A 132,851-nucleotide genomic window follows, 5' to 3' on the forward strand; every position below is an offset into this window, starting at 1 on the left:
CAGACCCAGGCCTGCGAAATCTCTTAATGCCCGGAAGGTGACACCTAGACAGAAAAGAACTTTACAGAAGATTGGAGGACAAGAGGTGTGGCAGACGTGGCTCTACAGTTCTCATCGTGATTCAAGAAAACCCCATAGGGTGGACGGTGGTCTTCAATCTTATTTGAGAAATGGGCACTTGGTGAGGTCACTCACACCTTTCAGATCCCGCTCCCCACCTCTCACTCTGGTCACTACACAGCTCACAGGTCTGCGCGGGCCGTGGCTGTTTTGTGCAAAGGTGAAATGACTGGGACCCCGGCCAGGGACACCTGCCTCTCACCTTCAGCCCCCAACGTCTCCAACACCATTATACACCACACTGCAGAGCCCTCTAGCGACTCTCGTGCACAACCCAGAAGTTGGCACTGAGGGTAACCCCCATGAGCTACCCTTGACCAGTGTGGGTATAGGAGCTGATAAGCAGTTGTGTCCCCCTTTCACCTCCTGGATGGACAAATCTGAGATGCATCCCATGGGATACCCAGGAGGCCCCATGGGATCGACCACACAGTCACCCTGGCACAGAACAGGCAACCTCTGATTCCCTGTTCCACACCCTCGTCCTGCATTCCAACTTCCTGGAATCACATGTATTATGTAACTTGGAAAAGAAAAACATGAAGCTTTCCAATTGAGCTCAGCCTTCCGGGAACCAACAGTATGAAAATGCCTGGCCTCGAGTACACAGACTCAGAACCCAAGATTCTCACTTGACTAATACGTCTTCCTCCCTGAGATGCCACTACTTCTGAGTAGGAGGGGTTAAAATATGACTAGGCTCTGCATTAGCTAGGACTCACTTATTGCAAGTGAAGCAGAAATCACACGAGTCTAAGCCAAGAGTGTAGCAGGGGGGAAGATGGGGAATTTACTGGTACATGTAACCACCGTAGGAAACACCAGCACGGAGGGGCCAGGGATTCAGCACCATCGCCTTCATCCCCCCTCCCTCTGTCTGTCTCACCTTTCAATTCTGTTTTTCTGTGTGTTGCCGCATTCACCTACCATGTCAGTAGAGTAAGAGAAAAACCTCCAGGGATCCGGAGACATGTGTGTGACTGACAGTGGCAGTGAGCCAGTGTGGGGCACTTACAGGATCTCAGGCACCATGCTAAGCCCTCCCCATGCAGTGACCCCATAAATCCTCCCTGGACTCTCGGAGGTGGGCTCTATTGTAAACTGCATTTCACAGAGGAAGAACAAAAGGCACAGAGAGGTTAGGTAATTTTCCCAAGGTCACACAGCTGGTAAGTGACAGATGCAAGAATTGAACTCAGACTGTCTCCACCATGTGTGGTTGCTGCATACGGTGCTGAGTGAATGGGACCAGCTAAACCAAACTGATGCAAGATCCAGAGAGAGGACAGGCCTGCTGAGGCAGGTCAGGCCCTGCAGGAGAAGAGGGCTCAGACGGCATCAAAGGGCCTGGGTGCTGATGGTAGAGAAGGCGGTCCAGGAAGAGTCAGGCTCCCAGGACCTGGTGTTCCTCCCTCCCCTGGCTCCCCAAAACCAAAACGGGCCTCTGCCCTCCTCCTTATCTCCCATATTGCAATTACATGGTCACATGCCTGTCTCTCCCACTTCAGTGCAGCCCCTTTGAGCCAGAACTTGTTTGCCCAGCCTAGAATCAATCTGCTTTTCTTGAATAAAGAAGAGGAACAGGATTCAAGTCTCCAGCAGAGTTGCTGAGAGCCCAGCCAGACCCCACTCCAGGAGGCAGCACAGCAAGAAGCCAGTTGCTGGCATTAGGTCAGAGCACCACCAGCTGCTGGGCTGACAAGGTACTGGCCAGCCACTTGCCCCTGTGCCTAAGGAGGGGCAGGCCTGGGCCTGGAGTCTGAGCTTCCATAGGACCTCCGCGGTCCCAGCGTCCATGACTGTGGGGGTCAAGCAGCTTGTAGGGAAGCCAGAGGTGACACTGGAGAAGGTGGCTGAGTTCTGAGAGTATATGTCTGAGAGTGCTGCCTCCCACTCTCTTCCTGAAATCTGTGGTACCTCTAGGCTCAGTGGAAAAGCATGCTGGGATCCATTAGCAATGTCTGTCAGGGGTACAGAATGGGAGGTGGAGGCACCCATGTCATGTGTTTACCATCCTAGGTAACAGGACTGTGGGACAAGGGAGCTGGGCAGATTACTGGTACTGAAGGCAGCTAATATCTATTAGACACTTAGAATGTGCCAGGCTACATGTTAAATGTTTTTCCTGCTCTATTTCATTTACTCCTACAATGAATTCTGAGAGATATGCACTGTTTGTGCCCCTCCTCCAAGTCAGCCTTAGGAGGACCATGATTTTATTGATCTGTGTTGTTCCCCAGCAAGTGCCATATCCCCAGCACCTAAAGAGTGTCTGGCATATGGCAGGCACCCCAATTTGCTGTTGAGTAGATTAATTCCCATTTTGCAGATCAGGAAACTGAGGCCCAGAGACATAAGCGACTTGCTCAAAGTCATGCACCTAGTAGGTTCTGTTCTAGGAAAATGTCTCCCATAGAACATGGAGATGTGATGGTGGAAACATTCTTTAACCTCTGCTGTCCAATACGGAGGCCAGTAGCACACGTGGCTACTGAGAACTTGAAATGTGGCTCAGGCATCTGAGAAGCTGAATTTTTAATCTTATGAAATTTTAACTAACTGTAATTGAAATGGCTGCATGTGGCAGGTGGTAAGTATTTTGCACAACACAGATCTAGACAGCGTTTGACTACTCTAGACTGATCCCAAATGCCAAGTTCAGAGAACACCGACGTGTTAAGTCACGATTCCATTCGGGAGGGCTGGGCAGTATCGCCAACGAATGAACCTACAAACAATTAATTGCATTTGTGCCCTTCCAGCCATGACAGTTCAGCAGAGGCTTCTATCCATGCCACCTAGCTTTACACACGAGCGGTGGGCAGGTTCCAGAGCACAGGGCTCACTCTGGGTTACCTGCCGGCCTTGGACCCAAGCCAGGTTTGCGACCCTGAAATCCCAATCATTTCATTTTAATAGTCGGCGAAAAGAGAAGCATGTGGTTGGTCTGGCGTGTCACAGAGGAATCAGGCCATGGGTGATGCCAGCTCAGTTAGGGACTTCAGTGTGAAGTGCTAAGCCGTTAGACCCAACAGGCCCCAAGAGAGTCAGTTCCAGGTAAAGCCGCGATGTCCAGGGCGCCTCCTGTACCATCTTACACCTGGTACCTCCTTCTCCATACCTCTGTCCAGAGGCTGGTATCTGGCATTCCCTCCAGTCACGTGATCTTGGGAAAGTGCCAGACGCTGATGAATGCTAAGATACAAATGACTGATAGAAAAGTGTCCCCCATTTCCCAAGGAGTCCTATTTTAACAGGAACCAAAGTTATCAGCTAAAGGGCAGCTCTCGCTGGTACCGTGTCAGGCCTCATCAGCCAAACTCATAGTGGTCATCATGTTTTAATTGGTTTAACTCCATCACACCGTGATTGAAGAGCACGTGTTACTGCATTTGGAGGTGGGGACAGTGAGGCACAGGAAAGCTAAGTGGCTGGTCCAGTTCACTGAGCTGGGGCATAGCCAGGCCAGGCTCATATCCAGGCAGAGCTGGAGAGAAACGCACCTGGGAGAAGGAAGGAGGACCCGTAAGTGTCAATCGTGGGGAGGGCTTTTTTCTTTCATCTGAGATCAGGAACTGGGCGCAGACTCCCAAGCTCCGCCCATTAGCCGTTCTGATACTCTTGCTACTTCACTGTTACAAACTTGCAAGTGTGAGCAGGCCAAGAGTTCCGCTTGCGGACGTGATCCGGGCTGGCCCCAAGGCCCACTCCTTTATGCCAGGCTCGATTTTTCTAGATTACTCATCCTTTGGGAGGGAATCTGGGCCAAGGACAAACCTTTGGTGAAAAGAACAGACTGTTTAGAGAAACTGCTCCCCTGCCCCTCCCTCCTCCCCCAGGAGCCTTGGAACCTGGAAACTCCCTGGAGGGGAGGATGCAGCTGGAAGGAGCAGGTCTCAGGTCCTACCCCTGCCAAGCCCAGCTGTAGGGGGGCAAGCTGATGGACAGTTCGCTGACACCTCCCCTGCCTCCCCTTAGTACCTGTTGACTTCCTGAGCTCCAGGAAGGTCAGAGCCAGCTCTACAGCCCAAGGAAACTCCCAGTGTGCTGGCTAACTGGGCACTGGCACGTGATGTGGGTTCCTCATCCTGGTTCCTGCACTTCCCGCTCTGCGGTATTAGACGTGCCATCCAACCATCCAGAACCTCAGCTTCTTCACCTGGAAAGCGGGGATAACCACAGCCTGGGCCCAAGAGGTCACCGTATTACAGGGTTTGCACATCAGCACAGTGTTTGCACAGGCCTGTGCATTCCCCACGGTAACCCAGCCCTGACCTTTATTTTGCCATTTCTGTGTGTTCAGATGACATGCTTCTTCACAAGGGGCGCTGTGCTGGGACACCTGTGTTTGAACTGAGGTATTGAGAATGGAAATAACATGAGCCTCCTGTGTTCCTCTTCGGTGATGGTTCCAATTGTCCCATCTAGAAAGGCTCCATGCCTGGCGTTTAATGCTCTCACACTGTTGTCTTGACATTCCTAATTTTATCCTTTGAATTTGTGTTGTATAAGTGGAGCCAAATGGGACAATGGATCATGTGCTGGGGAACTTGGAGCCTGGTTCTTAGGTTCACACCCAGTCCACCTCCCTCCCCGCTGCCTTCCTGCCTCTTGGTGCCCCTGCTCAGCTATCACTGTCACCCAGTGGGGGCCTGGGCATGGGTACAGGAAGGGCCCTTGAGGCCCTGCCCACCCTATCACATGGCCCGCAGTTCCTGTGGGTCTGTACAGTGTCCCTCAAGTAATGACAAATAAAAAGCACCTCAGCAGGTCAAGAGAGAGACTGTAAAAGAAAGGAAAAGGGTTTTCTCCTGCTTTTGGTACAAGAGGCCCCACATTTTTGTTTTGCACTCGTCCCTGTAAACTATGTAGCCGGCCCTGCTTCCATCTGATGGCCTCTGAATCTCCAAAGTGGCAGTGTGCTGAGTCACTGTGGTGGGGCACCCACTAATGCCACCTCTGGGGGGGTTGGTTAGAAGCTTACAGGTACACTCCCCTCTGACCCACCTTGACTTTTTTCTTTAAAAAAGTCAAGTGCGCGGAGTCAGTGCACAAAAGTGCGGGTGCAAGAACATTCTCCTGGTGTTATTTATAATAGTGAAACTAGCAGGTGCCCAACGATTAGGGAGAGTCAAGTGCACAGTCCAAATCCAGGGCTCAGTTGCCACTGCTAAGAGCATTTTGTAGAAGAGAACTTACTGACAGGAGAAAAACTCATGACTTTGCAAAAGGGGAGAAAAGGTGGTTACCAAAGGGCCTGTACCCTATGACCTTCTTTGCACACTGATGCATGGAGATGATATGCATGGGGGAAATACTGAGCTGATTTCCGCTTAAGGGCTGACAGCTTTCTCCTCGAGTGGATGCATCCTCTCCTTTCACACATGTCTGCACTGTCCAGGTTCTCCACACTGAGCATGCATCACCTTTATCAGAGCGCAGAGGCACGATGGTGCAGACGGCAAGGTTAGACCGGCAGACTGTGAAGCCTGACTGCCTGGGTTCAAAGCCCAGCTCTGTTCCTCACCAGCTCTGGGCAAGTGTTTAACTTCCCTGGGCCTCAATTTACCCATCTGTAAATGTCTTAACACATAACAAGCCCTATAAAATGCTGCTGTTATTATTATTGGAAAGAAATCATATAAGGGAAAATGTGGAGAGACAATATCATTATTTTGGATGGTGCAGGAGTGGTTTATTTTTCCTTTTGGACTTTTCTGTATCTCCCAAGTATGCATTAGTTTTATAATTTTAGAGAAAATGTTAATTAAAGAAAAAAAGTCAATAGGTGGTGCACCAAATGGCATTGGGGAAAACAGAATGAAGTCAGAGCAGCTCCATGTGTACATTTTTCAGGTCAAGGTCAGGTGTGGATTCCTGGCCTTGTCACAGGCCCTTATTCCAGGCCTCCCCCTCAGTTTGTACATCTTCTCATTCATAAAGAACCCAACACCTGGGAGACGGAGTCAGTGCCAAGTTATAGGCTCTTGAAATGAAACATCTATAGCTAAATCTCTCTAGATAGATACAGATATACCCACATATCTATAACCATCTATATCTATCCACCTATATACATCTAGTTATCTAGCTATACAGGGAGAATCTGTAACTACAGCTATAAAAATACTTGCCATCCACAGCACTCTGAACATAACCCTCACGCAAGGCTGACCATATGGTATTGCTCGTTTATGCGTTTGCCTCCCTCCCTAAAATCCTTGAAAGTTTCTTCTTTCTCTCCCTGTGTCCCACAGTGCCCGGCACACAGTAGGAAGTCCCTACAAGTCTGTCGAATGGATTAATGAAGGAAGCAGTGAGTGAATTCCTGTAATAGCAAGATTCACATGTCAAAGTACAGACACAGATCAAGATGTGCGGTGAGCTTTGTTGGGGTGGAGGTGGGTCAAGGAAGAGTCCAAGATGGGCAATCAAGGCTTCAGAGCAAAGATGGTGCCTGGGTAAAGCATCAAAGGGTTGCTGTGTGTTTGTCCCCATAGAAAAGGGGAGCGTGGGGTCGGGTGTGGGGGGACACAGCAATTCAGGAAGCAAGAACATCACTTTAAGGATCCTCAGGTGGTTCCAGGGCTAGTTTTACCTAGCTCCCTTTAATTTAAAAAGATACTTTCTATACTTTTGTTTCTCAACAAAATGATATTTAATATAAATCTCAGTCATGGAAAGCAAAAAAAAAAGTTCCATCAATGTAATACTTTTCAGAAAGAAGCAGGGTGTGGGTGGGTAATAGACTCAGCTAGGACGGGGAGGCCCTGGAGACCAGAGCAGGCTGGCGTTGTGTGAACGGGTCCCATCTACAGCTGAGGAAACCGAGGCCAGGGAGGGGCAGTTCACTCGGAAGAAAATGGGGGAGCTTAGCCCACTGCCAGTCTGCCCCTCTGCGGGAGTGAGACACGCAGTCCTTCCATCACTGCAGAAACCCCCTTGCGTCTGTACTTGGCACCGGAGGGGCCTGAGGATCACCCCTGGCCCCCACTGGTCCTCGCACAAGAGGCAACCTCTGGCAAGAGGTGCTATGCAAGGGTGGGGACGGATCCAGGCCCAGGCTGCTCGAGGGTGCAGGGAACTAAGGGATGGGAGGGATTGGAGCTGATGTCGTGTCGAAGGAGCAAAGAAAGGCCTGGAGCATCTGCCAGGTCATGCCGACTCTACACCCTTATTTTTTCTTCTTTTCTGGCCCCCTTCAGTGGCTGCATCTTGCCATGCTTTACGCAGCCCTGAAGGATACTCTAAATGCAGTGAATAGAACAACAGAGAGTTTTTTGTTTGGTTTTGTTTTTGTAACAGCTTTTTCAGATATAATTCACATACCATAAATTCACCCTTTTAAATTGTACAAGTCGATATTTTTTAGTTTATTCAGAGCTGTGTCATCATCAATACTATCAAATTTCTGAACAGTCTCATCCTGCCCAAAAGAAATCTCTTATCCTCTAAGAGCCACCTCCACTCCCCTCCCCCGCCCGCACCCCCAGTCCCCTCAACCAGGAGTCTGCTTCCTGCCCTGGGGATTTGCCTGTCCTGGCCTCTTCGTGTGCATGAATCACACGCTATTGTGGCCTTTGGTGTCTGGCTTCTTTCACTTAGAGTAATGCTTTCAAAGTTCATTTATGCTTCAGCCTGAGATAAATTTGACAATTGATGGATTGACAGGTAATGGTTAAATTCATTCATTCCACAAATATTTGTCGAGCGCTTCCTGTGTGTCAGCCCTGGGGGCCACTGGGACTGCAAACGGGGTTCCTAGTGCGGGAGAGACCATAAGCCAAATGAAAAGAAAGTGATTTGGAATAGCAGACCGTGGGAAGAGTAAGTGAAGATTCAAGCTGGGGGTGGAGGGGAGCGAGGGGAAACGTGCATTCGGGGAGTCAGCGAAGGCCTCCCGTGGGGTGCGCGCAGGTGACAGTCGAGCCAAGACCCAAAGGAGAGCAGGGGACGACGGTGCCATCGCGGTGCCCGGCACACCGACCACGGCCCAGAGCCCGGCCCGGCGGGTGGCACCGCGGCGCTCGCGGCACGCAGCCGGGCTTGCCTCTGCGGGGCCCGAGTCGGGGGACCGCCGCGCCGAGGGTGGGCTGCAGCCCCGCCGCCCGGAGAGCGGCCCCGCCGCGCGTCCAGGCCCCGCCTCGCGCCGCTGCGCCCACCCCTCCCGGCCGCCGCCATTGGCCGCGCGCGCCGCCTCCGCCTCGGCCTCGCACTTCCTGGCGGAGCCATGGCTGCGCGGCCGGCTGGGCCCGGGGCTCGGGGGCTCCGGCCCCGCCGCCCTGCTCGCCGCGCCCCGCCGCCGGGGGTCTCCGCGCCGCGCCCGTAGCGCGCCCTCCCAGGTGGGCCTCCGCGCGCGCCCGCCGCCGCCTCCCGGGGCCGCGCGCCGTCCAGGGGCCGGAGCGGGGGCACCCGGGGGCCCGGGCCTGCGAGCCGCGCCCTCCCCCGCCCGCCCCGCGACGTCCCTTTGTGCTCGGGGCGGGTGGGCGCGGGCCGCCGCGGGGGGGTGGGGGCGGCGCCCCGCAGGTCGGCAGGTGCGGCCTGTGCGGCCCAGGTGAGTGTCCCCGCGCCCCGCCGCCTGTCCGCAGCCGGCTCGAGCCCGCCCGGCGGCCGCGGTGCCGGCAGTTCCGCCCGGGGGTGCCGGGTCCGAACCGGCGACAGCGGCGCCCCCGAGAGCCTGCCTCGAGACCCGGGACGGTGAGTGCCGGCGGGCCTGTGTCCACCTCATCCGCCCTGGGCTTCCCCGAGCGCTGAGCTCGGGCAGCTTCGGGGTGGAAACGCGGGGAAGGCACTGCGAGAGGAGGCTCCCCGGGGACCCTCGCGCCGGACGTGGCGCCAGTCCCCATGTTTATCGAAAAACCATTTAGGCGTAGCTGGTGATCGTCACCGCTCAGGTGGGTGGCCTTGACCCCCAACCTGCTCCCAGAAAGCCGGGGAGGCAGCGGATACCCAATACTGCTGTAGAAATCCGCCCCAAACCACTTACCCCGAGACAAAGGGGAGCCTCCGCCCCCGGGGAAACTCTCGAGAAATCTTGGCCTAGAAAAGAAAGCTTTTAGCACCGGGGGTAAACCTGAGCCCTGGCTGGCTGCCTGGGGCGGTGGAGAGGGACCAGCTGCTTCTGTTGTGTGACCTTGGTGCGGGGGTGGGGGGTGGGGGGCGGCTTCCACCACCTGCACCTGAGTGTCAGATGCTGGTGGCACCTGTCTCGGGGCAAAGGTGAAAGAAGCAGGCCTTGCAGGAATGCCGCTTCCTTCGCTCTCTCAGCCCCGCAGCAACCACCCGGCAGTCAGAAAGGACAGGCGAGGGTACGGCGGGCCTTTATCACAAAGTTGCTAGTTTGTCAGGAGGAATCTAGTTGTTCCTTCCCCCAGGGAACTGGACAGGATGGACTGCGCCTGAATTTACTCCTCCCGTGGGAACGCTGGAGCCCCCTTCTCTGTGTCCCGGATTATCCTGACACAGTGCTGGCTTTTTGTCACATTGTTCTTTATTAGTAAAGGATGTTTGTTCAACAGGTGACAAGCTGACTCTTCTCAGTTCAGCAGGGGAAAAACTTCCTCCTCAAACTCTCAGCCCCAGTAGGTGACGTTCCCTTATTGGTAGCTTAGCGCTTCCGCTGTGTGCCCCCGTCCCTGAGGACCCCCGAAGTCGCTCGGTGCTGTTAGTGAGCTGCTTGGCATTTCAAAGCTGGAGGAAACCTTAACATTACCCGCCTACCAGCCCATCCCGTAGGCGTGGCCTTGGGGTCTGGGGAGGTTTACCTGCTTGTTCGAGTTTATACTGAGTTTATACTGGCCGTTCCCAGGCGGGGCACAGGCAGAGGTCTCCCGTCTGTGGGTGTCTCCTCGCGGCCAGGGCGGGTAGCCTAGTCAGAGCACAGAAGCTTCCTGGGTCGGAATCCCAACTCCTCCACTTCCTCCTGCCCCCTCGCTGGTCTCAGCTTCCTCCTCCCGAAACAGAATAATAGTGCTGGCCTTGTGGGGTTGTTTTGGGGGTGAAGTCAGCTAAGACCCTGGAAAGCCCTGAAGGCAGTGCCTGTGTCCAGGAGGAGAGCGTATTTAATGTGTGGTAATGTGTACTGCTCTTCATCTTAACTAAATTATGATATTTTAAAAGTACGATACCCTCAAAGTCTGGGCCCCATTCAGCAGGCTTCATGGCGAAGGGCTCACGTCTGTCCGGTTTTGAAGCTGGGCAGACCCAGGTTTGATTCCCAGCCATTTACTGGCTTTGTGACCTTGAGCTCAATCTCCTCATCTGTAAAATGGGACAGGCCACATCAGCCTGGCCAGGTGGAGGTGGGGGCTAAATGAGATAGCATGTAAATCCCTTAGCTTGGTTCCAGGGTCATAGTCTAGGCTCTGAAATGTCACTGTAACCTTGAGCTAGCCAAAAAGTCCAGTTGAGACCAAGCATCAAAAGGTGAAGGTATTTGTAGGAGGTGGCCTCAAAGACATGATATCGTCCGATTTTAGAAGGTAAAGGAACCCTTGTTAAATGTTCTCATTCTAACCTGGTTTTTGCAACTTGCAGCGTGAAAGCGTTCTTGGTAGTATGCTGTTTTCTCCGTGTGACTGTTTTCACCCTTGTCATTGATCTCGATCAGCATCAGTAGCTACTGCAATTAATGAGTAACCTAGAGTTATCACCACCCGCTCAGACATCCTATTCTTGTCGTAGGGCTGCAGTCTCGCTTATGATGGAGGGAAGCCGGCCCACGCGAGTGTCTCGGCCATACAAGATCAGCGAATCCTCAAAGGTCCGTCAATGGTCGCTTACCACCTGTGCGCATTGCCTAAGAAGTGTGATATTTTTCTGATGAGATCATTCTTAATATACAGTCTGGATTTCTATCCTTGCTGGTGGAGTTCACGTCTTTGTTGTTGAGTAGAGCAGCCTGGGCATGGAGTGGAAGCCACAGACTCAACAGGGAGTGGGAGACGTTGGGGACACAACTCATTTCTTCTGTGCCCCAACCCGAAGAGGTGGGTGGGACGGGAGAAGAGCCATGGGATTTCTGTCCCCGCCTGGGAGTAAAAAACCCCAAGGACCTGTCTGTTGAGAAGCTAGTGCCCGACCGTATGTTGGGGGCCACACGGTGTGTACCTGGATGTTAAGGGCCCGTTCTCTTCCCCCAGTCAGTCATGACTTTCTAGGACCCCAGGAGCAAGTGAGGATGGGTTCCCAGGGCTGGGCTCCCAAGTCTTGTCAGACTGGCTGCATCAGAATCACATCAGTATCAGGTGGAAGATGTCTAATTAGAAACACATCCCCAGCCCCACCCCAAACCTGCTAAGTTAAAATCTGAGAGCAGGACCCGGGACTCTATACCTTCAGCCAACTCCTTAGGGGACTTGGAGTAGCCGTGTCCCCACAACTGCCGTAGGTACGGATTGGGGAACCAGTTTGCAGGATAGTCCCGGTTAACACCTGTCTTTATAAATTTCAGTAACACCTTTATTTTAAAAGAAGACCTTTCTGGAGATGAAATTTTTTGGTTAAGTGGATTATGCTTTCTCAGTGGGGCTGATAATGCCCCCAAGGGGGTGAAATTGTTTGTTGGGGGTGCAGAAAGAATTTTACATTTTTTAGAATTAAAGCACAGCTAGACATAGCAAACAGGCACCGATACACAGGAAATATGTGGCATTCACATTGTATGGGGGACTACTGGGAAAAGAATTTCCTGAAAGGAGACTGAAAATAAAATGAAAAAGAAGATTGAGAAATACCATGTTAGGTAAAGAGAATTGTGAGCAGCCTATAGATTTGAGGAGAACATGGGAAGAGGATTGACAGATGTGCATAAAAGAAAATCGGGCTGTAATTTTCAGGAGAGATTGGTTCTCCAGAGAAACGGTCCCCTGTTTCCATTTGAGTTACTGACAAGGCTCTGGCCAAGCGCAGCTTTATCTGCTGTGAAAATCCAGGAAGGTTTCGCTGCTTTCTCAAAGGGCCTTTGTTTTGGAGTTTGACTGAAGAGACAGTGTAGCTTCTAAGACTGATAGCACTACTGATCTTTGTCCCCTAAAATCAGATCCTGAGTTGTTTCTTTCTAATTCGAAGCCTTTATGAATAGGGTTCTCTATCTTTCAGCTGATTGTATTTATGTTTCTAACTTTTTACATTAAAAAGATGCCCAAATCCTAAATTCACCCTTGATTTTCTAGGCCCAGCTACACCCATGTAGCCAACCTCCAAATTAAAACCAGACCCCTCCAGTGCCCATCTCCAACTTCCAACACTGGAAGTTTTGTCTGCCCTTGAGCTTTCTGTGAACAGAGTCAGGGGGTAGGTGTCCCAGTGCGCCTGGCTCCTGTCACTGCACATCACCTTCTGGGGTTCACGTTGGTTGCGATAGGTAGTGGTAGATTGTTCCTTCTCAGTGTGATGGAGTCTCTGTGTGTGACAGCCTGCCATGGTGTCTTTTCCTACATGCATATACAATAGTGTACACAGCAGTAACAGTGTAACTCCCTTCAAGTTCCCAGACCTGATTCCAATGCTGGGGTGGGGCGTGGGCGAGGGAGGGGGCGGGTTTCCCACGCATAACACCAAGCAATCCTCAGACACCAGCAGGGTGTCTGAGAACTCAATTCTGACGCTGTCTGCCCAGAGATGGCGCCAGATTGCCCAGGTTAAGGCTCTGTCCTACAAGACTGCCCTCCACCCCCAACTCCAGACACTGATTGCGAGCCCCAGGCTTCTGTGCTTCTGACCTCCCGCCTTCAGGTTGGAGGTCCCCACAACCTCCCCACTTAGGTTCAATTAACTTGCTAGAGCGGCTCACAGAACTCAGGAAAACACACTTACCAGTTTAATAAAGGATACAAGTTAACAGCCAGACCAAGAGAGACACACAGCAAGGTCCCAAATAAAGGAGCTTCTCTCCGCAGGAGCTTGGGACCTGGCTCGGTGGCACTTGGAGGTGTTCTGGTTCCCTAACCTTAGAAGCTCTCCCCAACAGAGAAGCAGGACCCAAGAGAGCCATAAGCTCTTCTCAGGGGTTTCTGTGAGGGCTGTCACAGTTGACTAAATTACTGGCCCTTGGCTGATTCAGCCTCCAGCCCCTGCCCTTGGGTAGGGGTCCAGAAAGTCTGTCATTAACATGACAAGACAGCCATTTGACCTTTGAGACTCAGCAGTGTTTTCAGGAACTGTGGATGAACACCAAATGCACCTGGGAAAGATATAATCGGTCATATGAATGTCAAATACATATTCCTGATGACCCCTTATATCGCAGAGCCACTCTGCATTTATCTGCTCTAACAGAAAGTGATCGACCCATTTTGAAGCTGCATTCTGTCCGGTGTTAGCTGCTCAGTACCTGTGTTTCTTCACCCACCTTGCCTTGCCTCTGATTGAGGTCCTAAAGTAGGAAATAAAAGGATGAGTGGGGTTAATACCATCAGAGAATGGTTGGGGTCAGGACTTCTAAATTACAGAAAGTGCTGTGACCCTGTCACAGCCCCTTGAAAATAGAGAAGGCATGTTTGTGTTTTTCTTATCTCTGCAGCTACACTAAAATCATCAGAAACAAGGTTGTAGCTGCAACCCAGGTGAAGAATTAAATGTGCCTGCTTAGCCTGGAGACCCAGTCTGAGACCCGTCCCCCTGCCCTGGCTCACTGGAGCTGGTGGTTCCCTTGGCAGCCGATGCGATGCAGCTGTCACCAGCGGCTGGCTGGCCTCAGCGGCTGGCCTCAGTCCCCCCACCGCTCCCCCCTCCACCGCCCGTGGGGCTGTTTTCCTTTTAACACTCAGCCTGGGGTCTGTGTGTGTGTGTTGTGCGGAGGGGGAGTTCTCCGTCCCCACCAGCTTAGCGATAACCAGGGGCCCAGGGTGGGCAGATAGCCTACCTGCTACACCCGCCCCTTGCCTCTCTCTCGGGACACTGAGCTTTTACTGTTACAAGATAGCCTGCGGCTTTTATCTCCTTCTTTCAGGCTACGCCCAAGACTGTATCAGAGCCCAGAATCACTCCTCCCTAAGCTTGGCTCACTGTGCCTGTACGTGGGTAAACAGAGATGTCCATGTACAGGCCCTGGGAGACAAGATCCTGTAATGTAAGAACACTAGGGCCCTGGCTTTCTAAACTTGGAAGGGAAGGCAGTTCTGGGTAATATCAGTTTGGTGTCTTTATCAGGGTGTGTGGATGTTAGCCGCGCCTTTAATTTCGATGGATAGTTGATATTGGAATTAGCTGGATGCAGAAGGGCCACAAGGAAACAAAGCACCCTAATCCCAAGTGCTGCCGGAGGCAGTAAGAATTCAGGGACCTGCAAACTAACCTGCAGCTGCCCACACCTGCTCAGCCCTTCTTCCCTGTCTGCCGCCATCTCCCCTTTACAGGCGTGATGCCCGGCCAGGCCTTTTCCTCAGTTGCCCTGTCCAGCGACCTAGTGATGTTTTTTGAACAGTCTATTTTTCCCTATATTGAATTTTTTGTTGTTTCTAAAGTAAGTGAGTCACTGTGCAATAAATAAAACAGAGAGCCCAAAACACAATCAGTCCCTGCAGGGATTTAGAAACTGTTGTTTAGATCTGATATATTTTTGTATATATAAAAAGCACATGGCAGGCATATAACATTGCATAAATGTCTACCAATCTGAATTTATTGACCTGATTCGCTTGAGTTACTCATATTAATTGATTTTGCTAATTCCAGTGTCGTGATTAAAGGTTTGGGCTCCAGAATCAGACCTAGGAATAAATCTCAGCCCTTGCTTCTCTGACACTGTGGGACTTTGGGCAAGTTTCTTAGTCTCCCTGAACCTCTGTTTTCCTCATCTGGAAAAAGGGGATGATAATAGATGTTCCCTCAGAGGGTTATTGAGAGACTCCAGGGAGAGGGTGCATGTCAAGTGCAAAGCCCACGTAAGCCCCCCCCACAAAAAGACAGTGCACCTGCATTTTACACAGGATGCTACTTCTAACCCTGGCAGTGACTAGTGAGGTCATGTTTCTGGAAGTAGGGTCCCCAGAGCACCTTAGTCTGGGTACGTTGCCAAGTCTCTAAGACCTGCCATATCCCTGAACCCCTTATGGAAATGGGAAATCTGTAGCGTGATCTTGCTCCAAGCACTTTGTAAAGCACAGGAAAAGCCGCCTTTCTTCGCATGGAGCCTCGGTGAGAATTGATCATAACAGCTAACGTTTCTCCAGCTCTCCTTGGGCCAGCTCTTTGCCATGCTCTGTCTCTTTAACACCCAGACCCTGAGAGGTAGGCACCCTCATACTCACTTGTGAGATGAAGAAATAGAGGCTCAGAGGCTTCTCGTGACTTACCCAAGGTCACACAGCTAGTAAGGAGCAGAGCTGGGATTCTAACCCAGATTCGGTCTGATTTTAGAGGCTATATCCTGAGCAAATTCACTATCCTGAGAGGACAGCATTTTTCAAACCTATTTGTTCATATTCCACAGTAAGAAAAAGAGGGCAGGGGAGGGAGGGAAGAAAAAACATTTAGGAATTCTACTTATAAAGAAGCAAAGAAGGAGAAAGAGGGAGAGAGAGAGATAAAGTATTTAGGAATTACATTTATAAAGAAAGAAGGTAGGAAGGAGAATGGCTAGGCTAGTATTTAGGTATTTGGAAGGAAAGAAAGAAAATGTACATCTGTACACGTGCATGTATCCCTAGAAACACCCTTATTTCCTGCAGTGCACTCTGGTATTTTAAGTGCTTCTCTCTTTTGTTCCACTGCATTTAAATGCTGGCTGTCAGCACACTAGACTGCTTCCAGAACACTGTGGTGGGCAGGCTGGTGCTTCCCCTCCTGGCGTAGGCACGAGCCACCTCCAACCTGTGCTCCCCGCTGCAGGTGTACCACTGGGCCGGCCACTCGACCACCGTGCTGCAGCGGCTGAATGAGCAGCGGCTCCGAGGCCTTTTCTGTGACATCGTCCTGGTGGCCGACGAACAGCGTGTGCCAGCCCACCGCAACTTGCTGGCCGTGTGCAGTGACTACTTCAACTCCATGTTCACCATCGGCATGCGCGAGGCTTTCCAGAAGGAGGTAGAGCTGATCGGGGCCTCCTACATTGGGCTCAAGGCCGTGGTGGACTTCCTGTACGGCGGGGAGCTGGCGCTGGACGGCGGCAACATCGACTACATCCTGGAGACGGCCCACCTGCTGCAGATCTGGACGGTGGTGGACTTCTGCTGCGAGTACCTGGAGCAGGAGGTGAGCGAGGACAACTACCTGTACCTCCAGGAGCTGGCCTCCATCTACAGCCTTAAGCGGCTGGACGCCTTCATCGATGGCTTCATCCTGCGCCGCTTCGGCACGCTGTCCTTCACGCCCGACTTTCTGCAGAACGTCTCCATGCAGAAGCTGTGCGTGTACCTGAGCAGCAGCGAGGTGCAGCGGGAATGTGAGCACGACCTGCTGCAGGCCGCCCTGCAGTGGCTGACGCAGCAGCCCGAGCGCGAGGCCCACGCCTACCAGGTGCTGGAGAACATCCACTTCCCGCTCATCCCCAAGAATGACCTGCTGCACCGCGTCAAGCCGGCTGTGTGCTCGCTGCTGCCCAGGGAGGCCAACTGCGAGGGCTTCATCGAGGAGGCCGTGCGCTACCACAACAGCCTGGCGGCCCAGCCGGTCATGCAGACCAAGCGCACGGCGCTCCGCACCAACGAGGAGCGCCTGCTGTTCGTGGGCGGCGAGGTCTCCGAGCGGTGTCTGGAGCTCAGTGACGACACCTGCTACCTGGACACCAAGAGCGAGCAGTGGGTCAAGGAGACGCCGCTGCCGGCCCGGCGGAGCCACCACTGTGTGGCCGTCCTGGGGGGCTTCATCTTCATCGCAGGTGGCAGCTTCTCACGGGACAACGGAGGCGATGCGGCGTCCAATCTTCTTTATAGGTATGACCCCCGCTGTAAACAGTGGATCAAGGTGAGATTAAAGCCGGATTATTTCTTTACTCTTGAGGACTTTTCATCTCCTAACCCTCCCTTCTGTGGGGCCTTGGCCACCCTCCTGCTTCTGAAAGAGGTGTGATGATAAAGTGACGAGCCACATGATTCCCGCCCTCCCCTGGATGGGAGCCGTGAGGGCTGACCCACCACCTTCTGCAAAGTCAAGTTTGGCCCATAGTTGAAATGATGCTCCCCGGGTCTTGAGTCACTACCAAGCTCCTCTTTTGGAAAGGTTTGGAGCCAGTTTAAGGAGGCCACGAAGGCTCATACCTGCCAGGAGCTATGCCCCTCTGGGGGACACTTGGGTCTTGGCATCAGATCTGAGTTCATGTCCCCACGTGGCTAAATTGTAGCTGGGGACTTCAGACCAGGTCCTTGCCCTCCCCAAACTTCACCTTCCCGCTCTGGAAGCAGTTGGGGGCCGTTGACATTCTCAGGTCGGAGGATTGAAGCTCACACTGATTGGCAAGCGCCTGGCGTAGGGAAGGTGTCCTTGTCTCCCCTGAACGCCTCTCCAGACCACCATCCTCCAAAATCCGACTCCGTCTTTATACTCACACCTCAGCATTTTTACTTACCTCGGTGTTTTTCTGAGTGCAAACCTCAGAATGGACTCCAATGGCCTTCTGATTTTATTCTCAAATCTAAATCTAAAACCACACTTCAAGGTGTAAGTCTTGCCACTCAAGAGAGGCTCCTGGCTTTGGAGCCTGTCCTCAAAAGCTGTGTACTGGTGACAGCCTGAAGGTAGGATCTCCTTCAGCCTGGTGTTCACTTGTGTGTTCTGCTTAGATTATTAAAAAAAAAAAAAAAAAGTTAGGTCTTCTGCTTTTTAATTTCCCCTAGAGTGCCACTTTCTGCCTGTTAACATTGGATGGCAGTCAGCATTAATTTTAAAAAGTATCTGATGAAGGGGGTGGGGTGCGAAAGGAAAGATGAATTTTTATTCCAAGAAAATACGAGATCAGCAGTTCTGAACTGTGTCCTGCAGAATTCAAGCCCGTGTGGCCAGACAAACTTGGGGAATTGTGTTCTCCATCCCTCCTTGGGGATTTCTGTCTTGAGGGCTCTTACGGGCTCTGCACAGAACCCCCCTTTCTTCAAGTTCAGCTCCCTTACCCCAGACTGTTTGGCCCTGGCCCACCTTCCCGGGCTGCGCAGCCCATAAAGTGTATCTGGGGAGTCGGTGCTTGGTGCTGACCCTGCCCCGGGTTTGGGGCAGGGAAGGTACAGGTGTCTCGCCTCCACAGGTGGCCTCCATGAACCAGCGCCGCGTGGATTTCTACCTTGCCTCCATTGAGGACATGCTGGTGGCCGTCGGTGGCCGGAATGAAAATGGAGCTCTCTCTTCGGTAGAGACGTACAGTCCCAAGACCGACTCCTGGTCCTATGTGGCTGGTTTGCCAAGGTGATTGCGGGTTTTGTTTGGCCCTTCAATGTGACAACTTTTGGGTCACAGTTCAGTCTCCGTCACTTTCTGGGTATTTTGGCCTTCAGTTCCAGGAAGAACCTCCTGGCTAGGGAATCCTGATGTGTAGACCCTTGGGGTGGAGGGCACGTGGGGATGCGTCAGGGCTCCGGCTTTGCACTGCCCAAGTGTCGGTGTCAGCTGTGCTGCTGAGGCCGAGAGCCCTCGATTTGAGTCTGTTCACTTCCTGAGTTTCAGAGACTGAGTACTAAGTTCCCTTAGGAAGAGATTTACTTAAAAATCTCTGAGTTTGGGCAAGAGCTATTCCAAGAGGGGGGGCTATCTGTGACACAGCAGCTGTCTCCACCCCGCTTTCTGTTTCCTTGTCTGTGCAGAGGGCGTGATGCTAGCATCTGCTGTGCAGGGCTGTCCTGAGGACTAGGTGAGATCCTGCTCAGGGGCCTCTCAGGCAGCATCCCGCCCACAGGGCATACCGCAGGCTTGGAGCTCTTCACGCTCCTTCAGTGTGTCTGCACCGAGGTGTGCGTTTACTGCCTATTTATCATCGCTGCTGGTTTAGCAGAAGGTCCATGCCATGCACTCCAGCAGGGCCCTATAGCTGAGCCTAGAAGTGTGCCTGCTGAGGCAGCCTTGCTGTGGAATACATCCAGGAGTCTTGGGGACATGCTGTGAATCTCAGCTCCTCCCAGCCCCGGTTGCTGCCACCTTCAGGCAGACTCCAAGAAGCCTGTGCACTGTATCACCTGGGTGCCTGTTAAGATCTGACAGTGGGATAGCAGCCTCTGGTTGCCACATGCCAACTTTGGGCCAAGTGCTTATGTGATGAGCCCTTTGATAGCCACGGTACCCAGTGGGGTGGAGGTAGGTGCCCATATGATCTATCATCCAAGCCAGGATGGCAGTGAACAGGGCAGGTCAGTCGTGTATATCCTGACCCTGTTGTAGGCAAACCCAGACCTGTGGTCTCCCTGGGCTTGGGTACTTTATCATCCCGTTTTACAGATGGAGAAGTGAGGCTCAATAATAGCGATTAGCACATCTGCCGCCATCACTTCCTCTGGGCCAGCCAGCATGATTTCTGTACCTTAAATGCTATGACAACCTGATTATGTTTTCTTCCTCAGGGGACCTCAGGTATACTGAGTAGCAATAAGTGTAATCCGTGACACGGTACCACCAGTCCATGTGGGTTCCACTCTGATTTCATTTATTTGCTTACATCTTATCATTCATTGACTTACGTGTGTAATGGGACCTCCGTGACCCCATAGCCCAACCCAAGAGCCAAGCCATTGAATGTTGACTTGGCCAGCACAGGACTGAGTCGTCCCAAATGCTTTCCTCCCACCCACTCAACTCCTGGCTATGTAACCACCACCCTGAATTCTGTGACATTGTTCCTGTCTTGGTTTCTTTTTTGTCTTCTGTAGACTTCATTTTATAGAGCAATTTTAGATGTACAGAAGATTGGGCCAAAAATGCAAAGAGTTCCCATGTAGTCTCCCCGCCGGGCAGTTTCCCTCCTGTTCTCGCCTCGCAGTGTGCAGGCATTTGTTACAGCTGATGAGCCAATATTGACGCGTTATCATTGACTGAGGTCCTTGGTCTGCGAGAGGGCTGGCTCTGTGTTGTACACCCTGTGGGTTTGGGCAAATGTGTAATGGCTCGTTTCCACATGACAGTGTCACACAGAGGATTTTTGCTGCCCTAAAATCCTCTGCTCCGCCCATTAATCCCCTGCCCCCCAACCCCCAGCAGCCCTCTGGTCTTAACTTTTCTGGAAGGTCACAGAGTTGGAATTGTGCTTTATGTCGCTTTCTGTGTCTGATCAGGTATGTGTGTGCCTCAGGAGATACATTTTTGTCATTTTCAGCCCTTATGAGAAGGGTGACAGTCTGTGATCAACGCCACTCCTCAGATGGGGAGACGGTGAGAGGTGCAGAGCTGGGGTTCTAGCCCAGGTGGTCTGACCACGAAGCCGGCATTTACCCGCCCTGCTCTGCCGCCAGGTCTCCAGTGACAGCCACCCTCTATGAAGTGCACACAGGGGGCCTGCTCCCTGCGTTACCCCCTCAATCCTCACATCCCACCCCCACCCCCACCAGAGGGCAGCTGTCCCCATTGTGCAGAGGAAGACGCTGAAACCCTTGCTCGGGGAGGTCTGGCCCCATGCAGCCCTGAGCTTCCTCTCTCTTCGTCCATCCATCTGTCCATCTCTTTCCAGGTTCACATATGGCCACGCGGGCACCATCTACAAAGACTTCGTGTACATCTCTGGGGGTCACGACTACCAGATCGGCCCCTACCGCAAGAACCTGCTGTGCTACGACCACCGGACGGACGTGTGGGAGGAGCGGCGGCCCATGAGCACGGCACGCGGCTGGCACAGCATGTGTAGCCTGGAAGACAGCATCTACTCCATCGGGGGCAGCGACGACAGCATCGAGTCCATGGAGCGCTTCGACGTGCTGGGCGTTGAGGCCTACAGCCCGCAGTGCAACCAGTGGACCCGCGTGGCGCCATTGCTGCACGCCAACAGCGAGTCGGGGGTGGCCGTGTGGGAGGGCCGCATCTACATCCTGGGCGGCTACAGCTGGGAGAGCACGGCCTTCTCCAAGACGGTCCAGGTGTACGACCGTGAGAAAGATAGGTGGAGCAAGGGCACCGACCTGCCCAAGGCCATCGCCGGCGTGTCGGCCTGCGTGTGTGCCCTGAAGCCGCGGCTGGAGGACAAGAAGAAGAAGGGCAAGGGCAAGAGGCACCAGGACCCGGGCCAGTGACCTCGCCGGCACCAGCCCGGCCCACGTCCCCACACGCCACCTCCCGGAGTGTCTGGAGACCATCGGCAACTTCACAGAACCCTGGAACTGTTACGGACTTGTTAGCAGCTTTTTTTACTTTTATGATTCTTAGTCTTTCTATGATATCACAGTAACCAATTAAATATTCTCTATAATTTTACATAGTAGGCTGCTTGAATAAATTAAACCTGGACCCAGGCAGGAAATATCCCCTTATGCTTCTGCACGGCTTCTTCCCACATTACGGATCTCTGAGGGTGATTTGTAATGTTCCTTGAGAGTGGCTGGGGCAGGGCTTACACAGAAATTTCTGTAGTGAAACTAGCGGTGTCAGTGGGACTGAGCATCAGCCACATTTAGGACTCACTGGCGTGGTCAAGAGCAATTGTTTTTAATAGGTGAGGACACAGAGGTCCTGAGAGGGCGAGGGAGACGCCAGCTGGCTCGGGACAGTCGGGTGAGACCTGGGACTGCTCACCGGGGAGGAGTTCCCACTGGGATTTCCTGATCATGTGGCAACTGTTCCCATTTTTCCTGATTAATAATCTTCCTGAATTCTTAAAGGCTATAGGTAATCAAGGGAGAAGTTTTGTTGTAAAGGCATGAAGCTCTTTATAAGTTCTGCTATAATTTGTGCTTTGTAAACTTTTCTTTCTGAACCTGCTGTTTCCTATGTTACTGATGTACTGAGCCCCCAAATCTACGTTTATTTCTCAGGAAAGAAAAAGTGAGCATCCTAGAATTTGCCATTGTTTTCTGTGACTCCAGCTCCGAGAAGCCATCGAAAGCTCCACACGGGGCCCCGCGAAGGTGGTCAGGTATCTCCCTCAACTCAAGGGACAGGGCCTGGTCCGGCCATCTGCTGCTCAGTAGTTTTGTGCCGCTAGGCAAATTCTGTTCTAGTCCTGAGCTGTTCCCTCATTCACTGAGCAGCAGGGTTCAGTGAATTCATCGCCTGGCTGCTCCCGGGGGTTTGCTCTGTAGAAGCTGTTGATATATATTCAGCATCTCCTCTCCAGGTGGGTGACTGCCCCGAGTCAGTGGGTTCCTGCCGTTGCCAGAGGAGGACCGACAGTGTGTGTCCTTTGAGACTAAAGCCAAGCCACTGTGTCATGCGAGTAGGATGGCAGGAGAGAGTGATTGTTTTTAATCATGAGCCAAATGAGGCACTAATGAGCTATGCCTTGACAGAGATCCAATAGCAGAGAGGAGAACGCGTCAAGATTTGTTAACTTTGATATTTGAATAAGAATCTCAGTTAACTTACTTATTTTTTTGGCTCTCTATTGCACTTTTTCTTCCCTTCAAGATTTACTGTGATTTTGATTGGCCCGTTTCCATAGTGACCAGTGGAGCTGAGAGTGACTCTGGAGTTGAGTTTCAGGACCAAGTCATTGCCCTCGATCGCTAGTTGCATGAGCAGTCTGCCTATTTAGCTAGTTCCTTGCATATGGAAGTCCTTAGGAACTTACAAACTGTTGAGCGAGGTTGTGCAAGTCATGCCAACAACCCAGAAACCATAGTCTTCTTGGAGCTCCACAGCACTTTGGTGTATTAAAGGCTCTGAGAAGTCCTGCATTAACTGTTAACCTTCCATGAACCCAGTATTTCCAAACTTCATTGAGCCTGAAACTCTTTTTTGTCTCATACTTAGTCCAGCCCTCCACAGAACATGTTTTGCCCAACTTCTGCCTACTTTGGGATGGCTTATCCCCTTCCTATTCCAGGAAAGGTTTTGTTACCTGAAAACCCTGTAGTCTCTTGTCCCCAATGCAGCCCAGGTCCTGAACAAAAACCAGAATCCAAGAGCAGGTAGGGAAGAGCACAGAGATTCCATGTGTGCTTCCAGGAGCATAATGGCTTTGACCTTGGGGAGGGGCCAGCCGTCAACTTTGAGCCTAAGCCAGCTGTTACATACATTCTGACTATGAGAGCATGTCCCAGGATTAGGGTGCGGTGATGGCCTCCATTCTGATTTCCTTGCGCCTTCTGGGTTACAGTGTCCCGCACCTAACATTTTGTGGTGTCTGTCCTGCCACTGTAAAGGCAGCTTGTCGTTTGCATGGCTTAGAATCTAATATTACCGAGGTTGAGAGTGTTCTTTTTAAAGGTAGAGTTGGCAAATAGATTTCCTCTTGTGAACCGACTTCAAATAATGGGTAGGGGCTCCACTGCGCCAAGAAAGGCTTTTGAGCTTGTTCAGGTCAGAGGAGAGGAGTGTCATGGCCAGTGAGCAGGCCTGCCTGGGCCTGGGAGAGCCAAGGGGTGGGACCTCGAGCAGGGTCTTTGCCTCCATGCTGTGGAAATCACTCTGCTGGGCGGTCCAACTAAGAAGGGAGGAAAATGTTTTTTAAGCCAGATGGGTAGAGCTTGGGGATAGATTCAGGCCCGTGGCCATTTGAACTACAAGGTCATGATAGTGTAGTTTCAGGCCATAGTGGCAAAGGCTCAGGTGTTTGTGGGCTGCTCTCTTGAGTCAGAAACAGCAGTGTTTGCATCATGTCCAACCGCCCATGCTCTGGACTCTTGTGCTTGAACTTTGAGAACACCTGGATCTTTTTGTGTGTTTATTTTTGATCTTTCAAAATAAGCATGGTGGGCTTTTATTCAGGTTTTGTGTTTTTCTCACTTTCAAAGAACTACTTTTAACTTCATACTAATTATAGGTTTTGAGTTTGATCCTCACCCAAGTTGGAAGTCTGTTTGTTTAAGACATAAATACAACAGTAAAAGGAAAGAGTAGAAAAGCTGAAAAACCCTTGTTACTTACAGTGGCCTCTCTGCTGCTGAAATAGACGGAGACTGCCTTAGCAACATGCTTGTATGTATGGCCCCGTCGGTATTGCTGCCATTCTGCCATTCTAGAAAGTCCACCACGTAGAACCTCTAACTCCTGATCTGAGCAGAAAAGCTCGTGTGCGTATTTGTACCCGGAATGCACCCTCCCACTGCCTCTTGACGGTAAGAGTGGTCATGGTGACTTAGTGGAAACCCCAGAAGCCAACCCTAAGTAAGGGGTGTTCAGTTTGGGATGGGAACCCAGACACTAACGGGGGTGGAGTGCCTCCTGTGAGGTCCAGGGGCCCTCTCTGAGTTCAGGTGAGTTAACCTGTGATCAGAGTACCTGGCCCCTAAGCCAGCAGCAAGCTTTGGTGACTAATGTGGGGAGTGGAAGGATGTCTGCTCACCCCTGGTGCAGTGATCAGCCTTCATCCTGAGCCCCTCGTCCCAGGCCCGCGGCTCGGCCACCGTCACCTGAGCACACCTCACAGGCCTCCTGGTCCCGAAGCGTTTGGCCAGCTCAGACCCCTGGTCCCACTCCTGGAGGGGCAGGTCTATCCCTGGTGTCTCCGTGGATTCTGAGTGTCTTCGGAGGGGTTGGGAGGAGGCCGTGTCCTGGCCTCCAGGACAAGCCTCTCGAGTATAGGGCAGCTCCACTGGCACTTGGAGACCCTGTTCCGTGTGGTGCCAAGGCAGGCAGTTTTTTTAAATTTTTTGAAATGTTTTGATACTTTTTGATACCATTTGCTAAGAACCATTTTGTAGGTTGCCTGCCAGGGTTTTCCACCTCACACCCCCTACCCCCAGCCCCTCGAGCTTGCACTCACCAGGCCATGTCCCGCGGCTGGCATGGGGCTCTCACCCGCCTCACGTGGCTTCACCTTGGAGCCCCGCTCTCCCCCGGTGCCGCAGTCTGATACGACTCTTGAGTTTCATAAGGTCACGTGTGGCCTGTGAGTATGACCCTCTTAGGTCCCCAGCTGAGCAAGACGGCTCTGATTTGCCCAGAAGACACTCCCTCCCTCAGATGTTCTGTTTCTCGGGAAGCTCCTACCTCAGAGTACCCAGGCCCGAGAAGATCCCTGAGAACGGATGCATCATCTCCTTGGGCAGACAGGCCATTTCTCCGCCCGGGTTGGGCAGCACTCCTGATCCAGCCCTGCCCACCCCTTTGAAAGGCATTTAAACATGAAATCCACAAAAGCTAAGCAATGACCCAGCCTGCGCTTTATAGAATTACTGCCCTCTTTGGAGGTGCTCATTTCTTTTTTCTTCCTCCCTCCCTCCTTTCTTCCTTTCTTTTTTTTTCCTTTTAACGTGGATAGAATTTGTGACTTCTGAGGGTGTTTGTGGGCGGGGGGCGGTCTCAAGACATTGTCTTTTGCTTGCCTTAGTTAAAAGGAATGAATGTATAAATTTGGTGGTGGAGGGGGCAGAGGAGATAAACCCATTTCAGTTTTCTTTGGGAAAAAGAACTCCACCTTTTCAAAATTATTTGAAGCTGTCTTTACCCATCTGCTTGCAGTCAAAGAAAGGAGCCAAGTCTTTGGCTCAACTGAAGTGAATCATCCCCACCAGACCCCTTTCAGAATTAGCTTAAGATACTAAGTAATTCATTGGGTATATTCTGGCTACTAATGTTACCAAAATCTGTAATTGTGTGTGTTTTAATTTGTTGCATTTGTATTTGTGATGTTCTGACCTTGGAAGCCTTTCTGTGTCTTCTTTTTTAATTAATTTTCTGCACGTTAGTTTTTTTCTTCTTTGCTTTTAATTCCATACCAAGTATCCAATTCTTGAAACATTAAAATGATTTGCCTGCTAGGGTATGGTTTCTTTTATAATTAAATTTCTAGTCTTGAGTGGTTATCTTCAGTCCTATTTTCTCTGCCCCAGTGAAAAAGAACCCTTTGTGTCTTGAGCCCAAATATGATTTGGAAATTAACCAAACTGCCTTTTAGTGTTGTGGGAGATGGGGAGCAGTGGCTGCCTGCTCTCATGTGCTTCTAATTACTGTATTTTGCCAGGAATTTCATTCAGATCCTTGACTGCACAAGAAGCCGTGTGACCGGAAATGGAACTGTTTGCTTAATCTGTGACAGTTGGGGTAATTTGATTGGAAAAGCAAAGCAAACCAGGGGAAACATAGTTTATGGCAAGCATTTTATTATCAGAAAGATACAGTAACATTTCTTTGAGAACAGAATCCTCTTTACTTCTCACAGGGCCCAAGAAGAGGGAGATGGCACCCCTGCACCACTGGGGTTTTCCAAGGCTGCCAGCGACAAGTGCACCCCACCTTGGCACCATTTCCCAACTGGACCTTTCACGGTTCTGCTTGGAGAGAACAGTGGGAGGTGCCTGTTGAGCCCATCACACCTGGAAACTGGATTCGGATTTACCTCTGAGCCAATGAGCTGCCCCCCAAACAGGACACACTGCCAGGTGCCAAACTCACCCAGTTTCTATCTTTCAGCCTCAGAAGAATCTTAGGATAGAAATAATACTCTTCCCATTTTTGCCGGATGAAGAATTCAAGGCACAGGTTAATTACCTTACCCACCCAGCTGGCCGGAGCTTGCCTTTGGCTTCTCGAATGCAGAGCCTTAGACGAGGGCTGAAAGGCAGGTGGTGTATGTGGGGAGGTGGTCCTCAGGAAGCCAGAGCGAGACAAGGAAGAGGAAAACCTGATGAGCAGGTGCTTTATCTATGGCTGAGTAATAAGTCGCCCGCAAGCGGTGGCTTAAAATAATAACTATCAGTTAATTCGCTGACAAATCTAACCCACAGCCCCCGTCAGGTAGCAGCTCCTGGAATCTCACTGCAAGAAGGAGCTCCTTCAGCACTGCCCCAACCCTCCATCTCTCTCTCAGTCTCTCCCTTCTCTCTCGGTATATAGCTGCCCCCCTTTTAGCTCCCCTGCCCTCTCTTCCCCTCCTGCCTCTTTGGTCTCTCCGGTCTCTCCGCATGCCGGCCTTACCCAGGTTTCTCGCATGGCAGCCAGAGGCCTCCACAGTGAGCCTCCCCCGTGTGAGCGGCAGGCACATGCCTCTTCCCACCTAGGGAAGCATAGGGCCCACCTTTGCTGCATTCTGCCCCATGAGGCCAACACAAAGGCCCCCCCAGGTTTGGAGGTGGGAAGCAGAAGTGGCCCCTCTTGCGGGGGGAGCATTAATGAGTTGGGGGAGCAGGTGTGTTCCCACACATCTGCCCCAGGAAGGAGAGCAGAGCATTTCCTGGCCTCCGTCTCCTCAGCCAGGGCTGCTCCCAGAGGCCATCGTACCCTCCATTCCTGGGCTGCTGTGTGTGCACCGAGCTGCTGCTCAGCATCTGAGAGGCCTCGGGCAGAAAGGGTTAGGTGCGTGAGGGGGGGACGTGGTCCGTGTGCAGCCAGCCGAGCCTGCCCTGGCGACCACCACCCTGTGCTAGAATCAGAGGAGGGCACAGGGCCTGGGTCTGACACCAGCTGCACCGGTTACACAGGGAGCTGGGTTTTCATCCAAGTTTGCCAGCTCAGACCCTGCTCTTTGAATTACTCAAAAAACGATCTCCATTTAAAGTTCCTATGTGGGGTGTTGTGTCCCCAGAAAGGCCCCCCAGGATGCAAATCTGTGGGCCGAGGAGCTAACTAGGGAAGCCGTTGGCTTCCACCCACCACAGCAAAGATTGCCATCCCCTGACTCAGATGTGGCAGCAGGGAGAGGGCAGGTAAGTCTGATGGGGCAGAGTGAGCACCGAGCCCAGCTTCCAGAGCTGCACACACCCAAGGTCCTCCCGGGTTAGCTGAGGCCAGGCCATCACGCCCCAGGCCCTCCCTGCATCCTTGCGTTAAGACCAGCTCATGTCTCACCTTCCCCATGAGCTTGATGACTCTGTTCATGAAAGCAACAAGTGCTCACTAGGCATCGGCTCTGTGCCAGGAGGGCACAGCTGGAGACGCTGGGGACAGAGTAATGACCAAGACAGCAGGCCACTGCCCCAGGGCTTACATCCCAGTGGGGACAGACACCAACAGATGTGGGTCAGCTGGAGATGTGTGCTATGAATGTATTAAACCATCCAACTATATACACTTTATGTGGGTTCACTGTATGTATATGCTTTACATTGCAACAAAGCTTTTGAGAGAAACACTGAATGAGAGAAAGTGGTGAGAAATAGAAATGAGAGCAAATCACAGGGGTTTGAGCAGAGGAGGGACTCCACCTGAGTCCCATTTTCACAGGAAAGTGCTGGGTCTGTGTGGAGGAAAGAGATGGTCAGATGGCCTCTGCCATCACCTGTCCCCTGTGTGTGGATGACGGTGGCTGGGAGAGAGACTTCCTTGACAATTCCTCTAGGGCAAGGACTGCAGCTGCCTGTTACGTGTCGCTGTGAAGCTACACCTAGACGTGGTCGCTCAAGCAACAGTTTAATTGTATCTTACTGTTCTGTGGGACATGAGTTTGGGTGGGAGACTGCACTGCTCCAGGTGGCTTTGGCCAGGCCCTTGGGGGTGGTACCGCTTCACTCACATGTCTGCTTCGGAAGGGAAGGCTGGCATCGGCTGGGGCCATTGGCTGGACACCGGCCCTTCCCTCAGTGGTCTCGGAAAAGCCAGAGGGGGTCTCATGTGGCAGCTCAGGGAAGCCCTTTCCCAGGCCACAGGAAGTGGGAGCTGCTGGGTGCTTTTTCTAAAAACTAGCAGAACAATTTACTCTCTGTGTGTACGGTTTTATGAATTTTAACAAATAACCCATTATTCCCCACAAAAATGAAAACCCAACAGTGGATAAGTGGATAAACCAAAGGTGGTCTATCCGTACAATGGAATATCGCTCGGCTGTAAAAAGGACTGAAGCCCATCCACACATGGAAGAACCTTGAAAATAGGCCAAGTCACAGAAGCCAGACACAAAGGACCACACACTGTGTGGTTCCATCTACATGCAACGGCCAGAAAGGGCAAATTTATAGGGACAGAAGGTAGGTTAGATTAGTGGTTGTTTAGGACAGGGATGGCGATGGCAGGGGACAGGGGACAGGGACAGGGGAGCAGCAGCTAAAGGGTATGGATTTCCCTTCACGGCGACAAAAAGTGCCCTAAAATTGACTGTGGTTACGGCTGCGCACTTCTGTGACTTGACAGAAAATCACTGAATTACACACTCTAAATGGGCAATGGTGTGTTCTGTGAATTATGTCTCAATAAAGCTGTTTAAAATAATTCAAGCAGTCATCCACCCCATTCGCTGAGTCTGTGCACTGGTCTCCCAGACAGCTACCTGTGGAGAGACAGGATACAAACCCTCCTATTTCGGTTCTAAAATGGGGGGCAAAATGGTAAGAATGGAGGCAGCTCTCATTCAGACCTGCTGCAACACTTCTGCGTTCGCGCAGTGCAGGACGTGCTGCAGGGGGCGCTGTAGAGCGGCGGTCTTCCAGTGGTGGTCCCGGGACCAGCAACAACAGCGTCACGGGGAGCTTGTTGGACGGGCAGGTGCTCGGGCCCCTCCCCAGACGTGCTACATGGGCACTCACGGGGCACCAGAGTTGTCTGTCTCCTTTCTGCCCCCACAGCCCTTTATTGGGCTGTCTCTGCCCAATCGCCGACAGCCGTGCCCCGTGTGTGCGGGCCAAAACCTGGACCACAGGGCTCCTCTCTGTTGGGCACAACCCAGTCTAGGGGTAGCTGAGTCTTCCAGCTGGAAAAGCCTAGGAAAGGACTTGGAGCAAATCTCTGCCTGGGCCACACACCTGCTGCCGTGCAAAGAAAGTGAACCCCATCTGGGCACTTCCTGTGGTCGGGGCAGGAAGCCCCGGGTGTGGCGCAGCCCTTTGAATGGTCTCCAGCATCCGCCGGCTTAAGGGGATCATCTTACCAGGCACGCTACAATCGTGATTCATCCTCCCCTGGGCTCTCAGCTGCACTCCTGCCATCGCTAAACATGCTAAAGATAGTTAACTCCCTATGCAGTTCTGAACTTTTCTTGTTCCAGGCTGAGATTCAAGAGACCTGGATTCCAATCAATTGTTCGTAACGAATAAGCTTCAAGCAAGGGTTCGCTCAGGGTGCCCTGTTTTTAGAATGGGCACTAGATCCCATGTCTGTGATGTGAACAGAGCAGGGGCTGCGTGGGTCCGGCATGAGGATTTTAGCTTTGGCTCTGTCACATGCCACCTCGGCCAGGGAACTCATCTCTGAAATCTCAGTTCCTTACCCTGGAATGAGATGGCTGGAGATGATTCCTGTCCCTCGGGGTGTGACTGGCAGAACCCTTGTCCCCTAAGCAGCTACCTAAAGGAGTTCTGGCCAGAAAAGGTTTGGGGGGCTCTGGAGGTGACATTTCCCTCCTGCAGATCCACATCAGGGTACATATTTGTATATTACAGCTTCATTTGTATATGAAGTCCCATCAAAGACACCTCTCTAACTTTGCTTAAACCAGTGTTTCCCAAGCTTCTTTGTCCCCGCGCCCTCCCCCTTGTCCTCAGTTAATTACTACAGAGACAACACCCTTAGGGAATTGGGAAGCTAAAAGATTTCTGTGTTTCATTAACCCTGACCGTCAAAGATCTGGTGATTGTCCCATCACAGACCTGGCAAGATGCACAAAGATATCAAAGAAGATGGTCAGCTGACTTTTTAGGATCTGTGGAGAACACTGGCTTGATGTGGTTACTATGTTTTAAGGTCTGGCTTCCAATTTTTCAGACCTAGAATCTTGATTTGTTTAATGCATTTATGATGGTTAATTTTATATATCTGTTTGTCTGGGCCACAGTTCCTAGATCTCGGTGAAACATTAGTCTGGGCGTTTCTGTGAAAGTGTTTTTGGACGCCTTGAACATTGAAATCAGTGGATGCTGAATAAAGCAGATTGCTCTCCATCTCCATGTGGGTGGGCCTCATCCAATCAAGTGAAAACCTTACGAGAACAAAGACGTAGGTTGAAATAAGACTGTATATAGATTCCTGGGCAGTGGTAAATGTCTTGACTGGTTTGGTCAGGGACCTGAAAGAAAAAGAAGCCTGGAGACCAAGGGGACTGGAGAGGAGGCGTGTGGAAGGGTTTGTGCAGTTGGGCACCGAGTGTGTAGATCTTTGTGTCACATGTAACGTCCACTAGAGTGCACTTACCACGCAAGAGGCACTGAGTGACTAAGGAAGCGAATGCCTTTGCCTGTAGATGTTAGCCAGCCTGCCATCGGCCGCCCCAGTGCTGGCACATGGGCACATGAATGGAGTAGACACGGTGGCAAGGCCAGAGGCCAGGCACAGGCTCCTTCACCAAAGCTCATTGAGCTGCTGTCACTGCCAGCGACACAGACTAGTGTTGAGCTCCCAGTGTGCTACTGTCCCTCAAGAAGACCCACCTGCCACTTGGTGGCCTGTTGGCGTCACTGGATCCCTTCTACCCTGGGAGGCTCAGCAGTTCATCTTGAATGGAACTGAAGATGTTTCAGGCATAGTTTTGCCTTGTCTGTCCACAGGGTCAGAATATATATTCACCACATTCAGACTGGAACTTACACCTCTGGCTCTCCCTGGTCTCCAGTGCAGATGGCAGGAGGTGGGACTTCTCAGCCCCCATAATCGGGTGAGCCAGTTCCTTATAATAAATCATCATGTGTCTATACCTATTATCTATCTGTCTATCCATCTATATCTCCTGTTGGTTGTGTTTCTCTGGAGAACCTGACTAATACAATGTGAAAACTGGAAATGTAGAGACCTTGTGCATAAAGATGTTCATTAATATTCATGAGTGAACAATTAGGGACAATTTATATATGCAAAACCTGCACAGGACAGAATATTGTATGATCACTTAAAATAATGTTTACGAGCTTTTTCTTTTTAATAAAATGGAAAAATAATTGCATTAATGTCATGGGAGAAGCCAGAATACAAAATTCAGATATCCAGCAATAATAATCGTGACACTGTCATTTCCCAAGCAGCAGCCAAGTTCCAGGCACTGTCTTGGCTGTTTTATATGCATCATTGGACTAAATGAAATTCTCACCATTATGTTAAAAATATGTTTTAAAAATGCTGAGAGATTATGCACCCAAAAGCCAACAGTGTTTATCTTTGAAGAGCAATGAGTTGTTTCTTCTTTCCATTTTGATTTACCTTCTTTACCACATGGATCTTGTATTGCCTTTCTGAATGGAAAGAATGAAAACAAAGGATTTTTAAAAGTAGGATGGAGACTCGGTCTCCTGCCTCTGATCCTTCTTCCAATTTGCTTGAGATCATGGTATGAGTAGGGAGAGTGATAAGAGGTGGTGGGGGTACCCCTCTCTTTCTCCTGGGAGGCTACCATCCCCAGAATCTGCCTGTGAAGTTAAATTCAAAATTACTGTATAACTAATATATCAATAGTGCTTAACAGCAGCAACATTATCTTATATGCAAATCACTTTTATTTAATCATAGCACAAGCATAGCATAGTAATTACCTGGCAAGTGATAATTACACTTTTATTATTTTTTAAGCTTCCATTAAAAGAAAGCATCTTAAATTGGAAAGAAACAATCCATGTCACAAGCCAGTTAGTCAAAAAGGGTTTGTCTCTTTGGAGGTCCCAGAATGATCGGCCCACCACCCAACCTTATGGAACACATAACATGTACCAGGCGTTACCCAAAGCCTTTTACATTTGATGTCCTAATATGTTTTCCTCATGGCTGTGCTGGAGGCTCATCTTGTTATCACAAGATCACAGATGAAGAAACAGAGACTGAGAAAATGAGGTTGCTTGTTGAGGAGCAGAGCTAGAATTTAAGGCATTTAACTCAGCAGGGAGGCGATCTTAGCCACCTTGCTATGCTGCCAGCAGAGATGAGGTCTTAATCTCTCCTATGGTGTTCATAAAGGTGGGTTGGGGGAAATGAAGAGAAAGACAAGACATGTATACTAGGCCTCCTGAGAAGCACTGTCATTCCCTTGGCTTATGTTTCTCTCTCCCATCATACTGAGAGCAACCAGAGAGATTCTGTGTGTAGATAACACCTCCTCCTGCACTGCCCCACCTATCCAATAGTCCAACAAATCAAAAATATGGCATTAGGATAACATTGCCTGTCTCCCACCTTGCACATCAGTGGACAGATTCCATTACCTCAATAATCTTCTATTATTTCCCATTTCTCAGCTCCTCTACAGCACCCTATTCAGGAGGCTTAATTGGGAAGACTTTGGATTTTCTCTAGCTTCAGGCATGGCTGTATCCAGGAGTTCACAAAGTGTTTCCAGCCTGGGATTCATTTATAGGTTTTTAACAAGCTGTAAGTCCTCCCATTCCATTGTGCTTCTCCAACTTCACTGTCTTCCCTCCCCCATGGTTTACATGCCAATCAATACCTGAGATCTCTTTCTAAAATGAAAATCCCATCACCATTCCTGTGCCAAACACCTTCCATGGTAACTTCTTGTCTTGGTATAATCTGCAACCTGCCTAGCTCCCCAGTCTCACCTCTCACCATTTTTCCCCATCGGCCATATAAAGAAAGATTATCCTGGACCTGGGATGCTGAACGCCCTTATACCAGGATGCCTTAGTCTGGATACCAGACTACTAGAGAAATGTCCTCAAGTCTGCCCAAGGCTCCTCTGACTGCCAAAGGCATCAGGACCTCCGCAGAGCTAGCTCTTAGGGTTTCTGATTTAACAGGTCTGAATTCCAGAGCCTGAGCATTTACATTTCTAACAGTTCCCAGGGACTGACGCTGGTCGTCCAGGGAGCACATTTTAAGAGCTACGGCAAAGGTTAGGAAACTTCCTGGGAATAACCAGATAGTAAAGATTTTAGACTTTGTGGGCCAAATGATCTCTGTTGCAACCAGTCAACTCTGCTGTTACAGCAGGAAAGCAGCTACAGATGATAAGTAAACACACGGGCATGACTGTGTTCTAATAAAACTTTATTTACATAAACAAGCGATGGGCCATTTTGGGTCCCATAGATCATAGCAGTTTGCTGCTCTGGGGAAAAGTCATTTTGTTTGACTTAACCGTTTGCTATTAGGATTTAGACTCTGTCCGATTAGATGTTACCTTGTCTACAAGTACTAGTAAATTATAAATTACTTGTATCCCATAGAGATGAAAATGATTTACATCTGGAAGAACAGATAGTCCCAAATGTGACCATTTTAGTGCCTCAGCCATTTAGTGTTGGACTTAAAAATTTTATTCCAGCATTCGTTGTTTTATTAACTGTGTGAACTTCAGTCTTTTGTACCATCCTGTGGCTTTCCTCATTAATAAGCTACATGACCCTCTGACGTGGGCTCACTATCTATTTGCCTGAAGTCATGCCGTTCACTTTTTGAAAAGGCTTGCTCAATAAAAGCAACAACAATAAATGTATTTTGGGCACTTAGGTGGCTGCAAGTGACCAAATCCCAAAGTAGCAAAAGTTTAAAGCCAGTGGGGTGGGGGGCAGGGGAGGGTGCAGGTGTCCTCGGGTCATGTGGAAATCGGAGTTGTCTCTAGTTTCAGGCCGGCTGTGTCCAGGGGCTTGAGTACCACCACGTCTCTGCCTCAGTCTCTGTCTTTGTCTCTCTCTCTCTCTCTCTCCCACCCAGCCTTTACTGCTGCTGAGTGTGGTTGGCTTCCTCTGAAGCAGGTGTTTGCAGGAGACCACAGATCGCGGACGAGGAGCCTCGGTGTTGAGAATGGCCCCATCACAGCGCTCACCTTTCCCAGCGGCTCTGTACGTTCTGGGATTGGCCCAGGTGCCCTCCATGTCAGGGGCCTGTCTCGGGGGAGGGCTGTGGCAACCGTGCTACTGGAAAGAGCAAGATTGTTCTAGAAAGGAAGTAGGGTGCAGGGCAGACTATTTCTTCTGCTACTACGGACTGTTATGGCTATTATTACTGTGACTACAGCAACAGCAATAAAAATAATAATAATATCTTATGTTTAATTACATGCAAAGGACCCAGCATGGGGCCAAATGCTTGACATGCATGGTCTGTTTTCCATCACAAACAGCTCCACGTAATACTGACTGGCATCAACTCCATATCACACAGGAGGACACCGAGGCTCAGAAAAGCTAAGTACCTCACCCAAGTTCACACAGCTCATAAGTGGCAGGGATTGTGACATGAGTCCATCCAAATCCAAAGTGTGGGTGGTTTCCAAAAACACTTGTGCTGGGTCTTGCCAGATGAATGAATAGGAGTTTGCCAGGCTAGACTGGAAGGATTAGGGAAGGGTGTGTAGACAGAGGGAAGGGCACTGCAAAGCTAGATGTGAGAGAGTATGTTGCCTCTAGGGCACAGCAGGCTGGTGAGGCCCTGGCAGGGCCACAGAGCCTGGGTGGTAGTTCTCTGTGCTGGCTGTGTTAGAACGGCTGGAGGGCATCACCCAGTAATTGTGGTTGAATTGGTCTGGGCTGGTCCAGGCATCAGTGTTTTTGAAAAATAAAAGAAGTATGAAGCAAAAATGCCTACAAAAAAATATATTGAGGTTTTAATGTACAGAACAGATGCGGTAAAAAAAAAAAATACAGATTTGGGGGGCAGACGACTCTGTTATTAAAGGGATGAAGAGCCACAGCCAGCCTGTGCCACTGGCCCCAGTCCCACTGGCACGCCTCCCCCTGGCAGCGACAGCCACAGGAGAACCACAGAGCCCCCGAGACATGGGGGAGAGGTGGGCAGAAGTCTGCTTGTGAACACACAGAGGCGTCCTTGAGACTCGAGGGACTTTTCAGAGAGCCAAGAGGCAAGACGCAGTGACACTTGAGTTATTTGAAGGCAACGAAGGTAGAAGTTATGGTCAAAGGTACAGGCATCCGACAGGCCTGGGTTCAAATTCTGACTTGATCACCGACTAGGGAAGTGACCTTGGATAAGCAAATTCAGTTTCCTCATCTGTAAACGGGGGCTAATAAAAACAGCTTCTGCTTCCCAAGGCCTGGTGAGTATTAAATAAGCAAGGAGACACAAAACATCAGGCCAGCACCAAAGTGTCAGGTGTTATCAGGGACTTCTGTCCATGCCATGGCGCCTTCATTTCCACCCACAGGGTGATGAGGCTCATGGGGACGCAGGAGGGACTGACAAGGCTATTTGCGTGGTGTCCCCCCAAAGCCTCCTGCAAGCAAAGAGGTGAATCTTCTAGCATCTGCATTTTAGTCCTTCAAAAAATAAGTGAATACAAATGAAATAAATGTGGAGTTGGCTATCTCCATCTGCTGTTAGAGGATCCTATTAAAAGACAGGAATCCTAGGAATGTGTTGCATCTGTGTTTTAGAGATTGTTTGGTACTGTAGACTGAGTGATGGTGTCCCTACACACACCAAAATTCATAGGTCGAAATCCTAAACCCCAGTGTGATGGTGTTAGGAGGTGGGGGCTTTGGGCAGTGCTTAGGTCTTGATGCTGAGCCCGCATGAATGGGATCAGTACCCTTACAGAGGAGACCCTGGTGCTCCCTCCCCTTTCTGCCATGTGAGGACTCAGAGGAAGGACTCCGTCTATGAACCAAGAGTTGAACCCTCACCAGGCACTGACGATCTTGGACTTCCAGCCCGCAGGATTGTGAGAAATGAATTTCCATAGTTTACAAGCCCCGTCTGTGACACTCTGTTACAGCGGTGCCAACAGACCAGGACTTTGGACTATTTATGGCTGTGGAACAAATTACCTGAAATGTAAGAGCTTAGACAACCACCATTTATTATCTCTCATGATATTTTGGTTTCAGCTAGGCAGTCCTTTTCTCTCTGTGCCACAGCTGGGGACTCCAGTCATCTGGGGTCTCGACTGGGACATCCCAGGGGGCCTGCACCCTTGGCTGGCAGTGGGTGCTGGCTGTCTGCTGGGGGCCCAGCTGAAGATGTGGACAGGAGCATGGTGGTTCTCCTCCACGTGGCCTCCCCATGCCTCTTGGGCTTCTCGCACCACAGGGGCTGGGTTCTACGAGGAAATACTCCAAGTGCTCGAGAGAAAGGCTTGGCATTTACCAGCACCACCTCCGCTGCATTCTGCTGGTCAAAGCAGGTTACAGGGCCAGCTCAGATTCAGGGGGACAGAAGGAGACTCCATCCCTCAATGCAGAGGGCCGAAGAGCCGGCAGCCATCTGTGCTCTTCCACACAGATGGCTCTGAGGGTGTTAACTCAGAGAGAAATCCCACCCCCTGAGTGTGATGGAGCTACAGGCTTTAGAGCACATTTCAAATGGGGGGCGGGGGTGGCGAAAGAATGTTTTGGAACCACTGGATGAGTAGTCAGAAAGACTGGAGAGATGGAGCCCAGGAATGGCGAGGCCTGGGGCGAGGCCAGAAGCCCGAGCCCAGCAGGGAAGACATGCGGCCTCGCAGCCTCTGGGAGGAGCCACCCCTGCCTGCACCTTGATTCCAGGCTCCTGGCCTCCTGAGCTGTCGGAGAAGACATTTCTGCTGTCCCAAGGCCCCAGTTTGTGGCTGTTTGTCACAGCCGCCCTAGGACACCCATACAAGGCTGGAATTCAGCAGGCCCTTTTCTGAGACACAGGACTTCTCTGATGGGCAAATTTGGCTCCAGAATGCCAGGACAGCCATGCTGAAGCTTTCAAAGACTGTTGCAGCCACAGCCTCCTCTTACCCAGATCCCTCCCCTGTCTCCGCATGGGGACAGCCATGCCATCTGATGGCTGTGCCCACTGGCTCCTCCCATTGCCCTCCCAAGACTGTTCTCTCCTGTACACCTTGGCTCTTGCTTTTCAGAGCACCTGAACTGACACGGGCCACATCTTGGGTTCGGCTACCAAGATTTTGCCACACCTGCTTCATCATTTCCTTTTTCTTCTCCATTCTACTTTTCCTCAAATATTTTAAAGCAAATCTCATTCATCATGTCATTCATTCAGCACCTGCCCTTAAAACACAAGAGGTATTTTCCCACATAACCACAAAGCCATTAGTTCCCCTAAGAAAGACATTTATTGGTAAAAAAAATTCCTAGGTATCCTCAGTCCTTACTCACATGCTCAGATTATCTCAAAAAATGCACCTTTATGGTACTTGGTTTGACTCAGCTTCCAAATAAGATCCCAGCTCTGTGTTTGGCAAGCCTGTTTTTTAAGTTTCAGCCTGCTCTGTTCATAATTGGTACAATTTTAGGCAAGCAGCCTGACTTCTGGTCTCCCCAGCTATAAACTGGGGAACCAAATCACATCCACCTTAATGGGTTTTGTGAGAATTAAATGATGTCATTATTCATTCATTCAACAAATAGTTATTGAGTGGCTGCCACTTGTCTAGAACTGTTCCAAGGGCTGGAAAAATATCAGTGAATAAAACCAAGTACCTGGCTTCCTGGAGCTTAGAGTCTAGTGGGGGAGACAGACAATCCACACATACAATAAATATGCCGTAAGACTGTCAGCTGGTGATTAGTGCCCGGGAGAAAAAGAAAAGCAGAGAAACAGGATGGAAGGTGGTGGGGTGGCCATTATGGACAGAGTGGTCCGAGAAGTCCTTGCAGAGCCCATGGCTACCAGAGACCTGGGTGAGCGAGGGGAGAGTGAATTCCAGCCTTCCAGAGGGGAAGGCAAGGACCGAGCCAGGCACGAGCCTGCGGGCATCTCCATGCTCACACGCTCAGACTGCTTGTCCTCGGATCTCTACATTCTTCAGAGTTATTGCTGACCCCAGAAAGCTTTTTGTTTTGTGAGTTATGTCTATTGTTGTTTACCATTTAGAAATGAAAACAGAGACATTGAAAAATATGTACAATAATTGATTAATCATAAACTCATTCCATGTCAACCTAAAGAAACCTTAATGAAAAATATCTGTTTTCCAGAACAAAACATTTTGGTGAGAAGAGTGATGTTATTTCATATTTTCAAAAGTCTCTTTGGTGTCTGGCTGAATAGGAAACTGGCTGGATTCTCATTATCTGCTACTGAATTCAGTCTGTTGCAATATGTTGCTTTGATTAAGTGTATGAAGAAAATCCAGCCTCACACAGATAATGTAGTTGGGACAGGAGGGCTGAGTAGTTTCCTTAAAAGCATATTCCTCAAAATGAATGGCCTTTTTTGATAATTGTGGATACTTGTTTTTGTTGCTCTGCCAAAAGCAGACACATTTCTTAAAGAAAAACTGCAGAGTGGAATGTGGAATCTTATCAATGGACTTTTTGTATTCTATTGGATTAAAATCCATTGGTCTATCTTGTACCTTGAAGGGTTTTTTTACTTATACATGATTTTGCAACATCCCATGTGGGTCATTTGGAAAAAATGGATTCACCAAGTTATGCAGATCTTCCAAATGTTGAAACATTTCATTATTCATTATTTATTTTAAAAATTATCTATTACTATCACTACCAACCTCACCAGGAAACTCTTTAAGTGTTGGGAAGCTGCCCAGCTCACAATGGTGGATATGAGTTTCTCCAAATTCTAATTTTTTGTTTGAAAGCTTGACTTTTATTGTTAACAATAAATCCTGTCACATGCACTGAACCCCTTCTGGGCAAACATCACCTTCCTTTCCGAGGAGTCAGGGAAAAATAATGCTAATTTCCACCATTTATTGAACTCTTGCTGTATGTGAGAACAATTTGTGTGTGTTTTATTATATATATGTTATATATGTTGTATTAATTTTTACTACATTTCAGCAAGATATTATTTCTCCCATTTTACAGATGAAAAAACTGAGGTCCAGGGAGGTTAGGTACTTGCTCAAGTTCACATGGCTTGTGGTACTCTTCTATACTATCAGAGTTCCAGAAAAGAATTTTGCAGGTGGGACAGACCTAATTGAAGTACTCTGCCCCCTTGGGCCCAGGAATTAACTCCTGCTTCTCAGAGCATGTGTCCACTGGTTTTGATGGGGAAATAGGGATCCCCTCTCAAGACGTACTCATTAAGACTTAGCTCAGATATGATCTCCTTGGAGACAACTTACACTCTCACTGGGATATTATCTAAAGGCCCTTACCATTTGTTGAATGGAAGTAAAAAAGTGCTAGGCACCATATTCCATGGGCAAGACACATTACTTCATTTCCTCCTGGTAACATCCTTGCAGAGTAGGTGATATTATCCCTGTGTTAATTTCCTATTGCTGCTGCAACAAATGACCACAAATTTACTGGTTTACAAATGATTATTTTATGGTTCTATAGGTCAGATGATTCATCGGGCTAAAAGCAGGGTGTAGGGAAGGCTACATTCACCCTGGAGGCTCCGGGGAAAAAAGTTGTTTCCTTACCTTTTCTAGCTTCTAGAGACTGCCGGAATTCCTTGGCTCATGGCCTCTCCATCCATCTTCAAAGCCAGAAGCATAGTATCTTGAAATCGACGTCTCTCTCTCTCATTCCTTCCCTCCCTCCCCCTCAGCTTCTGTTGTCACACCTCCTTGGTTTTTGTTTAGATGGAGTGAAGTCCCTCCCTGCCTCTTACACCATTCATTCAATTGCCACACCTCCTAGTCTGAGGATCTCTCTGGCCTCCTCCTTGTGCTGAAATGGGGCTCCCTCAGATAACCCCGAAGAATCTCTTCATCTCAAGTTCCTCAATTTTAATCACATCTGCAAAGTCCTTTTTGCCATGTTAGGTCACATGTTCACAGATTCCTGGGATGAGGAAGTGGACAAAAGATGCATAGAAAACTGAAATAACCTGCTTAAGTCACACCCCAGTGAGTGGGGGAGTCAGGATTTTCATCCGGGCCTGCCTTGCCTCTGGGTTCCTCCCCTGCCCCCGGACTCATGGCAAGTACCAGTGCCTGCTAAGCACTGCAGGACCACAGCTCTTGTTTGTATGATCCTTTTAACATTTATCTCCTTGCATTGAAACTGTGTGTTAATAGCTCTGTGAGTGATTCGAAATCTAGAACTGGGTCATATTTACTGTAATTTTTATTCTTTGTTTAAACACCATTGTGATAAAAACCAGACATCAATCACCATAAGTCACCAATGGGTTTTCATATTCCTTCCAGTCTTTATCCATACCCAGATATTTTTCTGTTGTAACCACAGCACAGATACAATATTATATTGTTTCCCCAGCTTTTTGTTATTATTAGAATTTTCAAATATACAGGGAAGTTGATAGTACCGCTTAGATCCATCAACTGTTAACATTTTGCCTTATTTCCTTTTCTTGATGTATATTTGTGTGTCTTTGTATGATTTTATTTTTGTTGAACCATTGAAAAATAGCTCACAGGCATTATGACATTCACCACTAATTCTTCAGATGCACACCCCAACAATAAAAACATTCTCTTTCATGATCACAGTATCATTATTACACTGAAAATTACGAATAATTTACTAAAATCATCTGTATCCAAGCCTTACTCAAATTTATCTAATTGTCAGAACATATCTACCAACTTAAAAAACAAGCCAGGATCCAATCAAGATTCACACATTGTATTTGGTTATGTCTTTTTATTTATTTATTTAAATTAAAGTATCATTGATATACAATCTTTTTTTTATTATTAAGGTATCATTGATATAGAATCTTATGAAGGTTTCACATGAGCAACATAGTGGTTACTATATTCACCCATATTATCGAATCCCCCCCGCCACTGCATTACAGTCACTGTCCATCAGCATAGTAAGATGCTATAGAGTCACTACTTGTCTTCTCTGTGCTATACTGTCCTCCCCGTGACCCCCTACATGATGTGTGTTAGTCATAATGCTCCTTAATCCCCTTCTGGTTATGTCTTTTTAGCTTTTTATTTTAGAACAATCCCTTCCCCAGCCTGTTTCTCACGGCATGCTATTTTTAAAAAAGATCCGGCCCTCTATCTCATGGAATGTGGCCATCGGTCTTACTGATCTCTGCTGCTTAGGATCTGACAACAGCAGGCTCTCTGCACATGTTAGTGAAACAGATGAGACCAATGATAACGGTTATGAGTAATCACAGTAGCTGCTTTTTACTGAGGGCTGTTCCCTTGGCCAGCGCATTCATACCTAATTCTGTCCTCACAGAAATCTTAGGAGTTAAGAAATCCTATCCTTTAGTCCCATTCATAGGTGAGCAAATCAAGGCTTAGGGAAGAGAGGTACCTTGCCTGAAATCACTCACTCATCTAGAAAGGGGGTCAACCAGATAGTAAACTTCATACCAGTGACCCAAAAGCTGGTCTGTCTGCATACACGTATGTCTGTGTGTAATAGGTAACACTTCCTGAGTGTTTACTGTTTGCCAGGTCCCAATGTTAAGCGTTTTACGTGTATATTCGTTTGTTCACCCACCCACCCACCCATCCATCCATCCATCGTTTAGTCGTTTAAATCTTCTGCAGTGCCCAGCAAAAGGTGTGGCACAGGGTAGGCGCTCAAAGTTTGCGGAATGAAGAGTAAATGAATGAATGGATGGATGGACACGCGCTCTCCATAAACCAGGGGCTGCTCGGGGATCTTCAGGGCCCACTTCCGCCATCCTGGCCTAGGGAGACCCTGGGGTTCGGCCTGCGCCGACCTCGGACATCCACCCGCGGACTCCAGATGTCCCGAGTCCCGCCCCGCACCCAGGGGGCCTCCCAGGAGGTGGAAAGCCGGGTCGGATGGGCACTTTGGCGTTATCCTCTCCACCTCCGACCCTATCCCTGGCGGGTAACGCAGCCCAGCCCCTGGGTCCCTGGCCCGCGCCCGCAGGCCCGCATCTGCCGGCAGGGCGCGGGCTCAGAGTTCACCCAGGGCTGGTCCCGCCGCGCACGCCCACCTGTCGGCCGCGCGTGCGCAGCGCGCGCCCGGCCTCCCCGCGCCCCGCGGCGCGCTGCCAGTGCGCAGGCGCGGCGGCCGATGCGAGTGTGTGTGTGCGGGCGAGAAGATGGCGGCGGCGGGGGAGGCAGCATGAGGAGTCGGGCGAGCGCCGGAGCTCATTGAAACGGGCCGCCATGGCCGACCGCAGCCCGCAGGTAGCCGCCGGTCCGCGCCCCCGGCGGGAAGGTGCCGCGAGCGGCGCGCGGGCGGGCGGGCGCACCCCGGCCCGGAGAGAGCGTGTGGGAGTGGGGGAGGGCGCCGGGACACGCTGCCCGGGACTAGGCCCCGCGCCGCCCGCCGCCGCCGCGCCGCGGCCGCCCGCCCACGGGGAGCAGCGGGAGGGCCTCTGGGGCCGGGCGCAGTGGGCGTGGGGCGCGAAGGGGTGAACCTCCGGGCGTGGAGCGGGGCCCTCGTCGTCCCGGGGCGCAGGGCCACCCACACCTTAGGTCGCCTCTGCCCGGGCGAGCCCCCAAGGATTGGGGGTGCCGCGTTTCGCCGTTGGTGCCAGAGGTTGCTTTCTCAGCTTGACTGACTACGGGGGGCTTGCTTGTTACGTGGTTTTTAGACCCAGATCACTAAAGGGCAGCCTTAGTTACTGTTGCGGGGAAAACTGGAAATGAGAGTCCAGACCGTACTTTAGTTGCATTTGAGTGACATTTTTTGTATGAATCCATCCCAACCCGGGTGACGCTAGTGCGCCCTGTCACAGCAGTGTCAAGTTTAGGGGCCTTTTATAATTATCCCGTAGTGGAAAGAAGAAGTAAAACGCACCTTTCGCTTCTAGGGAAACGTGCGCGTAGAGTTGAGCCGAGCCCTGTCCACTCCCCGACCCCCCACCTTCCAAATTACGGTCAACTCTGGGTAAAAACTCGGCATGTGGTATAATTTGTCATGCTTACTTTAGACCGCTGATTTGCTGACATTTAGTTCTTTACATATTGTTGCACACTTTTATACTGTCTCAGTGTGCTTTGATACTAAATATGGGAAGGTGAGATAAAGTAGCTACTGGAAAAACTGGTAGCCAGTAAATAGTAACCCTTTAGAAGCCATTGGATATTGTTGCCCGTTTGGAAGTCAAGTAGATTTTAGTATTATGCACTATTGTAATTATGCGTGTGTGGAGTTTACAAAGCAAAAGCCTTTATTTTTATTTTAAGAATTAGATTTTACAGGAAACTGTAATTCTGTTAAATTTTTGGTAGTTTTATGCTCTGGAAGTTTCCGCCTTGTTCATTTGTACATCTGCTTTTTAAGTATTCAGTATAGTTCTTGGCACAAAAAAGGGGGCATAGTAGTTGAATAATTTTTACAAATGTGTAGTTGCAAGTTTTTTGTTTCATTAAGAAATTTGGTGTTTGCCTTTTTCTAAACTTAAATGTTAATGTAAGTAGCTTATAGTTAAAATTACTCTGAACAGGTACAAGGTTCATGGTGAACTAATGTGTAATGTAATATAGTCATTTTCAAATGGAGATGCATATTTAGGTATAATCCACTTCCATTATAAGCACCAATAGCAATGCAAAATTGATTCAGATGTAAAATTAGTGGTGATAATATGTAAACATAACATTAATTTCACTTACATTCATTGTTCTAGTATTTGTTTTATACAGTATTGCCTATACACATCTAAAAAATTGAAGTAGCAAAAGTTACCTGAGCATAGATGATAGAAACACTCTGGGTTTATTCTTTTAAAGTATGATTTAAATGCTTCTAAATTCTAGCGTGGAGAAGGTAGCAATTTGGTTTTTCATAATTTCTTTTTAAAGAGTAGTATACCAAAGAAAACTATGAAATCATATGTGACAGGATTTAATGATTGTATCCTGCTTGAGTCAGGGTGAGCATTTTAATAAATTTGTTTTGTTCAGTTACCTGCTGTTCTTAGGGCCTCACAGCTTTCATGGCCATTCATGCAGTAATTCAACAAATACTGATTCGGCACTTACCATGTGCTAAGCATCATGATATGTGTATTATTTATTGCTAGGAATAACAGCTACAAATTAACAGTAAGGGTCCTATTTAATATTCAATTGTTAAGGTTACAGTTTAACATTTTTTTTTTTTGGTATCATTAATCTACAATTACATGAAGAACATTATGTTTACTAGGCTCCCCACTTCACCAAGTCCCCCCCACATACCCCTTCACAGTCACTGTCCATCTGCGTAGTAAGATGCTGTATAGTTTAACATTTTTTATGTAAATTATATCCTATTTCCATATTGTGGATTGAACCCTGTTCTCTGGATGAAGTGAAACAGTGAAAAATGCCAGTAGCTTTCAACATTTAACAGATACAGAAATGATGAACTTTGACAGTTGAAGTTAAAGTACAGCTCTACTTCGTGAATATTTGTTGTCACGAGGGAACTGATAACATGATTTGGGATAATTATTTTATTGAACCAGTTCTGCTTTAAACCTGAAGTGTCTGTCATCATTGAGGTTGTTTGTAGTGAAATGCCCTCGTAATGTCTCAGTGTGCTTTGATACTAAATATCCAATCCACCTTGATTGGATACCATATTGCTGCTCCTATCCTGGTCCTCTGCAGCAGGCTCAACTCACCCCAGTCTTTTCCTTAACCTCACAATAATGGGGCCCCCATATTTTACACAGTGGAATTTCTCAGATCCGATTATAGCACATGGCAGAATGTTACTATATCATTGAATATCTGTTTATAACTGACAGCTACATTAGTAATTCTCAAAAGAGAGACATTTTTATTGGAGTCTCACATAGTGAGCAGTTGAAGTAAATACAATTATTTGAAATACAGGATATTTGGAGATAACCAGTTTCCTTTGCATAGTGACAGCAAAATATTGAAACACGTCCTAAGACTAGATACGCTATTTAAAGTTTGAGTTGATGGTTGCCTCAGAGGTTCTGCAGATGGACATCCAGGGCCTCGTGCTCATGCTCATTGGGACCACAGCTGACTGAAATTACAGTGAGTAATAAGTGGACCTGCCTCATTCTGAGTTCCTCTCTAGAGCCGAAGTTAGGCGAATATTCCAGTTTCACTTATGTGGAACTGACGTGACTCAGGTTATTCACATAGGAAAACTTAAAGGAGAAAAGCTTAATGATTATGCCTGAGACACATTTACTTTGTGACATACTCAGAATATAATATTCAAGTTGGTGAAAAGAGCTGTATCATCTGTGCTTGAATTAGTTACATCAAAGTTATTTTTTTGTTTTTACTAATTTCTGACATGTAAGTACTTGCTTTTAATGGATCTGGTTTGTCAAGTGGCATGTTAAGGGTGGTTGCTGAGGATACTTCTTATTGATAATATACTAAAGTATGAAAAATAGGAAGAGCTTGCTTGTGAATTTGTAATTAGACTTATATTTCCATTTACTGCCACACAGGCAAGAATCACCATGGCACAAAACAGATAAATCTGTTTGCAGCGGAATTTATTGGCCTTGGGCCATTGGATTACTGTCATTTGTCACTTTAGTGCTACTTCAGCAGTGTAAGCGTTCATTTCCAAAGATTTTCATGTGCTGGATTGCACTTCGCCTGTTTATTGAAGTGATCTCCCAAAAGGTCTCTTTCTGTGACCATTTCTGTCAATACAGGCTGGATTGAGAACTAGTGTAGGCAAAATAAAGGTAGTATGTTCATAATGTTTGTTTCAAGGATCAGAGAGAGATTGTAGAATCTATCAGAAACCTAGACGTGGAGGCTTTGAAGGTAGGCTTTCATGAGCTGGCTATTTGCTGACCATTTGAAAGCTCTTTGGCTGTGATCTCATTTCAGCAGAAGACCTGAGAAACCAGAAGCTATTGAGCATTGACTCCATTCTGCCCCTCTTGAAACGTACCATGCTCCTGTTGCCCTTTCCTGGAAATAGGGTAGGGGAGGTGTAGAGATGGAGGTGTAGTTTGGGGGTGGGGAGAGGAAGGGGAAGAATGGCAGTTTGGAGAGGATTAAAGCTTATCTTTCTGGACTTTCCCTTTATGGCTTGAGAATTGGTAGCTGATAGTACGCGTGTGGAGCGTTTGCTCAGTGCCTGTCACCAAGTGTCTGTGCACTGATGGCTGCTCCGGTGCCCTTCGGGCCTCTCTCCCTCTGGGGTTTTGTGTGCAGCTTTATTGGTTGTCCTCCTTCAGATTAATTCCCAGTTTATTTTTCTGGTATTGGCTCGAGGGTTATCTCCTAAATTTACACTCTCAAATTCAGAAGTCTCAGAACTAGTGCACTGGAAATAAAGTACCTCCTAATAGAAAGGCTGGTGTGTCCCCACTCTTGCACTTTTGGTGCTTGATTTCTTGATTTTGACTTTTAGCTGTGTGCACCCCCATCCCTTCCTCCCTTTCTTCCTAATATCTGATGACTGTAGGTTACTGTGTCCCCATTTGTCCTTGTTTTATAATGTTCCTTTTTCGTCTGTGTGTAGTGGAGGCGGACACACTGGTACACTCTTGCTCTTTTCTGGCGTAGTAGTATTAACAGTATTGAAAGAGTCATCCTGACTGCTTCAAGCTTATATTCTCATTTAGCTACAATGGGGGGAAGGAGATTGTGTGTGTGTGTGTGTGTGTGTGTGTTTAGATGTTAATCAAATAATACTGGAGGTGTCAGGTGTGACTTGATAAAAGAAACTTTAGGGAAAAACACAAATAAAACTGCCCAAAATAGAGAGGTTCATGTTATAGACCTGTTACTGTGGACAGCACTATCCCTGGCTGGGGTGGGAGAGAAGAATCCTGTGCATAGTGGCCCCTCCCTTAGACAAGGTCCCCTGTTTGCACTCAGAGTGGTGGCGACAAGCTTTCAGACCATTTTCTCAGCTTCTTTTCACTGTCCACAAAAATAGTTGTTTACCATCACTGTAAGTATATGTCAAAAATACTCATTTTTATTCCTTACAATATATGGAATAAAGCCAGATAACTGTATAAGTTACATTTTGCAAGCCATGAGCTTTGTGAAATAGAACTGCCCCAAGACATTTAATATATGATTCTGAAAATTTTTATTAGCCTTTCAATCTGATGAATTTTGGTCTGTATTGTTTAATTTTCTCACATAAACATGATAATGCCCTTTGCCCTGGATATAAGTGCTACATTTAAAATTTTATTTTATATCCACTTAAACTTAGTGAGGCCCAACTAACTTGTGGATTTTTATTTGGTATTCTAATAACTGTTGAGAATTTCTCATATTTTTCTTTTGCATTTCTCCTATTTTAGACAGTTTATAACTCTAGAGCAGTGAAGCAGTGCTTTTCTTGAGAGACTTCCAACTTAACATCATTAAAATATGTATTTCCCTTATTTCTGAAAGTATCAAACTTTTTTCTTTTGATAGGACATGTTGAAGCTTTAGGGGAAATACAGAATTTGACAATAAAAGTTGTAGAGTTTTTGGAGATTCTTGTCTGCTGTTCTAAAATACTTCTCTTGATACTGTAAGTATTCTACATAGGTGGCTGCCAAGATGTATTTTTTTGAGACCTGAAGTAGGTCTTCTGCATAGATGTGGTCATTGGACAAGGAAGAACATATTCACTATAAAACGCTAAGCATTGCTGTAATCAATACTTGAAGAATGTTGCATAAACTGTACAAACTGCATGGTTTAAAAAGTGCCATGGCTTGTTTGGTCGACCTTACAGCGATTCTGTCATGTATTGTTATTATCACCATTTTGTGTATGAATAAAGTGAGGCCCAGAGAGGTTGTGACTTGAAGTCATATGGCTGTTAAGTGAGGGATCAGGGACTTAGAAGCAGGTCTTTGGACTTCTGAATCCTTTGCTGTTTTTACTTGCCAAACTGCTTTCCTAGAAGAGACTTATAAAAGCATGATGTTTCTCACTATGATTTCCCGTAATAGTTCTTCAGTGGAAGTTTATGGAGTGGATGAATGAATGAAAATTTAAATGTTTGAAGAGTAATATGTAACTAATTACTAACTGTTAGCATGTTACTAATTATTACTGTATTTTGTGTGTGGTGCTTTTTGATCTGAGTCCTTATTGATTTCTTTTTAAAACAAAATAAAGACATGCTATTTCTACGCATACAAACAGTGCAGAAGTATTTAAAGTAAAAAGCATGTCATCCTCTTCCTCTCTGATCCTTAGTCCTCTGGTTTGTATCCCTTGGGCCTTTTGTGAGGGCAGTTTTGCTTTTGTTTCTCAGTGTATCATCATACAGCTTGTTCTAGCCACATGGTCACTGAGCTGAGTCTTGGGTTAGATCTTGTTTTTAAATTTATTGAGGCTGTCTATTCAAGTATAATGTTTTCTTATTTTTACCCAATTTTGCCAGGGAATTGAATAGATACTCTGGAGGCCAAAGTGGTTTATTGGGACTGTGAAAGGGCTGTAGAAATTTCTGAGTAATAAAATGTCCAAACAACTTTTTTTTGTAAAGATAGTTTGAAGACATTCAATCCCTTGATTAAAAGCTGCCATTCCGTCCAGTTTGTATGTAGTAAAAAGAGGTCTGATTCAAATTCAAATTCTTGTCTGTCTGTCAGTCACCTCTACACTAGAGACTATTACTGAGAGGACAAACCTTTCATTAATTGGAGAGATGGGTAGGTCACCAGCCTGAGTGAATAGTTGGGAATTGGGTAGTTAAATCTGGGGTTTTCCCTGTTTTCTCCAAAATCTTCACCCCCTTTGTTTTAATCAAAGTCTTGCAATGGCAAAAAAACAGAACTCTCTCCCACCGCCCACCTCTGGTCTCTCTCCCCAGAGACAACCACATTCTACTACAAAATCAGGCCTTCCAAGGGGAGCATTCTATTTCATTTGGAATTAATTTGTAGGTATCAGACACTTTTATTCAGAACCACATATAAAGGACTGTATATCTTTTGTGGTGGTTCAAAGATTTTTGGTGTCTGTGCATTGGGAATACAGAGCTGAAAAGAGAGTTCCTGTGCTTTAGAAGCTCAGAGTAGTGGGGGGAGAAACGAATCAGTGCACCCTGTTTTAGGGTGGTAATTCCCTAACAGAAGTATGAACATAGTCAAGAACATTCATTTATTCATTCATTGAGCATATAGTTAGTGAGTGGCTGAGTACCAGGCACAGAATGGAGAGATGAGCAGAAACAGGCATTGTCCTTCTTACCAGGGAGCTTACTGTCTAGTGAGGGAGACAGTTTCTAATCAGATAGTTCCAATAATTTATATGTCATCCAAACTGAGAAGTGGGTCCCGAAGGTAGGGAGCAGGGTCTATCAGTGTGACCTGGGGAAGTCAAGGAAGGTTTCCCCTGGAAGTGGGAGGGGAACTTAGAGATGCACAGCACAAGGCCCTGTGGCTGCAGGGTTTGGAGCACTTAAGAGAACTCAGAGAAAGCCCTTGTGCCCTGAGCTCAGCACTGGAGAGGAAAGGCAGACAAAGGTCTGTCTAGCCTCACAGCTTTTCTTAGATGTTAATGGCTTTATCCTGAGAAAAATGAGGAAGAGGGGAGAGGGGATCGTATGTCTCTTGACTGTGGAACCTTATAATCAGGCTCACGCTCTGACTGCCCCGTGCAGAATAGACTCTGGTGGGGTCACAGTGGCCCTAAGGAGATCAGGTAGGAGGGGTTCGGACTTTTAACCAGGGATGGTGCAGTGGAGAGAAGTGGGTGCTCTGGGAGCTCATTAGGTATGTCAGAGATGGGACGAGGACCAGAGTGTGACTGCGTGTCAAGGGACACCGGGAAGATGGCTCTTCTAGAAAGGTGACATTTTGGGCAGAGAGGCACGAGGAGAAGCGCATATGGGGGAGAACACACAGGGAACAGAAGTCTCAAAGCCTGTGGCATATTTGGGAACCTGAGGGTTGTGGCTTAAATGATATGTGGTATTAGTGATGGGGACAGGAGTCAGAGGGGAGGTGAAGGACCTTGACAGTCAAGCTAAAGATTGCATCTGCTCTAATAAGCAGGGGGGTGTCTGTGGGGAACCGCAGGTTTAGGAATAAAACCATAGGTTTTAGGAAGTGGGTAGCAGCCCCTCTTTATGCTAACGTTGCTGATGGAGGCGATTGTAGGGGGTCTAATGAGGTCCTTCATGGGTTGTCAGGATTTCACCCCTCGGGATCACCCAGATCTGGGGATGTCTTCTCTGCTCACCTCACACTCCAAGCATCTTAACCCCCAAAACTTTGAGGGGAAAAAAGTAGGGCATTCTTCCGGGGACATCTGAGTTGAGTTAATGCACAATAAGTAGCTCTCAAATGTTCTCAGTGATAATTGGCTAGAGACATTAGGGAAGGTCATTTGGACACATTATTCCTTTTATTTCTTAGAGGTGCACCTTTAAAAACAAGCATTTGTTTCTTGATTATGCTCCTACAAAATAAGGAAAATATTAAGAAAAATGTGTCACCCTAAATATCCTACAATTCTGAGGTGATTTCTCTTAATATTTTGACATGCTTCCCTTCAGTACTTTTTGTAGTAAATTTTAGAAATTTGGAATCATTTATAAAATAGTATTTAAGTTGTGGTACTTAGTCACAGCCTTCTCCCGTCAGAGTCACCTTGCATCCTGATTGCCACCCAGACCTACTGAGTAGAGCTGCCTGTGACCAGGCCCCCAAATCTTTAGACAACACCCCCAGGTTTCAGAGTACTCAAGTTTCAGAGTCTCCACAGGGTTTTGTTTACAGCTTGTTTCACTTAACCTTCTGAGCACTTTGCATGAATAAGATTAAATCCTATTTTCAACAAAATTTTTTAACTTCTCTAGTCTAGATTAAGTGTGAACAACAACACAAGATACAAGTTTGTACCACTCTGAGGGGTGATGTTACCTAATTTTAGCACTGAGTGGAGTGAATTGTGGAAATAGGACCAGCATGAGAAACTGGACAATGCTGCCACTTTGAAGATCCGCCACATTGGGTTTTCAGAATGAGATTTCTGATTAATTAGTTCCTTTTCAACCAACATCTATTCAGCTCTTGTTGTGTGCCAGGAGCTTTGTTGAGTTTTATAAGTTGCAAAACGCAGTTATACAAATACATCTAAGTAGAGCTGCATTCCCTGAAGCCGTAGTGAATGCTGCTGATGGCTCCTGTGGTTCGTCCTGTGTACAAGGCTCTAGTACAGACTCCACCTCGGCCCATCCTGTGGCCCCTCATGTCCCGGGGCGCTGGAACTGACTTCTCATTCAAACTGAAGCCTGTTTTGGTCAAAATCTCTTTGAGGATGTGTGTGCAGTGCTAAGCCAATTTGCCATCAGAAATTCTTGCTGCCTTTTTTTTGTTGCTGGTTGTGGATTTGTCAGCTTGGGAGATTCTTGCCTCCAGTTTTTCACAAACTGATGCCAAAGTAATTACCCTTGGTTCCTTCTTCCTTTTGAACTCTTGCCTTGTTTATGCCACAACCACACTGTGTGAGTTAAGTGTGAAACAAACATTTTCTCTTAAATTTGTGACTAGAGTTCTCTTCATTGAGAAAGAGATAAGAGCTTTTTTTTTCTTTTAAATTAAAAAAGAAAAAAAACTTTCTCCACCATTCTCCAGACTTGGCTGGAAGCTTAGCTGAGTATAACTTGATCTTCACACATGGCGATACTGTAGCAGTGATCCTAGGATGACTAGTCCTAGACACAGAGTTACCAGAGCTGACTTTGGAAAGAGTTTGCTTCCTGTCTTGTGGCACATGTTGAATAAAGGGGTGCTTTTTTTTAAGGTGGACAGACAGCAAAGTACATTACCATCTTGTTTCTTTGCCGTTGATTTCTTTTTGGGTGGAAACAGATTTGTTGTTGTTTAGTCCATCACTTCCCTATGAAAAAGGAAAGAAGTCCCACATGTGGTGTGCATGGCAAGTTTTGAGGGCCATGTGGACTTTGATTCCATAGGTGCCATGTCTTTCCTCGGACGGTCAGTCACCTGTTCTTGGAGAACTGCAGTGTAGTGGTGGAAAGAAGACCTGGCCCTACCTGGTGGAGGGGACCACCGCACAGATGGTCTAACTGGAGCTCTGGCAGGTGCTCTTAAGTGAGAGTAGGGGCCCAGGAGTGATCTGGCTGCTAAGGAAGGCTTTCTTGAGATCTTGGTCCCCTCCAGCACCTCCAGTGCCTAACACAGCATCTTGCCTTTTCTGTGTGTTGAATGGATAGTTGATTGACAGAGGGACCATTTGGAGGGAATAACAAAGAGAACACCTGGTGGTCATTCAGTCTGTTCAGGGCTGATTCGGGTTTGCTTCTGTATTTATGCTTCTAGGAGTGAAGATCAGGACTACAGTGCACAGAACCATGAGAGGCAGATTCTCTATAGAAATACCGTTTAATGATGAGACCTGATTGAGAAGGGATGGGCTGCTCATCAAGTATATTTCTGCATTAGGAATGTGTGGGTGACCACTAAGCTCCTTTTAAAAGGTTTCCTTGCTCTTTTCATCTGTATTGTGTCATGTCTTGAATCCATGTGACTGACCTGTATGTCAGATAACGAGGTGTTTTGTTTCAGTTTTTGGGCTGTTTCTCAACATGTGTAGTCCTGAGATGAGGGGACAGTTACTGATGCTAGTACAGTGTCTTCATCCCAGCTTTCCCCACCCAGTTAGGGGGCCGTGGCAGTGATCCTTTGCTGACCTGGTCAGAGCAAATGCTGTTATCCTCCAAATTTGAGAGCCCCGGAGCCATCAGCCTTTCCAGGTAGAGAGCCTAATTGTATGTCAGTGATGTGTGTAAGTTTCATGAGGGCAAGGATTTGTTTGTTTGTTCACTGATACGTCTCCAGGGCCTAGAGCATAAGTGCTCAGTAAATATTTACTGATGAGTACTTCAATGAATGGCATAACACACACAGATTCAGGAAGTCCACAGCTGAGGGTGAGAAGGAGGCTAATCAACTGTTAAAATCCCCAGTGACAAAGCAGGGTTGTCAGGAAATAGTTCGCAAAGATGAGACTCTGGAACTGAGTTCTGTCGTGTGAGAACAAAATAATTAGTGGTTATTTAAAAAATGAAGTTTTTTTATGTTTGGATTTTAAAACTACATACTAATTTGATCAGAAGCAAGTTATGCATATGAAACACTTGAAAAAGATTAAGATCTTTATATAAAATACTTGCCAAAAAACCTGGCTTGTGTTTGGTGAAGGCCACCTATTTAACTACTTCTGTAGACAGTCAGGAAGGCAACCAAAGTGTTCTTACCTTGTGTAGGTAGTGGGTGACTAAGCAGGTGACTAAGGCAGAGGAAGCAGCTGGGGCACGTGATGAACTGTGTACTCAAGTGCTGAACTGTGTGGTGCACTGAGTTCTCCAGCAGTGGTTCAGAGAGCGAACGAGATGGAAATGAGTGGCCCTGACAATGAATAGGATTCCTTGACAATGAATAGGATTTGAGCAAATGGAGAGAAAGGAGGAAGGAATTCTCTGTGGGCAAACAGAGTGAGTAGTGCTTAGATTTCAGATTAACCTGGTTTTTTGCTTTTTGTGTGATCTTACATTGGTTGAATCCCGTGGTCACTGCCACCACAACTTGGAATAAGCCTTTCATCCCCTTTATTGCTCACTCCATTCCTGTCCTAGTTAGGGTGCTTTCGCTAACAAGGAAGAGAAAGCTCAGCTCTGACTGGAGATCTGTTTGCTCATGCAGCTAGAAATTTCAGAGATGGGGCAGGTTTCAGGGTTCGTGTGATTCATCAGTTCAGTGATATCTTTGGGGACTTGGTTTCTTTTCTCATCTGTTGTAACAGGATTAGCCTATGGCTAGTTTCCCCCAGGGGACAAAATGGCCATAGCAGCTGCAGGCTTCCCAGGGGCCCAGCCTGCAGCACCTCAGTCAGAACAAGAGAGTGAGTGTGTCGGCAGTGTGCTGAGCTTTGTGCGCTCTGGGCCACTCCTGAAGCGAGTGCTGTGGACTAGGAGGGTGGCACACCAGGCCAGGCTCCTGTCTGGGGCAGGGGGTGGGTGTGTATCAGCCTTGACCTGGGTGCCCACTATCAGTAACAAGAGGAAGAGAGCGAATGTTGGGAGTCTGGCCACAAAGTCCATTACAGCCCCAACCCAAAGAACCATCCCTTCCCCAAGTCCTCTCCCAGGTTTGTCACTTCCTCTTCCTTCTGGACTCCTCAGACTAAAGACTGTCCTTTTTCCTTGACAAGTCACCCGGTATTATCCAGTGGCATCTTACTGTATCTCATAGTCTTCCTTAAATTTTATTGTTCCTTAACTATTCGTGTATCTGCCTTGGGGTCAGCCCCATGTTCCAGTCCTAGCTCTCCTATATTTTGTTCATGGGGCCTTGGGCAAGGTTATTATTTCTCTAAATTTAAAAGTTTTTTTCATCTTCATCATTTAGTCAACATGTATATACTAGGTTCTAACTATTGTGCTTGAACAGATGGGATCCAGAACTGAAAGACACAAGGAAAGCACAATTCATTCACAGAGACACACAGGTAAATGAGAATTACCGTGAGGTGTGGGCAATGATGTGATAGAGATAGGGGTTGGGAAGACTTCCCTGAGGCGGTGATGCCCATGCGGAGCCTTGACGGGCAAGCAGGAGTTGTGAGAGCCGAGAGGGAAGAGGAAGCTACTTGCACAAAGGCTTCACGGAAGAATGGTGAGGATACTGGGGTCCTGGTGCACAAGGGGGAGAGGCTAGGTTGTTTAGGCAGAGACCCTTGATGCCAAGCTAGAGAGTTGAGATTCCATGTCTGTACTGTACAGTTAGGAGTTGACCATATGCCCTGGTTTATGCCTGATGTTTAGGGCAATTAATGTGTTCCTTTGCTTTCAAATATGCCTCCTGTTTGGATGGTAAATGGTCACCCGTCTTAAAGTACATGTTCAGATCAGTGGTAGCAGTGTGCAAGAGGCAGTGATGCTTACCTTACATTGGAACCTTGGGATGATGTAACAGCAGAGCCATGCTTCTCAGAGTTAAACTGCCTTAAGAATCAGCTGGGGATCTCGTTAAGGGCACATTTGGCTTTAGTAGGTCTGGGGTGGGACCTGAGAGCTGCGTGAGCTCCCAGGCAATGCCTTTGCTGCTAGTCTGGACTCCACATTTCGAGTAGCAGCTTAGTGTAGGACATTAGGAGTGTCAGAGTGTCTGCAGTCCTGAAACTCAGAGCTCCTGAAATCATGAAAAAAGGTGTGTATGTGCATTCTTCAGGAAGTGGGGCTAAATTGCTCAGATCAGACTCAGGTAGATCTTCCACTACCCAAAAAGGGTTAGGAATCACTGCCTTTTAGAACTAATGCGATGGTGAGATGAGATCTGTATATTAAATGCCTTTAATGCTGTGCCTAACCCATAACAGTAACTCAGTATGCATTAGGTATCTGTCCTTCCCTCCCAACCCTGTCTATTGCCAAGTTCTTTGAAGGAAGGAGACATTGCTTAAACATCTTAAATATCTTTTTTCATGTCTGATACCATTGGTGCTCAATAAAAATCTGTTTAGTTTGGTGACAAATTGTTCTAGTACTATGTGTTGAGAGGCTGCTGCCTAATCTTGGTTGTCGCAATTACCCAGGCATGGAGGGGTCATCTTCGGCTAGAGAGTAACAATAGCAGGAGGACTGAAGGTGATGAATCAGATACTTTTTTGTGTGTGATCTGCTATTGAGATATGATGTGTGTTCTCAAAGGTGCTCCTCCTGCCTCGGCTCCATTGAGATCTTGTACTCTGGATCTCAATTGTATGGGATGTCAGTGTGGATCCGTTAATTAGAATGCTTATTTCAGTTCATGTTTTGCTATTCTTCTTGCCAAATACAATGTTTTGAAACATTTTTTCAGCATATTTTTTTCAACATATTTTGTTGAGATTGTTCCAGAAATTTGGGATGGAATAGGTACATAATTCAAAATAATCTTCAGAGTTTCTCATCTAGAAGGTTGAAACAATGAATGATGCCATTGGCATAATTGTAAAAGCTGGCTTGGAGATAATAATGAGCGTTTTTTAGTTTAAGGTTAAAGTAGATCATAAAAGTAGAAGCACTGTGGATTGGCAGCCTGAAAAATGAAACTGGAATATAATTGAGCAATCCAATCTGAGGATGTGAATTTGGAATTCACCAATGCAGTTGAAGCTGAGACAGGAGAGCTGCTTAGGGGATGTAGCCAGTGCCAGCCCAAAAGAGTGTGGTTAGAGATAGAATTGAGTCATGCAGGGTTATGGAAGCCACTGATGGGAAGAATATCATGAAAACTGTGAATAAGAGTTCTTGTTATTAAACATATATGCTTAATAGAGAGATTGACTAGTTTGAGGATGTAAAATGCTTTTGGATTGGAATAAAAGTTATTTTTGAAAAAGCAGAGTGTTGGAGGTGAAAGATTTCAGGGAGTTTAAAAAACAAATAGGAAATGGGTTCAGCCACAAAACAACTGTATGGAAAAGACATTTCTGAGAAGTTGCATGAGGATTGGATTTGTTTATCAAATGATCTAGTTTAGTTGCATTAAAGTTTTTCTAGTGATTGACGATTACCTTTGCTGTCTGCCTTTAAATTAATGATAAATAAATTCTTTAAAGCACTAAAAGAGTTCCTATTTTAAAAACATCTGTTCTTGAATGTTGTTCATTAAGCAGTGGGTCCTCTTATAACGTGAGTAATCATCTCAAATTGTTCCAGTTTCTTCTGAGTGGTTTGGGGGCAGAACTGTGTGGTGACGGAGCTCTGCTCGCCCTCCCTCCTGTTGTCTGCTTAGTCATCCTCAATTCCCCAGTGGTAGGGCTTTTTCTTGGGTAGTGGGAACACGCCCTAGACGGTGTTTCTGAGCCCTGACTACATCAGAATCACACAGGGAGCATTTAAAATTCTGAGTGAAGTCTGGGTGATTGATTGTAAGGTATAGCCAGGCCTTCGTGTGTACAGCTGATACTGTTCCCCTGCTAGGTGAGCCCCACCAGGGGTTGGTTTTCTGCTACTGTTCAGAGAAGAGTACTGTGAGCTGATGGGATGAAAACATCTTTTTTCCAGGACACTAAGTCCTGAGCTCCACATACTTGCCATAGGGGATCTTCTGAAGTCTTGAGTTTTGTTTTTTTCTAATAAAGAATTTTTTATCATAACAGTGAACTTAAACACATAATTCAAGAATGGAGTGCAATCTATTATTTTGGCTGGTAAAGTAAACTATACCTGCATAATTATACAATCTTTGGAGGCTATTTTTCATTAGGTGGAAGTTAAATTGAGAAAGTAGACCGTGGACTGCCTCTTCAGTCGGCTCAGCAGATCTTTACCTATTGACTGCCCTTGTTGCATGCCTTTATTTTCAGCAGATAGTAATTTCGCAGCTTTTACTGCTTGGACCAACTCTTCTAAGTAACTTTGGTTTTCATTAACAACCAAAGCAACTCATTTGGAGGTGCATTCTATACTTCTGCCCAAAAATCAGGAGAAGGGTGTGTGCACCACTAACACGTACTTTTGTTAGTCAGCCCCAGACCCTCCAAGGTACATGAGGAGAACTTCTGCATGGCTAGCACATTAGAAGAGAATCACTTAGGTAGTCACACTTCTTTTTCCCTGAGTGTCTTTTAATGGGAAGCTCTGGTTTGGTGATGTGCTTTCCTTTCTGGCAGGCGGCCTTCAGTAGCCGAGCATTTGTTGGTTTGGTTCCAGCGTATTTCATTAAGTGAAAAATCCTGGAGAACAGATACACTTACACATTTCTGCCCATGTAGCACTCTGTTTAATGGAACACAGAGGTTTTTTTTTGAAGTATCATTAATACACAATCGTACATTGGTTTCAAGTAGACAACACAGTGAGTAGTTCTGCAGTTGCCCATATTATTAAATCCTCACCCCACCAGTGCAGTTACTGTCTGTCAACATAGGAAGGGGTCACAGAATCGTTGGTTATGTTCTCCATGCTGTACTGCCATCCCTGTGACCCACTTATATTGTGATTGAGAGTTTTTGTGCCCTGTATCATCATCCTCACCCTTCCCACCTGTGTACCCCAATCCCTCCCCCATGGTAACCACCAGTCATGTCTCGGTGTCTATGAGTCCACTGCTGTTTTGATTGTTTTGTTTTGTTTTGTTTTCAGATTCCACAAATAAGTGAAATCATATGGTTTTTGTCTTTCTCCACCTGACTTACTTCACTTAGCATGATACCTTCTAGGTCCATCCATGTTGTTGCAAATGGCAGGGTTTCTTTCTTTTTATGGCTGAATAATATTCCATTATGTTTACATACCACATCTTCTTTATCCATTCATCTACTGATGGGACACTTTAGTTGCTTCCATATCTTGGATGTTGTAAATAAACATAGGTGGCAGTAAACATGGGGGTGCATATATCTGTTTGAATCAGGGATTTTGTTTTCTCTTGGGTAAATTCCTAGAAGTGGAATTACTGGGTCATATGATATTTCTGTTTTTAGTCTTTTGAGGAACTTCAATACTGCTTTCCATACGGTTGTACCAATTTACATTCCCACCAACAGGGAACACGAGTTTTGACTCAATGTTGGCAAGAATTGTGTGTATTTTGGGCTTGAGTAGGTAGGTAGTCAGTGATTCAGGCAGTTATAAAGGCTGAGCTGAGCTGGAACAACTCGAGGCAGTGATTGGGTGATAGCAGAGGCCACCCTTGGCCATGAGAATGAGCAGCAGAATGCAGACTCTGTGCTCTGTGTTTTAGCTTGCCGTGGGCATCACTTATAAGAGTCTTTGGATCAAGGAACATAAAATCTTTAAAAAAAATCCCAATGTGGTTATTTACAAATACAGAGTACTTAAGAATTCTATTCATGTGAATGAAAGGCTGTTATTATGGTCCTTGGTCTTTAAGAGCTCGGTTGCCTCATCCACCTTATTTGTATATTAGATCCATTAATTAATTTGATTGTGTATCAATTAAAAAAATGTTTGAGTTATAATTTAATACAATAAATGTACCCATTTATTTTAAGTTTGCAGTTTGAGTTTTGACAAATGTATGTATATATACACTGGGGTAATTCCCACCAGTCAAGATACAGAGCATTTCCATTGCCCAGAAAGTTCCCTCATGGCTCTTCGCTGGGGATCCCACCCTGTACCAGTCAATTACGAATCTGCTTTCTGTCACTATAGGCTGTTTCCCTTTTCTAGAATTTTGTTTATGTGGAATTACACAAAGTGTATGCTTCTCTCTGTAAGAAACTGCCACACTTTTTTCCCCAAAGCAGTTGTGTCATTTTACACCTGTATTGGCAGTGCATGAGAATTCCCCTTCTCCTGTGACCTCACCAACACTTGGTTATTTTAGTCTTCTTAATTTTTTTTTTGGTATCATTAATTTACAATTACATGAAGAACATTATGTTTACTAGGCTCTGCCCTTCACCAAGTCCCCCCCACATACCCCTTCATAGTCACTGTCCATTAGCATAGTAAGATGCTGTAAAATCCCTACTTCTCTGTGTTGCACAGCCCTCCCGTGCCCCCTCCACTCTATACATGCTAATCGTAATGCCCCCTTTTTTTTTTAGTCTTCTTAATTTTATTGTGCATCAGTTTAAAAAGAATTTTTTGTGCATAGGAACATGAGTCCATGTCTATGACAGAAAAGTGAGTAAGACACTGTGTAGATAGTTTTTAGTGAAATTACGTTTTAAAAATTTAGGTAAAAAAGAGGGGGAGAAGAAAGACAAGAGTGCCCTCTTCACACTGGACACAGGTGACTTATTTGGTGACCAGGAATAGTGGGGTGGGAAATAAAAATGGATTTTTGAAAGGGTGACCTATCCTAATGCATTCTGCTCACACATGGTTTGAGTTGCGTATTTTTCCCCTACTAGATTTAAAATTTGAAAGTTGATTTTTCTTTAGTTGGGAGACCATGTGGTAGTTGTGAATGATTTTCTTCTAGGTCAAAATAGATACGCTCTTAAAGTTTTATGTAAAACTTAATTCAGTTGTCTTGATTATGTTTAACTGTTACATTTAAAAAGTAAAAGCTATATCTTGATTATATTAAAGATTATATTTAAAAATGAGAATTGTACTCCTGGTAGAACATTTCTGGCGATAGTAAAAACAGGAGACTGAAAACCAGTCAGAGCAGTCAAATTAAGATTTGTCAGTCCACTGCCTTCTGGGAAGTTTACAGTTGTATGGAGCATGGAATGGTTATCATTCCTTATCCCTAGAACTTTAATTTGTTGTGGGTTTTTTCTTTTCTTCTTTCTCATCCAGATTGATTTGTTCCAACAGAGCTGTTTTGAAAACCGACTATAAACCAAGTACTGCACTGACCACTGGTGATATAAAGAGGAACTTAACTTGGTTTCTGTTCTTTTTAAACTTTATGTGCCATAATATATGTGCAGTGAATCTCACCCATTTAAAGATGTAGTTTGATTAATTTTTACAAATGGCTCCATTTGTGTAATCGCCTCCACAATTAAGATACCATTCCCACATTTCCGTCAGCCCTGGAAAGTTCCCTGGTGCCCCTTGCCTCCTGTCCTTTCATTCACCCCTTGACCTCAGCAGAGGGAGAGCTGCTGGTACAGTTTCTTTTTAATTGATGGTGTTCCTTTTTTCTTCTCTTCTCCCTTTCTCCCTTCCTCCCTTCCTTCCTTCCTAGATTAGCACCAAGGTGATTGCCTGTTTTTATAGCCATTACAGAATCTTGAATTTCTACTGGGGTTATCCCAGACAACATGCACCAAATTAACTCCTTAATTTATTAGTTCTGTTCTATGTGATAAAAGTTCTGTACAGCAAATGATTGTATAATGAGGCCTATTTTTATTATCTTGCTGTTTAGTAATAGTTTAGAGCAAAGCAAGTTAAAGTTTAACCGTCATTGTGTAATGTAACTAACATAGACATAGGACTGGAAAGTTGGTTGAAGTGGATTTCTGTTAAATGAATGTTTTCTAATTTGGAGATGTGGTCTGTGGAAACGAAGTTTAACTCAGAATCTCCATAAAAGCACTTAAAGAATATATGGCCAACCTGTTAGAAATCTGATTTGACTGGTGAGGACTTTTGATAGGACTTTTAATAGAAGGAATCCATGCACAAACCACATGAAAGTTGACTACACTGCAGTACTTTTGAATCCCAAGGAGGGATGCTGTCTATGAGAGTGGCTTTGTAACACAGATTGTCCATTTTGTCCCTTCTCAGGACCCTTCTGCGCTGAGAGGAAGCAGAATTCTGCCACAGCCCAGGCCGTTGAGGAGCAAGCCTTTCTCTGCCTTCCTCTTTGTGGTGCCTGCGTTTGCCCTTTGTAACACTCACTGCAACTTGCGGTCTGCTTGCACTGTGACGAAACTGTACATGTCATGATGTCCTGAACCCTGTGTGTCTTTAAGTTTATTCTCATAATTTAGCATAGTTGAGTGGGAATAGTTGGTGCTCAGTACAATTGCAAAGTGAACGTAATTCCTGCTGTGAACAGTCGTCTCCACATGTCTCTAACCCACACCACTTTCCAGAGTTGAAAGTGTGCTGTGACTGAGTAGATGGCAGTCAATATCCAGCAAGTACTGGGCTGTGATCAATGAAGTTTAATATTGTTCTTGTCATGCAAGTACTGACCTGATTTTTTTCAACTTTATTGAGGTATAATTCACATACCGTAGAATCCACCCATTTAAATAACTGTACATTTCAGTGGTTTTTAGTATATTCACAAAGTTGTGCAACCATCAACACAGTCAATTTTGGAACATTCCATCACTCCAAAAAGAAATCTCATATCATTATCAGTGACTCCCCATTTTCCCTTCTCCCAACCCCTGGAAGCCACAGTCCACTTTGTGTCCCTAGGGATTTGCCTCCTCTGGACTTTACATATGAATGGGATCAGACAATATGTGGCCCTTCTTTCACTCACCATAATGTTTTCAAGGGTTGTCAGTATGGTGGCATTAGGTTAGTATTGGCCTGAGGACATTTCTAAGTCCGTGTTTCTTTCTAAAGTCCTGGCTAGATCCAGGAGATCCTTTTGGAACTGGGAAAACTTCGGAGGTTGTCTAGTCTGGCATACCCTCATTTTAGAGATGAAATCAAGACTTTTACCACTCTCCAAATGGTTTATTATAAGTCCTTAATGATTCCTTGTATCTCCCAAGTTCAACTTGGGTTGGGAAACGAGGGAGAAGACTATGCATCTCAGTTCTTGGTAGCTGTGACAGTTCTCAGTTCTCAGTTCTTGTTAGCTGTGACTTAGAATCATCATTTTACCCTCAGCTTTGCTCCTGTGCGCAGGACATTGTTCCTATAGTGTTGGTCACACAGTGGGCTGGCTGCCTTGGAGGTTGTGAAGTAAGATGCACATGCCATGAAGTGCAGCATACTTTATTGATCTCTGCCTTTGTATCTTAATTTTTGCCTTAGAGGCTGATCTCCTATATACACGAGTCCTTCTGAAGGCAGAGAACATTGATTTGGTGGCCTACGTGTTTGTTAGTGCTTCTGGAAATGAAGTTTTAGAAGTCGACTGAAGGCGCAGCACGCTGTGCTCCAGCGCCCCCTAGTGCCATGCTGCGGTAGTACTCATTCTCCTGTCTTCCTGCGAAGAGAGGGATTTCCTGTGGCTTCTCTAGGTCTGTGGAGAGCTGTAGGTCACGCGGTGGAACCATAAATGTCTTCCCTTGTCACTTGCTTTGAGTGCAGTTGCGTCTCCGCTTTTCCTTTAGCAAAAACACTGGTATTTCCAGTTCTTCCCAGCCCTTTCCTGAAGGTTTACAGACTGGGCCCTCCAAGGGCTGTGGCCTCCAGTCTCCTCCATAAGATGACAGAGTGGTTGCGCCCACGGGCTGTGCTTCAGTGAGGGGTCTTGTTTCCATGTGGGCTTCTCCCCTTGTCCTTATAAGTGGTTCCTGTATATTTGTATACATACATTGTTTTCATGTCCTTTCTAGAAAGGATCAGATAATAATCAAAACATGGGAATAGTGGGAGTTTGGAAAGCCTGAGCTGGGCTCTGTTGCAAATGAGGGGAAGCTCAGCTGTGCTCCTGGTGGAGAGGAGCCGCTCACCCCGCAGGCTCGCTTCCCCTGGAGGGGGACTCAGAGGTCGGGGCTCTTGTGGGGTGTCCCTGGACCACAGGCCTTTCTGGAGGGCCTGGCAGCAGCTGGGGAGCAGCAGCTGGGGAGCAGCAGTGGGTGCTGCCTCGTGCTGCTCCCCATGACTCGGCTGAGCAGCCTGCTCTGGTGGGGGTTCAGGAGTTCCCAGCTTGGCCTTCTGTAGTTGGTGCAGTTGTTAGAAGATGAGAAGAGTAAAGTCATTAGCAACACAGACACTTCTGTAATGTGCCAGGCCCGCACCAGGCTTTGGGAATGCGGGAAGAATGTGCTTGTTCTGCTGTTTAGTGTCTCATGTAAACTTAATTGTCCTGTTCTATTTCATTCTGCTCATTCAGAACAAAACTCATGTGGTCAGTGGCGTTTTCTTCCTCAGTAAATGGTAAATCCAGGGAAGTCAGGTCCAGGTCACTTTCAGCTTTTTTTTTTTTTACGCAAGCACATACAATATTTTCCCCCTAAAAACAGGCTTTAAGATGTATTTATTAATCCTCTAAAGGAAGGAGTGTATTTTATATTCACTTTAAGAGAGGGCTAAGGGTTTTTCTCACAGTCAAGTGTTCTCAACTTTAGCTTTAAACCAGAAATCTCTTTTCTTGGAAATAATTTCAAATTTATGAAAACTGTGAGAAGAAAACAGTACAAAGAACCCTTATTTATTCCTTTACCTGATTGACCTGTTGATGTTTAACCCCATCTGCTTACTCATTGGTGTATGCCTGAGTTCTCTCTTTTCACATACAGCTACTTGTAGACAAACACACGTGTGCACACACAGATAGGCACATGACTTTTTTTCTGCACCCTGAGATTTGAGAGTAGTGTATGTATATATGACCTTTTGCACCAATATGCTTGAATGTGTATTTCCTAAGAACAGGAATACTCTCATATATAACCACAGTAGGATGGTTATCACTTTGTTAAATTTACACAGATGCAGTACTTTTTTCTAACCTGCTGTCCATATTCTAATTTTGTCAGTTGACCTAATAATCTCCTTTATAGCATTTTCCTCTGGGACAGGAGCCAATCTAGGCTGATACATTGCATTTAGTTGTCATGTCTCTTAACTTGTGTAATCTGGAAGTTTTCCATAACCTTTCATGACACTGACTTTCTTGAAGAGTGCCAACCACCCTCCGCCCAACTTTTGGTAACATTCTTCATTTTGCCAAACACCTAAAATAATTTGTGATTGGAAATAAGGAAGGCTGTTGGGGAAGGATATGGTGAAATCTGAACATTTTAATGGCAGTTAACTGTCCTGAATTTCTGTGATAAACTCTTCAGTTTTTAGTCAGATGTAATTTTAGTTAAATCATTTTCGCTAAAATGCAGGGGACCATAATTTATGTCTGCTTATTGGGATTTGCTATTGAATAAATATTTGGCCTTTGCTTTCGTAGTTTTAACAGAACATCAAAAAATTAACTTTTTCTTCCAAATAACTTTAAGCTAAATTTTATTTTATAAGCAATACTCCTATTTGCCATTTTGGAACAGTGTGGATAATAAATGCTTCTTTGTGGTATGATGCTTCCTGTAATCATTTCAGAATGATGCAGATGTTTTTGTTAAGCACTGAAATTATGTCAGAGCCTCAGAGTTTATATGGATATTTTAACATTCCAAATAAATGTTTAAATGGTTACCAAAGAGACATTAAATTACTTTGCTTTGAAATAAATATTTATCTTTTTTTTCCCACATGCACTGTGGTGGCAAGAAGTTCCCTTTTATTAAGTCTCCCCTTGCCTGATGCCTCAGTGTGATGTGTGGGAATGAACTCCCCGGACACGAGGCCTGCCTTTGCCTGTGGCTGCTGCGCTGTGTGTGGGTTCTGGTTTGAGTGCCAGGAACGTGTGCATAAACACACAGGAAAAAGATGAAGTCGTGTATCTGTGTGAGCTCATGGGGCATGCTCAGTTTACAGGATTGTGGGGTCCTAAGTAAACTCCTTGGGGTGGGGTATGCTGTGCAGTGATGTTCGTAGTCCCTGGTCTCGGCTTCTTAACAATCCTGTTATCTCAGTCACAGAATTGAAAGGACTCTTTTTTATATTGGTGAAGTGTAACCACTCACTTTCAACAAACTCATTCATTTTAGGGATTGAAAATAGGCCTGATAGCGACAAGGGGATGTGACTCATGTATTTTGATGGAGTTGTTTATTGAGACATCTGAGCCAGTGTTAAGGAAATTATGTTGGAGTTGAGAACAGCCGTGGCCAGCCGTTTGTCAGGTGCTCAGTGCTAGTTTATTGTAGCTTTGATGGTTAGCATTTGGCAGTTGCTTATGGTGCCTTTTTCTGGATTAAATGTTTTCATCGATTCCTAATCTGTTGTCAGTGATACCGCAGGTGCAAATTTAGATGCAAACTCGTCACATCTCTGCAAAATGGGCATATTTGATTAGTTGTACAGTGATTTCTGTTAACATTGATTTTATTTTATACAGTTAATTTTTTTTAGTTAAGGTATTGATGTTGTTCAGAACTAAATACTCTGAAAAGATACCCTAAGAAATCTCACTTCTGCTCTGCTACCTTTATTCATATTCCCTTGTTGGTTCCCTTTCCAATATTTCTTCATGCAAACAAAGGTTTATCCATTTTCCTGCCCCTGTTACCTGAAGAATGTTTTCTTCATGTGACAGTATCTTGGAGGTTTTTCCCTACCTGTATATCATGTGAACATTACGTGAAGGTGTTTTTTGTTCTTAATAGGTATTTACTGTTTGGTTAGCTTTTGCCAAAGAGCCCTCTAGAAATGTTTCCCTACAAGTACTGGTGCATTCTTACCAACAGGCTGTGAGAGTTAGCTGCCATTTTTCACATTTACAATAATAGTAGGTATTATCCATTTATATGTACATAGTTATGGGTGATTTCTGAATCATATGTTCATAGATTTCCCTGTAGGTTACTAGATTGTCATCTCTAAGGGAGAAGAACCCAATTCTGCTAACCATTTTTATCCACAGTACCCACTGTTGTCCATGGCACTTAGGAGGGTCTAAATAATTACTGATTAAGTGAATGAGTGATTAACGGGTGATTCAGTGTGGTAAAAATCTAATCATACTGGTTCTTCTCAATGACTGGCTCCCAAAGCCCCGGGGAGAATATGAACTGCTAGGCGCTCCCCAAACTGGCTTCCATGCGGTTTAACCTGTTGTTTTTCTAGAAAGTCACATTTGGAAAATTATGAAATGAGGGTTCACAGTTAGGTTTGTGTGTATTTAACAATGTTTTTGTGCGTGATTTTTTTTTTAAATTAAAAAGTCGTATAAATATTCTTAAAGCTCATTCATCAGGGTCATTAAGATTTTCCTTTTCTTGGATTTCCCTGTCTTCCCATTTGAACCACGTTTTCTGCTTTTCTTTAGTATGTATGGCAGAGAAAACTGAAATGGAGGTAGTGACATGAGTCAGCAGAAAGGTAAATGGAACAACTGGAAATGTTTGTGAACTAAAAAATTCTCCTGCAAGCAGGACTGCTTATGAGTTTGAAGAGAATTGGCCTGTTTCAAAATAAGTTTTTTCAATTTCAGAGTGTTCTTTGACAATTTCTAGAAAAGGCTAAGTAGTATTTTCTTATTTGTAAATGGAAAACACTACACCTAGAAATCTGTTTGCAGACCTTTGATTTAATTGAGAAAGGGTCTTGGAGATTCTGGCCCAAGTATTTCACAGGATTGGTATCATATATAGCATTCTTTCTGAAAGTATGTAATTTGTATATTTTATGTGATCAGTGACTCTCTTTTTTTCAGTATATTTTTGGAGATTTTAGCCCTGATGAATTCAATCAGTTCTTTGTGACTCCTCGCTCTTCAGTTGAGGTAAGACAAAACTTTCATTGAGCGTGTATGTAGATAAGATTAAGGGTTATGTTTTGGTCTTGACGTTTTAATTTATGCTTTTTGATAAAGAATTCCAGTGTACAGAAAAGTGCAGACACTAATATGAGAAATGCCTGAAGGCGCCAACCAGCTTTGGCTAATGTTGACATTTTGCTGTATTTATAAAGAGGAAAATGTTTGATACAGATAGATACTCTCCTGCACACTTCCCCCATCTCATTCCCCTCCTTTCCCAGAAACAACACTGCTGAAATTGGTAAGAATCATGTCCTGTGATTTTTACCTTTTACTGTGCATGTGTGTATCAGCAGATATTACATTGTTTTCTGTGTTTTAAAATGTCACATAAGTGGTTTCATACTGTTTCATGATTTTGTAGTTTATTTTTTAAGCTTACATATTCTTTAAATTTATTTTTGCTGAAACATTTTGTTCTTGCCCTTTGTAACTGCTACATACCACTGGTTGAACATATGGCAATTTACTTGGCTTTTCTCCTATTGAGCACCACTCAGGGTTTTCTTTCTTCATTGTTACAAAAGGGTTACAATAAGTGTTTTTCACATGGCATGCTTCTCTGTGGGTTTCTCTAGGGTATAGTCCCAGGAATGGAATTGCTGGTTCTGCAAGGAATAAGCACCTCCAGTTCTCCTAGGGACTGCTAATCTGCTTTCTGAGTGGTTTTGAACCTGCATTCCCATTGGCTGTGCATGAGTTTTCTCCATCTCATTTAAATTCTTGCTAATTTAAATACAGGCATACTTAAAATTTTTGTTAATCTGATGGGTTATAAATAGATTCTCATTGTTTTAATTTACATTTCCTGATTACAAGGTTTAGCACTGTTTCATTATTTTCATGTCAGATTTCCACTTCTGTGAATTACCCTAACTGTATCCCTTGTCCATATTTTTACCAAGTGGTTTATTGGTTTTGTATATTACAGATATCTCTTACTAGCATGAGGGCTTTTAAGCTTCATATATGATCCACTTTTTGTTGCTGTTGTTGGGTAAGGGGAGTATATTTTTAAGTTTAATGTCATATGTATTGACTTCTTACCTCATGGCTTGTAGATTCTTGGACTAAAAAACCAAAACAAATTTTAAGAAAGTATTCTCTTCCCTGAGGTAATAAATAATAAAAGATAGTTGTTTTCTTCTAAAAGTTTTAAGGTTTTGTTTTCACTTTGGTGTGTGATACCTCTGAAATCGAGGTGCTGATTTTTGTGTGTGTGTGAGGTGGGGCTCTAGCTCCCCTTCTTGACAACAGGAGCCAGTTGTCCTGGCACCACTTCCTGGAGAACTTGGCCCTTTGTAGTGCTGCCTGTCAGCTCGCACATTGCCATGCGTGGTCGGTTTCGCTCTGGGCTGCCCTGCTCTGTGGGCCTTTATCAGTACCATGTTTAACTGCTGACTGCAAGCTTTATAGTCAGTTATGATTATGAAGAGGGTAGGGTACACACTCTCTTCCTACACTTACAAGTATTCTGGCTCTCCTTCATCCGTAACTCTTCCTTAGAAATTTATGATCAAGTTTCATGTACAGTCCTATTGAAATTTCAGTTGGAATTGCACTAAAATTATGGATTAATTTGTAGAAGAATGAATATCTTTATATTAATTCCTAAATATGGTTGTGGTGTCCATCCAGGTCTTTATGTCCATTCTTCCTGTGATTAATTGTTTCTGTTTTAGTTTAATTAAAAACTTGTAGAACATTTTTTCAGGTTTATATTTTAAGTATAAAAACTGTGTTAAAATTGCACTGAAAAGGGAGAAAGTGGAGAGAGGTAAGTGTATAGTAAGTAAAATCTTAACTTTTAATAGGCTAGCCTTGTAGGTCCCTTAGTTCCTGTAGAGCCTTACATTGCATGAATACTCAGCATTTGTGTATGGGGTTCTTTTATTGGTAAAACGGGGCAGGAGGAGCTAACTCTTTAGAATAGGAGTTGGAAGGCCAGGGGTTGGGTCTGGCTGGGCCACTTACATGCCCTTCATTCTTCACCTTGGCTTCTTGAGTTCTAAAATTTTTCAGGGTGATGGAGAGAGGATTAAATGAGAACATATTGAAAGTATTATTTAAGCTATACAGATGTAACAAAGATTTATTGTTGCTTTTCACTTTAGGAAAAGGAAATGAAAGGAAATAAAGCTTTATATCAGACTTCAGTTTAGAAAATGAATAGATTCAGTTCAGTGCATTTATTAATTTATCACATTTATTGATGTTAACAGTTATAATTTTAAGGAATCTTAAGAATATGAGCCAGGAAGTAGTGAAAGCTAAATTACATGTTGTATTTCCCAAGGCAATAAAATGAATGTAAGCATTTTAGAATACTGTAGAATAAGGATTGAAGTTTAGTGCTTTCTGATTTTAAAAAAAACCCAGTTAATTAGGAACAACAAAGTCAGATCTCATATTCCCCAAGCGTGAGTGTTAAGGTTCTACTCTATGTTCTCTACCGATGATTCAAGTTATTAGTAATTTTGGTATAATATGGTGGTACCTGGGGGAACACTGCAGTCTGTGCTCTTTGTGAATAAGGTTTTAAAGAACCATGAAAGCCCAACTTCTCTACTTTATAAAAGCTTTTTTCAAGTATGTGCACATGTATTGGTTTGTGACTACCTGCTTGCAATTCAGTGTCAGAATAAAAACTCAGATTTTCCTGTGATATGAAGGTGCAAAACACACCGTGTGAAGAGATGGGCTTCTTTCTCACTCTGCCACACAAACAGGCTCGGTGGTCTTGGGCAATTCCACCATCTCGAATTCACCCCACTTTTTAAAGTGGTGAGTACTTATTTACCTCACAGAAACATTGGGAAATCATGATGTAGGTTATGATACCTCGTGTGTGACAGATGTTAGTAGATAACACGGGTGTCGATGGTAAAGTTATGCCAGATTTTTTATTTGCAGAAGCTATGGCTGTGTCTCATCGAAATGAGTTACAGCCAGAAATCTTCGTGTCTTGGGCATGTTTAGTGGTTGTCGTCTTTTTTTTGCTTTTCAGATGCATTGAGCTTGCAGGAAGGGTATGACAGGTGTCTGTCAATATCACCTGTGGCCAGTAACCCGAAAAAAGGGAAATACAGGATAATTAACAGGGTTGGGCTGAGTTATCTTTCTCAATAGTATGATTATTATAATTCGGAGTTCTGGGTTATGATTATACCATACTCAGATAGGACATGGACTGTTTAATGGGCCCGTGCTGGGTGGGCGGGCAGCATGTGGGTGAGGTTATTTCACTCGCACCCCGTGACTGGTAGGTAGGCCTTTTATCTCACAAGGAAAGTCGTTGGAGCTCCTACCAGCACTGTCCCTACTGTGTGGCTGTGGCATAAATTAGAATCCAGCCCTGATCTTCATACACTTTTTTGGTTATTAGCAACTTGATAAAGCATTTTTTCTCTTCTTGGGGCCAAGAACTGAAAAACCAAAATTTGAGAAACATAGGATGTTGAAATGTAGAAGTCCCCTATCAGCCTACAAAAGCCCTATTCTTCTCCACTGAGTTTTAATTTGCTTCCGTGAAAGCTTGCCCCAGGCGAGACAGGGTGGTCAGTTGTGTAACAGAGTCAGAAGAAACATTCAGTTGATTTTCATATGTGATCTTAAATGGTTTTAAGTTTTTAAAGGTAACTGATGTCTTTTCTGAGGCTGTGCTCTAGTTTACAAGCCAGTGATTTAAAAATTAATTTCTCCAACTGGAAAAAATAGTCAGTTTACTGACTAAGCATGTTTTTAAACTCCAGTCACAACCATGTTATCGGTATTCAGAAATTGGGAGCGAGTGCTTGTTCTGGAAACTTCCAGAATCTCAGCCTTGGAGGCACTGAGTAAACAAGCCCAGGGTGGGAGAGTCTGACACAGGGCAGGCGTGTGTGAGTTCGTGCTGCAGCGGTAAGGCAGTTACTCTCAGTGTTTGGCGCCGTACTGGGATTTCAGAGGAGAGACTCACGGTTTTTGAGTCTTTAGACAGCAGGGCAGGTCCTAAAACATGGCAGTGCTGACTTCACATGGAGGTAGCCCCATTTTCAGACTGAGTTGACTTGACTTTGTATTCTCTAATTGTCCTGCCAATGGGTTTCAGCCCCCGGCAAGTTCGCTATGGATTCAGTGTGACCAAAGAAATGACAGTAGGACATTTCTTTGGGGTGAAAAGGTTTATTAGCCAGCTTGTTCTCCCGGCAGGAGGTCGAGCACTAGTGTCCCTGCCTCCGCCCAGAGCCCTGAACCAAGCTCTCTATGTAGCGCAATAATAGCTATTGCCTAAAGGTGGGGAAGCGGCAGCCGAGCAACAGGCCGGTTACATCATCAGGTGGTTTAAGTTCAGGGAGGATCCTGGCCTTAGGAACCCCAACTTCCCCACACTCATATAACTAGTTTTCAGTTTTTCACGTTGCTTAGCTTGCATTTGTGTGTAGTTTGTTTTTGCTTTGCTTTTTAAATTTTGTATTCTTTTAAGTAGCTGTGTAAGGAGGGAGGTTTGAACGATTCTTAAATTTTATCCTGCTGTATATTTATTATATACAGTTCCCACAGATTAAGGCATATCTTATGAGTGGCTGGGGTTTGTTGAATTAAAGTAGCCATTTGCCTACAGGGTAAAGCAGAAACACACACACACACACTGCACAGAGCAAAGCAGAAACACACACACACACTGCACCAGAGTAAAGCAGAAACTCTCTCTCTCTCTCTCTCTCTCTCTCTCTCTCTCTCTCTCTCTGCACCAGAACCCATTCCAGCATCCAGTAGTTCCCATCCCAGTTAGGGCCTTACCGGAGTACCGCATCAAAATAAGTGTTTAAGCACACTAACAGAAAATGGCAAAGTCACCCTGGGGTCTGCCGGGGGAGGGGGTCAGTTTTCAGATCCTGCCTCTACACTGGATTTTGTGTGAATATAGCATAATTAACAAAAACAAAACAAGCACATTTAGCGCCTGACAGTTGTGTAGATTTTCATCACCAGGAGTGCCCTAGTGACACCGGCAAGAAAGAGAAGGCATCTGTGTGTGGGGGCCGGATGCCCTTGTTTTGTGACAGCAGAGGGACTTGAACTGATTCACGCGCCTGTTGCTCAGATGCTCCGCTGGGCCCCATTGCCCTTGCAAGCGGTGAACGCTGGAGCACTGCAGGCGTGGGGAGGGTGTGTGGACCGGCCTGCGCTGCAGCGGGTGGTAGCACATTTCGGCGCACAGAACGCTTCCCATCCGCATGATGAGACGGGCGCCCTCGTGTGGTAGAAACGTGCAGCCCTCAAGTCCCGAAGGGGTCCGTTCCCCATTTTCTTACCGTCTTACTTGTCACTAATTCTTTGGGGAGAAAACTTGGGTACCTGGAGTGATAAACTGCTCTCTCTGATTATTGGATCTACTTGTTAAGAGTTAATTAGAGAAATTGACTGAGGAAGCCTCTCAAGCAGTAGTTCTCAAAACCCTGGTGGGTGAGAGAATCAGCGGGGTGCCTCCGAGCACTGCGGACTGAGGACTCACCCGGGCCGTTGCCCTGTGTGTGCCGCGGCGAGCAGACCGAGGGACCCTGCGGGATGTGGTCTGTTCTTGTTCTGCTTTCAGGTAGCAGTTAACCGCCCCCTACTGTGCCCTTTGCCATCCTGACTTTCTCTCTTCAGCATGTCCATTCTAAACATTTCCAGCTCTTAAATAGTATGGAATGGCTAGGAAGGAGACGAGTTTGTTGTATTCATAGTACTTTCCTGCTCTTTACAGAGGTCAGACACTTGCCTTTTGGTCTCTCCCTTCCAAACCAGAAATGTTGTCTCTAGCGATTAATCCAGCTATCTAAGACACCATGTTAAAAAGGAAGCTGCCATCCCCAAACCTGTCCCCCCAGTGGGCTTTCTCCACCCTGTCCCGGGCCTGGTCCCAGCCTCCACTGCTTTGCTGGCAGGGAGTGGTCGTGAGCATGACGTGCAGGTGGTCACTAAGAATCACCTTTACTAGTGATCAGAGATAAGCGGTGTGGCACTGAGGGGCAGTCTAACAGCCTGTGAATAGGTTGCATCATAAGCATTTTATTGTAGCTGATTTACATGTCCATTGCAGTTCATTTTTATGTTTTGCCTCTCTTTGGACCTGTTTAATAATGAATATTTGAAAGCAACCCTATGGTATATTTTTCTTAAACGAATATGATTTTACTTTACTGTCTATCCATGTGTATTAACATCCATGGTAAAAATAATGTCATTGTTAAAAATAATGCTGCATGGATGAAGAGTTATAATGAAGTGTTGCTTTAGTGTTGGGTTTTAACATTTTGTTGAATTAAAATGTGTTTTCCAATTGCCTATGCAGCTTCCTCCATACAGCGGAACAGTTCTGTGTGGCATACAGACTACAGATGAACTACCAGATGGTAAGCTCTCCTCTTCATTTCCCTGATCTTACCGGACGGTAAGCTAGCTCTCTCCTTCCTTTCCCTGATTTTGGTGAGTCACGCCATAGCCTGTGAACTCTCGTCATGTGCGTGGGGTAGGCAGGTTACCTGGAGACAGTATTTTCTGGTTTGGTTATACTTCTGAATAAACTCTCCTTTACTCCTTGGTGTTTTTGCTGTAAACTATAGCAGATTAAATCACCAACCACTTGGACTAACGAATTAAGTTTATTCTGTGCTTCAGCATGTCAGATATTCAAGGTTTAGTTAAGAAAATAGTTGTTCGGTTCTATTTTTTCTTAACAGTTTTCAGTGGTACAGGCATGTTCTCTGTCTCCAATGCTTTTCATAGAAGTTCTGAGGTGGGCTTTCTTCTGGTTGAGGGCTGCTGGACCAGACCTGGCACGTCTTCAGTGTGTGCTCTTGCACGGCTCCGCGGCAGCTAGGGTCTGTTCTGTGGTTTACATTGCTGCCCTCGCCTGTCACTAATGCTCTTGGGAATCAGGTAACCTCTTCACCTCCTGGCCTGTTACTTTTTTTGGTCTCTGTCACAGACACTGAGCTTGTTATTGGAGCTGGTCCTTTTTGACACGCAGTGTTTCGCATATTGTTGAAGTGCTCAGTGTTTAAATACGAGCCAGGTCATTTAATTATTGCAGCTGCCAGTGCATAGGTCAGATCTGTCTAGACCATTTTCATTTCAGACCACATTGAAGGCTCTTGCTGGCTTTGGAGATGCTGAAAGCTGAATATTTTCTTGGATAGCCAGGGATTTGATTCCCTGTTTCATAAGCATGGTCAAACCAAAAGGGATTTTAATTATAATTTAGGCTTAAATATAAACCTTGCAAAGACTAAACTTTTTATATGCAGTCAAATTAGAAAGTGATTATATCTAAAGGTTTTAGCAGTTTTATAAGAAACAGTGATACAGGAGACCATAAGGGAAAGAGCAGTTCAAATATGTCTTAGGACGAGAATAAAATAAAGCTAGAGGGACCCAAATGCCCTTGCCTAGCCTCCCAACTGGCATTTTTTTTTTAATCTGAGCCAATTGGATTCTGTTTTGGTGTGCTTTCCACATAGTAACATGTTGCAAGTGTTAACTCAGTGCTTAAAAAGGTATCATTATTTTCTCTTTCATCTGACTCCTTTCTTTCTAGTTTACTTAGTAGACTCACCGTCCTCTCAGGGACATACGCCAGAGGTCAGAGGCCCCACCACCTCCTCCCAACATCCATCTCCCAGTGCTCCTTCCTCCTCCCCTTTCTCAGACCACACCCCTCCGTCCGGGCTGTCATCTCTGTACAGTCACTGTTCTTGTCTCTGCTCCTCCATTTTCTCCTCTCTTCCCCCGAGTCCATCTTTTAGTCTGCTGGAAGCACAGCTGGGGCCTTGCTGCCTGCACACACTGTTAGTGACAGGCCTCTTCTGCTCGCTTGTGTCTGCATTGTTTGTTAATCCTGCAGTGCCTGTCCCACTGTCCAGGACTGAACCTGCCTCCCTGTTGAGTCTGAGCTCAGCAGTGGATAGCAGGGGCCAGAACTCATTCATTTCTGCATGCTTCGCAGCCGCACAGCATAGTATCTGCAATGTTGTAAACCCTCTGTATGTTTCTGGATGGATGATTGAGAGTGATTTATTCTGCCCTTCTGCACAGCCAGCCACAGCAGGCTCTTGCAGGGGCTCATCACAGCGCGCATCTGGTGCCTTTGCCTTTTTAAATCAGTTCCTAAGGCTTGGAGTAGCCTATCTTCCCCACCCCCACCCATGTGCCCCCAAATCCAGTTAACTGACCAGTTCCAGTGAGTTCTGCAGCTTCTGATGGAAATTGATGGCTCTTTTTCTGTGTCTGGAAGCATTCTTTCTGTGAAATTTTTTGTTGAGAGGCCGTATCTTACTCTCCCTCTGCATTGTCATCTTCTGTCTGATGTTGGTCTCTCTCTAGTAAGTGTAACTCCCTTGATTATTGAATGGACTTGATAAGAAGTAATTGGAGAAATCAACTGAGGAAGTCATTTAAAGCAGTAGTTCTCAAACAGTAGCAGGCATAAGAATGAGCTGGGTGCCTTTGAACATTGTGAACTCTGGGATCCTCGGGCCGTTGTCCTGCATGTGCTGCAGTGAGTGGACTTGGAGAAATGCTGTGTTAGGACGTATGATGTATGTGGTGGTTGTATTTGAGCAGGTTTTCCTTCTTGAAACAAACCCAGGGCGTGCATGACCAGAGCACCCAGCACACTGACTGGTTGTGTAGAGTGCAGGTTTGCAGCCCTTCCCCCACTCTTGTAGCCTGTGGTTGGGCCTTGCGCTGACTTCTCTGCCTGGCAGAGTTGTGCACACATGTCCATGACGAGTGTTCCTGGATAAGAAAAGGAACTGTTCTGGGTAGGAGTCTACCTTCCAGTGGTGCAGTCAGATGCTATATTGGGTAAATGTTTTGATAATAGCCATAGCATATTGAAATAGTTCCATTAATGTAACATCACATTCTAGAGTGTTTTATGATATGATAAGATTAAGAATTGAGATGTGGAAGGCACTGTGCCTATTAGAAATAATCAAAATCTTGCCCATGCTGCACACCACAGTGCATGCTGACTTCTAGTGTGATTTCCCAATGCACACCGTACCTCACTTCCTCCTGTGCGCCCATTTCAGTCCGCATAGCAGCATTGCACCCTTTAACACAGAATAGGTGATGCTTGGAAGCAAGTGCGCAGTTCACTTTTAGGTATGACAGTAAAGAAATTAATTTCTCTTTGCTGATTCTTTTCAAAATAAGGAAACAAAATCAGTGCTCAGGTGCCAAAGGATTCATACTGTCATTATTGGTGGCTTTGTGTGAAGACTTGCTATTCAGTGTGACCACTGTCAGTATTCTTTTTTCAGGAACTTTTTGTTGTCAGGCAGGTGTGCTCCCCTCCCCACAGGGGTGTGCCGTCAGGACAAATGAAGAATTAGGAGGCTGTTTTTAGGCCCCTGCCTTAACTTACACATTACGGGGTCCCCCCTCTGGGGCCATTTTTCCCTTCTATAAATAGACTTCCAAGGTAAAATATATTTAGTTCTCTGTAATAAAACATGATTCTTTTTGGTATTATATTTTTCTTGAAATACATTTCTTGAAAGAAATTTGGCCTCTTACGCATACTTGGAGAAATCTTCAGTTATGCACCAAAAGTGAATTAAAAGGCATGTGTCTTTTCCTTAATTTCACAATTTAAACTGTTCTATCAGCTGTAAGATGACGTTGATGCTCAGTGTCTGAAAGACACAGATGATTCTAAAACTCAACATAATTTCAGAGATGTGAACTGTAAGAAAATGTACATCTTACAGAAAAAGAATGGATGGAATATGCAGATTGTTGGCAGTTGGGAGGAAGTAAGTACGAAGTGTTCCAAAGAGATATTTAAAAGTTCTCAGTCTTCTGGTATGTTTGGAAGTACCTTTTCCACCCACGGAGTTAATCCGTTAGGAGCTCATCTAGTGGACTTCGGCCTGCGTTCATGCAAGGCCATTTTCTGACCTCAGTTAAGATTGTCAGGAGGAGACCACCAGATGGATAATTCTAAAGAGTGCTTCTCAAGCACAGTTTTATATAGAGGACTGATTCTTGGTGTAATTCATACTTTTTGAACTATTAAATTACCCTCATTAGAGAATTCATATATAGGGCAGTGATTTGAAGTCCCCAACTTACTCATCATGATTTTCTTTTTAAATTAAATTGTCCAAAATACACCCCCTTGTCTCAGGCATAAAGTGAGCCATTAAAGTCAGATTTCATTGAGAGGTATTTTTAGACAGCAAATGTTATTTACTTTATTATAATTTCATTTTAATTTCTACCTTCTGAAGGTTTCCCTTTAGCTTCCTGAAGAGTGGAAAATAAATACAAGCCTCTTTTTCATACCTCCAAATTAAAAATAATTACATAGTTATTATTTATTTTCAGCAAATTGTTTATTCAGTGCAGAATTAAAATGTCATAGCTTTGTTAATTGGGTGACAACTTTAAGGGTCAGTTTTTGAAAAGCAGATAATTGTTGAGACTTTTACAGTTTGTATAGCTGTGTACTTAACTAATGAGATCGTTACTGATCATTTTCTTTCTAAACAGGACAAGAATATCAAAGAATTGAGTTTGGTGTTAATGAAGTAATTGAACCCAGTGACACTTTGCCGAGAACTCCCAACTACAGTATTTCAAGCACACTGAATCCTCAGGCCCCTGAATTTATTCTTAGTTGTACAACTTCCAAAAAGACCTCCGATGACATAGAAAAAGAAGCAAACTTTAGCTCTGTTGACTGCCGGTACCCAGGCTCTGCCCTTGCTCTGGATGGCAGCTCTAATGTGGAGGCAGAAGTTTTAGAAAATGATGGTGTCTCAGGTGGTCTCGGACAAAGGGAGCGTAAAAAGAAGAAAAAACGTCCACCTGGATATTACAGTTACTTGAAAGATGGTGGTGAGGGTAGCCTTCCCACAGAAGCCCTGGTCAATGGCCACGCCAACCCTGCAGTCCCCAACAGTGTAGGCACAGAGGATGCAGAGCTGGTGGGAGACGTGCCCCTCTCGGGGACACCCAGAACTTGTGGCAGCCCTCAGGACTCCACGGACTTCGTCAATGATGCCGTGCCTGGTGGGGCTTTCCCTGGAGCCCTTGACAGCGATGCCAGGACTGCAGGGCAGCCTGAGGGCGGTCACGGGGCTGACTCGGAACAATCCTGCCTCCCTGCAGAGGCTGGCGGGGACAGCCTCTTGAGGACAGCTGTGGCTCTGCCTTACGTTGGGACTGATACTACTGAAAACCTCGGAGTTGCTAACGGACAAATACTTGAATCCTCGGGTGAGGGCTCAGCTGCCAACGGGGTGGAGGTGCCCACTGTGGAAGGCGTGGACTCGGACTCAGCTAAAGCCGAGAGCGCTTCCTTCCCAGCCGACACCCTGGCCTCTGTGGCGGGTGCTGCTTCTGCCAGTCAGCCTGCTAAGTCCTGGGCCAGTCTTTTTCATGATTCCAAGCCCTCTTCCTCCTCGCCCGTGGCCTCTGTGGAAACTAAGTATTCCCCTCCTGCCACATCTTCCCTGGTCTCTGAAAAGCAAGCCGAAGTCAAAGAAGGGCTTGTGCCGGTTTCAGAGGATCCTGTAGCCATAAAGATTGCAGGTATCATTGAAAAGATACAGGTGGAAAGTGAGCAACGCCTGTTGAATGGGAGGTTTGAGGCAGTCTGGGCTGGTAACTGCCATCCCGGGCCGCAGTCGATTCCCGTGTATCAACAGGCATTTCTGAAGAATTCCATGCCTTACAGGGTCTCTCTCCAAAAGGAAAACAATATATAAGCAAAACGGGGGGGGTATCATGCCTTCGTGTTAAGTGGAAAGTCCACGTCTATGACCACTTCTTTCTATTGACAAATTATATTTCCATTTCTTGCCTTTTGGTCAAGTAATTCCACTCCATTGTGTGACCATGTAATGGGCTTGACCTGCATGTGTCACAGCTGCTGTACACCTTTGGTATGATGGTCCTTGATTTGGACTCCCTTTCTACTGTTTCTTTTCTGTTTCTTAGGATACAAGAAAGCATATTGGGTTTTTTTCTTTTTAATGCCTATGTTGGATTGAGTAAATGAATATTACTCCAGTTTTAGCATACCTGAATCAGCTATTGACAGGAAAAGAAAAACAAACAGTTTGGCCCAAAGTTAACATTTTATTTTGAGTTGCTGAAGCTCAAATGTAGGACCAGTTTATAATACCAATAATAAAGCTGCATAATTTTTAATCTGTTTTTTAAGTTAAAGTAGGAAGTCAGAAATACAGAGTAGTGGGTATGTTTAAACTTATCTAAGAAGCCAAGCCTGTTTCTTCAGGTTTCATTGTACCAAGAAGTTTGGCAGACAGCTCTGCAGAATCTTGCCCCATTAGCCAAGTTAAAATAAGCTGTCTCATTTAGGCTTGCTCGACATTTGGGAACACCTGCCGGCGTTCATTACCAGGATGAGAATGGTTGCGATAGCGAGCTGCAGCATAGCCTTTATGAATGGTCAGGATCCCATAAAATATAAAACACATCCTTTTGATGGTAGTAAGATGACAGCAAACAATACTTAAAAAAAGAGTGATTATTTTATTCCTTATATAAAACACATTATTTTGAATAAGGTTGGTGTTTGGAGTTCTGTTAAAATGAAAAGGTAATTGATAGGCCAATCATCATTTTGGCCTTCATATATACTTTTAAAAACCACATGATTTCTTTATTATAACTTTTAGCATGTATTCATTGCAAGGAGAAGGCCGAGTCAGGGTAAGACAGGATAAGAAGTTTAAAATTTACTTTTAACCTATAATGAGGAGTGCATGGTGGGATGCTTTTTAAAATGTGCCTTCTAAATTCAGTGTCATAAAGTCATTGTAATTTGTTGTCTAAAAATTACTTCACAAAGGAAAACCTCCTGTTCCTGGGAAATTTTCTCAACGTTTACTTTAAAACAAGAAAGAAAAGCTTCACTTTAAATATTTAAAGTCATGTGGCTTTAGATGTAGTTTGATGTATAGTTTGCTATGTTCTTCAGGTGTTAAAGTCTAATTGGCCTGCTGAAGTCCAGTGTTGACCTGCTTTGCAAACTGCGTGAAGGTAGTTTACAGTTACTTGTATTAGTGGAGAGTCTTGCTGCAAACAGTCCATCTAGTTTTGAATTGATCCCTCTGAGCAGATTTATTTTTTTTAATCCTACTTGAATTAGGCCAGTTATAAAGCTGTTCTAATGATCTGAGCAAAAGTGTAGTTCCTTTAAAATACTTAATTCTTTAGCGCTTATTTATTGAGCCTCAGGAATGTAGTTGCTGCCAGGTTTCAGTGTTACTTCCTGTAGAATAATGCAGCGATAGTAGTCACCTGAATAACTTGGCATCAGATAGAGCTTAGGTGAAGTGAATTGGGATTTTTTTCCTTTTGTCATATTCTTACTTAGAGGTTTACATTTATAAAAATGATACAGTATATTCAATTTGTTATGAGTCAGATCTGCCACAAACTTCCTTTAATAGGCATGCTTTTAAGTATATGTCCACTTACTTTAAATAGCATTTAACTGAAATTCTAGATCCATTAAAAGATCTGTGGATGTTAATTATCATAGAATTTTACCTGCATTAGCATCTAACTGGTTCTACTGAGAGAGTACTTTTTATGTTTATCATTATGTTTATAAACTTTAAGGAAAGAGAGAGAAGGGAATAGTTCAGACATGAAGTTTACTCTTTTCTGAATTCTTAGAATAATATCAGTATCCACAGCTGGTTTTGATCCCAGATTCACTTATTTTGGATGTCCATGTCTCTGGATCATCTGCCGTGTCATTAAGCTGGTGCTTAATAAATACCAACTAATTTATGATAACCACAATTGAAATACAAATTAGGAAGACAGATCAACTGTAAACAAAGAATAGGAAATTAGGAAGCAAATCAACTGTAAGGCATTTTGAAGTGAAACACACCCAACTCTTGATTAGTGTGGACTGTTTATCCATGGCTCAAGTGGAGTCCGCTTTCACCTCTCTGGTGGCAGGGCCGTCTTCACAGTGTAGATTATTTGTCAACATTTTGTCCCACTGGCTTTTTTCTTAAGTGTAAGCTCTCATTTAAGGAGGTGGAAGGGAAGAGCAGTCACACCAGAATGCTAAATGCCTTCTGCAGGATGAACCTGCACAAAAGGTCTGCAGAGGCTTGCAGAGGGGTCTGTGTTCTGTGAGTGGTTTGTGTTAGTCTGAGAGGAAATATTTGCCATTTTTAAGTAGGAATAACTAAGTCAGGAGGTGAGAAAAAGAAACCCGAAAATCTTAATAGCTTGTGTTTGAAAGTGGCCACAGCATTGGACATAACCATATGTAGGAGCAAGTGTGGCCTTGCAGGCCACAGAGCAGGACCTGTGCTGGGTGCTCTCCGTTAGCTCACAGCCAAGATCTGCCTGTACTCAAATATCTGATTTGGAAACTAATCATATCCTTGTAATGAATACTAAACTGTCCCTGGATTTTAACTAAGGAGCATTTGTCATATCCCAAACTTGAGCTGTATCAAGTGCCTTTGATTCACAATAGAGCTATTTGTATTTTGTTTTGTTCATTGTATAGGAGTGTAATTAATGGTGGGCAGGGAGAGAGTCTAGGCCAAGTGCCTAAGTAAAATGAGTTAAAATTCCAGTGAACGAGAACTAGATAAACCGAGGTCTTTGACAGCTCTTAAAAAATGATATTCTGTGAGGAAATTGAAGTATGGTCATTTATTAAGAGTTCTAGTCATACCTGTTTAACATGCAATTTTGCACAGTGGTTTCATGCCTAAAATTTGTAGCTGGAGAGTACAGCGAAATCATTACAAGTTGGACCTCAGAAAAAAGAATTCCTGATGTCCATGTTCATCTTATATATAAACAAATATATACCTTACAGTTGATCTATGATTGAGGGGCTTGTAAATCATATTATACTTCCTCCTTCCTTGGGAAGCGATTTTTCAAATATTCTGCATTTCCCTTCAGATTCTCCAGAGAAGCAAAGGTTGTGTAACTCCTCATGCCCTGCGCCAAAGGGCGTGCTGCTGTTGTGGGAATGCATGCTGGGGGTGGGCACTCAGTCCACCCCCAATTCCATGTGTGTATGGCCTTGCCAGTACTGCTGAGGTGTCTGTTTTATAGAACTAAATTGAGACACCTTCCCTTATAAAACATGTTCATCTGTAGCCAGAGGGTAGTGGTACATTTTGGTCACTTTGCTGTCCTCCACCTGATTAGGTAACCAAGATAGCGTGTGTTCCTCCAAAGTGATGTAATGAGGAAAAGAAACACTTGGAGACTGTTCTGGACAGGTAGGAAGATGACAGAAAAGCAGGTCAACAACATTAGGGTGTCAATTACAGGCCCATTATTGAGCCTTAAGAATCAGTGAAAGTTCTGCACCGTGCGTTCTCATGGATTTTATAGGATAATATAACCTCTAAATCCTAATTGTAGTAAAACAGAATTTGATGCGTAAATCTGTACAAGAATAATCATAGCTTGTATTGACTTAAAATTTTACAGTGCTCATATTGCCATCGAGTTTATAAGTCATTTGAATGGATTGTGGCAACACGTGAGCTACTGTTTATGTCTTGAAATACAAGAAAAAATATTAACCACTTAGTTTTCTGTGTATCAGCAGATTTCATAAGAAGGTTTAACTTCAATGCAGCCATTTAAAGTTTGAGGTATATTGTAACAGTGAAGACCCTGGTTTTTATTTCTTAGCTCTTACATGATGTGGAGTCGGCATTTGGTGCCCTTCCAGTGGCATTGTTCTGGCGGTGCCCCCAGCTCCTGTGCAGAAGACAGACTGGGGAGGCCACTAAAGTTGCTGTGTAAACGGGTCTGTAGTAAATTACACCAACAGTGATGAATTGCAAAGGCCTCTGGGGAGAAGCTCATTACTGTAGTCAGCTTCTGATTATTTTCCCTGAAAGAGGTGAACTAGATGGCCAACAGTGATGACTTTGGACTGCATGTCAGATTTAAGGTGGCAACTTCAGGAAATACCCTGCGTTCTCTCCTTTGTGCCCCCTTCTGTTTTGTGTCTTTTGACCTCCATAATGACCGTGCTTATTGACGTCTAGGCTAGGAATAAAATAGTAAATGGAAATGGTGATGTTAAAAAAAAGGAACTCATTAATTAAACAGAGGCAGGAGATTATACCCAAAAGCAGTATTGATACTGGCTTGTTTGCAAGTCATGAATAATTGACTTCAATTATGGCAGTAAGATTCATTCATTTTAACAGGATTCAGTCATAGTGATGGTGACTGTTTCAGGCACCAGAATCCTCTTTGCCCCAGGCTGTCACTGGGAGCGGCAAGAGTGGCTCGCTGGTGCACCTGTCACACGTTAGTGTCTGGCTCAGTTTGAAGTCACTGAAATCATTCAGGGGGAAAATGCTCATTGTGCAGTGTGTTACAAAACTGAGTCTTTAAATTGGATATTTAGTTTTTATGAGAAAATCCTAGACAGTAAGGTACTTAACCTTAATTTCTTTATAATCCTTCATTCCCTTTGAAATGGAGCTTTATTATATTCACAAAATGTTCAGAACTTACTTTTAAGGAATTCTTTTTTTTTTTTTTTTTTTAGGAGAGCAAGGTACAGGCTTTTATTTAGAAATAAAGTGAGAGAATAGAGCTCCTGGCTCACGCCAGGAGGGGACAAGAGAGCCCACAGTGGTGTGTTGTCTAGGGGGTTTTATAGGCAACTTTTAAGGAATTTTTAAGCTAATTTATTTCTTCTTGGAGTACTGAAATCTCAAACTCTCCCATAAACCAATTTCCCTTTTCCGTCTCTTCCCACCTGTATTGGCTCTTTATTTTCTAATAAGTGTGGAGCAGCTGTAAGGAGCTGGCCGTCCTGCGTGGTGTTTTCTGTGTGAGTGTTAACAGTGACCTGGTTGGTTCCAGGTAAGGAGCAGTGTCTGCTGCAGGCGCTCTTGCCCTCAGTCTGCTTCTCCACAGGGTGCCTGGAGGCTTTCTGAAAATGGGACCAAACAATCTCTAAAGTCCGCTGGGCCATTTCCAGCACGAATGGAGTCATTCACTATAACCAGTACCTTTAGTATCCACAAACGTCCGGTCATCCTGCTCCTGCTGAGTGCTTGTGTGCCAGCCACCGTCTAGGTCAGCAAGTGACCATCAGTGTTGCCTCGAGGGTTATCTAAGGGACAAGAGGAAAAGGAGCAGACAGCAGCTCTGATGAGCAGTGAGGTCATTTGCAGTGGGGAGTGGGTGGCGGAGGCAAGTGGTGTACCTGGTGGGGTCAGTCAGGATGGCAGGAGCAGGCTGGGACACAGAAGGCATGAAGTCCCGTCCCCATGGTGCAGGGGTGCGGTCTCTAGGGAGCGCCCACTGCAGGAAGGGAGCTGCACAGCCCTGCCACATGGCAGGCAGGCAGCCACAACGTTGGTGATTGTAATGGCGTCTGCCACCGGGAGACACACAGGTGCAGCTCCAGTCAGCGGCCCACCTTATTTTGGGAGTAGTGTTGGGGATCATTTGAAGATACCAGCAACTGAGCGATACTGTATTTTAGCTTATGGAAAACTTGCCACTGCAGAGAAAATTTTTCTAGAATAACAGTCATTAAGGAGAATCTAGACTGTTCAGTGTCTTCTCTGTATGTTTTAAGTGTGAAGACCTAGTAATCTACATTTATGAGTATTATACCAGAAGGTTGTTCTTTTAAAGAATGTTAAAGACTTGAAAAGAAGCTAGTGTGGTACATTGTCTAATAAATGTGTCGCGTGTCCTTTTGTTCTACATTATGTTTCAGAGTTTTTGCCTTTTTAATTTTGTAGATGTTTACTTGGGATGTTCTGTTACTTGCAGTTATTAAAACACAGCACTAGGTGATGCTAGAGACTTGAACTTGACATTGTGGAAGCTGAGCAATGAACTGCCTTTTTATCTGCCCGCTCCTTAAGTAGGCAGAACATGAGAAGGAGTGGCGAGCAGCTGCATCAACTCAAGGGAAGGGTAGATGTAGAGACGAGAGGTTTCTGTCCAGCAGTACTTGCTGTTTCACAGAGAAGTGCTGGAAACAAGTCGGCTGGCTAATGGTCAGCTTTCAGTCGGCTGTGTTCTCTGATTCTGTAGAGCTGGAACGTTTCAGCCTCTGGGTGTGTGGATTAGTCTGGGCATGTAACTCAGTTAAGAACGTAAGAGGTGTGGAGCTTAGAGAAGTTGGTTCTTGATATTTTTGCACCTGTTTCCCTTTTGAGAGTGGAGTTGGCCTTGTCATAAATATATTTTTTTTAATTTAACAAGATAGGGCGTCAAAGTACTTTTGACCTCCTATGAACATGTTTTTGAGTCTGTTAAAACAGTTGACATGAAAGGGGAATTCCAGATCTTGTAAGCCTGTCCCCTGGTCATTTTCTTTACATTTTCCTCCAGTGTCTGTACTGAACGGCAATTAAAGTCATCAAGCCACCTCCCTCCGCCACGCCCCCAACCTTCGCGACTAACCCGCCGTAAAAGACTTTGCCTCCCATGTTATCAAGAAAACTAAGGTTGCTGTTTCCTTTCTTTCCCCACTGTGAGCTGCAGTGAGTCCGTCCTTCCCTAGTGGTAACCCTGTCCCCCTGCAATCCTGGGAACCCCTTGGTGACCCCATCCTGTCTCCTCAGCCAGGCTGCTAGAAGAGGGAGATGCATGTATGCTTTCCACTCTTGCACTGCTGCTTGAAGCCCTAGAACCTGCTTCTGCCCCCACTGTTAATTCAAACACTCCTGTCCTTCTAATCACTGGTAGGCAATCTTCTCAGCCTCTCACTTAGACATGGTGGTGCGTAGGGTCCCACTCCTGATGCTTTGTACTTCTTGCTATGTGTGTAGTCAGAATGTGCAGGTCGGCCCTGAGCCGCAGGGGCCTGGTGGGCATGTGTGCACAGCTGTGTTGCTGGCAGGCCTGAATGTGAGTGTGCTGTTAATTAGGTGTCATCTGGGTACCTCTTAGCGCCTCTAAAACTGAACTCATGATCTCATGATCTCATCACTGCACAAAGCAAACAATGACCCGCTCGTCTTGTAAGTCTCCTCTGGATGGAAGGCACATCACCCCAGCTGGAGACGTGCTGGTATCGGCAGCTGTTTGCTGTCATGGACCTCAGGCTGCCTGCCCCAGGGGTTCTCTGGTCCTTGGACTGGGCTAAGCATCCTCTCCACTGAGCCCCCTGCAGCTTGGCCCACACAGTATTGTCCCTTCTTCACTGGTCTGCAAGCTCTCCTGAAGCAGAGCCCCCTCTCAGCCACCTCAGTGCCTCCGGAAGCAGCGCCCAGCAGGGCTCAGTGAAGGGCAGCAAGTCATTTAACGGAGGCCCTTTGTTTAGGAAGGCAGTTGATTTAGAGTCTTGTTATGTAAAACTTAACATTAATTGTTTTTAGATATAAAAGGGCTATGGCAAAGAGTTGCAGGTGTCTTGAGGGCATGTTCATTTGGGATTGATGCTTATTTGAAAATACAGATTTTTATAGAGTAATTACATAAAATAGTTGCTGTTCTGTAGCACGCACTGGAAATTACGGACTGTTGTGATAATATGGCTGAAAGACAAATGGAAAAATCCACTGTGAGTAGATCTTAAGCCTGTGGGGAAAAGTTAATATCTGAAACCTTAGAGTTAAATGATTTTAAAGTAGAGCCCATTATCTATTGAGAGGACATACCTGGCCTCTGGAGTCAGGTAGACCCAGGTTCACAAGTCAGCTCAGTCATGTGACCTATACCAGTTACCCAGCCCCTCCAGATCTCAGATCCACCCCCTGTAAAGTTTGGATGATATTGTGTCTCTTCGGTAGGGTCGCCAGGATAGTCATGAGTGATACAGATAAAGCTTCCGGCACAGGGTCTGCCACCTGACCCGACGTGTCTGTGCTGGGTACTGTTACATGTGGGCTTGCTTAGTTCTGTACCCATAGTAAGAGAGATGAGAGGAGCTTTACAAAGCTTCGTCTAATCGAACAGGTCCCACTGGGTTTTTCTTGAGCCTGTAATGTTTTACTTTTTATAAATGGGAAAAGTATTCCCTGTGCTTCCTTGGTTAGAGGAAAGAAGGCATTTATTCTCACAGAAGGGAGGGAATGAGGCAGTGTGAGTTAATGTGTTGACTTTAGAATTTTGCACCTTAATCTCTTCATTTAATGTTTAAAAGTCTGGGACCTGCTGGTCCAACTGTGTTTTAGAATAGAAAGTCTTATGTTTGAGTGATGCCTTGGGTGGATGCTGATAGCAAATGTGTGTCCACTTTTTCTTTTCTACTACACAATTTAAAAGTAAAGGGAGGCAGTGTGGTAGGGCCATAGGTCATGGGTTTCAGGCACTGGTGGGCTCCTGAGCCCCTCTGTGAACAGAGAGGCAAACTAGTTAAGCTTTTTGAGCCTCAGTTTCCTTATTGGTAAAAGAATAGTGTTGGTATTCTCGGATGATGGAGGATTAAGTGCAGCCAGTTAGTATCTGTTGGTTGTAAAGCACTTGGTTAGTGTAGAAGGTGCCCGTAAATTGTAGCTGTCACTGTTATAAGATTCATAATGGGGCATGGAAAGACCTGTCTTGTTTTAAAGCATTTCTGAAAAAAATTATCTCAAGCATTAAAACATTGTATAAAGTTGACATTCATAACTATTTTCAGACTAAAGAAGAGTGATGTCAAAAGGTGAACCTGCGGCTAAGATGCTGCTTTATAGGGGAGTGTGGGAACCCCAGTGTACGAAGCAGCCCCTAATTGGACTTACAGTGGAAAATACAGTTTAGTCAGGAGACATTTGTCCCTTAAAGGAGTGTCATCACCGAACAGCTGCGGAGCACCCGCTGTGATGCGTGGGTGCCATCGTCATGGCTGGGATTCTGACCCAGTGAGACGCGCACCTTCGCAGCTGCTGTGTGAGGAGCGCTGCTGGCGGGCGTGCCTCACTGTCAGTGTTGGAGGAGAAAGCGCTGTCTTTCACATCTACTCTCCAATACTGATAGTGTTTAAGCATTTTCTGTTTCTTATTAAAATAGCTATTGTGCTCTTTTGTTAAAATGTTCTCACAGGAAGATGAATAAATGTTAGTGTTTGGGGGAAATATTTTTTAAACTTTACTTATTAAGTAATGTACATGTTGAACGGAGGGAAACTTTAACACTGTATGCCCTTTCCTTAGATTTGTGCTTTATTGAAGGGGTTTTAACACTCTCCCAGGGACAGTAGAACCTAAGAATTTACATCAGTGTTGTTCACTAGATGTCATTAACTTCTTAAATATGCTTCTCACTCTTTCAGAGTTACTGGAGAATGTAACCCTAATACATAAACCAGTGTCATTGCAACCCCGAGGGCTGATCAATAAAGGAAACTGGTGCTACATTAATGCTGTATCCTTCTCAGATGCTGTCCCCAAGGCCGGCTTACTGTGGGTTTTTCTTCCTCAGGAGCATTTGACTTAGTTTAGCTTCCAGGAGCATCTGCCCTAAAATTTTAATCCAAAGATGTGATCCCTTAGTCTGCCTTCCTTGCTTGTAAACATGGTTATTCCTGACCAGAAATAAAAGATGATTTGTTGACCTGTGAATGGCAGAATCAGGCGCTTTATTCTCCTTACACTAGTCCCAAATAATAGGGCAGAGTGACTGCCTTCAACTGCAGATTTTGTTCTAAGTGATTTGATTATTTTGTTGAATGGAGTTCTTGTACATAAATTACCAAGTACATGGCAAACCCTTTATGGACATCACAGGTTACCCCATGATCACTTGTGAATAATCCCATGATTATTCCTTTTTGTGTTTACATATCTAAGTCATTCAGTGTCCTTGGCTTATTCAGTGTTATATGCTCTTGTATTAATGTGCCTTCTGGAAATTTGGAGTGTCTGTGTCATTTCCTTTACACTTCCTTACTATCAATATTTAGACACTGCAGGCATTGGTTGCCTGCCCTCCGATGTATCACCTGATGAAGTTCATTCCTCTGTATTCAAAAGTACAAAGGCCTTGTACATCAACACCCATGATAGATAGCTTGTAAGTAAGGTGGTTAAAAATAACCTGGGATGGGGGGCTCCCATTGATAATTACAATTCACATAGTTTAGCAAAGTTGTTGATGTACTGCAAATGAATCTTACAATTCTATTTTTTAAAATTTACTATTCATGATTTTATATGGAAGTTAACTAGAAATGCAATTTAGAGCATTATCTCTATTCTTTAGATTCAGTTGAATAAATTTTAGTGTTTAATACTTTATATCCATAAACTCAAAAACTTCACATATAGCATTGGTTACCTAAAATGTGCTGTCTTCAGACTAATTAATAGTCTACTTAGTCATCAAGGCTCTTTAGTAAGAGTGTCTTTTTAAAAAATGTACTACTTAACATTTTTTTCCCCATGTTTAGTGTTCGGCTGATGAATGAGTTTACTAATATGCCAGTACCTCCAAAACCCAGACAAGGTGAGTAAAATGAGGTCTCCTGAGGCCATTACACACTGGGAGTTATGAAGTAGGGTGACTCAATTTGATAAATTCAGTCTTGTTGTAAAGAAGGTATATTTTTAAATGCAGGTTGCTGCACCTGTGCTGTTCTCAACACATGGGCTGGGTGGGGAGGATCATTGCTGCTGTTTTTCATTGTTTTAAGACTATTTTAGTTACGAAAATCTGTCGTATTTTCCATTGCAGCTCTTGGGGATAAAATCGTGAGGGATATCCGCCCTGGAGCTGCCTTTGAACCCACGTATATTTATAGACTGTTGACAGTTATCAAGTCAAGCCTGTCTGAAAAGGTTTGGGACCACCCTAACGTAGCCCGTCTGGAGTGTTGCCGTAGCCCCACGCGGCGCCTTCATGTTGCTTGCTCAGTGCCTGCTCGGCTTTGTGCTGTGGTTTGGTGGGTGTGAAGGCCTGGGCTTGGTGTGGAGGCCACTGCCCGGATGAGTTTAAGGAGTATGGTGGTAATCAGAGCCACCCCGTGTGTCGTGTATTGTGCACCAAGTACTGTTGTAAGTTCTTTGCATCTGTATGTAATTCACGCCCCAGTGAATAAAATATGATTATTGTCTCCTCGTTATATTTGAGAAAAGTGAAGTCACTGTCCAAGGTCACGCAGCTAATTGGCAGAGCTGGCATGAGTCAGCTCCTCAGCCACGTCTGGGCTGCCTGTCAGGTAGGAGGAGCGATGAGGCCTGGCAGGCGGCATGCTGGGAGGAGCTCTGTTCCTCGCACTCAGCCTATGTTAGTAGCTCCTTGGGTCCTTGACTCTCTCTCTCACCTACGTTTTCTGTCCTGCAGTTGGCTACTGAAGGCATGGGACCAAGGGCCAAGGAGGTCTTATAAAGGGCCCTGTCAGCTGTTGAGAGTGAATCAGGGGCACCCTTTGCATAGTTAGTTGGAGCATTTCTTTCCTCCCTCACAGAGTTTGTAAACAATCAGTACAAGCAATGAATGCTTAGAGAGAAATATAGTCAAGAGAATCCATTAAAACAAAGTAATGCTGAAGCTCCACTGTTTAGCAGAAGGATGAATGCCCAGGACTGTGTAGAAGGGCCCCACAGGGACTTTTTACATGGTCTTGCTGCAGCTTTTGGTGATAAGCTTGGAATATACATTTCCCAATTAATTGGAAATATGCAGAGTGTTACAGAAATGGAAGAAACTGTGCCCTCTGCCCTCAGCTCACTGCCCAGTAGGGGAGTTAGATATGTAATCTAAGAAAATAAACAGCAAAAGGACTAGGGTAGATACATAGACAGCTGCTTTAAAAGCCAGAGGAGGCCCAGCCAGCTCAGGTGGAGAGGGAAAGCACGAGGCTCAGAGGACTTCCTGGGGTTGAGCCCCACTGAGATCCTGCTCAGAAGTTATATTCGTGCACAAATGTGTCTTTCCAAGTTACATTATACTGGCTGTGGGGGGTCCTGGAGACCACCCTCAGGCTTGGTGACTCACTAGGATTCACAGGACTCAGAAGCTGTTTTCCTCGGTCACGGTTTAGTACAGTGCAAGGACACAGCAAAACCAGAGTGAAGACGGGGGAATGTGCAGGAAAGCCCGAGACCCCTCACCCAGTGCAACCACCCGGGAGGCACTCTGCTCCTCAGCACTGTCACAGTGCATGTGGAGTGGGGACCACCAGGGAAGCTCACTGGAGACTCAGCGTCCAAAGGTTATTAGGGGCCAGTCACGTGGGCATCCTCTGCCTGCACAAACCAGGATTCCAAACACCCAGAAGGAAAGCAGATGTTTACCATAAACCACACTGCAGTTCAGGCACGTCCCTTATCAGGTCTTGGAACGGTGGGAAACCTCCCCAAGTCCGAGTTCCCAGATAACAGCCAAGGACCAAGGCAGCCAGCAGGCCTTCCCAAGGACAGTAGCCTCAGGCCTGCTGTGTGGAGTCTTCTGTAAATCTTGGGCTGTGGCAGCTTCCTCCCTTTTCCACACAAGCAGAGCACAGCCATGCCGGAGAGCTGCTGTCTGTAGCCGCAGCTCCATTTGGAGCCCCCAAGTCTACCAGAGGCTGCAAGCAGAAGAACGTACAGATCCTTGCAGCGTGTGGTTGTGCTCCAGACACGAACACGTCATGACAAATTATATAATCAGACCAGTATGAGATTATAAAACTAAGATGTCACTATATTGTCTGAGTCATAATGTGAATGATTCTGCTGGTGTGTGTCTGTCAGCCATATTTTTAAATCAAGAAAGTTTTTCACATACAATCTGTGTCTTTTCCCCTGTAGCCGCCCATCATCAAAAATAGGAAACAAATAGGGCTTTGAATTTCACAACTCACGGTGTGAATGATAACCACAGTGAGGTAGCCCTAGAAATCTGGTTCTTGCTCTTCTTTTTATTTAAACAAAAGTTTTAAAAAACTTTTATTATAAAGATAATGTATATTATAGAAAATTTCAGAAGTCCAGAAAAACATGAACAATCCCCATTAGTTCTGTCACTTAGACATAAGTGTTTTCTCTGTGGCTCCCCTGTGCGTCTTTCCCCCAGCTCCACCTTTTGCGGCCAACCAAGGAAAAATTCATGTGGTTTTTAGGAGACCCTTCCCATTACATCTTGTTGGAAATTTAAGCGGAGGTGCAGCTTGGATGTGTAGGCACCCTACCTGCCGCAGGCCTTGGGCGGCGCTCAGCCAGGACTGATGGAACCATGTTTGGCCTTTGCAGGGTCGCCAAGAAGATGCTGAGGAGTACTTAGGCTTCATTCTAAATGGGCTTCATGAGGAAATGTTGAACCTGAAGAAACTTCTCTCACCAAATAACGAAAGTAGGTGATGGTGTGTTTGCTACAAAACTGAGAACATTTCTGTCAAAACTATTTCTAAATGACTGTTACCTGTTGATGTACTAGGTTGCCCCTTGGCTTCCCCCCCAGCGGCCATTCGCCCAAGTCACTTTCTGCTCATTTGGATATAACTCCAGTTAGGTTTACATTGCTTATTTTAGGTGCTATTGAGAATGTTCTACATGGAGAAGTCAAATTTATCCAGAACCTCTGCTTTTCTTCTGTCAACTTTTAATAGGAAAACGATCAAACATACAGAAAAGCTGAAGGAATACGTTTGATGAATACCTGTGTGACTGCTGAGTTCTGCAGTTGCTGATATGTTATCCTTGTTCAGCTGCCCATCCACACACTGCACGTACGCTTTTCCTGAATGATTCAAAATTAAGTTGCAGACAACAGTTTAGTCCACCCCTCAATGCCAAGCATGCATCTCCTGAGGGTGAGGCTTCTATCCTACATGACCACACACCTTACCACGTTGATAAACTCACCAACCATGCAGTAATAGTTACTTTCCAGGCCCTGTTCAGACTGTTTCCAGTTGCCCCAGAATGTCTGCAGCCTCCGTGCTAGGCCACGGGGCCAGCAGGGTTGCCCAGGTAGCTTTTGTTCTTGGTGTAGGACATACCCTACTTTTGTTTTTGAAGCTACAACCGACAAATCTGTTAGGTGCTTGATGTAAAACCCTCTTTTATTTTCGTTTTTGCTGTTACTGTTGTAAATAGTAGCCTAAGCAGACTGTCTCCTTTTCAGAATTTACTTTTTCCAATGGACCCCAAAGCCACCCAGTGAGTGAAGAAGAGCGGGAAGAGCCGGGTGAAGGAAGTGAGGACGAGTGGGAGCAAGTGGGCCCCAGAAATAAGACGTCGGTCACTCGCCAGGCGGATTTTGTTCAGACCCCAATCACTGGCATTTTTGGTGGACACATCAGGTTTATGCTTTTCTGGAATAATGTGGTATTTGCTGTGTTCAGGGTTTTGCCATTTTGCTAAAGGGGAAAGCTGGTAGGCTTGTCTTAGGCCACGGTGGACGCGGTGGCTTGCCTTTTTGCTGGTGGCACCTCTTGTGGCCTGCCACGGGGAGCGCCCCCCCCCCCCCCACCTGCACGCAACACTTTCAGGCCAGCTGCTCACAGCTAGGTCAGAGGAGGAAGTCGTGTCAGTGATGCAATGTACTTTGTTAAGAGAAGAAATTCATTTGTTTGATTGGAGGAATTGTAGGAACTGGAAAGACGGGTGTGGAGGGAGTACTCTGACAGTAAGGCAGACACTGGCCCACAGGAGTACCTGGGCTCCTCCTGTCCCAGGTCCCTCGGACCAGCTGCTCTTTGCTTGTTCATGAAGTCCTCCTAAGAGGTTTCCAGTTATTTACATTAGAGCTGTTCATATCGCCATGACTTGGAGTTCATGAGAACTTGCTTAATTTCCAAGGAGGTTCACTCCCCTGGAGCCTGAAGGCCCCTCCCTGGAACACGATCCCTCACTGGGGGCCACACAGCACAGCCTATAAGGGGGGTGGTTTCAGTGAGTCTTAGCCTTTCATTGTCCCAAGTGCTGTGTAATCAAAAGAAGGAACACCCTTTTCGAGGCACCGAAAGTTAGTTCAGTCTCTCTGTGCTCTGAAATCATGGAGCAGCTTTCAACAGGCTGAGAGCGGCCTGCCCTGACTCCCGGGCAGGGGGGCTGTGTGGGGCCGGGTCAGGAGCCTCGTATGTGGGAGTGTGACCTTGAACAAGTCCTTCCTGTGAGCTAGCCCGTGCAGGCCCCTTCCCATTCTGGGGTCTCCCGGCATCAGCCTCACCGTCAGGTGGGCTCTGGCGAACGCCCAGCCCGGCCACTGCTGGGGTAACTTGTTTTTGCCAGATTCGGTTCCTTGGGACAAGGCCGTTTGGGAACTCACTTAGGGATGCGAGAGGAGTCAGAGGACAGCCCAGATGGATGCAATGTGAGCACGGTACTTGAGCAAAGCGGGAATACCAAAATTGCAAGGCCACTGGACCCAAAGACCTCACATTTGTTTGAGTATAACCAGTGGGAGAAACCAGAATCCACTTTGGAGAAACTTTAGCTTTGTCGGCATGGCCCTGCGACAGCCCCTAGCCTCAGCCTCTGTGGCCTTTTTGTGTTGAAATTGGTTCTTTCTTTTTGAAAAATGGTAAGACAAAACAGAGTTACTTCTTATAACTGAAGAACTTCTTTTCTGTGTAGAGTGGCCACTGTGAAGCATTATGCAGACCCTATAAGGTTTTCTAAAATTCGCCCTCTGAGTGGTTTGTCAGTGTCCCCAGGAAGACCAGCACCTTTCTCCACTGTTTCCCTGGGAACTTTAATAAAATCCAGGCCTTGAGTCAAGAGCACCACTTGGGGATTTCTCTGCCAGCTTTAATTACTGCGTTTCCCACCGCTGCTCTTCAGCGCTGAGGAGATGGCGGCCCCCTGGGGGTCACGCTCAGCAGGGGCACAGGGATGCCCCCTGAGGCCGGGCAGGAAGCCGTACTCGGAGCCCACACCCAGGCGCAGGGGCTTTCCCTGCGCTTCTCGGCTTCGGCTCGTCAAGTCCGAGTACCCATATACCCACTTTATTCTGCTAATAAACTGGGTCGCTCAGGAATAGAATCCCTTGTTGAACTCCTCAAATGTTTCCTTGCTGAGGCTAAGTGAGAGATGGGACAAACACACAGTTTTTACTCAGAAAATGTTAGAAGAAGGAAAATGAAATGAAAAACCAGCTAAGAAAACAAAGTTATGTTGGTACCTTCTTGAGGGCAGTGCTGTGCCCTGGATGCCTGCGTGCTTCTGTAACACACACCCTGCTCCTCTTCTTTTGTAAGTTGTTTTAATGGGGAAATGCCATTAAAATACTCCATTTACCTTGGGATTTCCTCTGTTTTATTAGACCAGGCTGTGATACTTTGGGAAAATGAAAAGTGTTGGCATTTTGAGGCTAAAGCAAGCTAGGCGTAGGCACATTGTTGACTGGTGCATTGAATAAAGTGTGGAGTAGGTGCAGGAATTTGGAAGATGAAGGAGGCTCTTTTCCAGAGCACTTCAGCTGGGAAAATCATCAACTGGTGAATTTAGTTGCTAGAAATACTTAGATCTTCAGCAGAATTATTTTAAAGATTCAGTGTGTGTGTGTGTGTCATTTTGATTTTCTGTTCTCTCTAAGCTTCTGAAAGTAATAATTGAACAATCTTACTTTCAGGGTTTATTCCTCTTTTCCTAGTTTATGACCTTCCTTTGCCTGAAGGGAAAGTGGGAAGGTGTGGTCTCTTAGATTCTTTGTTTTTGTTTTCAATTCTTAGGTCTGTGGTTTACCAGCAGAGTTCAAAAGAATCTGCCACTTTGCAGCCATTTTTCACGTTGCAGTTGGATATCCAGTCTGACAAGATACGTACAGTCCAGGATGCACTGGAAAGCTTGGTGGCAAGAGAATCTGTCCAAGGTTATACCACAAAAACCAAACAAGAGGTATATTCACAGTTGAACCTGAACTTCTGTGCTGAGGCCCTCTGGCGTGGTGGAAGGAACACAGTGGTTCAGGATGCGGAGAAGTGGATTTGAGTTCTGCTTCTTAAATCAGTTGCTTCACTGTTTTGGACTGAAAGTTTCCACAGCTTTAAATGAAGTAGTTGAAACAGGAGCCTAACAACCTCCTTTCGCTCTTAGTCATAGAGCATAGGTAACAGTGACCTTTTAGACTAATCGTCCCGAGCTACATTTTCTGGCAATCTAATCACGATCTTGCAGAGTCAGTACCGTCTCTAACAGAGGCTGAATAGCTTGTTTACATTGCTGATGCCATGGAGCACAATTTCATGAGATTAAGATAGAAAAAAGATTCTAAACATGTCTGTTGTGCATTTGATTGTAGATGGTCAAGAACACTGAAGAGTAGGAAGTAACTTTTCTGATTTGATCTGAAAAAGATAACGAGTCTTCGAGTCTTTCAGTCCGTCTACAGGAGTCCAGAGAAGCCGGCGTGGCTCGGTGCAGCAGCCCACCTGTCAGCTCAGTCAGGGGAGGGGAGCTTCCTCGTGTTCTGTGCAGGTGTATCCCCTCAGCAGCTGAGGATGCCTCCTCCATTGCCCAAATGGTGGCAGTAATTCCTGAAACTATGTTGGGGAGATGAATGCAGGCTCATTGTGGGCAGCAGGTTTTTGAACAGTTCATAGTATTCCTGCAAAGTTTGATTTAAATAATAGGCAGTGTGTGATGGCTCCAAGGGGAATAAAGACACCCCGATGTGGAAAAAGCCGTCAGCACCTCGCAGGGTTCCCCTCGCTTTGGAACACTTGTTCCAAGTGAAAAAGAGCAGAGGTAGGAGATGGCGGCTTTTAACTCACCTGGGGTCTCCTGCTTTGTGTTGCCCAAGGCAGCTTTGGGAGATCAGGTAGTTGTGCCTAGTCCTCCACCATATTTTCTGACTTGCTTCTCATGAGTAATTTTGTTTAATAAATAAAAGTGATGGGAGCCAGAGACAGAATCTTGGCAGGTGGATTCTGTGAGTAAGTGAATAAATTAAGGGCCTCGCGGTGGAATGAAATGGAGGGGGTATTGCTGTCGGGAGGCTGGTTGTGGGGGCTGAGTCGTGTACGTGGCCGTGGGCAGGACTCGTTCTGGCGCAGCCTTGGAGATGGAACAAGGCCGTGCTGTTCGAGCTTCACAGTCAATGTCAGCGAGTTTCAGGAAGAGCAGGGACCAGAGAAGGAGGTCTGTTTGAGAAAGGAAGATTTTGGAAAGCTTGAATGGGGATATCTGCAAAGAGCAAACTAACACATTTTCTGGAATGTTTTTAAAATACCAAGTTTAATTTTATTATATTTTTAGGTCAAAAGTATTTTTGGGGGGTGGTGGTGGAAACACGAAGGGCTACAGGAAAGTATGATTACACAAAATGTTTGTTATATAGAAAAGGTCTGGTTTTGTTGGGTGATAAAGTGTACCTCAGTTTGACTGGTAACCCAGTCCCACATTTAAGAATTTCAGATTAGCCGCTTAATGGTCTGAAAGTCTCAGGTCGGTCATCGGCTGCCGGCCCTGAGAAGCATCCCCCAGATGTTCTGGTCCGACTCTCTGTTCTCTGTGCGGAAGCCAGGGTCTCACCAGAACCCCTACTTGTAGCTTGAGCTTAGCCACCTTTTCATTCACTCCAAATTCTTGTTGGGTATAGAGACACTAGAGTGGGAATATAGAGAAGTCTGGGCTTCTGATTTAGGGTGGAAGACAGGCATGGAAGGGTCTGTAAGCCTAATGAACCCTGAGTGGTGACTCCTGAGCTTGCTTCCCGGAAGCCTGAGTCCCGCAGGACCTTCACCCAGGTGCCTGTGGACTTCTCCAGAAGCTTTCCTGGTGTTTCATACATGCTGCTGTCCTTTGGACTGTTACTGTAACAAGTATTTCTACCAATATACATATAAATTAAGGAAGCATCAAATAATTTATAAATACAGTTAATAAAGGGATTAAGCATTGTTTGGGAAGATGCATTTTAATAAAGGGCATTTTAATAATTCATTAGACCTGTGAAAGTACTTAAGGGACATAAATTGATGAAACAAATGATTATAAAACTAGTAAATGGTTTTCAGTTCTTTAAAACATCTAATTCAAGAAACACATTGACCTCAGTTTTGTCAGTGCTGAGAGATTTAAAAAAAAACAAGTTAATACATCCGTATTTCAAAGTACAATGGGCTAGCTTTTTAATTTTGATGACAATTCATTATCAGTGCCACAGAGCAGAGGTTCTTAACTTGGAGGTCACAGCTGGGCTCGGCCCCACGGGGTCCTCTGCAGCTGTGTTTATAGGATCCATGCACTTTCCTAAGAAGAGTGTGCGTAGCTTTTGGGGGCCCCGTGACCTCGGGAAGCTGGAGAAGTGCTGCTGTGGGGCTCCCAGGAGGCCGAGACGGAGCCTGCTGTGTGGCAGGAGGCGATGGCCGGTGCTGTGCGCTTTGTGCCTAGGTCGAGATAAGTCGAAGAGTGACTCTGGAAAAACTCCCTCCTGTTCTTGTGCTGCACCTGAAGCGGTTTGTTTATGAGAAGACGGGTGGATGTCAGAAGCTTATAAAAAATATCGAATATCCCGTGGACTTGGAAATAAGTAAAGGTAATAAATCTATAAAGCAATAACACTCCTAGAAAACAATGAGCCTGACGCTTTGGCATTTCTACATGATGGCAAGATTAAGGAACTTTTCTTACATGGCTTTTTGTTGTAAATTTCTTGACTTTTAATAGACCTTTTTATTAAGATTCTCACCAAAGTGGCTTTTTAACAATAAAGGCAAAAATGAATAAAGTATATTATATAATCTTACTAGATGAGGAAAATAGGTTTTGTCCATCAAAATGAGCATTATTTTTCTATAAATATTTTATGATACAAAATAATTCTCCTTACACTAACTATTGACAAGTGTAGGCCAGCCTGGACTTTGTAGCGAGTTGAGAATGTTTCCCACTGGCCTCGGGGGTTGGTCCAACCTCTGGTCACAGTGCCCTGCAGGTGAGGTGCCGTCAGTGGTTCTCTCAGCCTCAGGCCCATCAGGCAGTGGGCTCAGCAGCATCAGGTCCCAGTGGAAGGTGTTCTGCCGAAAGTGCAGCGTGAAGGAAAGCTTTCCTTGAAAGCTTCAGAGTTAGTGAAAAATGTATTGTGTAGTACTGAAGCTTGGTTGGGAGCACAGCAGGCTAGAGGCGATTCTAAACCATCAGGTGTCTGGAAAACAGAAAAGAGGATGTGGACGCCACCCCTGGCTCTTGCAGAGGAATCAGCCTGTTGCCCGCCCCCCCCCCCCAAGCCCCAGATGGCACACCCACACCCACTGCCCCCTGGCGAGTGGGGCTGGCTCACCACCCCGGCAACGCCACACGTCCCGCAGCCTTGGCCTCCGGCACTGGCTCCCCTGCTGCTCGGTCTGACCCCTGCGCTGGTGTCCTGTTCATCCCGTCTCCACACTGCAGCTGCGTCATCGCTGGCAGCATGCTTTCCTGACCCATTTGGGGACCAGAAAGAGAAGAGAGGCCCGCTGAGATTCGCTGCGCCGCCAGCCCCCTTTTGCCTTGGCCGTCAGGGCGCACACAGCACACACTGAGTGCACGCTCATGCGGCTTCCCGCACCCCCCAAGTCAGCTGTCTGGGTGGACTTGGGTCGTGGTCTATCCTGATTTCAGTTGCATATCTTTTCTTGCTTGTTACATGTGTTTTGATACCAACTGCCACCCCCAGTGCTTTCTAGAAAGACATACTGAACAAGGACAAGACGACGTAGCTTGGGCTGTGCGGGTGGGGAGTAGAAGAGGAACCCTAAGTGGCTGCCAGGGCCAGTGCCCCTGCAGATGAAGCTTCCAGGCATCCGAGCGCGGCTTGTGCAGGGGGCCAGAGGCTGCACGGCCCAGGGGACTGGTGCCCCTTGGGAGAGCCCACCTTCCTGCACCTAACGGGGGCTTTGTGCTCTGGCTCATGTATGAACACGGTAGCTCTCAGGTTTTCCAGGGCTGTTTCTTATGTTTTAAGTAGGCAGCTTTTTTCTTTTCCTTTTTTTTTTTTTAACATCTGCTTTTAAGGGGTTTATAGCATGAGCTCAATAGGCTTAGTTTATTATAGCTCGTATTTCCTTAAGTATATTCCTGTGCTGCACAACTGATTGCCCTCACTGGTCAGGGTTTATGCGGGGAAATGGATGGAGTTTTGTCTTCTGGGTCGCAGGTTGGTTTGCTTGAGTGGAGACAGCCGTTAGCCCTTTGACTCTGTTATTCTGAACCTTTCTGTAAGTGCTTTCACAGATTGGAGCTGTTGATGTTTTGTTTTTCAGAACTGCTTTCTCCGGGGGTTAAAAATAAGAATTTTAAATGCCACAGAACCTATAGGCTATTTGCAGGTAAGTAAATTTTTGTACCATTATTTCCTTATTAAAGCAATGGTAAAATGGTTTTTATGTAGGCTCAGTTTTGCTGTAATGCCACTTTACACAGAGAATAGATCTCTCGGTTGGTGTCCCTGTGGGCTTTGTAAGTCAGAAAGTTGTTTGAAGATGTGTGCTTTACCTGAAGTTCAGTGCTTGAAATTCGACAGAGTATACTCTCAGCTCAGCCACATAGGACCTCATTTAACACTTAACACCGTGGTTTCCATCTTTGAGTCCGAGCAGTGAGTATAGGCTGACAGGCCCCTGGTCTGTCATGTGGCCTCGCACTGCTGCCTTTGTGGTACCTGTGGGAAGGTGGTCCCTCAGAGTGGCCGTGACGCCAGTCACCCAGCTAGGCTGGCAGAGCGCATCCCCAGTCAGCCTTCTGCTGGCTGCCCCTCCTCAGGGTGCTGTCAGGTGTACACGAGAAGGTGCCTGAGCTCACGCAGGCTCTTGGCTACCAGACTCCTCAGTCAGTCTGGGAATCCTCACCCAGTCCCAGAACTGGGGGGCCCGAGGACCCCTTACCTCCTGGGCTGGGGCTTCCTGCTGTGCCGGTTTGTCTAACCTGCTGTCTGTCCTTCCTCCATACTCCTTTCTCTCTTATATGCCTGTGAGGCTTTATGTCACTTTTAACAGTTGCCATGTACAACAGTGTGTTTGCTTTCTGACCCTTTTTATTAGAATCTTCTAATTTCTCTGTCATGCCTCCTTTTGTGTTGCCTTTGGTGAGCCTGCTTGGGATTTAAAGTAACACTGCTTTTTGCTGACCCTCACACATACCTTTCGACTAGGTACCTCTTGTGTAGCACCTCATTTATTCCTCACAGCTGACCTGAGGAAGATGTGGTAGTATCCCCGTGTTACGGAAGAAAAATGCGTGACCCAAAGAGGAGCATTCCTCGCTCTGAGACCCGAGTGGCCTGAAGTCCTCTGCCTGCAGTCCACCGCTGAGGGGTCCTGGGGAGCTGGGCGGGCCCTGCTCGGTGGGCGGAGCCTCTCTACCGCGTGGGCAGGCTGTGGCCCAGTCAGCTCCTCGTTCCCATCAGGCACTGTTCTTTTGGACTTCCTCTTCTCCCCCAGGGCCCCTCCCAGCAGTCTGGGGCCCTGATACGGTGGCGATGGGCACCTTGCCGCTGTGCGTGTCTCCAGCCCTGTCCTTGCCCTGCCTTGGGATGGACGCTCTGCAGCCCACCTCGGAGCCCAGAGGAGCCTCAGGGTCTGGCCTGGCTCCCTGGAGCTTTGCACTGGGGTCCCAGTGGGTGGTGAGGTGTTTCTTTGCCACCTCCCTGCAGCCCTCTGCCTTGTAGAACTTTGGGGCGAGGCTGATGATCAAGGGCAAGGTTTAGGAATTCATCTCCTGGTCAGTGGGCCCCGGTGTGAGTCACACTCTGCCCAGCCGCCGTGGCCCAGCAGTTGTGTCCTCTGAGCCCCTAGTGTGGAGGCTCCTTGTGCAGAGCTGAGGGGTCCGTAGTGACTAAAGCCCAAGCCTGTCCTCTGACCAGCCAAGGTCCCTGGCCCCGAGTGGATTCAGTCCTCCCCAGGAGTGGCAGCTGCTGGTGGAGCCTGGTGATATTCCAGCTTATTTGTTGCTGAAATTTCCTACCAGCTAGGTGGTGTGCCTCTCCAAGTGCCCGTCCCTTATGCAAGTGATGGTGGCACACAGCTTACCCCAGCCGCACTGCCATTCTCCCCGGAATTTCACTAGAGGCCATTTCCTCACCCAGGTTCATGTCTGCCACTGGCTGGGCCACCCTTTGCCCCCTCACCCTCCAGGGAGCTGCACGCTTCCACTGGCTGTCCCGTATTGGCTTCATTATATCTTCAGTGGTTATATGTTTTAGGCCTTGGATTAAGGCTTCTTGGTTGAATTACAGGACTTTTAAAAAGTAAATAATAACTGAAATTTTTTTCTGCTAAAGCACTGTTATAGAAAGAGCAGAAAGTTTTTTAAAAGAATAAAGAGTAATGACTAGTGCCATCTCTGTGGGGCTGCTCTACGCCACACAATCGGACAGCCCAGGTGACGGTCCTGGTGTCCCACAGGGCGGGTGCTGTCACTCCTCATCAATGGCAAGCCCCAGAGAACCTGGGATTATCATTTTGTCAGGGAACATAAGCACATTCTTACATCAGCAAGCACCGTCATCTATTCCCTGGAAAATTCATCTTACTGTAATAGAATTCGTTCATCTTTCCTTCAAGTGTGTGTATTTAGGTTTCTCCATTTTCTTACTGTTACGAAAAATCTTTGTCCAAGGTCCAGATAATCTCTTTTAGAATAGTCTGGAAATAGAGTTGGCTAGGCCAAGGGCACGGATGTTTTTAGATCTTTGGGTGCATATTCCCAGATGTGGATTCATTTGTACAGTGGACGGTTCTGTACAAGTGTTTTCCGTGATCTACTTTCCAGTTTGAAACATGAAAGTGAAAGTGGTTGATGAGCCCCCCCCAAATGGCTGACAAATGGGACAGCCCCATTTAACTGGCATTTCTTCTGTTTGTGAGGTATTGAGCATCTTAAAAATTTGTGAAGATGTGTAACTTCTTTGTAAATTGCTCAAGGTTTTTGACTTCTAATAGCATTGCTTTGTATGGTTGAAGTTCTCTGTCCCACCTACTCTGGTGAACTGTCTCCCAAGAAAGGTGGGTGTGCGGAGGGTTGGGGTGCCTCCCGCTGGGCTGCAGTCCACTCTGATGGCTCGCTTGGGCCTCTCTTCCAGTGGTCTACCATCACGGCAGCAGTGCAACGGGCGGCCACTACACCACAGACGTCTTCCAGATCGGCCTGAACGGCTGGCTGCGCATTGATGACCAGACGGTCAAGGTGATTCACCAGTACCAGGTGGTGAAGCCCACTGCCGAGCGCACAGCCTACCTCCTGTACTACCGCCGCGTGGACCTCCTGTGATGCGCGCCGTGTGTCCACGCCGCCTGCAGAGCACCGCCTCTCACCGATTTCCTCCCTCTCTTAGTGGTTCCTTAGAGAGAAACTCTTGCTCCCTTTTGAAAAAATGGGCTAGAATGGAAAGGAGACGCCTTGGGGTTTGTGTGCAACGTAGTTCGTGTTGACTTCTAACTTCCAAATCAAAATCATTTGGTTGAAACAGACCGTCAGTTGATTTAAGAAAATCCACAAAAACCCATGTATCTGAAATAATGCTGATTCCCGAGTTAAGAAGGGGGACTTGCGTTTGATTCCCAGTCTAATTGCTTGTAGAGTAAATCCTGCACCAGCAACACTTGTAAATTTGTGAAGATGAATTTTATCTTTCCTTAAAAAATAAATTTTTTAATCCATCACTCCTTCCTCCCCCACCCTTTAGTTTTTGATAAATGATAAAATGAGCCAGTTATCAGAGAAGAAATAGTTCTTCGAAGAAAACATAAAAAATGAGTTGCTGGTTCCTAACAGGAAAAATACATTTTAATAATTGTGCGGTGAGAAACTGCTTACATACACACTGCAGATCAAATATTTGGAGTTAAGGTGTTAGTCCACATAGATGGGTGACTGTAACTTTATTGCTATTAAAATATTTCAAATTGCATTCATGCTTCTGTGTGCACATAATGGAAAATGGGCAAAACAGTGAAGACTGACCTCCCAAGTCTGCCGCGTTTAATTCTGCTGTCTGCTCTCCTGTCGTGCTGCGTCTTCACTCGTGCACAGGCTAGTGATATCTAGGAGTATAAAGTCGTCGCCCATCAATAAAAATCACGGAGTCGGTTTAAAGCTGTGTGCGGTGTCTCTTTGGCGTGAGTGCCTTTTGCGGCGATGAGTCAGGCGGGCAGAGTGGCCCTTCCAGACTTAAACGGAGCCCTTCAGGCAGCCCAGCGTGTTGTGAAAGCTGGACCAGGACTCCGGTTATGTTCGTCTGGTATTTCCAAAGCTGGTAACTATGGTCTTGTGGGTGAATGGGTGTGTTTTGAATCTTCAGATAGCAGAGAAGAGGTGAACTCTCCTTCGATGTTTCTGCCCCTGGATCGCTCAGTGTTGCTGAAGTGGTGGGTCTCGGTCATGGCTGAGCATCCTTCCGACCGCCTGCTGCTGGAGTGGCTTAGCAGCACCTCTGGGCACCGTCTGCAGGCTGTGGAAAGGACACCTGCCTGGACAGAAGAGGTGGAGAGGACAGGAGAGGAGCAGCGACGTGCGATGAGGCCACCCCCGTGGTTCCTGTGCCTCTGGTGGCCCAGTTTCAGGCCCCACACAATTTATAGTAACGCACGGGGACCCTTGAGAACTGGGTTTGCTGGCCCAAGACTTTTCCCCAGGCTGCTCCTCTTGGCATCTGGTGTTCCTGGTCATAGCCTTGTGCCACTCCTGGGTTCAGAACTTGCTTACTGAATTACAGTATTAGCACTGGCCTCTTAGCCTACCTACCTGTTGTTAGCCTTCTCCGATTTGGCTGACTTATAAGTCACATAATTGGCTTCTCGTTAAAATAACATACAATCCTTATGGAAAGCATGGCATCTGGAAACCAGATTAACATGGGGAGAAGCAACCCACACCAGCAATAACCCAGCCAAAGATGAAATGAACTGTTCTGAAGCACCTCACTGGTTCTGGGTGTGGTGTTGAAATCCAGGTTGGGTCCCTTCTGCATGAATTGCCTAACCTGGCCCCCATAACTGGTGCTAGTCAGTTCAGCCCCAGCAAGGGGAAGTGGCTCTGTTCCTAACCTGTCCCCTGTGGGTCTGAGGGCTGCTCAAGAGCAAGGCCCTGTGGCCTGGGAATGCTTTTCACAGGCATCTGGAACAGGAGGCCAGAGGGCATTGCTGTGGGTACACCACCCTGCTTCCAAACCTTGAAACACATCCTGTGTATTTAGATGAGAACAATTACCCTCAGATACCACTCAGGGGTTCCTATATAAAACAGTCTTTTAAGTTGCTAAGGTATATATTTTGTCAGTTGCAAAATAATGTTGGGAAAATCTCAAGTGTCTTTCAAGAGTGGTAGAGATGAGTTAAGTCCAGAGGGACATTGGGATGTCCTGGTCAAGTGTAACGTGTAATGACACTGCATTCACTCAAAGGTTGCTGTGTGCCGTGGCACCTGGACTTTTCCCTTTAGCTGGCAGGTAGCCCATAGGGCTCCTGTTACCCTTCGTGTATATCATTTGTTGGAAGAGTGTGCATAACCCCGTACTACATGGGTCCCCCGATTGTATATTTGTGACCAGATGAAACTGCCCAATTTTGTTTGGCTTAATTGAATCAGCACACCAGCTGCAGACAGAAAGGCAAAATAGGGAAGGGGCAGAACATGTAACAAGGGGGTGTCAGCCTGGAATTCAGAATAATCCCCATTTGGTCCTTGGAGTGAATTATTGGCCCGTGGATAGAGAACAAGGTCATTCTAGCAAATCCAGCATTTTCTAGGGTTCCCAGTGAACTGTGGGCCTGTCTCTATTACCTGCTCTTGAGATTTCGAATTCAAATAGTGTTTCGTGCTGCCGTATTGAGTATTTTTATTGGTTTCTAGACCATTTCCCTTGTCATTTACACTTAGAACTTGGCCTGTTAACCTTGTTGGAGATAGAAGTTTAGTGCTTTTTCCTTCATTAACATTTGACATGATAGGTGGCTTTTAAACCAACAGGAAATGCTAGGATATTGCTAGAAATATGTTCCAGGGAGATCTCTCTTTATGTGTGCATTATTACCAACGACTTGGAAATTCTCTTACAGGGTAGAGTGTAATGAAGTTTATCTGGTTGGTATATTTTTGCCCAATAGCCAAGAAAGTGCACCGGCCACTGTGAGTTCCACTCATTGAAAATGCAGTCACGTCGTCCCGTTTGGGGCCGTTGTTAAGCTGCCGGAGTGGCTCATGGCCCCATGCATCCTGCTTGCATTGTTCTGTCTTGTCCTTAGTGGAAATTATGGTTATCACTCCCAGGCTGCTTGTCCTTGACCAGGCCAACTGGTTAGAAAGCTAAGACTGCAGTCAAAGTCAGTTACTTTGGACTAACCAGATCGGCCACTGAGTTTAGTATTGTGCAGCCATCAGCCAACTTGAATCAGTAAGCCGTGCAGTGTGGACACGTCAGGCTACTGGTTGGTGTAGTCCATGAGGAGGGACAGAAGACCCAAAGCTTCTTTATTTCTTTTCTGGCTCAAGAAAAAAATATCTCGTTGACTGTCCCCAGTGATGACAGGCCCCATTACCTTGATTTCCTGAGGGTCAGTGGACTTAGGAAACTTTAGATAAAATATGAGTATTTTAAAAATAGTCCACGTTGAACAAGACCACCTGTTAAAGGCCAACTCTACACGTAACATGTTTTTGCTTAAAAAGCAATCATGGTGAATTGCCAAGCAGGCACACCCTTTCCTCATCCAACGTTTTCTCTTCCAAGGACTTGCTTCTTTATTTAGTGTTGTTATTCATCTGCTTGACTGACCATTCCCATCTTTTATTTATGCCTTTTAGAGAAAAATGTGTTTGCATGGAAAATGAAAATCACCTCGTAAGCCAGCTTCCCTTATTGGTGATGGTTTGTTCTTTAAAGGAACCAGTGAGGCGCTGGCCCCCCTTCTCATTTCCACTCTCACCCACCCACCCCTCACCGGAAAAAGGATACGTTGTTCTGTGAGTGTGTGTGGGTTTCTTTAATGGGATTCTAGTTGTCAGTTTATTTCTCAGTTGTACTCACATTTTGTTTCTCAGACATGCCTTGTCTCCTCATATTGATCATGATTAGGGATGATTTGCTAAGCGCTGATTTGCCGGACACAATAGCATTTTGTCTTCCCTTGGAAACAACTGGAAGGTAAGCTTCTAAATTGCTGCCGTTGCATTAAAGGAAATGTACCCAATCCCGGCTGCTGTGCTGTCTGTGAAGTATTTTGTTTCGGCTCCTCTAAGATTTCATACCCAACAATATTATCGAAGATATTTTCATTTTTTATAAACTGCATTTTCTCTGACTCCCATTTAAGTGCTTGCCTTTGTCTTATCATTCATTGGGAAAGTAATAATTGTTTTCTAACAAGTATTAGGGCAGCTTCATTTATTCTACTGTCTCAAACCAATAAAAATAAGTGTGCATTTCGAAGAGTTCCTGGATGGGCTTTCCTGGGACTGCCTGTTAGTGTCCGCACATTTGGGACCCAGAGAAACTTCAACCCTGTGGTTTGGTTTTGGCCTTTGTTGTTGTTGTTAAGTAAGTAGAAGTTTTTAAAAAAAAAAACACCTTAGCTCATTTGGAGTGTGTTTTGGTCTTTGTGGCTGGGCCTTACTCCTGGTGCTTAGAGTGTTCAGGGTATCCCTGCGACCTGGGAGTGGGTCTGGTGAACCTGACCTTGGGCTCCCCGAATGTCCTTCAGAGAAAGCAAATCACATATTTCCTGAGTATATGGGAATTCTCTGTGTGACTTAAAGAAAATATACTCCTATGCTTTAAACAATAGGTTGAAAGTCTCATGTGAGATGTGGATTCACTTAACTGGTCTGAGAACTGACTCCATCCTCACTTGCTCCCTGCTTGCATTGGTGAGGCTGGCTCTGGTCATCACCTTTGATCCATGCACATGGAGCCATACATGCATTGCTGCTTAAATAGCTTCTGATACCTTTAGGGCTGGGTTTACTGCTCTGCTGTGGCCTCACGTTCAGCTTAAAGCTGTGTGCTACTGAGAAGTCGGCACCTCTCAGCAATGACCTATCCACCCGTCACCTCCGAGGCCAGCAAATGGGTCGCCCTCGGGCCATGCAGGGCATGACATTTGTTATGTTTTTGAAAAGGTGTGAATTTGCAATGAGTAACAACCACTTTCTGGGAAGAAAGTGTCCCGTTTCCTGTCACCCTGCCACGCTGGGGCCTCAAGTGCCGGGGCCAGAGGCACAGTGAAATGGTGCCTCCACCTAGGCAGCACACGAGGTGGGGCCTGGAGCGGATCTGTGGGTGTTGGCACCAGTGACAGTCTGCTGTCCTCTCCGTGGTCACCTGTTGGGTGCTCCTTCCTGCCGCCCCTTCAGCACCCCTCCAGCTTCCCCACCCCCTCCTCCCTATTGATTCTCCTTTGGCTTAGGACTTTGGCATATTTTTAAGATACTCATAATAGTTAAGACACGGGGCTTCCTATGGCCCAGGCCCACTTCTGAGCTCTCTACGGGCATGTGGGATGACCCAAGAGTATAGCTGACCCTTGAGTTCCGGGGTCCGAAACCTGCATACAACTTCTGACTCCCCCAAAGTAGTATTAATAACTACTAACTGGCTACTGTTGACCAGAAGCCTTACTGGCAACGTAAACAGTTTATTGCTTATTTTGTGTATGTTATATGCTGTATTCTTAAAGTGAGCTAGAGAAAATGTTTAGGTTGTTGCAAATCTCCAAATAGTTGACAAAAATGTGCATGTAAGTGGACCCGTGCAGCTCACACCTGTGTTGTTCAAGGGTCAGCTGTACTTCCCATCTGCAATGTGCAGCTGGTGGATTGGCCCTGGCTTCAGCCTGCGTGGAGCCCCCACACGGTGCCGTGTGCAAGCATTCGCCCCCTTCATCCCTGCGGCCGCCCAGCTTACAGACTCCATCACTGGCCCTTGGCAGTCCACTGCATGCAGTCAGGCCAGCGGGTATTGCAGGGAAATGGGGGAGAGATCTGGGTGAGCTCTCAAAGCTTGCAGCATTAAAGTAAAAACAAAGTATTGAAATGGTTAAAGACTGTGTGCAGAAGCTGCACAGCCTGGGCTCCTACCTGCACCACTGGCCTGTGTCTCCTCTGTGGAATGGTGGGGGTGGGGGCTGCCATGCCGCCTCAGGGTCAGGACTAGGTGTCTGCGGGTGCTCTGTCAGCACAGCACTGGGGCACCTTACGGACCACTGCCTTTTGAATTTCTGTCTTCCACCTGCCTTTAGCTTTGACCCTGCTTGCTTTGTTCCCTCATTTGAAATCTTTGGTCCTGTTGGTTCTGGATGCTTCTGTTCAGCCCAGACGGCTGGGTGGTGTCCCCTCCCTGGTCAGGGTCCGCCAGGGTGACAGACGTTTGCTTCTGGCCGGATTTCCACTAAGAACCTGGGAGTCTGGGCAGTGGGCAACCCAGGCCGCCACAGACTGCCCCGGAAGTGATCCTGAATGGCTCTGCAGACCATGTTACTGCTCCCACCGTCTGTCTCTTAGATGCACGATCCAGCGTTGGCTGCATCCATTGCATTTTGCTTTTATACCCTTCTTCACAGCTATAAAATGGAGCTTTTTAAAGTCACCAGTGCACAGGACAAAAAACAGACTGGTCCAACCTCAGATTTGTTTTCAAAGAGGTGAAATAAAAAACTCGGCTCACCCCCATTTACAACTAAGAAAGCATGCGTTTCATTCAGTAAACACAGCAAACAACTTAAAAAATTCGCTTTAATTCTGTATTGGGACCAGTGAGGGGCACAGCGGACTGAGGCTGAGGGGAGGGCTGGTCCTGGTCGCCCCCAGCCCCTGAGGTGAACTTCGCTGACACCCCCTAACCTCTGCAGGGAGACAGCTGGCCCCGGTTTCTCTTGTGGAAACAATTTACTCGGGAATTCTGAAGGTCTCGGTGTCTGGGGAAGGGTGTGCATGTTAGAAATGCCAGTCTGCTTGGCCTGAAAGCCTACTCGGTGTCCACAGCGGAAAGGGGTTGCTTTGCGTCCCTGGGGCACTGGGCACTTAAGTCGCCAGCGCCTGAAGACCCCACGTCTGCTCTGCCTTTGGAGGCCTTTCCTCCCGAAGCCCAATCTATTTCAGTGTTTTTGTCCTGTTAGTCCTAATGGTGACAACGTATGTTTCAAAGGGAAAAGAAAATACATCCAAAGAAAAAAAATTAGAATAAATGTGCAATGGCTCTTCCACTGTTAGGTCAAAGCGCCACTTTGTGGAGCCGCAGCCACACAAGATAACCTTACGGGGTCTGGCCGGAGCGTCGCCTTGCCCACTCGTGTCCTGGACTGGATCAGTGAAATAAAAAGCTTCGGCTCACCCCCATTTACAACCAAGAAGAATTCATGCCATGGACGCGGCTCAGACTGTGGGCACAGCCAGCAGCTCCCCGGCGCTGACCTCCTGGCCGCTGAGCACACGACCATGGGCTCTGAACTCCCCCAGCGCTGACGCCCGGAGCAGGTCGGCGGCGGTTGAGCAAGAAGGGCTGGGCCGGGCCTGCCCCGCTTCCCAGGACGATGAGCTCCCCGAGGAGGTGCCAGAGCAATAAAACCCGGGGTGGGGGCTGTAAACCAGACGCCGTGTGCTCTCGCTCAGGGCGACAGCGGTGGTTTGGAAACTACTGGCAAAGAACCAAGAGGCTGCCACGAGTCTGCACGTCCAGATGGTTTGTATTTGACTTGGAAGACCCGAAAACCAAACCCTGTAATTTTACTTGAATGAAAGGAATACACGGACCAACGCATCCTGTCCCGCGTTGGTGGGAGCGGCGGCAAGGCCGACGATGTAACGGGCAGGACCTCGGCTGCAAGCGCTGGAGGTGGGGGCTGCCTGGCATTGGCCGCGCACATGTGGGAACTGTCCCGCTCGCTGGGCTTAGCACGCCCACCAGGTGAATGTGTGGAGCACTCGCAGACCCGGGCGCCCGGCCTCCTCCCTGCCACCGCCCCATCCGTGGGGGGACTTAGCCCTTAGTGGCTGCCATCCGTGTCTCACAGGCACTGTGGGCACCTGGGCTCAGTAATTCTGTGGGGTGGGGTGGGCCTATGCGCCGCAGCATGTTAGCAGCATTCTGGCCTCTTCAGTTGCCTGGAGCACCACCCACTCCCCATTTGTGACAGCCAAAAAAAGTCACTGGATATTGTTATATGTCTCTCAAAGGGCCAAAATCACCTCTGCTTGAGAACCACGGCCATTGATAATTCTGTTTGGAACTTCGTATAAATGGCATTGTCAGTAATCTGGCTGTCTTTTCATTCAAGATAATTTCTCTGACATAATCTCAACTCACCCACGTGTTGGTGTGCCCCGGGTATTTGTCCTTTTTCATTGCTGAGTCGTATTCCATTATGGGAATAGCCCACAGTGTGTCCATGTGCTCTGTTGGCCACCAACAGTGTCGTTTCCATGAGTGGTGGTGTGACTAAGGCTGTGAGCTTTTGCCTACTCACCTTTGGTGCACGAGTGTGCTAGTTTCCCTGGGCACACACCCAGGAGTGGGCGTGCGGGCTCCTGGGTGCTCATGTGTCTAGCTCACATGGTGCTCACACGTCTCGCTCACGTGTCACACCTTCTCCCAAAGTAGTTGTACCGATTTCCACTCCCACCAGCCACAAGAGAGGACGCCAGTCATGGTCTCTGGTCACGGGCTTTAATGTCCTCCACGGTGAATGTAGGTAGTCCTTCTGATGTGCTCAAAGTCTCCGTGTGTTTGAATTCACGATAGGGGGCTTAAGCTCAGAAATATGTCCAGAGTGCGCCAGTTTTAATAATACAGTGTCCGCTAGTAAGTTATTCTCAGTGACAAATTCTCAGTTCAGAATGACATAAAAGCCTTTTCTTCCTGGGTACCATTGATTGAACGCTCACTGGGTCAAGTGCCAAGCTAAACAGGTGACATCGAATTGTCCCACAATATCTTCCTATTCTTCGCCCAGATCTTGGGAGGAGGGGTGGGATCAGTCCCATTTATAAACCGGGAAGCTGAGGCTCAGCTGGTGGCTGTTTGCGAAGTGACCGTGGTCTAGCCGCCACAGCACGAGTGTCTCCTCCTGTCTGCTCCCACTCTGGTTTCACAACCTCCATGAGACAGGCAGAAACCAGCGTCTGTATTTTCTGGACAAAGTTCGGATGCGTGGCCAGCAGCTGACACAGGAATCCTGGCTCCTGGCTGGGCTCACCCCACTGCCCACCAGGAGGGCTCCCCAGCCCATCTGCTTTACCAGAGGGACCCACCGCTGAGCAGCCACCCAACTGCCCCTTTTAGTTCAATCACACAGGTGCACCCGATAGCCAATTCCCAAAGCCCAGGGCAAAAAGACTGAAGGCAAATAAATACCGTTGTCTAAAACGTCTCCAATGGTTGTCTCTGTAGGCTGGTTTTTAAAATATTTCCATTTGTGTATTCCAAGTTTTATACTTTCCTAGTTTAAAAATATTTCTCCTGTGTCTCCACACCTGAGTGTTGTCAGGTGAGGATAGCTGCTGGAGCCCCCTCTTCTTGAAGACCAAGGGTCCCCAGTTCTCCAAGGCCCCGCAGCTGGGCCTTGTTGGAACCCAGGGGGATTATCTTGGTAATACTGGGGAACACACCCGCCCAGTCTCCATCCTTTGGAATTCAAATACTGGCGAGACAATTAACATGAAAGTCACCATATGGATCCGAAATGCAAGTTTCTGATTCCACGTTTAAAATGCAGGGAATGTGGGCCTTGAAGGCGTCGTGTGCCATTCCACTGGGATGAGTTCAGCACAGCCTAAGGATTAAATTCTCCTTTAAATATTTACGGGTTTCCAACTTCAGGGAAAAACATGCCTGGGAAAAATGTCTTTGAGGTTTCTTCAAACACTTGGAAAATAATATGAAAATATTTTTCCAAACCCTGGATGGTTCCAGCCAGAACCCCAATTGCTACTTTCTGTGTCTATTGAGGCTTTTTCAGGCTGTCGCTGGTGCTCAGAATGGCTCAGGGGACTTCTGTGCTGAGAACTTAAATCAGTGTAAGTGGGCTCGGAGTCACTCTGCTCTGGCCAATCTCCAGAGTCAGGAAACAGTCTTTTTTTTTTTTCTTCCCAGAAATACTTGCCCCAAGTCTACTATTAACCATTCCAGAATCAAATATTGGGTCAATATCAAGTGTCCTCAAACTTACTAAACCCTCAGTGTCAGGTTTTGCTTGTGGGTACAGGATCAAAAATGAAAGGAGGTGAGAATTTTTACAACTTTGAATTTGGACAGTTGTGAAGTTTTGCAGGTCAGTGGGAGAAAGCAGGACCCAGGTAGTGGGTGGCAACAGTGGGGAGAACTCAGGTCCCAGGACAAGGTCAAGGCCTGGGGGAGCCCAGGGCGGGCTGATGGGCAGTGCTCAGACAGCTTTATTCTTTTTCAAAATTATTTTCTCCCTTCTAGGCCTTATGCCTTTCCACACTGATTTTAGTATCAGCTTGCCTTTATCTACAAACACTTGTGCTGGAATTTTGATTGGAAATACGGTAAGCCCTAGAGATCAAATTGGGGAGCATTTACAACTTAATTATATGAAGTGTTCCAGTCCATAAGTGTGGTATGTCTCTCCATTTATTTAGGTCTTTGATTTCTTTCATCAGCGTTTTGGTAAAACATACAGGTCATGTGCAAGTTTTGTTTGCTTTATACTTAAGGATTTCATTTTGGGGGGAGCAATTGTAAATGGTATTATTTTTAAAATTTCAGTTATCAATTGTTTATTGCTAGTTCATAGAAATAGTATTGATTTTTCTATGTTGACCTTGTATCCTGAGACCTGGATAACCTCATTGCTTCTGTTTCTTTCATTAGGTTCTTTAAGATTGTCTCCATAGACAATGATGTATGCAATAGAGACAGTTCTATTTCTTTTCTTACAGTCTGTATACCTGTGATTTCTTTTTCTTGCAGTGCTTCATTGGCCATACCTTCCAATAAAATGTGGCAAAGGAGTGGTAAGACTATATATGTACTTGCCTTGTGTCTGCCTCTAAGGGAAGCCATTGGCTTTTTTCACCATTAAGTGTACTGCCAGAGTGGGATGTTCATAGATGTCGTCTATCAGATTAAGGAAGGTCTCTTCTACTCTGTTTTCTGAGCATTTTTATCATAAGTGAATGTCAAATCCTGTCAAATGTTTTTCTGCACCATTGAAACAGTCATGTGTCTATTAATGTGATAGAGTGTGTTGATTATTTTAGTACTTCACCAGCCTTTAATTTCTTATGTTTTTTGTCTGTGTTCATGATGTACACTGGTCCGTACACATTTCCTGTACTGTCTTCAGATGGTTTGGGTGTCAGAATGATATTGGCTTCATAAAATGAATTATATTCCATCCTCTTATTTTCTGGGAGACACTCTATAGGACTGCTATTATTTCTTCTTTAAATGTGTGGTAGAATTCATCAGTGAAGCCACTGGGCCTGAATATTTCTTTGCTGGAAGGTTTTTAACTACAAGTTCAATTTATTTAATAGATACAGGACTCTCAGATAATCTGTTTCATCTTGGATGAGTTTGGGTGAGAAATAGTTCTTACTCATCTAAGTTGTTGAGTTTATGTGTGTAGTGGTGCTAAAGTACTCCCTTATTATCCTTCAGTGTCTGTGGTTTTATCTTTGGTGATGGTGCCCTTTTGTTCTGAATGTTGGTCATCTGTGTCCTCTCTCTCTCTCTGTCAGTCTTGCTGGAGGTTTGTCAAATAATTGGTCTTCATAAAGTACCAGTTTCTGGTCTTCCTGATTTTTTTTCTATTGTTGTTCTGCTTTCAAATGTCAGTGATTTTTTGTCTTACATCTTTATTATTTCCTCCTGCTTACTTTGGGTTTATTTTGCTCTTTGCTTCTTAAGGTGGGAGCTTCAATTGTGGAGAAAGAAAGATTTGACTGGGGCAACCTTTATTACTTTTTTCCCATTTTTTCTAACGCAGTAAATTTCCCTATAAGTATGGCATTAGCTGCATCCCACCAATTTTTTTTTTTTTAAATAATTATTTTTTATTGAAGGGTAGTTGACGCACAGTATTACATTACAATAGTTTCAAGTGTACAACACAGTGGTAGAACATTTACATACATAATTCTAGGTTCCAGCTATCACCCTACCAAGCTGTTACAATATCTTGACTATATTCCTTATGCTATACATTACATCCCGGTTACTTATTTATTTTACCATTGGAAGTCTGTCCTTTTTTTTTTTTTTTTTGTGAGGGCATCTCTCATATTTATTGATCAAATGGTTGTTAACGACAATAAAATTCTGTATAGGGGAGTCAATGCTCAATGCACAATCATTAATCCACCCCAAGCTTAATTTTCGTCAGTCTCCAATCTTCTGAGGCATAACAAACAAGTTCTTACATGTAGAACAAATTCTTACATAATGAATAAGTTACATGGTGAACAGTACAAAGGCAGTCATCACAGAAACTTTCGGTTTTGCTCATGCATTATGAACTCTAAACAGTCAGTTCAAATATGAATACTCATTTGGTTTTTATACTTGATTTATATGTGGATACCACATTTCTCTCTTTATTATTATTATTTTTAATAAAATGCTGAAGTGGTAGGTAGATACAAGATAAAGGTAGAAAACAGAGTTTAGTGTTGTAAGAGAGCAAATGTAGATGATCAGGTGTGTGCCTGTAGACTATGTGTTAATCCAAGCTAGACAAGGGCAATAAAACATCCACGTTGCATCCCACCAATTTTTGATACTTTGTATTTTCATTTCCAATTCAAATCATTTTCTAATATCTCTTGAGACTTTCATGCATGTGCAGCTCAGAGATGTTCCCCCTCCTGTGGCCAGAGAGCCGGGCCCCTAATTCCCACTCTGCTATCATCTTTCGGCCGCTGTCTGCCTGCAGGACCACATGGCAAGAGGACAGAATGAGGGAAAAGTTACAGGGATCCCTGCCCACATTCTTGGGACCACAGTTTTTCTAATTAAGAGAAGCCCTCTGGCCTTCAGAGTTTAGGTGCCTGTCCACCCCACCTCCCTCCTGCAGACGGCTGGGGGCTGGCACAGGAGACAATGGAGAAAACACAACAAAGGAAAAATAGCCCAGGCGCTGCCTCTACTCTCCCTGACTCTTCAGAGGCCCCCCTGGGGTGTGGCTCCGTCCAGACACAGGGATTCTCTTTCAGGCCTGGTGTGAGGTTCACGTCCAGCTGCCTGTGAGCTCAGCCGTGACATGACTTCGGAGAGGCTTGGAAACACACCTCGGCCGCGGCCCCTGCGGTGCTTTGAGCTCCGGCTCCTTCCCCAGTCTGTCTGCCTCATTTGCTTCTCAGATCCCCAGAGAGCTGCTCCCTGTGGCCGTCAGGGGTTGTAGCTGCGTTCACTGGGAGAGAGGAAGGACAGCGCTTATCCACCTTGAAGCGACACAGTCCCCACAGTTGTATTTTTAATAACAGTAACTTGTGTGGGAGTCAGTGGTGGTGGAGGCGTCCAGGAGCTCTGCACCTCCTGGCATCTCAGGACCCAGGAAGCCAGTCAGTTGGGAAACTTAGAAAGCCATTTGCCTTGACAGTAGCGTGAGGTCACATCTGACCCACACTTGCCTGGGCGCACGTGTGTCCCACATCTTCATTGCACATTGTGTATGTTGAGCTGAATTTTACTGTGCTCTTCATTGGAAGAGTGGAAGAGGTCAGAGTGGAATTCCTGCCCTATTACTACTGGGGAAAGTGAGGTACAGAGAGGAAAACTGGCAGTGATCCTGGCAGAGCTGAGCGCCCCACCTGGATCATGCTGTTCTGACAGCAGGCACTGGTGACCCCCAGTAGCCTGGACAACCCAGAGGGTGCTTGGGGTCTTGGCTAACAGAGCATGGCTCACCTAGGGAGCCAGGCACAGCCACGAATCTATTTTAGGTTCTAATAGTAAGAGCTACCATTTATTAGACCTGTACCTGCACACTGACCACTGTGCACTTCCCAGTTACTAAGCACTTCATAATCCCCATTTACAGATGAGGGGAGTGGGGCCCAGAGAAGGGAAGTGACTTTCGCAAGGGTGCACAGCAAGGAAGTGCTATGGCAATTACTCAAGCACAGTCCTATTTTTATGGCAGAATGAATTAAAAAATAAAATTCTGCAGACATATCTTCCAGGTAAACACAGTAAGCTGGCTTATCTCTCAGTGATGTATTTGGAGAGCTGCAGCCTGTTGCTGATAACAGTTTTTCTAATGAATAGCAGATCAGCCCGCGCCAGCACTCTCTGCAGAGACCTTATAAAGATGCTGAGTAGTCAGGGCTCTCTCAGATGACTTTAATTTATTGGCGGGATATGTTAGTAAAGAACAGTTAGTTACCCTTGAGTAGTTTGTACATTTATGGTGTTTTGGTTTGATCGAGAATTCCGGGAAGCCAGAGAAATCTTTCTGCGTAGAGAGCTTCATTTCCCCGCCAAAGCTGGCTCCTGCGGTTGGAGCAAGATCGTGTCACCCCTGGGAACACTCCATAACCTTCTCTTCCGCTGACCCGTCCCAGTCTTGGTCAGCAAGACTGACTCAGAAAGGTCAAAGCCCCTTCCCTCCTTAGGGCTCGTAAGGAGGTGGAACTAGCAATTTCCCCAACTCCCGGTCATTTTGACTAATCTCAGAAACAGGCTGATGGGGGGGTGGGGGGGGGTGGCTGCCCCGGGACCCCTTCAGGCTGTGCATGTGCTCCAAAGGCACTTCCTCCCGTCTCTTGCTGGCACCTCACGCAGCTGGTTGCTATGCTCAGCCCATACCCAGTTTATAAGGAGGCTGCAGTTTTAGACTGTTTAACAGGTGAGTTCCTTCTGCTCCAGGCTCCCAGGATGCCCTTTGCCCCGCACTTGACAAAGCTTTAGAGGGTGGGGAGGTATCTACTGCCCTGCAGATGCCTGCCAGTCCCCCCGCGCTGCCCTGTTGCCCAGGGCATTTAGGATTCCCTGCCAACTGTTTTCCCTTTGCTCCCTCTGTCCCTTCTTTCCTTATTTTTTCTCCTCTTCTTTCCTTCCTCTCATTTTTCTTTCCTCTTCCTATTTTGCACATTTTCTAAACATTTTTATTCAGTGTAAAACAGGAAAAAAAAAACCTCCCTAATCTTGTCATTCACATGCATGGATGTTTCTTCTTTCCTTTTTATATTCCTATTTTTCTTTATATATTTAGGATTGTACCTGTGACACGATGCTGTTTTCCTGTTTTTGCTTAATATATTTCATCTCTTTTCTCCCAGGCCATGGAAAATGCCATCATTTATAGTGGTTGATCTAGGGACTTCCATGTGCTTCTTTAACTTATCACAGCCTGCCAAGAGTTGCTATTGAATCACTCCAGGAAGATATAGGACCCTTGCAACAGTGTATTTCCACTGATCCCTCCCTGCTACTTACTGCTGCTGTAGTCACCACATATATCATTTGTGGAGTACATTGTAAACCCAGCTAATTGTAAACAATCTAATTTATTTATAGTGTTACAACATAATTTGTTCTTTAATGGGCTGTGCTTTTGATACTGTATCTAAGAAATCATTGCCTAACCCAAGGTCACAAAAAGGTTCTCCTATTTTCTTCTGGAAGTTTTATAGCTTTTGGTTTTACATTTAGGTCTGTGTTCAAGTTAATTTTTGTATATGGTGTGAGTTATAGATAAGAGTTAATGTTTTGCATATGGGTATCCAATTCTTCCAGAACCTTTTGTTGAAGATATTCTCCTTGCCCTATCAAATTTGCCTTTTCACCTTTGCAAAAAAAAATTGATCATATATATGTGGGTCTGTTTCTAGACTCTGTTCTGTTTTACTGATCTGTTTGTCTCCCTTGATGCCTGTTCCATACTTTCTTGCAGACTTTTATAGTAACCATCTTGAACACAAATGTAAACCTTTGTTCTTTTCTCAAAGTTGTTTTAACTATTTTATATTCTTTGTATTTCCATATGTATTTTAGGATCTGCTTGTTAGTTTCTACCAAAAAAAAAAAAAAGGAGAAAAAAGCTTACTGATAATTTGTTTAGGATTGCATTTAATGTATAGATCAATTTGTAGGGTTCCTTAAATTCTGGTCCATGGACACAGTGTATCAGTGTATTTCTCTGTTTATTTAGATCTTTAATTTCTCTCAATGACATTTGTAGTTTTCAAATAGGTCTTGCTCATTCTTTGTGAGATTTAAGCCTAAGTATTTCATATTTTGTATACTATTGTAAATGGTAGTTTTAAAATTTCACTTTCCAGCTGTGATTTGGATTTGTCTGGTTTTCCTCTCAGTTCTATAAGTTTTTGCCTTAAGTGTTTTACAGCTCTATTACGAAATAGGAATTTCATATACTCTTAATGAGTTGGCCTTATTATAATAATTTCCTCTTTATGTGCAGAAGTAGTCCTTGTTCTGGAAATTTGGAGATATTAATATCACCACCCCAACTTGCTGGGGATTAGCATTAAGTGTGTTGAGTGGTATACATTCTTCCTTCCCTTTATTTTTAGTCTATCTGTATCCTTGTATTTAAAGTTGGTTTCTTACAGCCAACTTGTGACTGTGCCTTTGCTTTTTTATATAGTCTGACAACCTCTGCATTTTAATTGAAACATTTAGACCATTTACACTTAATATAAATGTCAATATGGTTGGGTTAAAACCTGCCATCCTGTGATTTATCTTCAATTTGTCTTATCTCTTTTTCCCCCCATTTTTCTTTTAGATTAATTGCATAGTTGTCTGATTTCAGTTTTTGTTTGCAGATATTAAAGAGTGAAATTTTATTAGGTAGGGATGTATAGAAAGTAGAAGTTTTCCCTAAAGCAATGAGACCACTCATGATACGATGGGGTAAGGAAAAGATCAGTAATAATAGTGAACATTTGGATTTACCTCTGGTTACCGCTAGGAAGGAGGGTAAACCTGTACCAGAAGCTGAGGACATTTTATTTCCTAAGCTCACAGTTGTGGGGTCTGTGGTTCGAATCATCACAGGAGCAAAGTGGATAGCTCTGGAAAATTTGAGAGATTAGGTAATGGGCTAAAAGCCCAGCTGTCAGAAATGACGTGCTCACCTTTGCTGCCCTTTCCCTGGGGTCTCCTTCCTTCCTTCTGCGAGCCTGTCTCTCCGGAGCTCATATTTCTTCCTCCAAAGCATCCCTAGACAAAGGACGCTTCTCCTTAGCGTTGTACAGTTCTTATCCTTTTTAAGCACCGTGCATGGGTTAGCTCGCACGTTTCTCCAATATATCAAGTTTTAGGGAGTATTTTGGGGGCTTGCAATGTGCCAGACACTGTATTCAGAGCTTTACCTACATGAGGTCATTTACTCCTTCCAGTGATGGTCCACACTCCTTCTATCCCCACTTTTTTAGTATCAAGCCTTCAAGGAAGCTGCTGGGGTTCAAACCTGGGCTGCCCAGCGATCAGACCCCATGCTCTTTGCTTGGAGCGCCCTGGAGAAGGCCTGTCATGCTTGGGTCTCCTATCTCTGTCTTTTCTTCCCCATGGCTGAAATGAATGATAGGCTATTTCACAGGCCTTCTGAACGTCTTCCCCTTCGTGTATCAGCCCTGTGCTGGTGCTGGGAGATGGGTTGGGACCTGGTTTCTGTCTTATAGATGCTTTTTGTAAAAGGAGGGGATGGAACCATCATAGCAGTCAGCTGTTGCCACAGTGATGCAGGTAGCAGATCGCCTGGGACTCTGGCTCTCTCCTGCTCCCACGTCTGTTCAGCTGGGAGTGAGGGCTGCAGGCCACGTGGTCTATGCCAGGTTCAGCTGGACTTGCCTCCAAGCTGCAGGTTGGGTCCCATTCTACGCCACACATCTTCATCCTGTGCCCAGTCCAGTCCTGCAAGTGTGACCTGGGGCATGTCCTCCTTGTGGCTGAGGCAGAAACCCCTTGGGCAAAGCAACCAAACGGCTAAGATCAAAGTCAAGAGGTGGGCAGTACTCTCTGCCCACCATGAGGCCCTGGCAAACCCCAAGGCTTCTAGCAGAGTAAAGAATTGGGACCAATAATTCAGTTTACCTCATCCATTTTGACAGATGAGTAAAGCAGTCTACATGATAAATGCAAAAGGGAGGAAGCAAAAGACACGACTAAGGAAGACAGAGAGATGAGCAATGGGTGAGCTGCCAACCACATGTCCTCACAGGGGAGGTGGGATCTATGCTGGGTCTTGAAAGGTAGGGTGAACTTCCTCAAGTGGAGGGGTACAGCATGTGCAAAGGCCGGGGGGCACAAGAGGCCACTGTGGGTTCGGGGGGCAGGAGGAAGTTTGGTGAAGTTGAAGTATAGGGTGGATATATGTGTCTGTGGGTGGGGGCAGGGAGCTAGGGCAGTAGAGGAAGATGACCCCAGAAAGCCGCTGGGAATCAAGCTAATTGAGGTTTTTTAAGCCCTGAAGAGTCTTGGTCAGGCCTGAGTTTTCAAATGATAATTCTGGCTGCAAAGTGGAAAACAGAGAGGAGGCACAATAATAATGGCTGTCATTTACAGGTTTTTTAATTAAGTGCCAGGCACTTCCTATGCCAGATTGCATTTGAACCGCACAACACGCTAGTGGAACACGTATTCTTTCTTAGACATACAAATCAGTGAACTTATAATTATGTAAAAATCTTTACTCACTGGCCAAGCTTGCCGATCTGGCGGCTTGAATATGCTCACCTGCAGGGGAGGGAAGGGTCAGACCAACTCCCAGCAGGCTGTCTGAGCCATGCACCATCTTCTAGTACAGGCATTGCTGGGGAGGTGGGAGGCAGGAAGGCGTGAGGGAGGCGGGGTGGGCGGGGAGGGTAGGCGGTGGTGGAAGCATTCTGGGTGTGGCTGTGTTTGCGGGGTGCAGGCGGTTGTCAGAAATCACAATGCCGCGTGCACTTTGTCGCATATCTCGCTGACCTCTTGAGAGGCTGATTTAAAAACGCCTCTGCGGCCGCCTGCTGGTGAGATCGGGTCGGTGCGTGCATGGAAGGGGGACCCTGTTTTTGGAACACCTGGGGCACCTGACCTTTTTCCCTTCTCAGATAAGGCTCCTGTGTGCCTGCAGGGGACCGGGAACGCTGAACGGGAGCTCGGCAGGAAAGGAGGAGTCCGGCTTTAGCTGTTAAGAGTTCTTATTAGGATGAAAGTCCTGAGACCTGACGTAGGTAAAAGACAGACGGGTTTCCTAAATTCCTTTCGCTCCCTCTTACGCATCAAGAGTCAGCCTGTTGAACTTCACCTTCGAGCTGATTACTAGCCAGAGGAGAAGTGAAATGCCTCATGAAAGGGGCGGCCTTGCAACGCAAGAAGGTGAGAAAATGCTTCCCTCCCAGCTCCAGCCCGGGGAGGGGGCACACGAAAAAGAGGTAGAGGGGTGACATGTCCTGAGCGGCCCCCACATCCCACCATCCGAATCCTGGAATTGGGAGAGGGAGGGAGATTAAGGGCAAGGCGGACAGTAGGTCTGAGAGCCTCCCACCGCTGCTGTGCAGGGCAGACTCCGCGCACCTGGACCCTCTCCAGGGAAGGGTGGCGCCGAGAGCCCAGGTCAGGAGAAAATGGCCAGAGCTGGGCCCACGCTTGCTGTAGCACGTTGAAGGGGGGCTGCTAAAAAGACGTGCTGACCCCCCAAAACCTGTGAATGTGACACATTTGGGAAAAGTTTGCAGAGGTGACCAAATAGCTGGTCTCACGGCGAGGCCGTCCTGGGCTTCCCGGGGGCGCCCTAAATGCAAGGAGAGGTGTCTCTTTAAGGAGCGGAGAAGACGGTGTGAGGATGGGGCAGAGACTGGGGGCACAGCCATGCCTGGAGTCCCCGGAAGCTGGGAGACACAGCAGTGGTTCCTTCCCAAGACCCTCTATAGGGAGTGTGGAGCTGCCCACGCCGGGGTTTTAGGCTTCTGGCTCCAGACGGGGGAGCATGAATCCCCCATGTCTTCAGCCCCAGTTTGTGGTCATTTTATGGCCACCCTGGGAGACTGCTCTTGGCTCCTGTGCCTGGGAAAATGGTCTGGGGTGGGGGTGAGCCCCTTCCCCCAGAAAAACCACGAAGACTCTAAACTCTGCTTCCCGCAGGCGGGATTGCAGGAGGTGGGAGCCAGGCACCGCCATGAGCGGCTGTGGCCGGCCGAGCCGGGGACGAGGACCCGAGACTTTTCAAAGCAACAAAGATGATGTCAAGTGAGAGAAACCAGGACGCTGCTTCCTGTCAAGTGCAAGTACCACTCCCCGCAGCCGCCTGTTAGAAAATGAACACCTCGGCGTGGAAGCAGGTGTGAAGGTGGCCGCCAGTGCCTCACAGGTGAGGAGGGCACGGTGGGGCGGGCAGCTTGGGGAGACGGTGACGACACGGAGGGCTTCCTGCCCACGGCCCGCACCTCTCCGGTCCAGCCGGGTCTGGGCTCCTGCAGGCATTCGGGGCTCCAGAGATGGCAGTGGGACGGTGACTGCCCACGAGCCCCTGCGGGCGCTCAAGGGCATGGGGCCACCGGGACGGCCACTGGAGCTGAAGAACCCAGCGAAGGGGCTCGTGTGGACCTCCCACACCGTGCAAAGTCACACTGGCCACTGGCCAGTTTTTGCATCTGTAAAGTGTTACTTGATCACTAGAGAAATAATCAGGCCAACCCAGGGCATTTCTGGTAAGGAGGCTCTGAGGAGGAGCCTCTTGAGCTGGAGCCGGGTGACTCAGGCTGTGCCGAGCGCTGTGTGGTCTGCGAGCCCACGGCTGCCTGGCCTTCTGCACCGCGCTGCCTGGAAGCTGCTCGGCGCTGCTGCCGCTGCTTACACACTTTCCCCACCGAGGGGCTGCGCAGGAGCCCCTGGCCCCACTCTGCAGCCACCCCAGTGCCCTCCTGCGAACACAGCTCACCGTGGATCTGTGTTCGTGTCCCGTGGCCGCTGTAATAAGTGACCACAGCCTCAGTGGCTTAAAACCACATATGTGTGCTGACAGCCTGCAGGTCAGAGTCCAACACGGGTCTCACTGGGTTCAAGTGAAGGTGTGGCAGGGCCCCTTCCCTCTGGGGCTCCGGGAGAGATTCTGTTCCCTTGTCTTTTCCTGCTTCTCGAGGCACCTGCCCTCCTTGGCTTGGGGCCCCACCTCCACCTTCAAAGTGTGCCCCTCGGGTCTCTGCTCCTGTCCTCGCATCCTCTTCTCTGACTCTCACCGCCCCTCGCTCCCCTCGTGAGCACACCAAATCCATAGTCAGATGCAGGATTATCATCTCACTTTAGGATCCCTGGTCCCATTAGCAAAGTTGCTTTTACAGTGTATGGTGGGGTAAATAGTATGTCCCCAAAATTCATGTCTACTCAGACCCTCAGAATGTGATCTTCCTTGGAAATAGGGTCTTTGCAGATGTAACCAAGTTGCGGTCACACTGGAGTAGGCTGCCTGCCCTACTGCACCGTGCTGCCCGGTCAGTCACTGGCAGCTTTGTAAGAAGAGGGACACTTGGACACAGACACGCAGCCAAGGAACACAGGACCCCTCCCAGAGGCTCTGGAGGGAGGGAGGCCCTGTTGATGACTTGATTTTGGACTTCAGGCCTCCAGAGCTGTGAGAGCGTCAGTTTCTGGTGTTTGAAGCCACCCGGTCTGTGGCCCTTTGTTATGACAGTCCTAGGAAGCTGATGCACTGTGTGAAGTGATGTGGTGAGGAGAAACCGCCGAGCCGGGAGGGGCTAGAAGGTTGGAGACGGATGTGGACGGGGGCCAGGCTGGGGCTTTGAATCCCTGCACTGCCTCTTAGCTGTGTGCATGCGGGGAGGTTAGGCAGCCCCTCTGGGCCTGGGTTCCTTCACCAGTGAGAGGGGAGAGAAGCGACACATACACTCACCGTCAGTGTGAGGGCTGCGCAAACACAGTGTGGGCCTGCATATTGTAAGTTTGATTCAGCAGGTAGTGAATGTGGCCTGTGAGGGCCGGGTAGGTGCTTGGAGAAAGGACGTGGTTCCTTCTCCCGTGATGGCAAAGCGGGGGTTGAGCTAAGGCCAGTGCAAATTTCCAATTCAAAGGTGCGGGCAAGGGGAGGCAGGTCTCAGCCTCAGCTGGGTAGGAAGTGTATTAGTCTGCTCAGGCTCTGTAACCAAGTGCTGCAGACCAGGGACTTATCAGAAATTGATCTTCTCACAGATCTGGAGGATATAAGTCCAAGGTCAAGGGGTCAGCAGGGTTGGTTCCTCTGAGGCCTCTCTCCTTGGCTTATAGATAGATGGCTCTTTTGTCACTGTGTCTTCACAATGCTGTCCCTCCATGCGTACCTGTGTCCTAATCTCCTCTTCTCATAAGGACAACCAGTCAGGTTGGATCAGGGTCTACAACAATGACCTCATTTTACCTTAATTCCCCACTTAAAGACCTATTTCCTACATACAGTCATACTCAGAGGTACTAGGGACTGGGATTTCATCATAGGAATTGGGGGGACACAATTCAGCCCACAACAGAAGTACAAAATATTCCCTGGGATTTTTCACTAGATGTTGGCTATTTGGAGGGGAAATATATGGCTTTTAGAACATTTTCTCGCAGACAAATCTGTTGCTACCTGACATGATCTGTTAGTTAGGCTTTGCTGCCTGAGAAAGCACCCCCAAACTGTAGGGTCTTCAAACAATGGCTGTGCAGTCTCACCGGGGCTCACCGAGCAGCCGTAGGTGACTGCCAGCTTGGCTGGGGCTGAGGGGGAGGTTGCTGGCCCACAGGCCTGGCGGTGGATGCTGGCTGTCAGCTCCGGGTGCCCTCTCATCCTGTGGCAGGCTAGCCTGGGCTTCTTTACAGCACGGCTGTCTCTGAGAAGGAGGGACTGACAGTGGGGGCTGCAGACACCTTAAGTGCCTAGCTTGGAACAGGTGCCCCATTGTTTCTGCCATCATCTACTGGCCAAGGTAAATCACGTGGCCAATGCAGGCACAAAAGGGCAGAGAATTAGACTCCACAAGTCTAAGGGCAAAGGTGTGAGGACTCAGAAAGGCGTGATTCATTGGGAGCCTTGACTATGATGATTCACCACATGGTGGTCATTACTCTTCTGAACAGACATTTTTAGCTTTGGCTTGGATTGAAAGCAAGACCCTGTGAGCCACAGACCCCAGTCATTCAGCTGATGACAACGGGATAGGGCATGTGCGGCAGGATGAGATGGTTCTTGCAGTCGCCCCCAGGTCGGAGCACCGGCTGGGATTTGCACATCTGCAGGTCTCCTGATTTGCTTACTCACCCAGCCAGAGTCTGCCAACGATTCCGGAAGGCCTGCCTTCCATTAGGGGGTCTTTATTGCCCATTTAACAGGAACACTGAAGCCACCCCATCATTTGGAAATAGATATCTCAGTTTATCCTGGTTTAGGCAAGATGGAAGACAGAGCCCTGGCATGTTCTACTCAAGAGATCACTAGGGATGAATGACTTCAATTGTCATTGCCACGTAGTTTCTTGGGACTCAGAGATGATTCTGTTCCGGCAAGCAAGCATTTGGTGAGCACCTGCTGTGTGTCCACCACAGCGTCATAAAAGGAACTGATTGATCCTTCCTATTCCTGTTGTATAATCCTGTGCAAGAAAACACCCAAAGTTTAGTGCCCAGAACAACAGCGGTTTATTTTGCTCATGCGTCAGTGGGCCTAGAGGACCCCCTCCACGGCGGTGCGTGCTCTCATGGCCACAGGTGGGCGCTGTCGGCTGCCAGCTCCCCTCCACAGGGCGGCTTGGGCTTCCTCACAGCATGGCGGTGTGGGTTTCCAAGAGCAAGTACCAGAGGAGGAAGCGGAAGCCGCCAGCTTGTTAAGGCCTGGCACGGCATCACTCCTGCCTCGTGCAGTTCAGAATCAAGAGAGTAATGTCCTTGAAAATTTATGTGTTCATGGAACCTCATGAAGCAGCCTTCTTTGGAAATAGGGTCTTCGCAGATGTAATAAGTTAAGAGGACGTCATGGTGATTTAATGTGGCCCCAATCCAATGAGAAGAGAAAACACAGATCAGAAGCTCCAAGGGGCAAGCAAGGATCCTTCCCCACAGGCTCCAGAATAGTATGGCCCTGCTGGCACCTCGGTATCAGGCTCTGGCCATGGGCACTGTGAGAGAGTGAGTTTTTGTTGTTTCAAACCCCCAGTGTGCGGTCATTTGTTGCAGCAGTCCAAGGACACTAATGCACCCATTCACCCTGCTTTTCAAACTTTGACCATGAATGCTACTTATTTGACTATCTTCTGGGGTGGGACGATGGGGGGTACTCCATACGAGGTAATGCTTGTCATGGACAGTATTTATAGAGACAGGAGTGTTGACATTTTGGAGAACAGTGATAGAAGGGATGATTCCGAGTGAGCCTTCTCAACAGTTAAATCGTTTACTATGGTGGCACTGTAAGTGGGTCTATTATGTTCCCATTTTACAGATGAAGAGTCTGAGGGACAGAGAAGTCAAGGCACTTGTCCCAGGTCTCAAGCCAGGAAGTGGTGAGCTAGAATCCAAGGCCCAGCAGGGCACCTGGGAGCTCAGTGTCATGAGATGTGTGGGGGCCCCTCCCCAGCAGGAGGGATGGGGGCTGTGATTCCTGGGCTTGGGCTCCAGGGAGACCAGTTGCCATTCTCTTGGTGCCCCTCTCCCTTGGGCTGGCACAGAGGGGTCCAGCTCATGTGAAGACCCAGCACACACCCTGGGGGACACTGTCTGGGAGAGAACAAGCAGCATCTGGAGGCCTGGCTTCCTCCCAGGCTGACAGAAAGGTTAGAATCTTCCAGAAACACCACACCCTGGGTGTGAAACCCAGGGCCCATCCTTCCTTGGAAAAGCTTGGTTTTCACCTAGGGAGAAAGCAGTCCCCGTGGCATCGTTTGTCAGAGGAGCTGGATTTCCTGCGGAATTCCCGGTGTGGTCATGGCGTTCCCCAGCTCCTGTGCTTGGGCACCGGAAAGGCCAGAGAGGGTGGAAACCGTGCTGATGGCAGAAACCCAGGCGGGTTTCGGACACGGGTGAGCAATGTCAAAGCAGCATGAGCAAGGAATCTTCTATGAAGTTGTGAAATGGCCTCTCCCCTGTTTGTAAAGATATAAAGACTCTTTTCCATGGATCATCCCATCAATCTGGCCTTTGGGCGTGTCCACCCATGCCTTATTTTCCTGTTCATGTTGCCTTGGTCTCACTTGACTGACCAGAGGTGGACATCTGGTCCACCAATGGGCCAATTCAACTCTCTGGGTAGGAAGTTAGAAGTGGGAGGAGTCTGGGCACAGCCCGAGCTGGTCCTGGAACTAGGGAGATGTGGGCCCCCAGGCTGGTGGGGTGATCATGTTCCCAGGGAAAGGGCAAGGCCTGGCTGCAGAGGGAGAAGTAAGGGACCCCTGCACAGAGAGGTGAGAAACACACAGGAGGTACTTCCAGGGTGCCTGGCACCCTCCTGGGCTAAGTCTAGCTCTTTGAAGGTCTTGACTGTGCTTGGGTTCACAATGACCCAGTATCCTCCCAAGATACCCTAACTTGAGTGGGTTTCTCTTACGTGCAACTTGAGTTCATCCAGACATTGACCAGATTTTCCCAACAGGGCTTGCCCTGCCCCCAGTAAGGTGCCTGCCAAGATAAGGTGTGGAACTTACATCTCACAAGTCAGGCAAATCCTTCCTGCTGAGCCCCTGGAGGACCACACAATTGGCACCTGTCAACACAAAGGCGTCACCACCTTTCCTGTCCTTTCGGTTCCTCATCATAAGATGGTAGCCCCATGTCTCCTTGACTCAGATTGTTAGTGGTCTTTGCTGGTGAGCTGAGGCTCAGGGACATTCTGCAGGGTGTGACAGGCACAGACGGGATGCTAGAGCTCCCCAGCTTGGCTCATGATGTCTAGTTCAAGAGATTCCAGTGAAAACAACCGCTAAAGAAGGTATTGGTGTGAGTTCGAGACCCATCAGTTCTGCGGCAACCGTGTAGAGATAGGAAAGACATACGCTGATCTTTGCCTCCAAGGATTAAATCTCCATGGCCATCTGGTGTGGCCCCACGGTTCTATACTGACGTGTCCTCCCATCAGCCCACCCTGGTTCTGCGGAAGTGGGGTGGGGGGGCAGAGGGATGGAAGCTTTCAGGATGTCATGACCAGGCCCAGGCATTTCTTTTTCCAGGCTGGGCTTCATTCTGACCAGAAGCACCTTTTCCTTTGTCTCAATGTCTCCATGACTTAACTCCTGCCTGGGTAGCAAACAGGATCCTTTGCTGGGATTTCCAGGGACAGAAGTAGCCAGTTTTTTCCCAGGAAGATTCTTGGGTGCATCTGGTCCTTTCCCATCCAGGATCTCCCAGAAGCCCGTGTTGCCCATGACACACCATCTTATTCAAGTTCAACTGTTATTTTTCGGAAATTAGATTCTAAGATTGCACAATGATGGAAAAGTTGGTCAAAATTGAATTTCTCTGTCCCTCTTTTTTACTTTATCGGCTCTAATCACATTATTAACTAATACTTGCTATGTACCAGGCCCTATTCTAATTATTTTCCATATATTAACCTTTTAATGTTTTAACGGCAGCCCTGAAGGAGAAAGATGCTGTTATCAGCACCTCCCATTTTACAGATGGGGACCCGAACACGAGGCTAACAGCTCGTAAGTGGAGGAGCTGGGATCAGAACCCAGTTTGATGGATCCAAATGATGGCACCGGCCAGCCAGCTGTGGACTCAGTCTGCCCCTTGAGTGACCCAACCTTGGGGGCAGTTGTAGTTCAGAGAGGCTGGTGAGCTGAGCCCAGACACAGCTGCTACATGGCGGAGTCAGGCTTCACGCTTATGCGTCTAGCTGCACCAACGGGGCTCATTCTGCAGAACTACCTGGCTTAGCCCCCTAAGAAGGACAGGGGGTCTTCTACTAGAAGACCTCCTGTTGAGTGTCTGCTCAGTGCCAGGCACTGCGCTGTGTTTTCACATATCTTGCCTGCAAATTTTGTATTTCCCTGTTAGGAAGTGTGATCTATACCTCTCTCCTTGACCCTAGGTGGGATCTGTGATTCCATCAGGTGTGGCAGAAGTGATGTTCTATGACATCCAATGCCAGGTCATCAAGGGTCATGCACCTGTCACCTGGTTTTCTTGGGAGGCTTGCCCTGGGGGAGTAGCCCTGAGACTGTCGTCCTAGAAAGGCCATGTGGAGGCACTTTTGTCAACAACTCCAGCTGTGCTCCCCAGACCGGGTGAGCCAGCGTGGGTGTCCAGCCCAGCCAAGTCTTCAGAGGTCTGCAGGTCAAGCCAACATCTGAGGGCAGCCACAGGAGGGACCCTCTGGAAGACCGTCTCACTGGGCCTGTGCCAGACTCCTGACCGACAAACTTAGGAGCAGAATTAAATGGTTGTTTCCAGCCACTACATTTTGGGATAATCTGTTACACAGCATTTGTAACCATCATATCCCATCTGAGAAATGTTAGACTAATGGGCATATTAAAGAGAAATAAAATAGCTCTGAAACTCCTGGTGGATTCACACAGCAGCAAACCCAAGCCTCCTAATGCCCTCAGGTGACCTGGTTTAGAGGCCAAGGTCATGGGCCCTGGTCCTGGGCTGCCTCAGTTGGATTTTCAGTCCCACCACTTAGTAGCCAACTGGCCTTGGGCAAGTGCCTTCACCTACTTGAGCCTCAGTTTCCCCATCCATAAAACAGGGCCAACAGTGGCCCCTCCCCTCATCAGGTTGTGAGAGGGTCATGGCCAGTGAGCCCTGGGCACAGTGCCCAGCCTATGTAAGTGCATGCTGCGAGTGAGGGCATGATCAGATGCCAGGCCACAGAGGCTAAGGGGCCAGACAAGAAGCAGGGGGCAGATGAGAAGACCACGGAGGGAGAGGAAAGGACAGAGGAAGGCTCGGGGTTGTTCAGGGAGCCAGGGCAGTGACTGCCAGGCCAGATGGGAGTTGAGAAGCCGGCCAGCGGATGGCATTGTTGAGAGGCGCCCTCAGGTTGCAGGTCTGCCAACAGTGCCCCCAGGGTGGAAGGGTGTTCCCAGAGCCCCGCTGGACCCGCACGGAGCCACAGAGTTGACTTGCAGAGCATCAGTAAGGCCGTGGAGGTCAGAGTCAGCAAAGCTGTGGCCATGTCAGCATGACACCCCACCCAGTGCTGGGCCAGTGAGAGATCTGATCCTCTGCAGCTCCCCCCCCCCCACGTCTATTCCACTCCCCTGCACCCAGTGTCAGTGGCGCACGTGGTAGCAGCAGTTGAGTGGGCAACAGCATGAGTTCAAATGTCAGTGCCTCCCCTTGGGAGGTGTGTGGCCCCCTCTCTCTTCACCCAGTTTCCTGATGGTGATGGCACCAGCCTCCGAGGGTTGGTGGGGTAGGGGGATGGGACAGGATGTGCACTGGCAGCCAGGTGCCTGAGAGCTGTCTAGTAATAGTAGACCGCCTCTTCTCCCTTTGGGTTTGCTCTTTGTCGAACCAGGGACTCTTCTGGAACAGTCTGGTCACCACTGAATACTCCAGTGCTTGGAACGAAGCCTGGCACATAGTAGGTGCCCAAGTATTGGATAATGACAGCTGAGAATGATGCTTCAAACACTGAGAAGAAAAAAAGTAAAACAGAAAAGGTAACAGAGGATGTCTGTGTTACTCTTTATCTGCATTTGAGCTGCACCAAAATCTTACGCAAGGGTTTCTGGCTTTCCAAACCCATGTCACACATGCCCTGCCAGTCACCCTTCTACCCTCATCCCTGCCCCCAGTCCCCATCTTTGTGCCCCTGGCACCCATGCTCTGACCAGTCTGGGTGCCCCAGCCTGACACCCCCAGAGGGTGCCTGCTCACACCGCACAGCACAGGGCTGCTGCACTCGCTCCACAGGCGCGGGCGGACTCCGTGGCTCCATTCAGGGTTAAGCAGCAGGGGAGGGGGGGTGCCGGCTCCTCTGGCCCTTGCCGGCGCTCAGCAGGTCCACCCTGGGTGGTGCCTTTGCTCCTCTGGCCTTGACTTCGTCACCAGCCTACGAGGGCTGGATTTACATGTTTCATGGTGATTTCCCCTGGCTTTAAATGGACGCTTACTTACCTGCACATACAGGTTAAGGATGCTAAATGCCTGCGGGCAAATGTAGTTAAGAGCAAGGTTTGAACGTGCGCGGCCTGCCGTTCACTAGCTATGGGACTTGGGACGGTCTCTCGTCCAGGTCTCAGCTGCGAGATCTGTGAAGTGGAATAATTTCCACCGGGCTGTAATCCTGTGAAGTGTCCGGGGACAGAGACGGTGAAGCGCCCGGCCAGGCCGCGGTTTTCCTGCCGGCTTGCGGGAAGGCCTCCGAGTCGTCCCTGTTCTGCACCCTGGGACTGGCGCCTGCGTCTCAGCGCGGCCTGGGTGTAGAGGGTGGGAGATAGTTAGGAAGCTTG

The 132,851-nt window shown here is 46.7% G+C and overlaps 3 protein-coding genes across 5 annotated transcripts; 2 read left to right on the forward strand and 1 right to left on the reverse strand.

Annotated features, from left to right (window-relative positions):
- Positions 1 to 7,673: 7,673 nt before the first annotated feature.
- On the reverse strand, positions 7,674 to 8,848 carry LOC130680993 (transcription initiation factor TFIID subunit 4-like). Its single transcript, XM_057492899.1, has 2 exons — positions 8,108 to 8,848; positions 7,674 to 7,881 (listed from the first exon to the last, which is right to left on the reverse strand). Exons 1-2 carry the CDS (start codon positions 8,846 to 8,848, stop codon positions 7,747 to 7,749), a joined length of 876 nt encoding a protein of 291 aa, XP_057348882.1. The 3' UTR covers positions 7,674 to 7,746.
- KLHL36 (kelch like family member 36) lies at positions 8,332 to 21,438 on the forward strand. Of its 3 annotated transcripts, none has more exons than XM_036924143.2 (5): positions 8,332 to 8,462; positions 10,804 to 10,882; positions 15,952 to 17,025; positions 18,299 to 18,456; positions 20,702 to 21,438. In XM_036924143.2, exons 2-5 carry the CDS (start codon positions 10,820 to 10,822, stop codon positions 21,255 to 21,257), a joined length of 1,851 nt encoding a protein of 616 aa, XP_036780038.1. In that variant the 5' UTR covers positions 8,332 to 8,462; positions 10,804 to 10,819; the 3' UTR covers positions 21,258 to 21,438. The 3 variants fall into 3 exon arrangements, with proteins under 3 accessions (XP_036780038.1, XP_036780040.1, XP_036780039.1); XM_036924144.2 differs by lacking the exon at positions 8,332 to 8,462 and adding an exon at positions 8,521 to 8,817; XM_036924145.2 differs by lacking the exon at positions 18,299 to 18,456 and having other exon boundaries at positions 15,952 to 16,994.
- Positions 21,439 to 42,820: 21,382 nt separating this feature from the next.
- On the forward strand, positions 42,821 to 104,622 carry USP10 (ubiquitin specific peptidase 10). Its single transcript, XM_036924146.2, has 14 exons — positions 42,821 to 42,955; positions 67,597 to 67,665; positions 74,021 to 74,081; positions 78,229 to 79,272; positions 88,955 to 89,046; positions 89,585 to 89,694; positions 90,071 to 90,126; positions 90,355 to 90,458; positions 92,853 to 92,952; positions 93,727 to 93,904; positions 96,278 to 96,443; positions 98,940 to 99,084; positions 100,790 to 100,855; positions 103,606 to 104,622. Exons 1-14 carry the CDS (start codon positions 42,935 to 42,937, stop codon positions 103,791 to 103,793), a joined length of 2,400 nt encoding a protein of 799 aa, XP_036780041.2. The 5' UTR covers positions 42,821 to 42,934; the 3' UTR covers positions 103,794 to 104,622.
- The last annotated feature ends 28,229 nt before the right edge of the window (positions 104,623 to 132,851 follow it).

Source organism: Manis pentadactyla, chromosome 15 (assembly GCF_030020395.1).
Source record: "Manis pentadactyla isolate mManPen7 chromosome 15, mManPen7.hap1, whole genome shotgun sequence".
In the NCBI taxonomy this organism is placed as follows: Eukaryota; Metazoa; Chordata; class Mammalia; order Pholidota; family Manidae; genus Manis; species Manis pentadactyla.

Bases quoted from the DNA above. Each gene is read 5' to 3' on its own strand.
- LOC130680993 (XM_057492899.1), bottom strand. From the start codon at position 8,848: ATGAGGTGGACACAGGCCCGCCGGCACTCACCGTCCCGGGTCTCGAGG. The intron at 7,882-8,107 runs GTCGGTGTGCCG...CTCCCGCACTAG, and splicing joins GGGCCGGGCTCTGGGCCGTG to GAACCCCGTTTGCAGTCCCA.
- KLHL36 (XM_036924143.2), top strand. From the start codon at position 10,820: ATGATGGAGGGAAGCCGGCCCACGCGAGTGTCTCGGCCATACAAGATC. The intron at 10,883-15,951 runs GTCCGTCAATGG...TCCCCGCTGCAG, and splicing joins AGATCAGCGAATCCTCAAAG to GTGTACCACTGGGCCGGCCA. The intron at 17,026-18,298 runs GTGAGATTAAAG...TCGCCTCCACAG, and splicing joins GCTGTAAACAGTGGATCAAG to GTGGCCTCCATGAACCAGCG.
- USP10 (XM_036924146.2), top strand. From the start codon at position 42,935: ATGGCCGACCGCAGCCCGCAG. The intron at 90,127-90,354 runs GTGAGTAAAATG...TTTCCATTGCAG, and splicing joins ACCTCCAAAACCCAGACAAG to CTCTTGGGGATAAAATCGTG. The intron at 99,085-100,789 runs GTAATAAATCTA...TTTGTTTTTCAG, and splicing joins GGACTTGGAAATAAGTAAAG to AACTGCTTTCTCCGGGGGTT.